Here is a 144,179-nt window from a genome sequence, read left to right as displayed (position 1 = left end):
CAAGCATTACTTAGTCTAGACTTCGACTCTCTCTATTGGTTTTTCACTCTTTCTTTTGTTGGTACACTTTTTAGTTTTTTTTTTCTTTTGGTCATTCTTTGGATTTTCGAAACACTTGCCCGTGTGACATTCATAATTGTTAGCATGTTCGGTTTTTAGTGCCGAGCATTGTCGTCGTAGGAGGCCTAACAACGACGCAAAGTGTTATTAATTTTTTACAAGTCGCTTTTGAAATCGAGTGCTTTTCTTACGCCCTTGTAGCAATTCTTTTTACGGACATTTTTTGTGCTACGTATTTTCCTTTTGCGCGGGCACCGAGGCTGTTGCGCCTGACAAGAAGGCCAAGCAGCAACTTCAGCGCCCAGCGAGGGGCGTGAGAAATTCTGGCGCCCAGCCAGGGGCGTTGAAAATGCGTCCCTGGCTGATTCTCGTTTTCTGTTTGCGTCTACTTTTGTTTATGCGACTTCGATTTGCGTGCTTGCCTAATAACGTCCTTTACGCGTTGTGCAGCGTTTTGTGGGATTCGTTACAGGCCATCCCGAGCGTCGCTTTTTTGTGGCGATCATTCGGGTTTGCGGAACACGTATTTCGGTATAACTCTTTGGCAAATTAGTCTATGAATGTTTGGGCAATTTTTTAAGGTCGTTGGTTTTATAGGATAGTTTGTCACACACAATCACATATTTCGCTACACATAACTAACATTCATCATGTAGTTTATGATAGGCTTCTATGGGTAGTTATTTGCGCCTGGCTTGGTACCGCTTCTATCGTAGATCCAACACATGCCCCGGTCGAGGTAGTGTCTTCGACAGACGAATTTCGCTCAAGAGGTCAACCCGCAAGTGCAAGCCAAGGGGGCATGCAGGCGAGAGGGACCTAATGAGGGAGCGATTGGGTTCGGGATAGGTGTACTACCTGCACAAGTACCGAGTGGGCAACATGCGCGGCGTATGCACCTCCCTATTGACGAAAAAAGGTATCCTTAGTCCCAACTCCCGAGGGAGCCGAGATTCGTCATGCGGTTCTGCCCGTTCACATTAATATGCTGATTTTCAGATCGTCCCAACTTGATGGGGAAATAAACGCGGGGTAGGATCGTTTCACCCTTCGGCTATTTTGATTACCTACAAGCACGAGTATTTACTTCACTATCCCCAGTGGAGTCGCCACTGTGAGGGGGTCGAAAAAGCACGAGGCTAATGCATGACCTCGACCCTCGTGGGTGTGACGCTTCTATTTTATTCAATCAAGTGTAATTAGATTTCCTGTGAGTTTACACCCAATTGACTAGTAATATAGGAGTCGCCATTCAGTTTTTAACAACAATGAGAAAAACTGACAAAACCCGGTTATCGTGACATAAAGGGAGTGCAATTATGTTTGACCACGACGGCCGTAGGTTCCCTTGTGATCCCTGGTGTGGGGATCTCTCAACATACACCCGCAAGATAGAGATTGAGGGTTCGGGGGACTGTAACTACCGAGAGGAGTACTTCGCTCGTCGATAACTCCAGAGGCAGGATATCCTTACTAGCTCATCATAAATAATTGAAGGGACATGCGTTAACTATTAAACTAATCTGAGTTGATTTTAGCAATATGCAACATATAATACTAAATCGATCGCGATTATCTAATTTAGATAGCATTAAGGGACCTAGCATGATAATCTAATTTCCCAAAAATATTATATTTGTTAGGCGTGATAGAACAATCAGATTTAGTTAGTTTAACAGTTCATAAAAAGGGCGAGGAAAACAGTTAAATCGTCGAAAAGGGACACATTACGACGCACCCTTGAGAGGTGCGTCACGGTTCTCAGAAAACTAACCACTTTGACTTTGCTATTTCTCCTTTTTATTTAACGAATCTCAAATTATGGGACAGGATACGTTCTGTTTGATTTATGGATCGATTGCGACAGAACGCGTGAACAATTTCGTAGCGTCAGGCTTAGGCTAAGGGTTGGAGTCAATACTCAGAATATGAATTGTGTGTGTTCTTTTCACGTCGAATTTGGGGCTGTATTTATAGGGAAGAGTTCGTGGAAAGATAGAATCGCAGAGTTCTAATCCACAAAGAATTAGGAAAAAACACGTACCCAGGTATTTTCAGCGCCCAGGCCTGGGCGCCGAAGATTTCGGCGCCCAGAGCCAGGCGTTGAAAATAGGGTCTGGGCTGTTTTCTTAGTCAGATTCGGATTCCAGAAATCCGTAGTGTTTGAGACTTAATCGAGTCTTTTAGTGCGTATCAATTTCATGACGGAATGCGTCTGGGCCCGTTACGAACTCTAGGCTCGTTAGGATTTTAATTAATACGTAACTCTTATTTCCGAATCATATTAGGAATAGGATTCTCGCAGTTTTTCTATCTCATTTAGGATTTATGTTGGAGTGCAACACCTAATTCTGACAGGTTTCTATCTTTTATGACTTGCCACTTTTAGAAGCTACCCTTTACGGTAGTTACTATTTTTAGCAGGTTTCCATAAATAGCAGGTTTCGGGTGAAATGAAAAGGGGAATTGAGATTCGTTATTTTATAGGAGATGCGTTGTCAAGTGGAGATTTACGCTTTCATCATCAAACCTTCCCTTTCGGGAATGGGGACAAATGTAGGCGTCTACACCGCTTTAATCGGACAGTTTCTTGAGATCATGACACGTGTCTTGCGTAAATACTGGGGTTGGAGTTGAGTCTCGCGGGCTTATTAAGTGAGTTGGGCTTTTTGTAATCAGTGAAGATGGATCCCTTCAGATTAAGAGGGCCTAAAGGACATTCTGGAAGGTCCTTTAATTGGCCATTATGGTTTAGCTTAGGTGGCGTTTGTTTTAGGCCACATCACTTATCTATATTGTTTTATTTTTTCTTTCCTTCTTTTTAAAGTGTTGTTTGAAATGGAGATAAAACTAATGTAAAATATTTATTACTTTGTATTATTATTTACATTTCTTACATACATATTTTTTTTTATTGATGCAATTGTTGTGATTAGTTAAAACTTAGATTGCAAAATTGACCTAAATTATGACCTTAATGTTTTTAAATATGAACTTTCCGAATATTTTCTTGCCTAATATTTTTTAATTAGTTGTAGTAATAAAAATTTAAGTTTTTTTATGTAATTTCGCACGCATCGCGTGCATATAAGACTAGTACAACTATATACGGAGTACTCCGTAGTGGTGGATAAATATCACATTTTTTTTGGTTAAATGGTATTGACAATGGTAAACTACATACACTAAACCCACTGAATTCAGTATCACTAAACCCACTAAATCCTAAAGTAGTGCCTAACTAACTAATACTCTCTCCGCCCCTTTTTGTTCTTTACGTTTGATATTATGCACGTGATTTAACGATTAATTAATGTGCATTGAAATTCATCTATTTTTTATTTAAACAAGAGAAATTACGTTTATTTATAATATTTTTACTTTTATAAAAAAATCCGATATTGGTTAAATGGAAAAGATTTAATGTCTCAATGGTAAAGGTGTGAGAGATTTAATGCCCCAATAAATTTAATTGTTTAAAATAAATCTTGGGCACAAATTTTGATAGAATATTAAGACATTTATATAATAATATAAAAGGAAATTTTTTCAATATAAAGATCAAAATGGGACACCTAGAATAGAATACGTAAAGAACAAAAAGGGACGGATGGAGTATAAAGTTTAGTGTCTAAGTAGTGCCTAACGGCAAATGTTAAATCCAAGGAAGAATTCACTTCTTGCAAGGAAATGAACTTTGAAAAAATTTGAATTTCCTTGGATTTATCACCTCCCGTGCCTAACTACTAACTAAAGCATGATAAAAAAAAAAATCAAAAAAATCAAAAAAAAAAAAAAAAACTAAAGCATGATAACTAATATTATAACCAACTAACTTTAGAATGATAGAATTATAATAACATACAGAGTAGAATTTAAAAAATTGATAAAGATTTGCCTTTTTGTTGATTAGTATGGATATAGATACAAATGAAATCAATACGAAGCTTAGTTGCAACAAAATATAGTAAGATTGGTGGTTAGATGAATATTATTGTTTAAAAGGACTTTAGATCGTAACAACGCGACATTCACACGTCATCGTCTCTCATTGGAGAAAGAAGCACGAGAATTGAGAGTAAAAATGGTTCGATTAGAACGTCCAAACAGACATCAACATACACACAATGAAGTTGAAAAGCCGAACACAACGTGGATGGGGATACTTATAGTGGTTTTAGAATCAACGTTCTTCTAAATATGAAACATTCTTGTAATCCCTCATAAATTTATAGATTTTATTAATATATTTTAACGTATAGTTATTTATATTTAAATAGAATTTACGAATTTTAGTAATAAATATATAATTAACGTATATTTATTTTATTTAATTACTTTCTAAATATTTTAACGATTTATAAAATCAAAAATAGTTTTAGAATTTTATTTACGAAAACACGTTTGAATTTGGAAAACAATCTTAATCGATTTTGGATTCAAATACTAAATCCTAATCCTAGCCCAAATTGGTGAAACCCAAAACAAATAAACCCATAATGCCCATTACTTATTTCAACATTCACGTAAAACCCAAGCATCAAATTCACGTGAATTGCAAAAACCTCAAACACCTCTCTCTCCTTGCTGTCAGCCGCCAGCCACCACCACCGGTTTCTGCCGCCCCTCCGTCGTCCGGTAACTCCTTCTTCCTCCTCTTCCCTCTCGTCCTTCTTCCTCTCGTTCGTTTTTCAATCTCTTTACTTGGTTGTTTCTGTTTATTGCTCCAGCAACCACCACGTCGCCACCACCACCAGCCACATGCGCCGACCCATTGCCCTGCTTCCACCGACTTCCTGCTGCCGCGCCGCCAGCCGTCGGCCATCCTCCTCCTCCTTTCTCCTCCACGCGTGCATCACTCTCCTTCTCTTCTTATTTCTTGTGCGAGGCAGCACAGCCACCGTCGTACTCCTCCGCCTAGCGCCGCCCTGACCTTCGGTCGTCCAGCTTCTCCCCTTGCTGCCGCACCGCCGCGCCGCTGCACCACCTCCGGCCAACCTTCCTTCTTTCTCTCTTTTGGTTAATTTCTTAAACCCTAAGCTAGTTTAATGTTTTAATTATGTTTATTAATTTAATTAATGTTTTCTTGGATTAACTTTATAGTTTTATGGTTTAATTATAATTTTCATATTATATGTTTTATATAATTAAGTTGTTAATTTTCAGATTATATAATTTGATTGAAATAAGAATTTTAATTATTTAAAGCATGAATTTTAAGGTTTTAATGGTTTTAAATCATGGTAGGATGATTATAGAATATTAAAGTTATAATTTTTATGATTTTAAGCATGTTGAATATATTTTGGAGTAGTTTTAAAATCTTTATATTGCTGGAAATTTGTAAAGGGCACTGTAATACCTCGTATTTTTATAGTATTTATAAGTATATTGTATTATATTTATAAAGCATTTTACGATTAATTCGCATTTAAATAATATTTAAATGTATTTTATTTAAATGTATTTTAATTAATTAGAATATTTATTATTTTAATTAATTACGAAACGAATTTAATTCTTGAGTCGGGAAATTTAATGGGTTGCAAATGATTTTAAAGGCTTCGGGTTTTAAATGAAAAGTCCAACTCGTTTTATTAAACGAGCCCAATCAAAAGAATTTAATTCCAAGCTCTTGGCTAGCCCAATCATTAATTGCTAAGCCCAATTCTATTTTCCTAAACCTAGCCCATTAAAAATAAGGAGCCTATAAATAGGACTCCTCATCATTAAATGAGCCCCTAAAATTCATAAACCCTATTTTTGCTTTCCTTTCCCCTCACTCCAACTCCCTCTTCTCTCTCTCATCCGCCCGCACGCACGCCCGCACAGCCTCGTGCTCGTGCCTTCGTGCTGCCGTGCCATCGCCCCTGCTCCTCGAGTTCTGCGTGCCTTGTGCCGTGTGCTCGCCCGTCGCCCACACACACACTCTCGCCCTCTCTTTCTCTCGCAGCCCACCTAGCCAGCACGCATCGCTGCTGGTGCCGTGCTGCTGTGTTGTTGTTGCTTCGTGTGCACCGCACACCCCTGCTCTCGTCTCTCTCTTGTGCGCCCTCGCGCCAGCCCCTGTCGCCAGCCCTCGCGCCAGCCCCTGCGCGCAGCCCTGCTCGTCGCCCCTCAATCTCGCGCGCGCACACACACGGACGTGTGTGTGTGTGTGTGTGTGTGTGTTGTTCGTGTTCGTAATTCAATTCTTTTTCGCCCAATCACCCTAATTCGTGATTGTTCCGTGCTATAGGCCGGATTGGTATAATTCTCTTCTTCCTTACCTATTCTATTTCAATTCCGTATTTTAAATTATAATATTAATATTGTTTTGAGTAATTAAAATGCTGGGAACCGGTTATGAATACCGTGGTTTGAGGATATGCGTGTTGTGATTCATTAGGCTTGTTTTAATTATTAAAGGACGAATTTTCAGATTTGTTTATTGAATAAAGAATTGATTTTTATGATGTTAAATTAGTTTTAATGAGATTTTCAAGTTAGGGTTTTAACCAAGACCTAACGAGTCAATTGATTAGCATAATTAGGTGATGATTTTAATTATGATAATCAATTATATTTTCAGATTTGAATAAAGGCTTAAAGTGTTGATTTTTATTGATTTTAAAGGCGGATTTCGTACTAGGGATTGGTTTTGCAAATTGAGACGATTATATTATTGAAAAACGATTGAATACCAAAGTTTAAATAAGGTTTTAGATTTTATAAAGTTGCTGAAAATTTAATGAACATGGAAATAATTTAAGTTTCATTATTTTGATGATAGGAGGTGATTTCTAAGTGAGTGCTCGTTATTGCAAAGTGGCCCCTACGCTTAGGTATTCAAGGTACGTACAAGTCTAGGGCGACCACACTTTTGTCAAGGACATTACATGATTGTTGATGATGTGAATTATATTATGTGAATTCATATATGCTTTGGTGAACGATCATGTGGATTAATATTATTGGAATTATTGAATTGTTGGTTGAACAAGCATGTTGATATTATTATGAGTGTGGATTTCATTGTCAATCATGTTGTTCAATATTTATGAATGTATGGTTTGTTTCACATGCAAGGGATGATTATTTAATTTTATGCTATTGTACGGGATGTCTAGCATACTTCGAGCCAATTATTCGTACTTCGTTGTACTATTTATTTTACCACATGTGAAGGGTTAGCTCACGTAAGCCACCGCACATGTAAGGTTCAGTTGGGAATATTTTGTATGAAATGAATTAGGATTTGTCGTGCAAGGGCACAACCCTCATGTTAATGTGCATGATGTGGAGTCTCACTTTGGTGAGGAGGAACATGGTAGTAATTTCATAAGAGTCTTGCTTGGTTGATCACAAGTCCTAAACATTAAAATAAGATTGTTTTGGTTGTTGTTTATTAATTGTATGTGTGTACGTTGTTGAGTCTTGAGTTCACCTTTAATAAAATATTAATAAACGTAAAGTGCAACCAGAACAAGGTTCAAAACTCTTGGAACGTATATACCTTGAGTATGAACAATGGGGGGAGTCTTGCCGGAAAGCTCGTACTCCTACTAATGATTCAAGACGTTGTTTCATTTATATTATGCGCAGGAATTCCGTCGGTATGGCCCGACACTCGGTATGGCCCGATTTTATTATTTATTATTTGGTGTATGGTTGGCTCCCATCACCTTTTCCTTTATGGAACTTTCTTTTGGCCCGTTCGAAGGTTATTCTAATTGAATTGTGAGTCAAGAGTCGAGTCAAGAGTCGAGTCTTGTATTCATGATTGATTGTTTATTATTATATGGCTTTTGCATTAGTACTTAGTGAGTGATGCATGTTTTAGTTTCATTCACTCTATGCTTGTAAGTACTCAGCTTTTGCTGACTACGTGCTTTGTGTGTTTTGGTCATGGCCTTTGCCTTAATGACCCTATGATGATCTATCAATTGCACTTACATTGATGGGGAGTAGAATAATATAGCAGGTTGGTAGATCGGAATCATGTGGCTTGGGATGATCGAGAGAGTTGCATGTTTTCGTACTTTGAAACTATTTAATAATACTTTAATTATGTTTGAAATGTTTGAACTATTTATGTTTTGGTTTTGGGCCATTATGGTTCCAAATTGTAGGAGGCCTCGATATTTCATTAATTATGTTTTTAAAAGTTAGTTAACATTAATTTCCGCTGCGTAATTCTGGTAATAGCCTTAAACGTTATCACGGTGGCGGTAATGCTTTAGTAATTCCTTTATTTTAAGTTGGAAAATGGTTTTATAAAAGCAAGGAATTATTAGGGTGTTACAGGCATGTTTATTGAAGTTTATAATAATTGATGATCATTAGTGTAGTAATCACTATGCTATGAGGTTTATTAGATAAGTGTTGACATTAGGGAATCTTCTAATTATGTTTAGGAAGGGTTTGAAGCAGCCTAATGTTGCTGAAAATTCAATGTGAATTGATATGAATCTATGTTGGTTGTTTTAGGCGGAGAATTCTCTGTAGGCGACTTTTGAAATCGTTAAAGTGGCCTATCAATTTGTTTACACAAGGTACGTACATACCTGTGTGTTTATGGATGTGTGTTATTATTGAAACCATGTTGAAATTTATTTATGAACTTGTTTATGCTGGAATTTCATGTTCAATGTCGTGGGATGAATGCGTTGAACATATAATTTTATTATAAGAATTATACTCCCTCCGTATTTATTTAAGAGATACACTTGAACGGACACGGGTATTAAGAAGAAGAATTAAATGAAATAAAGCAATAAAACAAGTGGGGTTGGGTAGATATTTTAATAAGTAAACCAAGTGGGACCCATGTCATTTTAGTGGGTGGGGGGTGGGAGTGGGGTGTAGATAGATTATTTAATTAGATGGTGGGGTTTATAAGTTACTAAAAATGGCAAGTGTATCTCTTAAATAAATACGGCCGGAAAAGGCAAGTGTATCCCTTAAATAAATACAGAGTGAGTAACATGTTATCATGGATGTTTGATGCAAGCATGTCAGTTGGGAACTTTATATTATTTTATATATATTGGTTTAGATCGATTGATCGTTGTTCCCTTTTAGCATTTCACTACTTTGTGAGGGTCGAGGACCTTGTTTAGTAAGTTGATACTTTACACCTATATAAAGGTGGTTAACCAGTGTTAAAGGAAAGGTTGAAATTAGTTGAACCTTTGTGATCACTTATTTAATTCAAAGATAAAAGAAGTTGTGAATACTTGTTGATTATATGATCTATGTGATTGACAAGTCATAACAAAGTATTAATTGGTAAATCATGTAAAGTGAAACTGAGTAGCAATAGCTTTAGAATGTGCACGTCTGAAGTGACGGACAATCAGGAGTTGGGGTCATGGGTCGCCTATGGCTTTTTCTGGGACCGAATTGATCACCGGTTATATTTTATTCAAAAGTTCTTCGATATCGCAGGTCATTGGGGTTACGGAGTCGCTCCCGTACCTCGTCTTCCTTAGTGAAGGCTTCTAGTAGACAACTCGGTCCATTGACTATTTCAATTAAAATAATATTAATATTATAAAAGTCTAGTCCAGTCTAGTCTAGTCAAGTGTGGTCTTCAAGTTAATATGTTTTGGTTGTCCTTACTTATGTTTTATTAGTATCATGTTAGGATTGTTCGTTTAATAGAATCATGTTAGGATTATTATAAATTTAGTATGTAGTACTCAGCTTTGTTGATTACGTGTTTTGTTTGTATGTGTTGATCATGACTATGCCTTATTGATCCTGTGATGACCCATTTTGGTGAGCAATCTCTAAGGATCAATAAGCGTTGCTCATCTACAGGTTTGAAGATGATGCATCATTGGGTTCGGGACTAGAGAGCTTGTATTTAGTTTTTATTTGCTAAGTTGTCTTTGGTTTGTTAAATTGGACTTTAAACTTGTTGAACTAGCTACATTGACTTTATTTTTCGTTGATTGGTTTTGGAGTTAATTATGTAGTCGATTATTTATAAACTTAAAGTTAATTTTACGTTTTCCGCTGCAAAATTCTAAATAAGCCGTTAAATTTTCACACGGGCGATAATATTTTGATAATTCTCTATAGTTATATTTATGAAAAAGCTTATTCTAGAAAAGGGAGAATTGTCGGGGTGTTACAAAGTGGTATTTTTGAGCTATAGGTTTTATTGACTTTTCGTGTCTACATTTTAAGTTTTAGGCGCCTAACTAACTAATTAGTTACTTAAATTGAATTTCGTAGAATTTAGCTCCAAATACTAAATTAGGAGGTCGGAATTTATTTATTTTATCATTCAAAAAGGAGTCCGAAATTTTATTTTTTATTTTGACCAAAAATCCGAAATTTTTATTTATATTTAGGATTCGAAACCTTTTATTTGAATTACGTGCTTTATTTTTCGAAATTTAATTTAAATCTGTCCGTAATTAATTTAAATTCATTCAAAATTTTCTTTTTCTTTTTATTTGAATTAAGGGTACAATTTTGTTTAGGAAATCTAAATTCTTTTGTTCGAATTAATAACTTCTTTTCAAACTTATTTCAATTTTATTCAAAAATGTTTAAAAAATAAAAATAATAAATAATAAAATGTTTATAGCATCTATAGTAACGAAAAACTTTAAATTTTTATTTATTTATTTATTTTCTTCTTTTATTTACTATTCTCGTTTATTTTATTATTTAAATCATTTCCATGCTTTAGTTATTCTAATTACCTTATGAGAGATGGGTAGTATAAGAAGGGCATATAAGATAGAATCTATGTGCATTAGTAGCTAGTTAATTTGTTAATTCTAGCATAAGAAGTTAATTGCTATGTGCATGTGTTAATTGTTTAAGTGTTGCATTTAAATGTGCATAAAAGAAATTGTTTGATTCCACCAAACTTATTGTTTTATTGAATTTTGATTATGCTTTGGTTGGAAAATCGTTATTAAGAACTTAAGTTGTCTCTTTCAGGAATAAAATGTTTCTTTCCAAGTACACCAACATAAGATCCCTTGAGAAGATCGACGAAGAGACCGCACGTCTTTTTGTGAAGAAAGTTGTGTTTGGATGTGAGTACTTTGCTAAGATACAAAATCAACCCATTTTAATGAGAAGAAGACACCATAGCATCCACTATTGTTCATTGCTTACCTAACAAAATGCCATACCTAGAGCCCAAAGATAGGTTTAAAGACATGCATTTTGAGGATGGAACACCAATTTTGGCCAAGTATGGGACTAGGGATGGTAGGTGGAGATACGACTCAGAGATTATGACCACCATTATTGAGGCAGTAGAAAGTGGGTACAAGGAGGGTAAAGACATAGGGAGTCATGCTTGGGATGTAGTTATAGAGGAACCTATGGGAGTTGGTGTAAATAATAATATAGAGGGAAATGATCATGTAGCCATTGAGGATGAGAATGTAAGGGTTGAGGCAGAAAACCCTAACCCAGGGGCCCATGAGCCTACCATTGAGACCTCTAGTGATTCAGATGTGGAGCCTGGAGGTGCTGGTGAGGTGGCAAGTGAGCCTCATCAAGATGAAGACATGGAAGAAGACTCAGACCCAGAGGAAGAGTTCGACGAATACTGAAGATCTAGATTTCACTCCACAAGTTTCGAAGGAATGAACAGATAGGCAAGATGCCTTAAACATTTGAAGTTGTAATGGCTAGTTAGTTCTTTTATGTTTTAAAGAATAAGTAGCAAAGCTACAACAGTTTAAAGTTAAAGCAGTAGGAGTTTGAGTTATTCTTTATTCTTTTCAAGGATGTAATAAACCTTTATAGAGTTAGCAATAAAAGTTAAAGTGTTCGTTTCTAATTTGAGAATTCCATAATTCGCTCAACAATAGTTTGTGTTTATATCATAGAACCTTTATTTTATTTTGAGGAAAAGTGCGTTATTATGGTTTAGAAATTGTTAATAACACACTTTTGAGGAGTAAAAGTTAGATTATTGATTATTCAAAGGATCAAGAGTTCATTTTGGGACGCGAAGGAGAATGTTTTCTTCTTTTATTCTACCTTATTATTCGTGATGATTGAATTTCATTCCTTGTTCCTCAATTGAATGTCCTTTGTGTAAATATCATTCATAAATGACCGAGGGGATTGCCTTCATAAGTAATTGTTGCACATTCATAAATGTTTGTTTATTTTACGTGAATTTTGGCTGTTAAGGTAATATTACGTTGCTAGGACACTATTAAGCGAGGTTTCGAACCTAAAGTAGAATATATTAATTTCAGGTCGCGCTCTAGGATGGCCAACAATAATGACCTAGCTGCTACTATTCGCCTCTTGGCGGAAAAGCTAACCTAGGAAAGAACCGAGCGCCCAATTTTGCAGGGGACATGTTTGAAAGGCTTGCGAAAGTTAAGCCACCATACTTTAAGGGGCAAGAAGATCCGACCTTCCTAGAAAACTGGATTAGGGAGTTCGAAAAACTCTTTGGGGCGGTAAACTGTCCTAAAAATATGAAAGTAGGCCAAGCTGTCCTTTACCTAAAAGATGAGGCCGGTCTGTGGTGGAGAGAGAATGGAACTAGGCTAAGTGTTGCTGAGGGGTTTAGTTGGGACTCATTCGTTGTTGCATTGAGAGGGAAGTTTTATCCTTCTTTTATGAGAAAACAAAAAGCACAGGAATTCATAAACCTTAGGATGGGGAATATGACCATCGCTGAATATTATAGCAAATTCATAGCTCTGTCGAGGTGTGCACCTGAGGTTGTAGCCACAGAGGAGCTAAAGGCTCAGAGGTTTGAGCAAGGGTTGACCGATGAGATCCAGTTGGGATTAGGTGGGGAAACCTTTACATCTTTAGATATTGTGTATGGGAGAGCTGCTCATATTTATGGCCTGCAGTCCATAAGGGACGAGAAAAATGTTGTTGGGGAGAAAAGAAAAGAGTTTAATGTTGGAAAAAAACCAAGGGAATTTCAAGAGGAATATGAATGAGAATAGGAATGGGAATGGAAATGGAAACTTTCAAGGAAGGAACAATCAGGGGCACAACAATAAGAACCAATCTGAGAGAGTGTATCACTGTAAGATGTGCAGTAACAACCATCCTGGTAGAAACTGCAAGGGAGAATAAGTGACCTGGACTATTGTCAGAAAAAGGGCATAGGGAGTATGAGTGCTTCACTAAGCAGAAGAAAGAACAGAATGGTAGTGGGAGTGGTAACTAGGGGAAATCAGGGTTTAACCATTCAGGGAACCAAGGTTCGAAGCTGTAGGGGCACAAACTAACTAGGGAAACCATAATAAGTCTGCCAATGAAAACAACAATCACAACAAGGCTCCGGGCAAACTGTTCGGGATGACTAGAAATGAAGCTGAATTTTCTGCAAACGTAATTTATGGTACTTTTTCTATTTAACTCCGTGCTAGTTAAAACGTTGTTTGATTAGAGGGAGAATTATTATTTTGTTTCGTTCTTTGTTGTTAAAAGTCCGAAGTTAGTAGATTTTGATGTGATTGATTTACCTTTTAGTATGTTTACTGATTTAACCATAATGTGTACCAAATTATTTAAAAACTTGTCTTTGAAGATAAAAGACAACATTTTTCCTTCTAATTTGATAGAGTTTAGTCTCGAAGACCTAGATGTAATTTGTAATTTGATAGGTTTGTACAAGGCCAAGATAGACCATGAAATTCAAAAAGTTGACCTTATATAGAAATTTTGAAAAGTCCAAGAACCCTGGGGTTATTCTTGCAATACAAGTGAAGAAATCGATTAAGAAGGGGTGAGAGCTATTTTCTGCAGTGTGCTAGATGTGAGTAAAGAAGTGGGAGTGAAAATCGAGGATGTTACCATTGTGAATGAATTTATTCATGTGTTTCCGAGTGAAATTGCGAGTATGTCACATGCTAGAGCCCTTGAGTTCACTATAAAGTTAAATCTTGAAACAACACATATATCTAAAGCACCATATAGAATGACACCTCCTGAAATGAACGAATTGAAGACACAGTTGCAAGAGTTGTTCAATAAGGGTTATTTTAGGCCTAGTGCATCACCATGGGGAGCTCATGTGTTATTTGTAAGAAAAAAATGGGAGTATGAGATTGTGTATCGATTTTAGAGCTAAACAATGTAACCACCAAGAACAAGTATCTTGTGCCTGAGATAGATGACCTATGTGATTAGTTGAATGGGCAAATGTGTTCTCAGAAATCGATTTGTGTTCGGGGTATCACCAACCGAGGGTAGCTGATAAGGATTTACCTAATTCCTTATTTAGGACTCGTTATGGTCATGGTGAGTTACATTAATGGCTTTTGGGTTAACCAATGCACTTTCCATAGTTATGGATTTGATGAATATGATTTTCCACGAATTCCTAAACAAGCTCGTTATTGCATTTATGGATGATATCCTGAGTTATTCAAGAACGAAAAGAGCATGATGAACACTTGAGGATTATATTCAAAACATTTAGGAAAAATCAAGGGTACGCCAAGTTCTCTAAAAGTGAGTTTCGTTTGGAGAAAATAACAGTTTTGGTCACCATGTGTCAAAGGAAGGAGTCTTTGTAGATCCTGTTAAGATCCAAGCTGTAAGTGAGTGGCCTACTCCAATATCCTTACCAAAACAATTGAATATTTTACCTCCAAAATATTTGAATAATTTTCCCTCCAAAATAATTTAATATAAAATATATATTGAAAAATGCACAAAATGATTAATAAAAATGCCTCAAAAATATGGGGTATTACACCGATATCCACTTGCCTTGCCCAATTTATTGCGTTCTCAAAACCATCGAATATTTCATTTGCCATAAATTGATCGCTACAGTCAACACCGTCACCACTATAATCCGGAAGTGGAACCTCCGGGTTAGGAACCTATTATAAAAACACAACATTCATATTTAATATTTTGCTTATTTCACTTGACAGGAAAGTATATAACTAACCTATTAACAATATTATTAATTAATTAATTCATACGCTAACCCATTCAAAATATATAATGTACATTAAATTTATTATCTAAACATCATATTCATAATTTGATTCAATATGTTGCACAACTTTAAATAACGAAATAAAAATTTAAATTATATAATTACAACGTAGTTCATAAGTTATTTTTAAGTCGTCGATAAGAACAAATATATGCTTATAAACTATAATCGTGTTTAAAAGTTATTTAAATATGTCATTTACTAACACTAAATGAACAATTACATTTAAAATTAAAATATTAATTTTTTATAAAGAAATTTTTTAAAATATTAGGAAATTTTTAAATAAATTCGCATTTTTTTCTGAATCGAAATTAATAAATAAACAAATAATTTTTTTAATTCTATTTTAATACAAAAAATTCTATCAATTTTATTTTAATTTAGAAATTCAGTAATTATTTCAAAAAAAAATTTGGTGAAACTTTTTTATATATCGGTAATTAAAAACGAAATAATAAAATAATTTTTTTTTAAAAAACAATTTGGTTAGACGTACATGTTGGGAAAGTAGTAAGAACAAGATTTTTTTAAACGCATAGGCCGCCAAATTTGGCGGCATAGAACTATGGTGTGCCGCCTAGAATTGGCGGTCTCCACCAGGGTTGGGCCGCCCTAGATCTGCGGTCAAGCCATGGTGGAGGCCGTCAATTCTGGGCGGTACACCATGGTTTAGAGCCCCCGGCAGCAAGATATGACATCAAAAAAAATCCACACCTCCGTTGACGAGGCATGCCATATGGCCGATGACCGCAATGTTGAAGAAACGTCGTCGTCCATGTTGGTGGAGAAGGTATTGTTGATGATGGTGCGCAATGCGGTGGTGAGCGCGGTGATGTTGATGACGGTCTTATAACACCCCCGATTTACTAACTAGAAATAAATAAGAAATAATACATACTTTATAAATATTGCGGGAGCTTACACCTAAATCGGAGGTATCACCGTCATACTTGACTACATCGTTAAGTGCTAAGGCTTACAAAAATCAAAACTATTACAACTCAATTGCTAGGTGATCTATTTACAACTGTACAACTGGAAAATATTAAACTGTCATAAAAGACTAAACGATAACTCTTGAGGTCCTTCAACTAGTACCTGCGACCCTTCACGATCAAACTGCTCTAGTCAATCTTGACTGCTCACCATAGAGGAAAATTTCCAAAAGGATCGTCGCAGGACCACCATAAGAAAAGACATGGCCACAAACACACATAACAAATAAACACACACGTCACCAAAAAGCTGAGTAATCACCTATAATAAAAATATACCAATATAGAATGATACTTGCTTAAACAACGTAGTATGAAACTACATTACACGTATAATCCCAAAGGTATGACTAACTCCATACTTTATAAGTACTATAAATCTTCTTTTTAGTTGAACCTCAAATATATTTGATATAATCCTTTCCCCTACTAGACTTACTTAAACCAATAGGTGTCGTGTGCGCTTTTTGTTCTATACCTAGCCTTAGACGTGGGTAATTCGAATAAATAAACCAACAAATATAAAAACTTGAAACTCTCACCTACTAGAAAGACTCTCTGAGTCAAGGTCACTTTTGGACCAAATCTCACTTTAGATACATTAAGAAAATAATAAAGATTGTATCTTGCTTCTCTACTGATGGTTATCATCTCATTACCAACATTCCAAGAACTAAGGTCTATAACATTGAGCCTCAAGCTAATAATATAACGATCATTCTGAACCTTGTTTTGGTGATTTGATCAATACCCATTTTAGGTACGTACATAATATAAACACTTCTCAATATGGCATGGGTTCCCAAAATAGTTCCAATTTGCAACAAACTTGATCCATATAATACTCTAAACTTTTGGAGAAATCATACTACTAATCAACTAAACCGAATATGCGACAATGGACTCATCTATACCTAGTATTTAAAAAGGAAGACCATAAATTATTAGAAGCCATGTGGCATCTCTCTTTCATCCATCATTTTGTTTTGTTTTTTTTTCAATTTTTCTTTATTGTTTCTATGATTTACAACTTCAATGTCTCTTCCACTCCATTTTCCTTATTCAACATCAAGTTACTAATCTAATATATATATATATATATATATATATATATATATATATATATATATATATATATATATATATATATATATATAGGAGGCATATTTGGTGAATTAGAGCGCCACGTAGGATTACTAATGGTTTCGGCCAATGAAAAATAAGATTTCCACTTTATTTTTGAATTAAAAAAATTGAGTGTCACATAGATAATTAAATAGGTACCACATAGATATTTTAATTAATTAATTACTAATACATACAACTCCATATAAAACCAAACACTCTAATAATTAAAAATAAAATCTAAAATAAAATTCATCCAAAATCAAACACTAATCTAAAATAAAATAACATAAAATTCAATCCAAAATCAACCATTAATCCAACATTACAGCGCCACGTATGAAATATAATGGTTTTGGCCAATGAAAAATAAGATTTAAAAATTAATTTTGAATTTAAAAAAGTCGAGTGCCACGTAGATAAATAATTAAATGCCACGTACATATTTTTATTAATTAATTCTTAATATTATGCATATACAATTTCATCCAAAATCAAACACTTTCATAATTAAAAAATAAATATAAAATGAAATACAATCCAAAATCAAAAATTAATCTAATCTAATATATAAAATTGGTATGTATAAAAGTTTTATTTTAACTTATTAATTTAATAAAATCCGTGCATCGCACGGGCTAAAATCTAGTTTAGTCTTAATACACTTAGTACCTATGAATCTACTCCTCAATAACATATAATTACGTTAGATTCTCCAATTTATTTCCTATCTATCTATAACTATTACTAAAGTAATAACTGATGATGTCATACTTGGACACATGTCACTCCCTCATTCAATTTCTTCAAATACACATAAGATGAATGTATTTGGCTTGATTGCACATTATTCAATATGGAGTGAAATTCATTTGTCTATTCTCCCCTTCTTTTGGAAATTAAAATTAGTCAAATTAATTACCGTTCATTTCCTTTCTCCTACTCCCACTCTCCATGTCCTCTGATTCTTTTCACCTCCCTTTTCCTCAATCGTATATGTATGAAATCATGCTAGAAGTTCTTTTGTGGATCATATCTTATAACATCACTTTTCTTATTTTTATAATAAGCCTTTTACAAATTATTTTGCAAAATTCGAGCACATGATCCAATTTATGGAATGAGCTGTATTTTTTTCATGTCGATAGACCGGTGCTTAATCTCGCTGACTCTGGTGAGTCTGAAGCTATGGTTCCACACTTTTACCGATCTTTTTCACCTCGATAGGATTTATTTATTGATTTTTGTTTCTATCCCAATTTGTTATATTTGGTTGATGGGATTTTTATTTATTTATTTATTGTTTTTTGAGGGGATGAATAATGGGGAGATTTTTTCTATCTCAACTGGGTATAAGTGTGTTTTGTAATTGGTGAAAATATCTATTATGGTTGTGTCCTCGGGGACTGACCTTTTGCTACTCTATTTGATGTTGTGGGAATAAAAACGTGATGTTGTTATTAGAGTGAATTATTTTGATCAATCTATGTTAAGAACAGCCGTTTATGTTTGTAAAGTCCAAGTTGTTGTAGGGTTCTCTATACTCACGTAATATGTTTTTTTTTTTTTAATATATATTTCGTCATCCTTTCTATGAATTTGAATTGTATGAGTGTGCCTTACAAATTGGTAGGAAGTTAAACCATCTTTGACGGGATATTGTCGTGAACTTTATATTGAAATATAAGCAAGGATATAATGCAATCGATAAAGTTGAAATTTTGATTATTGGTGCAAAACTACATTTCCAAACTACAAATGTTTTCTTTATCACAACGGATCTTTAGGTTCTACGTAGTACTACCTCCGTTTCATAAAGATCTTTACGGTTTCTATTCGCACAAAGATTAAGACAAAAGTAGAAAAATTGGTTGAATATAATAAAATATGGATAAAGTAAGAGAAATGTGTAAAAATGTGGGTGGGTGTAAGAAAGAATGAATAAAGTAAAAGTGGGTGAAAATTGTAAATATTGTGGCCTTGTGGGGGTAAGAAGGATAAGGTAGTAAAGTTTCATGTCCAAATATAGAATAAAACAAAATGTAAAGAACATTATGAAACGAACTAAAACGAAAAGTGTAAAGATAATTTTGAAACGAATCTAGTACCTCTTTATTACCATCTTAGTTTGATTACTTAAGTATAAACCGCTATTTAATCATATGGACCATGTTACTGATAATAGAAATGTATACTGTTATTTCTTAATTATTTAAATATATGTTTAATACTATATGCATGTTTCGCAACAAATAAATCTTTTTTCAACCGTGCATCGCACGAGCACTAATCTAGTTCTAACCATTAACAATACCTATGATAATACTTCTCATAAACTATCAAATATCCTTATTCACAATAATCGAAGAACACTAATCAATAACCAAAAGAAATATGGGATCAACTACACACCAATTTCACGCAGTTAACCAATATCACAACACTGATTATTTATACTTTAAAAGCAATATCATCCTACTCAAAATACCACAATATATGTGTCAAATAATATGGGCACGATAGTGTAGAATACATACAAATCCAAGAAATAGGTGCAATGTACAATTAACAATTAATATAACTTTGTATATGAATAACTTATAATGCGCGTGATTACCTTCCGAGACGAGTGATATATAATCGAACACCGAACTAGTATGGAAGAGCATGCATACATGTGCGGCTCATTCGGTCAGCGATAGCTTAATTCATTTGATCAACGAAAAATATAAGCTATGATACTATGATTTTTGCGAAAGCTTCCTCCCAAAGCTGCACAATCATTAAGAACATCCTTGATAAATATTGTACAATGACCGGTCAGCTAATTAACTTTAACAAATTAGTTTTTCAGTGTACCAAAAATATCAGCCAAAATGAGAGAAATGATTTTAAAAGAATTCTCCAAATGGATGAATGCAGCTCTTTGGGAAATTACTTAGGATGCCCAATTATAGATAGTAGAGTCACAAGTGAGACGTTTTTAAGTATTCTCACCTCAACACAAAGCCAACTTACAAAACGGAAGGCAAACTCCCTATCTCAAGCAGGAAGATCAATTTTAATTCAGTCTAACCTAGCGTCTAAAGCTTATTACCAAATGCAAAGTTTCACACTTCCTAGCTCCCTAAAATTAAAGTTAGATAAACTATATAGGCAATTCTTTTGGAACAAAGATCCCTCTTCTAAAGCCCCAAACTTGATCAGTTGGGAAAGAATTTGTAAACCTAAATGCTTAGGAGGTTTAAGATTTAGAAAAGCATATGTGAACAATAAAGCCATGCAACTTAAATTATTTTGGAGACTTCTTACCAACCCAGAAAATATTTGGGTCCAACTGGTTACGAGAAAGTATTTTAAAAATGTTCCCCTAGTGGATTATGTTCCATCGTCCTATGGTTAATGGCAATGGCGTAATTTAATGAAGCTAAAACCCTTTTTCTTGAAAGGGATTCGATGGCAAGTTGGAGATGGTAAAAACATAGACTTTTGGAAAAGCAATTGGGCTTTTGCCTCTCCTATTACTGATCTAATTAGTAATCCTTTGCCACAAGTTAGCCACAAAGTGTCAGACTTCATCAATGAGGATAAACAATGGGATGAAGCTAAACTAGGTCAGTTTCTTACTCCTTGTTTATCCGCAAAAATCATGTCAATCCCGATTCCTAGAAACAACATTCCTGATAAGTTTTTTTGGGGGCCTGATCCAAGTGGTTCTTTTACCACTAAATCGGCAGCTTGTTTAATCCAAGGCTTTTCTTTAGATCACGACCATAAAGTCAAGTTTAATTGAATCTGGAAACTTAATGTCATTCCAAAAATTAAGAACTTTTTGTGGCAAATTTGTAATGATGCCCACCCCTCAAAGGAGAGATTATTTAGAAGTCATGTGGTTGTCCCTCTTCAATGTCAATTTTGTTCTCATCATACGGAAGACAACTCACATCTTTTCCTTTATTGCCCCTACGGTGTAGATTTACTCGATAAGCTCCAATACTCTCAAGGTTGGCCTAATTTTGTGCCAATACTTGATTCCTCTACCTTAGAAAATTTGATTCATATTAAGAATTCCCTAGGTTGGGAAGCAACAACTAAAATCACCACTGAGTGGTGGCACATTTGGTTTGCTAGAAATGCTTTAGTCTTTAGTGATGAGTCTATCTCTATCACAGAGAACTACAACTTGATTTGTAACCATTTACAAGCTTATACTAGTAATGATGATCAAGAGAATCCTTTAGCCCCTCATGTCAAGGAAAGGCGTGTCCCTCCAAAGGAAGTAATTTGGGTCTGCCCACCCCCAAGTTACTTCAAGCTCAACTTCGATGGTGCCAAGAGAGGAACCATATCCACGAGTTTGGGCTTCGTCATTCGCAATGACAAAGGAGATCTTGTTCTTGCGGGAGCCAAAGCTCTACACCCGTATTCTTCTATTTTATTCGCGGAAGCTTCAGCTTTGAAAGAAGGGGTGAAGAGTGCTATGGCGTTGGGCTGTAAAAATTTAATCATTGAAGGGGATAATTTGATGGTCATCAATTCCATGAATCGCGTGTGGCAAGTCCCTTGGGAAATTAGTGGCCTCATTGAGGATTCTTTGGCGGACTTAGGTAACACCACAGACTTTTTGATCAACCATTGCTACAGGGAAGCAAATCAAGCGGCGGATTTTATGGCGGCAAAGGGAAGCTCTTGCAATTTTATGTCGCTTTGGTTTTCGTCTTTTGACCCTTCCCTCTCCCTCATCATCCGAAAGGATGCTGTAGGTTGGTCCTTTCAAAGGGGCTAACCTGGTTTTTTCTTTCCTTATCAAAATAAATAAAAAAAAACGAAAAATATAAGCTAGATGCGGATAATATGATATAAGGGGAACAAATACATTAGAGGAGATTGTGATAGATCGTACAAAGGTATTTGATTGGATGATAATCAAAATATCACGAATGATTGAGAAAGGTAGGCAAAAAGATGAGTGTAGAGGGTTTTCACTTCTCACGCAAGCAGCACAAACAAAAGCAACGACTCAAAGTATTTATTTTAGGTTTAGCGGAATATATATGTAGGTGTTCATAATAAGGGCCCTACTAGGTTTAAAATTATCATTTTGACTTTCTAAAAATATTAAAAGAGACTAATTAAATATAGAAAGTTGTCTAATTAAAAATTAACTTTATTTTAAATATAAAATATATTATATAAATCATAAAATATTAGGGTATTACAGGTCTTCAGGCAGAGCGGTGCTTGTTGATGGTTGGTTCAGGTGAAGCTCCGACATGGTGAAGCTCCAACGTGGTGGTCGGCTGGTTCAGGTGAAGCTCCAATTTGGTGGCTGTTGTGGTCGGTTGGTTCACGTGAAGAACAACCTCCAACATTCAAGAACAAGGTGGTGTGCAATATGGCCTTAAAAATAATGCTGCCAAAATGTAAGAGTGGGCTGCCGAAAATTGAGAGTGAAAAGTGAAGGAGGTGGGGTGACTTTTATAAGGGTACTAGAGTAGATCCCGTGCAAGCACGGATTTTGAACATTTTTTTGACAAAATACTTAATTGAATATCCCCAAACTACTTCATAATGATAAAGTTTTGAACATACTAATTTAAATTTATTCATAAAATATGCATAGTTTAAATGCGTAATATGATAATTGACCAAAATAGTTAGTGAATATATTTATCCATTATTCATGTGCCGATTTGATTAAAATATTACCAAAGAATATTCAGCAAAATTATTATTACATCGGATCTATTATTGCCATAATTTATAAACTAATATTTTTTTTCAAACATAAATAGTTTATAAAAAGGGTAAGGAATAAAAATAAAATAAAACAGATACATTTTTTTAGGAAAATGTTTTTGGCAGGAAAATTTTATACTAGGAAGTGACTCATGTCATTCCTTGTGTCCGTTTTAGTATAAAGAGTAATAGAAAATAGAAAAGCGTACTTTTACGTTAAATTACACTGAAAAGCGTACTTTTACGTTAAATTACACGGACAATTTTAACATATGCGGACGTCGAAATAGCGACACACAAAAATATTTACTCGTATTTTGTAGTGACAATATTGTCAAAATCATATTTTCTGAATTATTAGAGCGCCACATAGGATTACTATTGATTTCGGCCAATGAAAAATAAGACTTCTAATTTATTTTTGAATTAAAAAAATCGAGTTCCACGTAGATAATTCATTAGGTGCCACATAGATATTTGAATGAATTAATTACTAATATATACAACTACATCCAAAATCAAACACTCCAATAATTAAAAAAAAAATCTAAAATAAAGTTCATCCAAAATCAAATACTAATGTAAAAAAAATTTAATCCAAAATCAAACACTCGAATAATTAAAAAAAAAATCTAAAATAGAGTTCATCCAAAATCAAATACTAATCTAAAATAAAATTCAATCCAGAGTCGAACACTAATCCAATATTAGAGTGCCACGTAGAAAATCTAATCGTTTCGGACAATGCAAAAATTAAAAAATAAATCTAAAATAAAGTTAATCCAAAATAAAATACTAATCTAAAATAAAATTTAATCCAAAATCAAACACTCCTATAATTAAAAAATAAATCTAAAATAGAGTTCATCCAAAATTAAATACTAATCTAAAATAAAATTCAATCCAGAGTCGAACGCTAATCAAATATTAGAGCGCCACGTAGAAAATTTAATCGTTTCGGCCAATGATAAATAAGATTTCGAAATTATTTTTGAATTAAAAAGATTGAGTGTCATATAGATCAATAATCAGGTGCCACGTATACACATATATATATATATATATATATATATATATATATATATATATATTTTAATTAATTAATTAATTACTAATAATACACATATACAACTTCATTCAAAATCAAACACTCTAATAATTTTAAAAAATATATCTAAAATGAAATTCAATCCAAAATAAAAAACCAATCTAATGTAATATATAGAATATATCAATTGGTGTATATAGGAGTTTTATTTGAACTTAACAATTTAATATAATCCGTGCATCGCACGGGCTAAAATCTAGTATAGTACTAATTTGATAAGATATATTCATATTGAGCTATAAGATAAATATCAAAAATATGTAAAAAAAAGGATAAATACAAATATCTTGTAAGCTAATTAAATTTATCTTTTTAATAATTAGAGTTTTTGAGATAATAAACTATGATATTATTGAGATATAAGATAAATATTAAAAATATGTAAAAGAAAGGATAAATACAAATATTGTAAGCCAATTAAGTTTATCTTTTTAATAATTAGAGTTCTTGAGATACTAAACTCTGATATGATAGTAGATCACGTACTATATGAACTCACGAGGTGTATTGTGAATTACACCCACCAGCAAAACGTTGAAGTTTTTTTTTTTTTTTTTTTTTTGGGGTATGGTTTGTTCTGCATAATTTGTTTTTTGTTGAATGAGTTTGTTCATAGTATGCCTATTTCGAAATCAGCAATGGTGGGAATCGTCAAGTCAAGCTAAATATGTATGTATTCCTCCTCCAGATCAACTGCCAAAGTTTTAATAAAAGAAAACTAGAAGACTAATGCAAGAAACTCAATATTTCACACATACTATTGAAAATATCTCTGAGATATGATGCAAATAAGACTTTTGTTTGAAATCAACTTATTCACCCCATTCTTTTTAGCAAATTAAGTGCATGTTAAGGTTTTTATCAAAAGACACCTGAATTCTTGATAAAAAAACATCTATTTTATCATTGCACTTGCATATTTATAAATGGAAATTTACAAACAACTACATTTACTTTATTCAATTTTATAAACAACTACTCCCTCCGTTCCTAAATACGTGTCCAGTTCCCATTTATAGCGTTCCCTTTTATGTGTCCACTTTTCGTTTTTGGACATAAAAACTTTACCAATATACCCCTTAAGTTCTAAACAATTACACACAATACCTAACTCTCCTAATTATTTGTGCCGAAAAAATATTAAAATAATGAAAAAAAAGAATTTTTTTTTTAAAAGAGGGAAAGTCAGGTTTGGGGAACCCAAAGTCACGTTACTCCACTCTCTCTCCTTTCATTTTTTGTTTCATCTCCTCTCTCTCTCTCCCCTTCATTTCTATGTTTCATCTTCTTCTTCATCTTCTTCATCTTCATCTCGTCCCTCCCTGTTTCTTTCTTCCATCTTCGGCCCTCTCTGATCTATCTCCCATCATCTCTTTCGTCTCCCTCTCTCTCCAATTTCACCCACAAATTTCTAGATTTTGTTTTAAATGGTGAAATTTGACCATGAAAATTTCAGATCTGAAGTTTTCATGGTCAAATTTGACCTTTTAAAACTCGAATGTGACTTTGGATTACTAGGTATTTTGAAATTTTGAATTTTTTTTAGTTTATTTTGGTTTAATGACGATTTTTGGGTTTGTTGGTGATTTATTTTTATTTCTGGGTTTGTTGATGATTTTTTGTGATTTAATGGGTATTTTTTTTCTTCTAGGGTTTATGATTTTCTGGGTATTTTTTTCGAATTTTGGGTTAGTTTTAGTTTCTCCGAGTTTGTTCGAATTTTTGGTTGTTCCGAATTTTTGGTTGTTCGAATTTGGGGTTAGTTCGATTTTTTTGTTCGAATTTGGGGTTAGTTCGAATTTTGTTGTTCGAATTTTTTGATTATTTTAGTTTAGTTCGATTTTTTTTGATAATTAATCTTAGTTTTGTTCGATTTTTTGATGTTTTGTTTTGATAATTATGGGTTTGGTAATTTTCCTGGAGTTGATAATTATTTTTGATAATTTTTGTTTGGATAATCCGTGAATCTGTGTGATTATAATTCTATTGGTTGATGGATTTTTTTGGTGTAATTTGATTGGTTGCTTTGGTTGGTAGTGGATTGATGATATGGTATTATGCTTGTTTTTCTGATTTCTCTCTCTTTTCTTTTTGTACTTTTAACATTATACAATTATCTACTTTTTCCTTTCCCTAAAAAAACATTTCCAATCATTACCTCTTACACACCATTCAATTTTATTACGGTTATTTCATGAAATACCCCCGAGTTTTGAAGTAATTCACCAAATGCCCATCAAGTTCCAATAATTCACCAAATACCCCTGACAATTGACTTAATGCCCCCAAATACCCTTACGGATAACGGTCCGTTCGTCCGACGTTAGCCTAGTTTCATAATTCACCAAATGCCCCTTTTTAAAAAATTTATTTCACCAAATACTCCTATTATTAAACTAATTTCACCAAATGCCCCAACCTTAAAAATAGTTATTCTGATGTTCTAACGGCTAGCTTTTTCGTTTGAAAATTAGTCGTTGCTTATTGTTTTCTTATGCCTTCTTGATCCACTAAAGTTGTGATAATATCTAAAGGCTAATTTTGAACAAACGTAGTACGAAGAGAAAATAATAATGTTGATTGTGTGTTCCACTCAATACAAAGCTACGCAATTTATAGGTATCAAAATAACAAACTAAGCCTTATAATAAGGGAGAAAGATACTTGTGAAATGAATCCAAGCAACAAAGAAAATCAATGTTCTGATTAACGAGTGGGATATCTTGAAATGACAATTTGTACATTAAACCCAAGGCATAATCCAAAGAGAAGCTACTAGGAAACTTATTCCTGATTTACAGCTACGATGCCAATTATGAGCTTTGGATCTATTGATGTCACAAGGAAATTTGACAGACATCAACTCATCGTACACAAATTCAACTCCACCGCTTCAACCCAGGGACGGGAAACACTTGAGGAGAATCTCAGAACCTGTTTCGAGCTCCTGTTCTAATAAGGTCAGTGGAGGAACCAATCTCACTATTTTCCTTTTCTAGCAGTTAATATTAACAATTTAACATTCCTAAATTTCGACAAGCATCAACTAGCGGGCCAACTTGTACATCCAACTCTATACCAATAATAAGACCCTGCCCTCGGACTTCTTTCACATGTTGTTTGCCTCCAAATTTCTTTGCTAAGAGTTCTCTGAAGTCTTGACCTTTCTTTGCTAAAAGTACTTGCTTACTCTCCTGAGTCCTAAGTTCTGCCTGTCCATCCCAAACCATGACATAAATAGGATCAGCCTTTCTTCATTTCAAAATCAAAGTAAGATGCCTTGTATTGACATTACAATATTAGCTTTTTCTTCATTTGCTTCAAGTCCTATTGCATCTTACTGTTTCCCCTATTTTCAGTACTTTCTCCTTCGTCTAAGCTTCCCCTGTATTGTCCCTTCATGCTGCTGCCCTCTGTTTTCTTGCTCAACTACTCCCTTGCACCATCTCAGATTGTTGCAAGGATCACACTTGTACACTTGTAGCACAACCTTTGCGGATTGAGTGTTGTATCGGAGCTTCAGATGACAAATTTCCTATCACAATAGCAAAATTGGTTAGGTACTCTAATATATGTGGACTCATTGTGTGTGGATGATGAATTTGAAACAAAACTCATGACACAAATCTAATGCAATTAGAAAAACAAATAAAAACAACATCTAAATTACAAGAAACATCCAGAAAGTGGGTTTTTATAGCCAAGCAAGACCAACAACTACTTTTCAAACGAAAAAACTAGCCGTTGGAATATCAGAATAACTAATTTTAAGTTTGGGGCATTTGGTGAAATAAGTTTAATAATAGGGGTATTTGGTGAATTATGAAACTAGGCTAACGGCGGACTAACGGACCGTTAAAAGTAAGGGTATTTGGGTCATTAAGTCAATTATCAGGGGTATTTGGTGAATTATTGGAACTTGATGGGCATTTGGTGAATTACTTTACAACTCGGGGTATTTCATGAAATATTCGATTTTATTAATTACCGTGCAAATGTCCAAAGTTGACATATATTTAGAAACGGAGAGAGTACCTTATAATTATTCGCACACTTTAAACTTCACTTTAAACTTCAACTACCATAACTACCAAATATATTCCCACACTTTATTCCCACACTTTAATCCCTTACCTTTAAACTAATCTTCACCAATGTCCTCTTTCACTCACTTCCTCTCTCCTACTCTACACCCCCTTCCATCTTCCTCCTCTACGCTATCTTCTCCCCCAAGCCATCAAAACCGCTCACTTTTGCAGCATAAACCTTATGCAACTCTAACTTCCTCTGCTCCAATTCCAAAACCCACTTCAGAAATCCGTTCTAAGCATTCATGGCTCGAAACCCTTCGTTCTCAAGCGCGTTCTGGGCTCCCCCTAGAAGCTATTACCACCTATATTTCCATGTTAATGGAGGATGTTTTACCGGACAATTTCGTATTTCCCGCCATTTTGAAGGTGGCTGCGGACCTTTATGATTTGAATTTTGGGAAACAGATTCATACCCAGGTAGTTAAATTTGGATATGGGTCGAAATCAACTACTGTGGATAATACCCTTGTGAATATGTATGGGAAATGTGGTCATATTAAAGCTGCGTGTAAGGTGTTTGATGCAATGTCTCAGAGAGATCAGGTTTCGTGGAACTCGATTATTTCGGTTTTGTGTAGGCATGAGGAGTGGGAGGATGCTTTGGAGGCGTTTTGGGTTATGCAAAGGGAGAATGTTGAGCCTAGCTCGTTTACATTGGTGAGTATTGTGTCGGTTTGTGGGAAATTGGGGGTTATTGATGGGTTGAGGCTTGGAAAGCAAGTTCATGCTTATAGTTTGAGGAAGGGTGACATGAGTACTTTTACGATCAATGCATTAATGTCCATGTATGCGAAGTTGGGGAAGCTTGATTGCGCAAAATTCTTGCTTTACACGTTTGAGGATCGAAATTTGGTTACTTGGAATACTATTATAAGTTCGTTCTCACAGAATGATCGTTTTACAGAAGCATTAGAGTTCTTGAAGTTTATGGTTCAAAAGGGGGTTAGGCCGGACGGAGTAACAGTTGCAAGCGTTTTGCCGGCATGCTCCCATTTGGAGTTGTTGGATTTAGGAAAAGAAATTCATGCTTATGTGACGAGAGATGAAGATTTAAGTGATAATTCTTTTGTGGCTAGTGCTTTGGTTGACATGTATAGCAATTGTAAACAGGTTACAAGTGGTCGCCAGGTGTTTGATAGCATCGAAGTGAGGAGTATAGCTATTTGGAATGCTATGCTAGCTGGTTATGCTCTAAATGGACGTTTTGAGGAAGCAATGAAGCTTTTCATACAAATGCTAGAAGGTGCAGGGCTCTTCCCGAATCCCACCACAATGGCAAGTGTTTTACCATCTTGTGTTCACAGTCAAACATTCTTAGACAGAGAAGGTATTCATGGTTTTGTAATAAAATTGGGTATTAGTGGGAACACATATGTAGAAAATGCTCTTATGGATATGTACTCCAGGATAGGAAAGATTGAAATTTCTAAAGGTTTGTTTGATAGCATGGAGCATAAGGATATTGTCTCTTGGAACACGATGATAACTGGTTGTGTTGTTTGTGGACAACATAGTGATGCTCTTCTGCTGCTCCATGAGATGCACCAACTTAATGAAAGGGACAATAGTGATCATGAAAATGAGTATGATAGAAAAACTTTTCTTAGAGCAAACTCAATTACCCTCATGGCAATCATTCCTGGTTGTGCTTCCCTATCTGCAATGGCTAAAGGGAAAGAGATCCATGCTTATGCTATTAAAAATAATATGGCATCAGATGTTGCTGTTGGAAGTGCTTTAGTTGACATGTATGCAAAATGTGGATGCTTGACTTTATCGAAAAATGTATTTGATCATATGCCAAAGAAGAATGTGATAACGTGGAATGTGCTAATCATGGCTTACGGTATGCATGGGCAAGGAGAGGAAGCACTTGGTCTCTTCAGGAAAATGGTTGCTGAGGTTTCCCTGGGTAGTGAGGTGAAGCCCAATGAAGTCACATTTATCGCTGTATTTGCAGCTTGTAGTCACTCTGGCTTGGTCAATGAAGGCCTAAATATTTTTCACAGTATGAGCGATGAATATGGGGTCAATTGTACATCTGATCACTATGCTTGCTTAGTGGATCTGCTTGGTCGAGCAGGAAAACTAGATGCTGCATATGAATTCATCAATAGCATGCCTGCTCAACATGATAAAACTGGGGCTTGGAGTAGTTTGCTGGGTGCTTGTCAGGTGCACAAGAATGTAGAGCTCGGGGAGATTTCTGCAAGGAAGCTCATTCAATTAGAACCACATATCGATAGCCATTATGTTTTACTTTCCAATATCTACTCATCTGCTGGGCTTTGGGAGAAGGCAATGGGAGTCAGGAAGAATATGAAGCAGATGGGTGTGAGAAAAGAACCTGGATGCAGTTGGATTGAACTCGGTGATAAGGTTCATAAATTCCTCGCAAGTGATGCCTTTCACCCACAAAGTGACCAGCTGCATGGTTTTATTGAGCATCTTTCAGAGAGGATGAAAAAAGAGGGCTATGTTCCGGACACTTCTTGTGTTCTTCACAATCTTGATGAAGAGGAAAAGGAGAGCCTATTATGTGGGCATAGTGAGAAATTGGCAATAGCATTTGGCATCCTAAATACGCCGCCTGGACGTACAATTCGTGTTTCCAAGAACCTTAGAGTCTGCAATGATTGCCATACAGCTACAAAGTTTATTTCTAAGATTGAGAAGAGAGAGATTATTCTTCGTGATGTGAGGAGGTTCCATCATTTTAAGGATGGAATTTGTTCCTGTGGGGACTACTGGTGAACAATGCTTCATTCATTTCCCTGTCCTTACATCAGTGTATGAAAATCCTCCTCCTACACAAAACGTATATTTCAGTTCGTACTTGTATCAGCTGTATAAACTGTACCATTACCATTATTTGTTGCAAAGACTTGTATGGAGAAGTGGACATACAAAACACTGTCTCAAAAATATTGGTCACCACAAGCTTCTCATTTATGATTTCTTGCATTTTCTTCTCATTGCCAAGCTTCCGAAATGAAATTGTTTTCACGATGAACTTTATAAGCTCCAGTTTTTATATAAACATAGAGAATAAAGACACAAATAAAAGCGGAATCTCTGAAGCTTCGCAAGATAGACTTCATTAACTATACAAATGTCTGTGAAGCTGATGTGATTATGTTTTCTAACAAGACCTGTATGTTTATTGTGATTTTTCTCATTTTTTGTATGTGTAGATGCTGTGGCAGAAGATAAATACATGTTTAAAGGTCTCTTTTAAAGGTAACATTGTAATCACCTGCTTCCCAGAGGAGCGGAAATCTGCTAGGGTGTTACTTGACAGCATCTAAACTCAATGGCTTGATCCAAGAGCAGGTAAGTATCTTTCTGGCTGTTATTTCATTTTTCTTGTGATATATTTCCAAAAGCATATAAATGTCTGCAGAAATGCGTATTTCCTAACGGTTTGAAGCATATAAAATGCATATGATGCTAGCACATTTAGCGATCTGCAGTGTTCAAGCATCCTAATGAAGCTTGGTCATAATAGAAATCGTTATGTCCAGCTATGTCATACATATTCCATTTGATGATTTTTGTGACATTACTAACTGTTACCCCTTCACCTGAATTAAACATTTGCTGATGTCTTAATAGTATTTTCATTTGGAGTGAAAGTCTGGAGTTAAAGTACGCTGTAATAAGCTTCAGAAGCAAAATTAACTGTTTTTGAAACATGCAAATGTAGTGGGATACTCTATTTCTAGTAGAAAAAATTCCCCTGCATGATTCCTTGCCCCAAAGATTTATGTCTTTGTCTCTCTTCCTGTTCATTCCTTGTTTTACTCTTCTATGTGCAATACTAATGGATGACGATGAGTCTTCCCTTTATACATGGGAAATGCTGAATTGATAAAATGGAGGGAAGTCTCTTAAGCCAAGTTCATCCTGCTTTGATTTTAGAGATAGATATTTTTTATTTTAATATTTTAAGCTATTAATTTTTTTTTTTGAAATTATTCTTCGTGATGTTTTATTAGTAGGTGTAGATCTGATGAGGTTAGTTGGTCTGCATGGAAAAGAATTTAGTTTAACAAACATTCAGAATGATAGAAAAACAGAAACTAGAAGTACTCTGGTTTTAAAAAATGTTTTGTGGCTGCAGAACAGCTTCTGCCAACCTATGTGATCACCCTCCTGGTGAGGAGGAAGAAAAATTCATGATTTTCTTATTATTTTCTGCAGTGTCTCGAGGGAATTATAATAGAATCAGACGTAAGTCTGGTGGAGAATTGAGAAAAAAAGGTTTTTATTTGTTGCATTAAAATGTCAGTACCAGTAGCTCTGTGCGTTTATCAAAACACAATAACACCATTGGATGTGGCATTTTTCTCTCTTGAATTCCATTTTGTTTAATTCGCTGATCCTGTGTTTCAGATACAAAATGGTAATTTGGAATAGATTTATTGAAAAAACTGTTTGTACTTTGAAGACATGATTGAAACTGGAGGAAAGTTTTGTTTCATCTAAGTATTGGAACTCTGTAATCCTCTGTGCCAGTCAGTCTCCTATTCTTTCAAATTATGTCCAACTTTTTTAGAAAAAGTACGTAAGAGCTTTCCTTGTGCCATTGTTCACTGATTTATTGGCCTTTCTATCTTTTACATCCCTGTGTGGTACATTCTCCTCCTGCCTTCGTATTTGTTGTACAGTTATCGGTTGGTCTGTATTTTGCTTTACCCGTAAAAGATATATATTTTTCATTCTTATGACGTGGAAGAGAAAAGTAGGGGGGGGGGGATTGAGCCATTAGAAAACAAAGCATCGTATTTCAGCATTTACACTTTCAAATAGGACAAAATTGTCTTAATTCATCACGATCTCATTGCTCATTGTACAATTAAGCTTTGAACTGGTGGTTCACCGGTTTCCTTGGCTCTTTATGCTAATTCTTGGTATTACTTGCTTCCCTTTTTCCTCTCCTCTTTTGATCTAATGCTACATAAGCTAAGAAACTAGTCAAAAAACAGGTGTAAGAAAGGAACACAAATTACTTATCCCCTCTTAATCCTAATCAATTGGTAGAATCATTAATTGGTTCTGTTCCAAACCCATATGGCTCCAGCATCCATCAACATGGGGACGAGTTTGCCTTGGACTTGGAGGCTTATTATGTCGTTTGCCCCTCCTATGAGCTTTTGGCCTATGAACACAGCTGGTACTCCTGGCTTACACCCAAGCTTTTGTAATGATCGATCTATTTCACTTCCGTTTGGAAGTTCATCCAGCTCATACACTGTTGGGTTTGCTCCATAGCTGCTTATTAGTTGTTTCATGGAATGGCTCATGCAGCAGGAGTTCTTGCTAAAGATAACCACTGGTTTGTTTTCCACTAGACGGTTTACTGTATCCATGATGTAGCTAGTTACGACAACTATGATCTGATAGGAAGGGGAGGTTTTAGCAAGATAGGCGGTGATTCAAATTTTTGGTGTTTGGTTTTCTCTGTTTGAAAGGGCCAATTGTTCTCTGCGAGTGTATCAAACTATTGAAGTAAAGGCCTCTATTTATAGAGTGCTAGTCTAGCATTCCTAAGTATTTACCGATAAGGAATCTAGTGCACAGCAAAGCAAGTCCTTTTCTATTCTTGGTTAACTCCATCAGTGGTGGATGATGACATCTTTCTCCTTTTTAACTCTACCTGGCAATCTTTCATTGTATAGCAACTTGTACGTTAGGGCATATAACTTAAGTAGTGGTGCTTTGTTGCCCAAGGACATATGATTGTCTTGTTGTGTCTAGTAAAGGACAGTACCTTAGTATCAGAAGCTCCTATTAGTAAGAGGGACAGTTGATAGATAATGACCTAACCCTTATCGAATTTCACTTGAGAAGAATTTTCCTTTCATTAGTTTGTTAACTATTTTTCTCTTTGCAAATTAAAACCTTGTTACTAGAGGAACTTTCTGAAACCTAGCATTGCTATTAGTATATACTTCCTCCGTTCCACAATAGATGCATCATTTCTCATTTGCGCACTATTCATCAATCAACTTTGACAACCTTTCTTTCACTGTTGTGTAAGAAAAAACATAGTCAAGTGAGATCTTGTTAAATTCGTATTAATGCAAGGATTCCAAATATCAACTTTTTATAATTTTTATTTATACGCATGTAGACATATTAATTTTCAAATAAGAGCGTTGGCATACGTGCAATGAGAAATGATGCATCTATTGTGGAACGAAGGAAGTATCTTCCTGTGAACTGTTCAGGTGAAGATTGAAGATCATTTTTATATTACTGTTATTTTCTTTTAAATTCTTCCTCTCAACAACAGAAAGGAGATAACTAGTAAAGAAGAGGACAGAAATTCAGGTTAAGAATTAGGCGTTACCACTGTAAACTTCCCTTTGTATGGATTACTAAAATCTGATGATAATATAAACCTGTATGACTTTTTACTTCTGGACATTTATCAGCATTTCCTTTCACTCTATTTCCCTTCTCCAGATTGTCTGCCTTGTGCTTGTTAATTTCTTTTTAGACACCATATGCGCTAAGATTTAAGTACTAATCCAAAAAATTAATATCTTAAAGTGAATTAAATTGCAAGCTTTGTTAATATTAAAAAACAATTTGCACACATGAAGAAAATGGAGTTCTTGTGAAAAAAAAATTAGCTGTCAATTTAAGCAGTATGTCTGCGTAAAAGACAAATTAGACCATACGCGCCAGGTTATGCAATTTACACTAAAACCGAAGTAGATGTTGCTGATACTTGCATGTCATAATTTAATTGGTTTTATGTTTATAAATATTCTTGCTCTGTAGTGATAGCTTCAAATCGATGCAGATATTACTGAGATTCCAATGCTTTTAGTTACGGATATGCCTCATTCAAGAGAGTTTGTGAAAAAAATCCCTTGTTCAACAATCTGCTGTCTAAAACTTGTGTAACCAGCTCAATGTATAGCCAAGGGCCAAGTTTGTTCCCCACTTTCTGTGTCAAGCTAGGGACAACTGACCTCTTCGCTTATGAGAGAAAGGTATTCTTCTATTTCAGAGATTCCCTGCTCTTTCTTTCCTTTCTTTCCCCCCAATTTTTGGATTAGTGAATAAGAAAAGATAATAATTAGAAATTTCTCTTTTTTTTTTTTGCATAACAAGAGTCTCTTGCGTTTTGACTATGAAGTTTAGAATCAATTTTTTTGTCTGTACCGTTGGTTTGTTTTTTTGCAATACAGGCTGAAAAAGCTTTGATCTTGATTGTAATTATTAATTTGCCGTTTAGCCCCCTTTTTGATGATTATGGTCGTAAAGTTGCATTATCATCTTAATTTAAATAAAGCTTGACTTCTTAACAGTTCCATTTTTTTTAATTTGTACCTGTTATAAAAAATGATGACGGCAAGTTGAATTGATTTTGACTTATGAAGAGAATCTCCATAGATAATGGCCAAGTACGGAAGGGTCTCCACTATCATACTTGTACTCATCTTATCTGATGCAAAAAAAGTAAAAAAGACAGTAATGCAAGAGCGACTCCTCGCATCACATAAACATGATGATACGCAATTTGCCAAATTTGTGATCCAAACATCTGTTTCTATATTTCTAGAGAGCTCATTGGTGAATTGTTCTTACTTTATTGATGCTCTGATGAATAAGATGCTGCAAAAAAGGGATTCTTATTCTTGATCCAGAAGGAAATATACTCATTCTTATTGTGGCATACGTAATATTTTATATAATAAAGGTTATTTTCTGAAAGCACTATTATCAATTCTTCTTCTTCAAAAGCTTTACTTTTGACATCAGATCAGATATGCAGGACAACCTTTTGTAATGTCAGATAAAGATCCCTGCTTGACGTGGCTTATTCACATTAAATTGGTAGGGTTCTTCCCTCTTTTTGTATTTTTAACTAGTCCTTGTTTTTATCTCTTTACTTTTACTGGGTGCTTTATGGATGGATTTGCTAAATTTTCTCATAATCTGTAGCATACACGCATCTTAAATTTCACCTTTAACTTCCTTTCTGCTGTATTATTTGCAACATATAGAGTTCAGAGTTGTAAACAAACTCGATCTTTTAGGGAAGTGACTTAACCGCCCATTTGGTAGGTCAGTAGGTGGGAAGAAAAATGGCGTTGTGGTACTAAGGTCACATGAAATTTTGCGTTGATAAATCCTTTGACAAAATCTACCCTAAAATATCTGTTTTCCTCGTAAAATTTTCATTGCTTCACTAGTACAGTCATTCTTCCAACTTCCAAGTAATAATTAATGTTTATGAAGAAAAACACATACTTGGGGTTGGAAACTTGGAATTACATTGCGATAGACATTGGAATAGGTTTTATCTACAAAACTACGCACCAACTTATGGCCATTACCATATTGTCGTTACAAATATGGTAGTCATCAAATGTATTATGGATCAAACTTCGTATGAAAAACACTTCATCTCCAAACTACATGTACTTAACAGATATTAAGTGGGTATAAATGTCCAATTAATAACAGAATGTATTGAAGTAATTAAGCATGGAAATAATATAGGGTTTTGACTTTTGAGTCATAGTTACAGTTGCAATTGCGGTGACGGATATGTTTTCCGGGAGCGTACTTTATTGTGGTGTCGGGTTACGCTCTGTTAAAGTAAGTGTGAGTATTGTGTCACAACGGAAGATGAAGCAAAGAGCTTTTAGTTTATAACCCAAGTGGGCTACTCCTCCTATTGCCAATTGGTTTGAAGATGGAACCTCACTTGGCTCTGTTCGTGGACTTCTGTTTCCTCCTTGATTCCGCCATCTGTTATAACACCTTGATGTCCTATGAGTTTTTGTCATACGGGCTGTATCAGTGATGTGTAGGCTGATGCGTCACATATTGCTGTGAATCATTCGCGATTTCAAGTCTATTTACAATCCAAAATAAGTAGAAATTGTGACAATTATAAAACTACGAATAAGATTAACAGAGTGCTATTTGCATTCGATAATTTCTTGTACTATCCCTTCCTTCACTATAATACATCATCTTTCCTTCATCAGTAGGATTTCCACTATTAAAAGAATAAGAGAAGGAAATACCTTGGCTAGTAGCCTTCACATTTCTATTTATCTTTAGACCGCAACTGCATGCTCTGTTTGGTATTGGTGTTGCTCTTTTTTCTTTAAAGACACTTTTATTTTCTTTAGCAAATGTTGCAATTCGAAGCATATAGGAAAAAATTGCAGTCGTAGACTCGCAGTAAGAGATACAGAGAGTGCAGACTTGTTAAAAGGGAATCTTGATGATATTATGGCATTGCAGTGTGAATTGATAAGTTGAAACATTTCAGTCTATCACAGTAATTCCAGTGAATTTAAATATGGCTCATAAAAGTAGCTGAAGACATGAACTTTTAATACAACATTGTCGTTCAGCATGCTTTTACTAGCCAGTCCTGTAGTCTACATCTGATTCAAAGCCTTGCTCATGCATATATGATCGAATTGTGAGGCTACACTCGAGATTTATATGACCTGCATCACAATTCACAAGCATGGAGCCATTTCTGGAAAATTGTGGACTAAAAGTAGTGATACTTACTAGGTTTGTGTGTGTGTTCTTGACTGTTGTATGCGTGAAATTTATTTGTTGGTATGTACATGATTTTATATGTATGCTTTTTTACTTTTTGTTTTGAGTGATTGTTTAGGTTCTCCACTCCCATTAAGTTAATTGATGTTCATCAGTTCATCCACATTGGTGCTGTTTCCTTTTTTGTTTTCTTAATCTACTGCATTGCTGTTATGAACTTCACAAAAAGTCTGTTTACATGATTATGGTGCAGTGATATAATACTGATTCCTTGAAAATTCTTTTTTCCGAGACCTTAGTTCCTCTAAAAAGAGAAACTTTCAGCAAAATATGTAATTATGTGACAAGTTGGATTTTTCTTTCCCGCCCAGGAGAAGGAGTTGACTGCTCAACAAAAGACCAGGTGAAGATCCTTAAGGGAGTGAAAATCTGTGTTTGCAACGCTTTTATACATACGAGGGAATAATAAAGGTAAATATGTTGGTTAATGGTTTATATCAGACTACTAGCTGAAAATTCAGTTAATATTATTATATTCAAGCTTATTCAGCTGCATGAAAGAGTGGGATTCAAAGGAAGGAATTGATCCATATACATGACATGTTTATAAAGTTGTGGAAGTACTGGTAACTTATATTTCATTATAAATGTTTAATCTTGATCTACAAAACTGGTTCCAGCCTTGATCTGAGGACTGAACTAGATACAGAAGTGAGGCTTTTTTTAAAAAAGTTGAGAAAGTGAGTAAATAGAAATGAAAAATAATAAAATTGCAAATTTGATGCATTATCAAACCCAGATAGCCTTGGCTTCCCTTAGCAATGGTACCAGTCTGCCTTGAACTTGTAGGCTTATGATTTCTTTAGCTCCACCAACATACCTTTGTCCAATAAAGAGTGCAGGAACACTGGGCTCTTGCCCAAGTTTTTGCAATGCACTATCAATTTCGTGGCCCTCGGGAGTTTCATCGAGCTCATAAACTGTCGCATTTGCTCCATAGCCGCTGATAAGTTGTTTCATTGAGTGGGACATACAACAGGAAGTCCTGCTGAATATCACTACCGGCTTTTCTTCTACTAAACGTCGAACTATTTCCATAGTTAGAGACTTAATCAACGTTGGGTGTCTTTTTTCTTTCGGATTTGGTGGAAGATTTATAAGATGAGAAGCCTGAGATGATGATGTGATTTATTTTGATACTTTGAGAGGCTGTTGGTTTTATGCTGAGATTTATGAGTTGCTACACCCATGTATTTATACTGCTCGGGCATTTAGTAAAATTCCTTACGTAGCTTCCTGTAACCGAAAGGATAATAGGGAATTATCCTGAAATAAATCCTTCCTATTTCACAATGTTGACACCTCAAAATCACAATGTGAAATTATGCTCACCTTTTTTAACCAGATTTTTTTTAAAGCCATATCTTAGAAGTACCTCACTGTAGAAACCCAAAAGTTTTGCTTCCAACTTTGATTCCTGATGAAATCTCTTCCGTATCTCTTTCCATTAAGCTACATATAAGCTAAGGAAATGCAAACCTCTGAGAAAGAAAGGAAATGCTGTGTGATTCATTTAGATAGTGACTAACTAAGTAACTACGTACCTGTACAAGATAACTTCTTTGGGATTAAACTCATATTTTATAATTATCATGTGATCATTTCATAACAGTCTGTTCGGTCTGATAGAATATGTGAAACTAAGTACTCCTCTGTCCGAAATTAACAGTCATATTGTCCTAACTTCTCAAAAAAAAGGTTTCGCCATAATTTCACTTAAAAGCCTATTTTAACAGCTGGTTTCTTCCCATCTTTTTTTTACCAGTCCAAGTGGGGATTAGTTTGAAAATCTAAAAACAATTTATTTCTATTTAACATGCAGCATCTTTTACTGAGCATCCCAAATTAGCATATGTAACTATGAATTCATGACAAAAGGAGTTATAGTTTTTACTTATTCAATCACAGGCTAAAGGCAAGAATGATGCAGAGTACAATTCAACTCGAGTTCTGATTAGAGTTCAGCTGTTAGTTGAGCCATATTCTCTGTACAAAGTACAAAATTTTTCATTTTACCCTCACCTAGTCACCTTATATTCTAATAACAATAACAAATGAAAACTCCTTTTACAGAGTAATACGTTTCATTTTTAGCTTTATATATACTGCTAAATTAATGTTTATTCAAGCAGTTTATCGTTCCCCACAATTTTAACAATACCTGATCTGAATATGTAGAAATTTACAGTACCTTCTGTTCTTTTCGTTTACGGCTAATCTATTTTTGATCACTTGGATTTTTCTCTTTTGCATAATAGTTTATTATATTATTAGTGGATGAAATATGAACCAATACTACGTATTATTAATTCTGAATTCTGATAATAGTTCAAATTGTTTAATTGTTTAGGATTTAATTCATAAGTGACCAAGAATCTAAAGGACTATTTCTATTCTTCAAAAGTGATCAGATATCTAAATGTGGCCGTACCAAAAGTGGAAATTCATGTGGTCCAAAAGGCATTTGGTATGTAGTTGGCATTGCACAAGTTCTGAAGTAATTGCCTTAATATATATTCTCCAACGAATGGTAGGATTACAATATGCTTTTCTTATTTTTTCTTTTTCTGTCTGCAACTTTTCCAATACCTTTGGCTATGTAGGTGCCAAGTATTTTTGTAAATGGTACGAGTATGAGGCTCTACATAGCCTTTTAAAAACCATTAATATGATAAACAATTGTTTTCGTCCCCTATGGTACCTTGATGTGGGTACGATTGTGAGTGTCGGGTATGAATACTAACTCTCTCATTTCCTTTGTTTATGTTGCTACAATAAATAAGAAGATTATTTAAGAACGGAGGGAGTATACACATTTTAAATTGACTTGTTTGCTATTTGTCGTTAAAATTTATATCTCACCCCAAAGTATTTGGGAAGGTTCTCATTACCTTGTTGGGCATTGAGTGTCTGATATGAGTACAATAAAAAGCTGAAGTACTATACTTTATCCCTTTGCTTGAGCCAAAAGCATGGAAAAAAAAATACAACTTTTCTGTTAATAGAATTCCATTATTAAAAATGAATTAAGTCATAAGCACTGAAATAATGAAGAAAATCTTTCCAAATATGGCATCTCTAAGGTAATTACTTTTTACACATTTTGATCCCATCTGTTGAATTATTTAATTTAGTTTTGTATTGGGTTTAGTTTTTGAGAAAAAGGCGACCACTGACGAGCATCAAAGGTGTAGCAATTTGAAGCTTTTTAGTGCATAATATATATGATGCCTGACAAACTTAAAAAAAGAATATGTAGTCATGTTAATTAATATTGTATTTTTTTTTTTTGCTTGTGGACTTGTGGTCGTTGAAAACTATAGAGAAGTACAATAACCTTACCCTGTATACCCTAACAAGTGAGTGAAGTGAGGTACTCTACTTCATGCGCGCTCTCCTTTTATGCGCTACATCTATAGGTTCCATCAAATTACCTCCACATTTTATGTTGAAGATGCTTTGAAAGTGCATGGTATACATTAAAAGTGCATGGTAAACTAGTAAAAACCAATTTGAAATAGAGTAAGGTTTCAAATAATTTTCAAAATATTTTGTCTCCTTTTTACCTAATTAGCTTCTGTTTTTTCCTGTTTCTTTTGTTATAAGTCTTATTTCTTATGTTTAGATTGTGGGATTTCTCTAGCTGTCATTTGATTTAGTTGCTTCCTTACTGACTTACTGTAAATCTTATAAATAAACCAGAGATCTGTAAAATGTTACTTGATGTGTAGTTGTGCTGTGTATATCTGCAGTACTAAAATCTTAAGCTTGCGTTTCTTAAGGATAAGGACATGTATATAACTGACTAGTCCTAGGAATTAAGTTAGATGGGGATGATCCCAGCAAGTGGAATGGTTTATTCCCTTATCATGGCTTCAGACGAAATCTTTATCGAAAAGACATATGACTTGAGAAATCCTGAAATGACCACCATCCTGTAACTTACCGACGTGAAATTGGTTTATTCTGTAAGAAATTAAGACCTGATAAGAGTGGTGACTGTAGGAATATGGGAATAAAAAAATTATCCATAGAATAATCTCACTTGTACGGTTAGAAGATGCAAAGATTTTTGTAATTTGTTTCCAGTATTGCTGACCTTGCTGTTGATAATACAATGATTTTTTTTCTTCATGATAATAAACTGACTTAAAATTATATTTTGGTACCCATAGAGTATGGGACTCACAACATTTTGATGAGTTACAACTTCCGACACTATTCAAATAAAATGGTTGGTAGTATTATTTTTTGAATATTGGCTACAATGCAACCTTTTACACCGGTTGGAATTCAAGGGCAACAAGAAAATGAGAAAAAAAGGAAAAAAGCGCACAAAAAGGAAGAAAAGGGGAAAAGTTAAGATCCCTGATTTTGTCTTAAGTCGAGAAAATTATGTATTGAATTCCTTGTAGATTCATGGTAATATTAACACAATCAGCTTTCCGGGAAGCTAAGGGCCAAATTAGCCTAGGGACAACTACCCTCTTAACAACGAAATATGTTTTGCAGGAAGGGAATATGCTTCCTCAGATTGATTACATCTGCTGGTACATTTATACGGACGGAAAGCAAAGTTCATCATGCAACATATTCTTTTCTTTCCTGATCCATGAAGCAAGGATGCAAGGTCAGTTCTTGGCATCACACAAAGATTTTATTTTATGCTCTCTAATAAGATATCTATTAATATATTCACTATGCAACTTGCTATAACTAATGAAGTGCTATCATCATTTTGGAATACCCATTGGACATTCGTGCTTTAACTAACTCTCCTGATACCCAAAGGAGTAATTTCCTGTTATACAAATCAGAGATTATTATCTCATTGTTTATATGATGGTTAATGATGGATTTTTGTATCATATTCTATGTGCAACTATGTGCACAAAAAGTGTGACTAGCATATTATATTCTTCAGTTAGATGTGGAAGCTCGACGAAGTGTGTAGAGAGTCACTGCTTTTCGCTTCATTTCTTGTGGTTTCTTTTTCTTTATTCAATATGAGGTTTTCCATTCATTTGATTCTCATTCTTTGCTAAAGTTTAACAGTGTGAAGGATTTTGGATCGTAGCTAGCTTGTCTTTTTTGGTCATAACATCTCTTAGGCATTTTACTCATCTACACATCACTTAGGTTTGCCTACATTAGTCGACCACACTACTAATGTCGGACAAAGATATATGTCTAAGTGCTAGAGCTAGAGTGCTAGACTGTAACTCTGTGTCTGTTTAAACTGAAGTGTCCCTTAATGTCGCAGTGTCACGTATCTGATACAATGTTTGTTTGCATAGTGTTACGATATAATTTCCAATTGAAGCTTACTAAATAAACAAGTATCTTGGAAGATCAAATACCAACTAACAGAAGCTTGTTTTGACATAGATGAAAAATTTGTTTGTTCTTTGGTGAGACTAGTTCTTCAGAAAAGAGTACGAGCAGAACTGTTCCAACTAACAAGAGAAACCTTGTTACACTGAAACCTTTTCCTGCATGATGGAGTAGCTAGGTCCTTTCATCAAAACCACTGAAAGACGAACATGTAACTGCAAGGGACCAAACAAGATTAATCCCCCACTTTGAAGTTTAATCCGCTAAGAATCATCTTGATTTCTCATTAACATCGAATTCGGGTAGTCGTCATGTACAAAAAACCTGGCTTTTGCAGCACATTAGTCCAGTTATTGCTTCAGGATAACGTCTTATGTAACATCATTATCTAGTGACTTGGTTTTGCCACTCTTTTATGTTTTCTACACACACCATTTCACTTAAGAATCTTCTGTTCCAAGACGAGATTCCTAGTTTATTTACTAACTCTATTGTGTAACATTTATTTTCCTACTGTTAAGAAATCTGATAGAGGTGGAAATAAAAGACTGTTATAGGAAGAATTATAACCATTTATTATATGAATAACCTAGTCATGAAAGACCGAAAAAAATCGAACATTTCGTAAAGGCGATGAGAGAATCAACTCAAGTACTCATATGTGTACATGAATAATCAATCATCATAACACTTCAGTGGACAAGAACACCATTTTTTAAGTTTTATGAAGCCTTTCCACTTTACCAGATTTGTTACAAAGAAACAAGTATTAGATATTATTTAATGTGAATTGTTGCCTTATAAGTTATAACCTATGAAGTTTGTTAGAACTAATTCTAATGTAGTAGGCTATTTTCCTTTATTCCTTCTACTCTTGGTGCTCCATGGTATTTACGTCTGTGTCCTTGTATGAATAATTGCTACGCCATCCTCTAGTGTCATCGTCTCACTATTTTTTTCTCCAAATTGGGACTGCTCTACTATAGATTTATATGACCACTCTGATGTCTGGCATACATGATGCTGAATCTTTTAAATGAACTGAGACAAAACGAAGTAATACATTCTTGTGGAGTTTTACAGAGGTTCAGTTAAATAGATATTCCATTACTTGAAATTTGAAAACACCATGAAACGTAGACTGCTTCTTACATTAGGGGCTAATGTCAATTACCCTTCCATCCTACCATGAAAAAGACAGGTAGAAGGGAAACAAAACCGAAGAAACTAGATCCTTCTTAGTTACAAATATGAAACTTATAGCAACAAAAAAAGAAAAAAAAATCAAATCTGAAAATTATGGCATTGTAGTTTTCTTGCTAAATGTAGTTCTTTTATTCTAAACCCATAAAGCTCCTGCCTCCTTGAGCATTGGCACAAGTCTTCCTTGAACCTGCAGGCTAATAATCTCTTTAGCTCCACCAACTAATATTTGCCCTATAAAAACAGCAGGAACACTTGGCCTAAGCCCTAATCTTTGGAGCGCTTTATCTACTTCTTGTCCATTAGACATGTTATCCAGCTCATAGACTGTTGCATTTGCTCCATAACTGCTTATGAGTTGCGTCACTGAGTGGCTTATGCAACAAGAACTCTTGGTAAAGATTACCAAAGGCTTCTGCTCAACAAAGCGGTTCACAACATCCATTGCTTATAATCTTGAATATTGGTGACTTAAGGTTTTGGGAGGAACGAAGAGTTCTTATGTTGTTGTTTTTTTGGTTGCTTTGTGAAGCTTCTTCTGGATACAAAAGAGAAGCAGGCAGATGAGGATTGAATTTGGTGCTGTGAGAAGGATTCACAAATGGACTTGTTGCTGTTGCTGTGAGTAAATGTGAGCTAGCATGCCATCTATTTATAGTGTAACTAGGTAAGTACATGATACCTTTTTATTGTCCTGATATCATGTTCAAAAGTTATGGAAGAAACAGTACTCAGTGGGAATCCTTTTATTCCAAAATATCTTCTATCAGTCTTGACAATGACCATAGTTCTTCTGAGCACCTAGTTTTTTATGACTTCCTCAGAAATCAATGAAAAACATTGAAGTTTATCAAACGGAATCTTCTTTTTTGTTACAGATTAGAGTAACAGTGTTTCCATTTTAATCATATATTAATGATATCCTTTGTAAAAAACTGATTGACCGTACATGATATAGAAGTCATGTCTGGATTCGAAGTATTATGAACTTTTACGCATCACAAAACACCTAAGAACTTCCTCAAGATATTCTCCATTAGCTAGAAATGCTAAAATAGGGATTAGGCAGCAGAAACTAGTAAAAGAAAAGAAAAGGGTTTACCTTTGGAAAAAAATTTCTTTGATAATAGTGGGCATGTTGAATTGCAAAGATTTAAATCATGTTTCTCTATAAACAGAATTCGCTCGTATCCATGGTGTGATTTGGATAAGGAAATTCGTCGTTTTGTGTTCATAATAAGGCATTTCATCAATTTTATTTCTCTTCACGTTCAACAGACGGTTCCTTTAATGGTTCATGTTAGCCGACTCCAATCATTTTGGGACTAAGGCTTGGTTGTTTCTGTGTTGTTGTAGCTAATGTAATGATACTAAATACAGAACTGACATGAATCTTCTAATGATTGGAATAGTTTTCGCGAAATGGAACAGGGAACCAAGTATTATTAGTTTATTCAAGCATGTAATGAACTACTTGCAAAAGTGGCCTCTATGTCTTAATCTTCACCATTCTGTGCAGGACTGCAGGGTAGAAACTATTTCATTAGACAGGTAAAATACATCATGGAAAAAGGTATTTCATTAATGCTGAAAGCCATATTAAGATCTTGTCATATGCAGGGTCGAAACTATTTCATTAGACAAAGATAAAATGAATATATAGTGTGAACAGAGTGTCAACATGGTCTATTCTGGATCATGCAGGATAGAGCATGAATTGAACGTGTATGAGGCGTGTTGGGGAAGTAAAAAGGAAGGCAAGGATGATCACAGCACACAAGTGAGTCGAATAAGGTTCTGTTTGTTTTATTATTTATCTTTTTCTGCCTCTTCCGTGCAATTGATGATGTGGAGCTGTATCTGCACATAAATTGCAGTATCGTCTGTACAAGTCGAATTGTACTTGGGTAGATAGAATAAATGAGTGATTGCGATAGCCTAGTGGAACCTTGATGTAATCAGGATTAGATACTATCACTTTCTCACACGTTCACAACACAGAAAAAAATCAACTCAGTCACTCAATACCGAGTAAAATATTGTCACAGGAAAAAGGGCAGCAATTTTGGCTTATCGATCTGATCTTCTGATTTGTCATAAGTTATTCTGATTTTCCATCTCTTTTTTTTATATTCTTAGCGATCAATATGCATGAATATATAATTGCATTCATAATGGTGTCACTGTATAAGAATTTACGTTAATGTTACTATGCTAAGGGTGAAAGGCTAGAATGCCTATTATGTGATTATGAGAAATTGAAAAAAAAAAAAGTTAAAATTTTAAAGAGAATATGAGCTTATCTAAATTGATTGGCTGATTAGATAGTATAGTGAAAAGTTCTCTGCTCCTTGATTGTCTATTGTGCCACGACAGACAAGAACATGAGGGATTCATGCAGCAAATCTTTTGCTTTTGGTGGAAACGGTGTGGAAAATTCACAACCTTAGCAGTGAGGTATGAATATTGGCATCTTAATTGATTCCCGTCGGCTTTATCTTTAAAGAAAGGTTCCATTTTGATTTACTATCATCATATTCTTTTGATAAGCAGAATTTCAGAAACAATATAGCCTCTGGTATTGTAAGACAGCCCTACGAGAAGCGAATGGCCAATTCATTTGGCAACCTTTCTATAAGGATCTAGGACAATCTACTCTTATCAACGAACTGAGGCCTTAGGGGATAAGGACATGCCTGTGTCAGAGGAAGTAGGAATAAAATCAGCTGTACTTCAAGTACAGCTGGAATATCAGCTTTGAGTCATTCATTTTCGTAAACTACGTGTTTAAGATTCAAGAGATCACTGCTTTGATATCTAAATCAGTTACGTACCCTGAGATTCCACCTTTTCCTTTCACTCATTTCTTTATGTTCAGAAGGAAAAAATGTGATTTTTTTATGTTATCTAGACATTTTTATATAGTGAATGAGGAAACTTGATGTAGCTAGTCGTGTTTCCTTGACATGCCTCAACTTCAAATAGTCAATATTCCCACTTTGGCTTTCTGACCGTACTTGGTGTCTGGTTTGGAGGATTCCATTTCCTTGGAATATAATTTGGTTGATTTAATAGTATTTAAGGCATCCCTACTGTACTGTACTGATTACGTACCATTTTTTAATTAAAATATGCTTGATTGTACAAGATAAACTGATTCTTGAGTACAGTACAACTCTACAAGTGAAGCATGGATTGTATTAAATATCTTATATTCTGTTCTCAAATTTTTACAGCAATCCTTGTAAATTTGTTTCTCTTCGTAGCCTCCCTAACCTGTTAATTTTCTCAATATAAAAATCACAATGGTTGAACCTTAAGATTTTGTTTGATAATTTTCCTTCCGTATTTTCTTCCATAGGGGCATAATCATGTCCAAGCATGACAGTCATTTTTTTTATTTCACCTTTTCTTTGATTAATGTAGATGGTTAAAATATTGATATTAAAATGAATACTCATAGTAGGTCATCTAATTCCAACACCTCTGATACAAAATGACATATTTTGGCTTATTATTAATGTGGATCGGGACTTTATATCCAACAGAGTTGTAGAATTATTTCCAATGTTGTAGATTGTATTCTTTTCCTTTATTTCTTTTACTCTTGGTATTCCATGTTTATATGGCTGTTCACAGATAAATATTTTCCAGACAATGTTCTGCTGTCACCTTTTAGCTATTTGGCTCAAAACTGTGTTTTTTAACAACTGAAGTCTTAGCATATTTGATTCTGGATTTTAAATTTTAATGTATAACACACTAGATAATACATCAATGAAGGAGTTTAGCGGAATACATACTTCATTACTTGAAATTGCAAGATGCAACGAAATGTAGGCTGCTACTTACACTAGTAGCTATGTATACCCTTCCATCTTAAGAAAAAGACAGATGGAAGGGAATTAAAAAGAAGAAACTAGATCCTCGTGAAATGTAAGAAATTTTATTCTAAACCCATAAAGCTCCTGCCTCCTTGAGCAATGGCACAAGTCTTCCTTGAACTTGCAGGCTAATAATCTCTTTAGCTCCACCGACTAACTTTTGACCTATGAAAACAGCAGGAATACTTGGCCTAAGTCCTAGTATTTGGAGCGCTTTATCTACTTCTTGCCCATTGGACATGTTATCGAGCTCATATACTGTTGCGTTTGCTCCATAACTGCTTATGAGTTGCATTACTGAGTGGCTTATGCAGCAAGAGCTCCTGGTGAAGATTACCAAAGGCTTCTGTTCTACTAATCTGTTCACAACCTCCATTGCTTGTTAGCTACAATTTTATAACTTTAGCTTCTGAGAGGTTTGAAGGGTATTTTTTGTCTTTCTTTGTGAAGCGTCTTAGGAAACAAAAAAGAAGCAGGCACTAAGGAGTAAGGATTGAATTTGGTGTTGTGATCAAGTTTTAGGAATGGATGTCTTGCTTCTGATATGAGTAAATATGAACTATCATGCCATGTATTTATAGTCTAACTTGATCAGTGGATAATACTTTTTCTCTAATAATATTCTCAAAGTTGTGGATGTTATGATAAACAGTGGAAATCTTTTTATTCCAAAATATCTCTTTTCTCAGTCTTGACAATGACCAAAGTCCTTCCGAGAATGTAGTTTTTCTATAGTTTCATAGAAGAAAAGAGATAAGACGTTTTTAACATGGAATCTTCATTTTATTACAGATGGAATTAGCGTGTTAATTTCTTGTACCGAAGGGTTTGAAGAAGATGCTGAGGATAGAAACAACTTGACGCTCAAAGGTATTACATAGAGTATAATGTGGGTTCCATTATTCTCATCTTAGATATCTCTGGTAGATATTTCTATGTTGATTGACAGTACATGATATAGAAATATTTTTCTAGTTCCGGCTTATTGTGAAGTTTTACACACTGCACGAACCTTTAGCTTCCTGAAAAGATTCTCAATTAGTGAGAAATGCTAATCTCACATTCAATTCTTACTAGAAAACTAGCAATTAGGCATGGGGAACTCTGATAAAAAACATTAACATTTTGTTTCATGTTCTTTGTTATTACTGGCATATTGAATTGCAAATACAGTCTTCGTGATTTGTTAATTCCATTCGCTTCTACAGAGCTTCATTTTATCTTTTTGGGGTCATTAACTGATATTGATAAGACAATTTATAATTAATCATCATAGCTGAGAATTTATTGTAATGATTAGAATGGTTTTGGTGATATGGAATGGGAAAAAAATTTGTTAGCAAAACATTGATGCATAACTGGTGTGTAACATTGCCTTAATTTTCACTGAATCCAGGGAATTCCTCAACAATCTGTCCGTATGTTTTGCATATCTGTTGGGTTCATAGAGTGCTTGGTAAAGGAGAAATGATTTTGGAAATGAGAATCAACTAACTTCTAAGAATATGTGTCCAATTGAATGATTTAGTCTATTGTCAGGTTTAGATGTTATTCAACAGTCTAAGCACAGCATCAATGTCTCTTGTCAAGGAAGTGTAGAAAGAATCTTAGTTAAGGGTTAGACCATGACTATTTTGTAATCATGAGAAATTGAAAATAAATGTAAAATTTAAATGAGAATATATAAAATTTTGATTGTTCAGATCATAATCAGAAGTCCTCTGTTCCTCGGTAGTCTCTTGTGCCTCAACAGCCACATATACATGTGACATTTATGAAGTTATTCTATTGCTTTGGGTGGATGTGGTGCACAAAATTCACAACCTTAGCATTGAGCAATGAATACTAGTGTCTTAAACTCTTAATTGATTCTCGTCAGCTTTTTCTAAATAGAAAGGTTCCATTGTGGTTTTCAAACACTATATTCTTTTGATTAGCAGAATTTCAGAAACAGAATAGCCTCTGGTTTCAGAAAACAGTCCTGGAAGAAGACAATGGCCATTTTGGTTGGAAACCTTTCTATAGAGATCTAGGGAGCTCAACAATGAACTGAGAGGATAAGGACAAGCCTGCATCAGAGGAATAAAATCAGCTGTATTTAAAGTACAACAGAAAATTCAGATTTGAGTAACCTTTTGTGGTAATCTTCAATGCCGGAAAGAAGATTATATCTCTGACATCCAAAATCAGTTACGTATCCTGATATTCCTCCTTTTCTTTCTTTATTTCAGAAGGGAAAAAAAAGAGGCAACTTGATAGTGCTTGTTGTGTTTCCTTGACACACCTCAATAGTCATTATTCCTAGTTTATCATCAGTTGGCTTTATGACAATACCCGGTGTCTGGTTTGGAGGATTGTAAAGACCCATATTCTAGGAATATAATTAAGTTAATTTGGCTGTTTCTACTCGACTGTAAGTAAAATTAATAACCCTCCAAGTAAACGTGCTTGATTTTACAATTCAAAAAGCTTATTCTTGATTACAGTAAAAGTGAAGCATGAATTGCATTGAACTACATCACATATTTTTCTCAGAACATTTATAGCTGCTCTTACGTGTTCATTGACAAGGGGTCACAATATGTTGCTCCTTCTAGCTTCCCCATCCTTTTCTCTGGTGGACATAAGATCCTTGTATTCATAAAAGACTTAGTACTCCGAAATATTTATCACCATGATCTAAATGAGTGATCCTAAGAATCTAAAATTAATTGAATTTTAGGAATTTGTTGCATAATTCTCCTTCCTTATTTTGATTACATAACTTCACTGTCTCGAGTCCCAAGATCACAGTCATTGATTTTATTAATGCAGATTGTGAAAGTATTGATGTTAAAGGAATACTTATGTATCAATGGTCATTTGGTTCCAAATCCATCCTGTAAGATGCCTCTCACGTCGGTATTGATACAAATGACATGTATATAGTGTAAGTTGGTGCTTTAGCTACGTAAAGTTGTAAGAAAAATCTCTGATGTTATAGGTTATATACCTTTCCTTTATGTCTCGTACTGTTGGTGCTCCATGTTTATAATTCTATATGTCTACGCTCAAAAATAAATGTTTCCAAAGACCATGTTATGGTGTCATTTTCTAGTCATTGTTGGCTCCCAACTGTGATTTAGGTATCATTGGTTCTCTAAAATTGTTTATGAAAACTCCTAAGTCCGAAAATATTTGCAGAAATTATAATTTATTGAGAAAACACTAAATAATATGGAGTGCATCAATATGGAAGTTTGACAATAAGTAAGTGGAATAGATACTTCATTACTTGAGCTTACACTTGGGGCTATATGTAATGCCCTTCCATCCTATTAGAAAAAAAAGAGATGGAGGGAAATCAAAAAGAAGAAACTAGTCCCTTCTTAGTTACAAATCTAATAATTAAACAGTACCAAAAAAGATTAACTCTGAATATTATGTCGTAAATGAATTCTTGCTAGATGTAAGGTATTTTATTCTACACCCATAAAGCTCCTGCCTCCTTGAGCAATGGCACAAGTCTTCCTTGAACCTGCAGGCTAATAATCTCATTAGCTCCACCTACTAACTTCTGGCCTATGAAAACAGCAGGAACACTTGGCCGAAGCCCTAGAATTTGGAGCGCTTTATCTACTTCTTGTCCATTGGACATGTTATCCAGTTCATAAACTGTTGCATTTGCTCCATAACTACTTATGAGTTGCATGACTGAGTGGCTTATGCAACAAGAACTTTTAGTAAAGATTACCAAAGGCTTCTGTACAACCAAACGGTTCACAACATCCATTGCTTGTTAATTAGCTAGATTTTTTTGGTAGCTTTGGCTTTTGAGAGGTGTAAAGGTTTTTTTTTAATTGCTGCCTTTTCTATTTTCTTACTGCAGATTCTTCTGGATACAAAAAACAATCAGGCAGATGGAGGGTTGAATGTGGTATTGCATTCAGGTTTACTAATGGATTTCTTGTTTCTGCTGTGAGTAAATGTGAGATATCCTGCCATCTATTTATAGTTCAACTTGGTCAGTGCATGATACCTTTTCGCTGATAATATTCTCAAAAGTTGTGGAGAAATGATATTCTAGGTGAATCCTTTTATTCCAAAATATATTTTCTCTCAGTGTTGACAATGACCATGATTCTTCATAATTTTCTAGAGTTCTACAGAAGCAATTAGATATGACCGTCATTTTTAAGAAGGAATTGTTTGTTACTGATCTAACCGTGTTTACTCTTTTCTAATAAAGAATTGAAAGTGCTGATAAGAACTTGAACTTGAACAACTTGATGCTTGGGTACCACATAAAATTTAATGAGGGTTCCTTTATGCTCATCATTGATATCTTTCAAAGAAATCGCTTTGTTGATTGACTGTACATGATGTGGAAATCATGTCTAGGTTCGTAATGCTATGAGCTTCTACACATTGCACGACACCTATGAGCTTCATCAAAAGATTCTCTGTTATTGTGAAATTTTACAGTTGGATTAGGATGGCGCATATATCCCAGTGTTTTGTGCAATTTTTACTTAAAGAGCAATAACTAGGCACCGAAAACTGTAGTAGAGTTTTAGCTGTTTTTTATGCTTCGATATTAGAGGGGGTGTATTTAACTACAACACAAGGACATTCTTCTTATGAAAATATTGCATGATTTTGGTCCAAAAAGAATTGTCTAAGTGTCATACCCACGTTCGAGTGTCCAGTATCATAGCAGGAGTCAGGACAGGGCAGGATAGTAGATGAAGTGGGGAAGAGTAAGAAGAAATGGATGAAAGGATGATTCCTCCCAGCAGAAAAATGTATCAGATTAATCTCTCTTCGCAGTGTATTATCTTTCTACTGCCTCTTAACTTTAATAAATGAAGTGGCGCACATAAATTACAGTATCGATGGTACAAGTAAAATTGTTCTTTCGTGCTTAAGAAAAACCAGTAATTTTATTAGCCTTCTAAACCTAATGTTTCTTTATGTTATTGCGATTATTAGGTATTGTATTCTGACACCATCAGAAAATCCTGAGTCACTGATGTAGCATCGAATGGAAAAATGTCACAGGATGACTGGGCTGCAACATTTTCTTTATCTGAAGTTTAGATTACATCTTCATTAAATTATGATTTTCCATGATCATATCTTATATACCTACGATCACAATGCTTCAATATATTACAGCATCCGCAATCATGGGCCTGTACACCGAAAATAAGTTAAGGGTTAAAAACTAGTATGACTGTTTTTGTGATAATGAGAAATGAAAATAAATGTAAAATCTTAAATGTAAATAAAGTTATCTTAATTTGATTGCCTCATTTCAAAGTGTAGTGAAAAGGTCTCTCTTCTTAATTGTCTATTGTGCCATATAAACCGCGTACATGTGTGATTCATTTTAGCTATATTGTCTCTTTTGGTGGAGTGGTGTGGAAAATTAATAACCTTAGCATTCTGGTATGAATCTTAGCATCTTAATTGATTCCTATTATCTTTATCATAATAGAAAGGTTCCATTCTGGTTATCTAACACCATATTCTTTTGATAAGCAGAATTCCAGAAACAAGATAGCCACAGCCCACAGGTATCAAAAGGCAGCCCTACGAGAAGCCAATGGTCATTTTATTGGCAACCTTCCTATAAGGATCTAGTGCAATCTACCCTTATTAAAGGACTGAGGGAATACGTACATACCTGTGTCAGAGGAATAAACTCATCTGTACTTCAAGTACAGCTGGAATGTCACCTTTGAGTCACCCATCTGTTGTAAACTACAACGTGCATAGCAAGATTGTGGCTCTGACATCTAAATCAGTTACGTACTCTGATATTCCACCTTTTCTTTTCTTTTCTCTCTATATTTCCAAAGGGAAAAAAAATGTGATTCTTTTTTCTCCGTATGTGATTGTTATCTAGATCAGTTTCATACAGTGAATGAGGCAACCTGATATTGCTTGTCGTGTTCCCTTGACATGCCTCTATTGTTGATAGTCAATATTCCTGGTTTGTCACTACTTGGCCTTCTGACCGTACTTGGTGCCTGGTTTGGAGCATAAACTAATACTCCAAACAGTTAAATTGAAGTGTGGATTGCATGAAATTTCTCAAAATATGCTCTGAGATATTTACAATAACGCACTCTGGTAATTACAAACCTGCTTTACTTTTTAACTGACAATTTTCATTGTTTCACTTGATGTAAAACACTTGATATGATCTTTTAGACTGACAGGATTCAGAAACTGAAATCTGCTTGGTACTTTCATCAATTAAGAAAATATGGTCATGTTGAGTTTTATAGATGTTTGCTATTTCTTGTGAGTTGTTCCCAGTAACAATGCACTGTATTTTAGCAGACAAAGAACAGTAAACTGAGCTGCAAGACCATTGCTCAATAAATTTCCTGTAATGTCCCCATGGTCTGTTATTTTTATATACGTTAAACAACCATTCTTCACAAGCTGTCAACCTTTCCCAGTGACCTGTTGCTGTGGACGATGCAAGGAGTTTATATAGTTTTTATGCAATGTCTTTTATATTTTATCTGAAAAGAGGGCAAGCAAATAGGAACATTCCTAGTTACTGCATACACAACCAGAAGCGTATTTAGTTAGTTTACAATCGTAGGATATTGTGTTTTTCAGAAATGCTTTATATATCTTTCTTTAGTTACTTCACTTCATGTTGATTATCATGTAGTATTGGTTTCTGCACTCACAATGTAGCATGTGTTGTTTTCCTTTTCTTACGCTGAAATTTGGTCTTATAACACTCTATATCAATTAGGTGCTTACAGAGAATAAAAACTTGCATTAGAAGCAGGAACCTTCATTATTGAATTAATTCGAACTTGATGAAAGTATGAAGGGTTATTTTCCTGTAACAGAAAATTATTGGTAGCATACCCCCTTCTTAAATTGCAACTTCAAAGGAAAGGGGACTCATGATTTGCAAAATACTATGTAATCAATTACTAAAATGTGGGATTACAATTTGACAAAAACAAAATATGATGACCTGCACATTCTTGGCAGCTATATCTTACTTCAGTTGTAGTGGAAAGATCTTCATTCTTCCTACAGTTGTGGAGTAATGTCCTGTTCTTTGCTTTTCTTAACTAAAATCTACTTCCTATAATACAAAACTTCTAAATTGCATTTCTACCATTTCTCGTCAATCATCTTCAGGGCTTCTCTATCATGAAATGGGATCCTCACCACTGGGCTGTCCAATAACTAGGAGGGAGACACAAATTTTGTGGATACGGATTTCCTTTTCTTTTCTTTTCCTTGTATTGTTCTTCTTTCTGTTGTCATTTCAATAACTGGCTGTCCAGTACATTAAGAAAATCCTTACATCAATGTCATCATTCAGCATCTGTTTGACAAATACTTTTTTTTTGTCATAGATACATGACCTGTGAAATTCAGACGCAACAGACTGAAGTCAGAATTTTCCCTCTTATTCAGATTTCAGATGTACAATTCCTTAGTTTCCTACCCATTACCACGTACAATTTGGGGAAAGAATTGTGATTGCTTAGAATTGATACCTCTTTTATGCTTTTTAACTAGGATTTTTGTGTCTTGTTGTTTCCTTGTTCTTTCTTTCCCTAATTGATGTTTATCATATTTTTCACTGATTGTGATATTAGACTGTGCTTTAATGAGTTACTGTTGAATTTGCATTAGATAATTACCGTTAGTGGACAATGCTGATAGATTTAATTTGCTAGCATGCATTCAAATTTTAAGAAAGTAATCATAATTTATAAGTGTTAAGTATATTCATGCAGGATACATAAGGGACATACATTAGCATGGGGATGCGTTCTCTGTTTTAAAGCCTTGAATTCCGTGGACATTGCAGACTCAACAGGGCCGGAGCCCCTTAGTTTTGTATATTAGTCTACTACTGTCCTCTGTTCTCTTTTTTTGGTGAAATAAAAAAAAGGAAACATTATATGGGAAAATAAAGGGAAGTAAAAGAACTAGTGAGTTTTCCAGACCCAAATAGCCCCGGCCTCCATCAGCATTGGAACCAATCTGCCTCGGACTTGCAAACTTATAATTTCTTTAGCTCCACCAACAAACCTTTGGTTTATAAAAACAGCTGGAACACTAGGCTTAAGCCCAAGTTTTTGCAGTGCTTTATCAATCTCATTTCTATTTGGTAATTCATCGAGTTCATAAATGGTTGCATTTGCTCCATAGCTGCTTATTAGTTGCTTCACTGTGTGGCTCATACAACATGTACTCTTGCTGAATATAACCACTGGCTTTCCATCTACTAAACGCTTCACTGCTTCCATATTTTAGAAGTTTGGAATGATATTTTCTTTCCTTTTACACTGCTTTTTTTATAGGGATTTTTTTCTCCTGTTTTCTCTGTGTATGGATGCAAAGAGAAGAAGATTATGGAAATGGAAGTTGGTACGAGGCAACTAAGATTTGTGGATAGACTTGCTGTGTTTGCAATGAAAAATTTGAACTGCTGCAGCAACCTATTTATACAGGTTAGTCAGTCCGTACTCCAGATTACTTTAGCTTGCTAGCTTTCTTAAAATTTACCATGGAAAATCTTGCTACAAAGAGAATCTTTTTTTTGAAAGGTTTCCCTTTTATGTCTGTAAAGGTGACCTGTGGAGCTCAACCTTTCTTAGTATAGTACTTCGTATGTTACTGTGTGGACTATGAGAGATGTGTGATCATTGCATGTTTGGTCATTTCAAAGGAAAAAAGTTTGCATTTGATTGTCTGATGCCTAAATTTTCTGAGTCTGTGAATTTAGCATCAGTAAATGCTTTGAATTTTTTATGACACCGGTTGGTAGCTTGTACATTGTGTCAGTACCTTTCAAACTGAGATAACTGTCAACTACTCCAGTGTGCCAAAGAAATTGACTGTCACTATTGCTGTTTTTAGAAAATTATGAATGCTTATCTTATTTCTGTTGTTTGTATATTCATTCATCATGTAAATCTTTGTGTTTCTTTACTTCTGTTTTCGCCTAATTTCCTACACAAAGCTGTTGGATAATTAATGACCAGAAATTCACTGATGAAGCTGAAATCTTTTAGTAATTGCCTTCCACTTCAAGGGTTTATACGAGGCTGTTCTGTGCTATGTGCTGGTGTCATAACTAATACAAGAAAAAAATGGCAATTATTTGTAGTAATAGTACATTTGTTACTTGCTCTTGAGCTTAAGTGTAATGCTTTTAACCCTTTCCTTCACTTGTAATGCCTGTCCAAGAGTCTCCCGAAAAATGCTCTACCTAGGATGCTTTTCCAAAGAAAATTTATCACAACTCAACATAAATCCTGTCAAAACTTTAGTCCTAAATAGTCGAGAACTATTACCTAAAATATGTTAGTTATAGGAGAATGAAATGTGTTGGACGCTAACGACCTATAGGACAAGCATACACAGATTGTTTATGATATTTACAATATACTTGTAACAGACTAAAGATACACTGTTTCATATGTCTGAAAAATAGTGGAGCTCAAAGGTAATGTAGAAATAAGGGAATCAAACGCTCTGAAGTCATATATATATTAACTTAAGAAATACTAGGCGGATTAAAAGCATTTAAGATTTTAAAATACAATACTTAGTATAGCGTAAAGAAATATGAAAGAACAAGTGACATAATATTGATCAAGGATTGGATACATTATTCTTGTTATGTATACTTGAAGGAAAGGCCCTTATGGGAGTCTAGGATTCCCTAAAAATTATGTTTTAGAATAGATTCTGCCTGCATGTGCAAGAATGTCGATCATCTACATTCAGGTAACAGCTTATGTGTTGCTCCGTATTATTATGGGAAATAGTCTTGATCACAATAAACAGAACAGTTAAAAGTTTAGGCAAAACTATTAATTTCAGTGCGGTAGTTTTGGTGAATCCGTGTTTGCTAATTGTATGAATAGTTCTTTTGCGTGTTTCTCCATATTCATTTCTGTTTCCGGCTTCCCATTTCCATCCTACATACTCCATAGTATCTATGTAAACTTTAATGAGAATATTTACCCCCAAAACAAAAATATTTACCCGATGAGATCAAGTTGAAATTGAAACGATTGGCTGATATAAAATTTTGTCATATTAAACAGGAATATTCAGCTGCGCCTTAAGATTTTAGTTGTTGAAGTTGGAATGTGGACTTGGGTTATTAATGTTAGTAATATTCCATATCTTGCTCAATCTCGAAAAAATTCCATAAAAGTGACAAAGGTTTTACTACTTGTGCAAAGGAATTTTAGCATATATGTATGTGACTATATGAGTATATCTAGTAGCACATTATTGTGCGCTTTTTATACAAAATTTATGTGCCTTCATCTGGAAAGTCCTGCTCATATGTGCGTATGTCAATGCTCATTTTACCATCTGGGAAAACCAATACATATGTCGTATACTCATACTTCAGGATGGCAACTGTAGCAGACCTTTTATAAATTCAGCTAACAGTTAGAAAAAACCCTTAGAATCAGGTTCTGGTTTGTCTTTTAATGTGTATAATATATATTGATTATTTGCAGATCTAATGATTCCATTACTGATAAGGACTCTTTTTGCTTTTGTCAGAGATTATCAGGATGAACTCAGAAAATAAACACTAGCACAAAGCTAAGGTACTTTTCTTGATGTACAAGATTTGGGTTAGCTAGGTGCAGTGCATCCATCTAATATATATTCTGCTCAAATGTACGTGGTTAAGGTTAAGGATCTGACACGGGTACTTAAAGTGAAATGGAGAGTCCGAGTTTACATAAGGTACTGATAGATGCAGATGAATGTGGTCGAGGTTGAACTGTGATCACAGCTGAAATTATTACCCAGCTGTAAAAGTTGAAAGAGGAAACAAGGCCATGCTGCAAGCAGATGAAGGAATATGAGGGTGAATAAATAGCTCTATGTGTAGTGAAGGGTCACTTAATTCCAAGGCCAATTCGGCTGCGGTTCGGAGTCGTGTATACTTGTTGTCATGAACCTTTTTTTTTTAACTGCTTTTGTCAGAAATGAGAATTGACAGGAAGATGACATAGCTTACACAAAGGAATATATGCTGACTTCAGAACTTTGTACATTGTCAGTACGGAATGGAATGTCAACTTTACTAGATTGAAGATGGGTCTGGACTCTGGACTCTTTAAGATTTGCAAGTTTGGTTCCTCGAATCATTTTAGACTGTAGCTTCTTCGACACACTGCGGTCATTTAAAATCTTGACTCTTCAATTACAAATGGAGGAATCTCATGTGACACGGAATTACAATAACTTGTAAGCAAGATGGCATAACCTACGAAAGAGAGATAAAGGCTAGCTTGACTCTTATAGCAGTTGTACATAAATGGAACTCTGGATATTGTAAGATTTGCTCGTAGAACCACAACGGTTGTAGCTATGTTTTCGAAAAACATATCGGATTCAAAATCTTGCTAATACTAAAGTTAAATACGAGTATACAATGTTCATGTCATCTTATTCACCACAATGGCACAATGGCACAATGTAGTACGTACATACATATAATAGTGCACACACACCGAGGTCTAGTTCAGATGTCGACTTCGTAAGCTATCCAAAGCGTTCCGACAACAGCTTCAAAAATCAAAATCGATCTTCATTTGGGGTACTAGCTGAAAGGTCTTAACAAGAACATCATCCAAAATTTGTGGTGTAGTACCAAATTAAATATACTATTAGGAATATCAACTCTTCCAGGGTTTTGACTACCAAATGAAGAAATTGCATAACCCTTAATTTGTATTACCAATGTTGATCTGGAAGTGAACTAAACCTTGAGGGAACACCATTATGTATCAAAGAGCTTGTTATCACCGTGAATATCTCCGAACCACGAGGATGTACATGAGTCATGACTCATGAGGTGTGTTTACGACTTTACTCCAAAGGGTGCATAATCTATTGATACACCGTACCTAGTGTGTTGAGACTTGAGTGCTGGGAATCGGTGGACCTCTATCTGTGTATTTCCAGGAATGTCGAATCCTTTGTATACGAAATCCATACACTTTGATCAACCTTGGATCCTAGCTTGCAAATTTTTCCATTCACAAACACTGCCAAAAAAGAATCATACCATTCATACAATCATACTGGGCTACTAGCTAGTGTAAGTATACTTCAAATATGTTTGGGCTCCCAATTGATTCTCAATTGGGCCACTAAGTCCAAAGCCCAATGGCTCTAAACAAACAGCATCAAACCCACCAATGGCTAGTCAGCCATCCATCAAGGCCCAAGGCCCAATAGCAATAAATGACCTATGGGCATTTATTATGCAAACACTATAAATAGGCCGCCAAGGCTCACACCTCAAGGTACGTCGAATTTACCGCCTTAAGACTACTCTTCTAGAGAACTTCTCTCTAGAATCCGAGCATCATTCTTACTTAGGCATCGGAGGGGCTTTCCTCGGAAACACCCCCGAGGCTAGTAACTTTGCTATTGTGCAGGTGAATTCGGACTCCACTCATTCAAACAAGCAAGATCTTCAACACATACAAAAGGGCCTTCATTCAAAGCCCATTGTTTCCATCTTTACAACACCGGAACAATTTGGCGCCGTCTGTGGGGAAGAACACTTCAAAGCCTTTGAAAGACATCAATCACCTCTTTCCGCGAAAATGGTGAGCGATGTTGTTAACAACAATGACGACGATATGATGGTGCGGTCAGATTCAGAATCTGACCAAGAGGGGCACCCTCAATCGATGGCGAGGTCACAGCCAAGCAGAGCTACGACCGCCACAAATGCAGGACCTGCGATTCCAACTAGGGAAGAGCTCACTGCGGCCATGACCATCATGCAAAACTTCCTCTTCAATGAGAAGCAGCAAGGGCTGGCAAATGACCGCAGAGAAGAGAGGAGGACCAGGCGAAGGCTGAACGAGCCACCCAGTGTGGAAGTGTCCAGACCCGAACGAGAACTCCTTCCCTTGACAGGTACACACTTGACGTCGAGGTGGATGGAAAGCACGTGGGACACCCAAAAAAGGGCACAACAGCAACCAGATTGGTTTGCGAGACCATCGCCTACTCCAACAGCTCTCCAAAGCGAATCAACTACTCGTAACACTCGGATCCGAAGCTCGGTGCTCAGCAGGTTGAGACCCTCGGTCCATTCAAGGTTAAGACCTTCGATCCATACGAGACTCGGGGTAGGTGAGTCGAGCAGGTCTGGCGAACGACCCGAGGTCAGTAGCCGAGAAAGAAGAAGAGACAGGAGGCATGATCGAACCCCTAGCCCCCATCGTACGCCCGAGCGTTCTAATCACAGAACCTCGGCAAACGAAGGCATCAGGGCTAGACTCGGGAAAAGAATCATGACTCCTACGTCATCCCCTTTCTCGGACGAGCTGATCATGGAAGAAATACCGAAAGTAAGACTGCCAGCGCACCTAACCTACAGCGGAATCACAGATCCGAGGGATCATGTCATCTCATACGAACAGCAAATGTTCTTGAGTCCCTACTCCGAAGCATGTTGGTGTAAATACTTCCCAACCACGCTAACCGGAGTGGCGGGAGAGTGGTTTAGATCGCTGCCGAAGGGATCGATCAAGAGCTGGAAAAAGCTGAAAAAGAGATTCTGCACACAGTTCGTGAGCAACAATCGCCCCGAGCGAACCACAGCAGAACTGACCTCAATCCAACAAGAAAGAGACGAAAGTCTGAGAGAATTCATGGCCAGATTCATGAAGGAATCAACAAACATACCAAACTTGCAGCCAGACGTGGCCATCTTCGCCTTGAAGCACGCGCTCCAGGAAGGGAAGTTCCGTGACGAACTCTCAATGAAGAACCCCTCCAAAATAGCTGACGTGCTCCAAATGGCCGATGCGTTCATCAGAACCGAAGAGTTCAACAAGGCCGCTGCAAAATTGAAGGGATCGTCAGATCCGAGAGACACAAAGAATAACCAGAGCAGGCCCGAGGGCGGCTCAAGGAAAGGGAAAGAGAAAGTAGGAGCTAGAGAGATGAGCCCGAAGAAAGACGGGAGAAGGGGTGAACTTCAACCCAAATACACCAACTACACTCCACTAGCTCTGCCCCGAAAAGAGATATTTAGCCTCAACAGAAATGATGAAAAGTGGAAACTACCGGGGAAGCTCAAGTCCAACCCAGCTCGGAGAAACAAGAACAAGTGGTGCGAGTTCCATGATGACTTCGGTCACCATACCGAAGAGTGCAACTCGCTGAAAGACAACATTGAGGACCTCGTTCGCCGAGGCTACCTGAAACAGTACTTGTTAGACCGAAGGGAGGAAAAAGAAAAGGCCGCAAGCGGCAAACAACACGAGCAACCCCAGAAAAGGGTCTACGAAGCAACAGGGCACAAGAAAAATGACATCCTAGTGGTGTTCGGGGGACAGAAGTCTGGCCAGGCCAGCAAAAAACACCTAAGAGCCCTCTCCCATCGGGTCAACTTCAGCGCGGTTGGAGACAACCAACCACACCCCCCGAACATGACCTTCACTGCTGATGATTGCTTCGGAGTCCAGTACAAACATGACGATCCTCTGGTCATTTCCATGGACCTCAACAACCACAACGTACATCGAGTGTTAGTCGACGGAGGAAGTGCCGTCAACATCATCTTCAGAAACTGCTTCGAGCAGCTGATCCTCGAAGAACCAGAGGAAGAACTGACGAAAGTCAGTTATCCTCTGATCGGATTCAACGGATCCGCAGCTATCCCTCGAGGAAAGATCACCCTGCCAGTCACAGTGGGCGAAGGCCAGGCAGCAAAAACCCTTCGGGACGAATTCTTGGTGATGGACTGCGACTCCGTATACAACGTAATCATGGGGAGAACCATGATTCACAAGATGCAAGCAGTCCCCTCCACATACCACCAGCTGATGATATACGTCTCGGATGCAGGATTCGCCGAACGAATCAGAGGTGATCAAGAAGTGGCGAGAAGAACCTGCCACACTGCTGTCCGAAAGCCCAAACTAGGGGACGGCCCCGAGGAGGAAAAAGGAGCTACGGGAGAGGAAAGCGAGGCAAAAAGGAGAAGAGCAAGCACGAGCAGCTTGTCTCCCGCGGAAGTTGATGCTCGCCCCGAAACCCTATCCCCCGAACCAGATCAAGAAATGGAGGATATCTTCCTCGAAGATGATTCAGACAGGAGCGTCCGAATAGGCAAGGGCCTAAGCTCGGGGCTCCGAATCGATTTGATCCGATTACTCAGGGATCATAAAGACATCTTTGCATGGTCAGCAGCAGATATGCCAGGGATAAATCCGAAGCTGATTTGTCACAAGCTGGATGTCAACGCTGAAGCTCGGCCAATCAAGCAAAAAAAGAGAAATTACTCCTCGGAGAAAAACAAAGCCATCGCCGAGGAGGTTAAAAAGTTGCAAGAGGCCGGATTCATCGAACCATGCATGTATCCGAAGTGGCTGGCCAACGTGGTGATGGTCAAGAAAGCGAACGGCTCATGGCGAATGTGCGTAGATTTCACAGATCTGAACCGAGCCTGCCCCAAAGACTGCTATCCCCTGCCAAGGATAGATCAACTGGTTGACTCCACCAGCGGCCATGCACTGCTCAGCTTCATGGATGCCTTTTCAGGCTACCACCAAGTATTCATGCACCCCGATGACAGGGCAAAGACAGCGTTCATCACAAGCGCAGGAGTGTTCAACTACAAAATGATGCCTTTCGGCTTGAAAAATGCCGGAGCCACCTACCAGAGGTTAGTTGACCACGTCTTCGCCGACCAGAAAGGGAGGAATGTGGAGGTCTACGTGGATGACTCCATCGTAAAAAGCATCAAGGAGGAAGACCATGTCAAAGACTTGGCAGAGACCTTCGGAAATCTGAGGAAATACAGCATGAAGCTGAACCCAAAAAAATGCGTCTTCGGGGTGAAGTCAGGGAAGTTCCTCGGATTCATGGTGAGCGAAAGAGGAATTGATGCGAACCCAGACAAAGTCCAAGCGGCATTGGATTTACCCGAGCCGAAGACCAAGAGAGATGTGCAGAGGCTAACCGGCAGGTTAGCCGCACTAACAAGGTTCATATCAAAAGCCTCGGACAAGGGAGCCCCCTTCTTCAAGGCACTGAAACCAAAGAACCTCCCCGGAGGAGAAGCAGAACCAGTCAAGAAAAAGGGGGTCCCGAGGAAAGTGGATCCCGAACTGATATGGGAACAGGAGCAAAAAGAAGCTTTCCAGCAACTCAGAGCCCACCTAGCTCAACTGCCGACACTGGCCAGACCAAAGGAGGGGGAAACCCTGTACCTATATGTCGCAGTTAGCCCTGGAACCGTCAGCGCAGTGCTTCTCCGGGAAGAAGAAAAGAAGCAACAGCCAATCTACTTCACCAGCCGAACACTCACAGGGGCCGAAACCCGGTACCCACTCATCGAGAAAGTCGCATATGCAGTAGTGGTAGCTGCCCGAAAACTGAGGCCATACTTCGACTCCCACCAGATCACAGTGCTAACTGACCAACCGCTCGAAAAAGTACTCGACAAAATAGAGAGGTCAGGAAGATTGGCTGCCTGGGCCTTCGAACTATCAGAGTTCGGCATCAAATATCAGCCGAGGACAGCAATCAAAGCACAAGCATTGGCAGACTTCTTGGCCGAGTGCTCATACCAGGAAATGTTGGATGATACGAAAAGCACTTGGGAGGTCTTCACTGACGGATCTTCCACAATAAACGGCTCAGGGGCAGGAGTTGTACTGATCCCCCCGACGGGGAAAAGCATAGAGTATGCATTGAAGTTCGGCTTCAAAGCAACCAACAACGAGGCCGAATACGAGGCCGCAATCGCAGGGATAGAGCTTTGTTTATCCCTGGAGGCCGAACATGTTCGCCTCAAAACTGATTCCCAGCTTGTAGCCAACCAGATCCGAGGGGAGTATGAGGCCAAATGGCCCAGCATGACAGCCTATTTAGCAAAAATTAAATCCTTAACGTCAAAGTTAAGATCCTTTGAAGTCATCCTCATTCCCCGAGGACAGAACACGCAAGCAGACGCACTGTCAAAACTCGCAAGCTCAACACTCATCGACCTAAACAGGTCGGTCCACGTGGAAGTTCACCAAGAGAGAAGCATCGACTTGCTACCCACCACAGTATGCAGCTTACGTACCGAACCTAGCTGGATGGACGCAGTAGTTGCATACAAAGAAAGGGGAGAACTCCCCGAAGATAAGCTGCAAGCGAGAAAACTGAAAAGATTCAACAGATGGTTCATCATCAGCGCCGAAGGAGAGCTCATGAGGAAATCATTCTCTGCTCCGCTGCTAAAATGTGTGGGTCCAACAGACGCTGACTACATCCTAAGGGAAATCCACCTCGGGATATGCGGAAACCACATTGGAGGTAGGACGTTAGCACATAAAGCCCTTCGGGCTGGGTACTGGTGGCCCACTATGGTTTCCGAGGCAAAGCAGATGGCAAGGAAATGCGAGAAATGCCAAAAGTTCGCACCAGCCATCCATCAACCAGCTCAAACCCTACAATCAACACTGTATCCCTTACCATTCGCACAGTGGGGGTTAGACATCATTGGTCCCTTCCCCTCAGCGACGAACCAGAAGAAGTGGTTGATTGTAGGAGTCGACTATTTTAGCAAATGGATCGAAGCCGAAGCTGTCTCCTCCATCACCGAACCTCAGGTCCGCAAGTTCATATGGCAGAACATCATCACAAGGTTCGGCATACCAAGACTGATGGTCTTCGACCACGGGAAACAGTTCGACAACACCCCGTTGCAAAAGTGGTGCAAACAGTTCGGCATACACCTAGCATACTCGGCAGTCTGTCACCCACAAAGCAACGGGCAAGCCGAAGCTGCTAACAAACTCATCCTCAACGCACTCAAGAAAAGAGTCGAGGATGACAAAAACAAATGGTTAGAAGAGCTACCCGGAACGCTATGGTCCCTTCGGACCACTGAAAAAGAAGCTACCGGACAAACACCGTTCCACCTTGTATACGGATCCGAAGCTGTAATTCCTGTGGAAATCGGAACAGAAAGCCTGAGGATCCAGGCATACAACAGGTATGATGGGCTCCAAGGAGAAAGCAACAACCAGCTTCTATCCGAAGCTCTCGATCTACTGGATGAAGCTCGGAACGATGCAAGGACACTCAACGCAGCCTATTTGCAGAGGGTCAACAAGCATTACAACCGAAGAGTCAACGCCAGACCCCTAAAAGTCGGTGATCTAGTACTCAGAAACGCCGCCTCGGTTCAGAAAGGACGGATCCATGGCAAACTCTCAGCCACTTGGGAAGGACCATACATCATCCATTCCGAAAAAAGGCCAGGCACGTATATGCTGAAACAGTTAGATGGAACAATTCTGAAGAACCATTGGAATACCGATGTTCTCAAGAAATATTTTGTATGATCTCTGTCTGTAAACCAAGTAAGTTGTTTAATGAGAAGAGGAAAGCCATTGGCACCATGTGTTTCATTAAACTTATCTCTACATTTATTATCCCTTTATATATATATGCAGCCTCGGATCTGATCAATCCGAGACTAAAAACAGGTTGACTTTGCCCATTCCTTGATAAAATGCAAGAAATGACCAAATCATACACTTCAGGGAACCGTCCAGAATCCTCGGATTCGCGGTACCCTAATAAAATTTGTTCGCAACAAACAGTCGCTCGAATCAAGTTATAAAACTCCGGCTCAGATCCACGGATCGCCGAAGGCATAACTAAAGAGGCAGACTAGCGATCTCTTGCCCAGGTTTCCGAACCACAAGAGATCGGAAGAACAATCCAAACCTCTGAGCAGATCGACGGATTTGAAGAGTCTGGAAACTAAAGAGTCTCTTAGCAGATCTACGGATTTGAAGAACTCGCAAAACTAAAGAGTCTCTTAGCAGATCTTCGGATTTGAAGAACTCGCAATACTAAAGAGTCTCTTAGCAGATCTACGGATTTGAAGAACTCGCAAAACTAAAGAGTCTCTTAGCAGATCTACGGATTTGAAGAACTCGCAAAGTCAAAGAGCCTCTTAGCAGATCTACGGATTTGAAGAGCTCGCAAAAGTTAAAAAGTCTCTTAACAGATCTACGGATCTAAAGAGCTCGCAAGGTCAAAAGGTTTTTAGCAAGTCTACAGAAAGAGGAGCTCGAGAAATCTACGGATTTAAAGACCTAAAAATTGCGAAAGAACAAGTTGAAAAGAAGCAGCCAAGTAACAAACATTCATTTTTTATTCAATATTTGGGGGAAGTACAAATACATCGAAAAACCTCAAAAATTGAAAACAAAATGAAACAAGTTAAAATCGGCAGCCATCAACAGACAATACCGGCCTACCGAAGTACTAAAGAAAACAAAAAAGAAATAAGTACAACGCAGCGCCGAGGCAAAAGGGGGGAAAGGCAAGCACATGTTCGGAAGTCCTCAACTGGAACCGACCGACTCTGAAGAAGACGACTGCCCGAATCCCTAGCTCTTGGGAGTCTCAGGAGCATCCCCCAGAGGAGCATCCTTCGAAGAACCCCCAGCAGTAGTATCACCTTCGGAAGCCGCCTTCTGGGCCCGAGCCTCTGCAAGAGCAGCTTGGCGTTCAGCTTCAGCTTCGTCTCGATCGGCCTGACACTCCACCAAGTGATCCTGGCCCCTCATCCAGAGCGGAACCTTCTCATTCCAAGGGAAATGAGGCATATGCTTCGCGAACATCCGCCGAGCACCCAGGATGCCATTCCAGTATTGCTCTCTACACTGATCAGCAGTGTAGAGGTCAACTCTCTCTTGCTCCAACTTCCGAATGGCAGCATCTTTCTCTCGGATCTTCAGCTGGAGAACGGGCACCTTGTCAGCTTGATTCTGAACAATCTCCCGGTGCTTGATAAACTGCTGAAGCCTCGCCTCCGCTTCCTGGCTCTGCTTAATGGCCGCCTCAAATTTAGACGTCATCTCCTTGAGAAGACTGTCTTTTTCTTCAAGTTCGCTCGCAAACTTGGCAGCCATTTCTCTCCTCTCCCTGTCGAAGGAAGCTATCTTTTCAGCATCCTCTTCAACTTGGAAAGTGAGCTTCCCAACTTCGGCCCCGATCTGTTCCGCCGCTTCCCTAGCCTCACGACTGTACTGAAGGTACAGTTGCTTGAGGTCCACCATCTCGGCCATGAGCTGCCCAGCCTTCTGGTCCAAGACAGGGATATCATGAGCATAAGCCTCCTGATACCTCCTCAGCTGCCTTTCCTCAACCGAGCTACACTCGGAAGCGAACGAGGACCAGAAAACAGCCTGGGAAAGAAGAAAGGACGAGAAAAGATGAGGAAAGAAGAAAAAAAAAAAAAAAAAAAAAAAAAAAAACGGAACTCAAAACAAAATTTCCAACACTTACCTCATTCAGATAATATTGGGCCATCATAGCTGGGTTCCTCTCCTCAGCTCCAGGAACCCTCCACTGCGGGTTGGCCCGAAGAAGATTCTCCCGTGCAGCTTCGGGACCCACCAAAGATCCCACGTGAGCCATGGGGTTCTCCCCCAAAACCGGAGCTCTGGCATAGCGAGCCATCGCTTCCCTTACCTCCTCGGGGATCCGTTTCAGCGGAACATCCGAGCAAGGGTCAGCGTGGATCAGTCTATCCAGGGCCGAGGTCGAAGTGGAGCCCAAGGTCGAATGACGCCTCTTCCTCGTCAGACCCTGCTCGGGTTCCTCCTTCTCAGCTTCGGGAACCTCTACGTGAGCTTCGGTGAGATCCACCATCTCCTTATCCGGACTTTTCTCCCTTTCGAGAGAAACGTCAGCAGCTTCTTCCTTCTGCTCGGCCACAATAGGGACATCCGAGCCAGGAACAAGGTCGGCTTCAATTGCCTCCATCACCTTGGTTATATCCTGGATCTCGATCCCTAAAGCAGCAGACGGCTTCAGCGGAGAAGGGATGGTATCTTCCTCAGCCAGCGGTTGGTCCACGGGAGGCGGTTCCACAACCACCACACTCTTCAACTTCTGCCCGGGCAAGGGCATGAAGTGAAGGAGGTTTTTGGGAGGAGGCATGACTTCCGAAACCACTTCCTACAGGGCAAACGCTCAAAGGTCAGTTTCAGAAAAAGAGAGAACAGACCACAAAAGCTCTAAGTCAGAACAAATACCTTCTCCGAAGACTGATCAGCTTTCGCCTTCTTCGGATGCGCAGAAGGCCTCAAAAGAGTGCTGCTCTTCCTTTTGCGCTGATCCTAAACAGAAGAAACCAAGGGTCAATAAAGGTAAAACAAGACAAAGGAAAGAATAAAGAAAAATCGCGAAGTACCCGGTTCCTAGATAAAGAGATATCTATCCGAGCCGGAGATGAAACCGAAGGAACGGCACGCGGCACAGCGTCAGTCCCAGGACCCTAAAAAGATGGTCCAGGACCAAGACGTTAGCCGACGGCCAACCAAAAAGAAAGACAAACAAAAGATATTGAGATTAGAAACACTCACCGGATCCGAGGTTGTCCTCAAATCAGGGAGCACGACTTTCACTGGAACAGCTTCGGGAGAAGAGGCAGAATCCCACGGATCAGCTCGAACTTCAGATATCCGAGCGACACCCGACGGAGACAGCACGTAATCCTTCAAACGAGGATTACGAGGATTCTCCTTCCCGAACTTATAATCAAGTCGTGAATGGTCTTCAGATCCAAAGAAATACCCAAGACCACAGGATCAACGCAGCTGAAGCCGTACTCTGCAGAAACAAAGCACAAAACGAAATCAGTAAAACGAGACCAAAAAGGAGGAGGACAAACTTACTAAAGCACGGTCCCAGCCGAAAGACACCTACCCCTGTCAAAAATCCTGCTGAGACCGGCAACAGCAAGAATGTCCTCCCGCAAGATATAGTTGAGGTTCGGGAGCCAGTTGGACGGCAATTTGTAGTTGTCCTCCCGAGCCAAAAACCACTGGAGGAGATCCACGTAGTGGTGATGGTTCCGATCCGGAGCAGCCACGCTTCGCATATCAGGATCAGGAGTCACAAACCACTTCGGAGGGCGGTAAAAATGTGGATGCTTCGGATCTGTCGGCACACGAACGAACAACCACTCCGTCTTCCAGTTATGATCAGAGCTGAGGTAAGGGTAGGCCGTAATATAGTTCGGCTCCCCCTTTCTTCGGGATCTTTTGTTGATAATGGTCCACCAACCATACCCATCCCCCTTGGAAGCGTGGTTGAAAGACAGATCGTGCAGATCCCGAAACACGGCAACAGAGCATGGAAAGTTAATAAAATCGCACACCCATCTAAATCCGATGATGTGCCTCATAGATTTGGGGGTAAGCTGGGCCAAACTGATGTTATACGACACCAGGAGCTCGGATATGAAGGGATCCAAAGGAAAGAGGAGGCCGTTCTCCAAATGATGAGTATACACAGAGATGAACCCCCTCGGCGGATGAGTCACCCGAGGACGCTCCTGGTCGGGAAGCTCGCACCAGTACCCCAAGGCGTGCTGGATTCCGTATAACTCTTCGGCCCTCCGATGGTAATGCCCCAGCTTCGCCTCCACCAACCAGTCACCACTGACCGATTTTTCCAAGGGACCATCGATCTTAGTGGTCTCATGCAGAATCGGGGCATACTTACCCTGCGGATCAGCTTCAGTCCAATGAACTGGAAACTCAGGGTAGGAGCGGCGCACACCCGAAGAGCCAGCCTTTTTACCAGAAGTTGCGCGTTCAGACACGCTAGACCCGCCAACAACATCATCTTTCGAAGCATCCCAACCAGTCGAACGCCTCTCCACTGGCCTCTCCGAAGGCCGACCCCTCGAAGTTTTCGGTAACCTTCCCGAAGGCACGTTCTCCCTCTCACTAGAGGAGCCAACGACGAACTTGCTCTTGCCCCTATTCTTTGCCATGGCCGCGAATTCTCGGTCTAGGGTTGAGATTGAGGGGTAGAAGGAAAAACGAAGAAAAAAGGAGAATTCAGAAACAAATTACCTTTTTCCGAAGCGGAATTCGCCGATAAAACGAACAACACAAGTTCCCGAAGTCCAAAGTTGGCCGAATTTCGTAGATCTGAAGAAACAAATTGCACTGCGATCGCCGGAATTTAGAGAGAGAAAGGGTTTGAAAGAAGGAGTAAAAAGTTCGAAAAGAGCAATGCACCCCGTATTTATAGAAAAGAAAAGGGGCGCATCAACTTCCTCAACCCACGATCTCCACGGCACAATACAACTCCCAACACTTGTCATCAATGCAAATCATCCCTTTTCAGAAAAAGAGAGGGAACTTTCGGACTTCTGACAGCTGGAAACCCACCCATTTAATTCTAAATGGACCGGGTCTGGGGGGCATGTTGTTTGGGCTCCCAATTGATTCTCAATTGGGCCACTAAGTCCAAAGCCCAATGGCTCTAAACAAACAGCATCAAACCCACCAATGGCTAGTCAGCCATCCATCAAGGCCCAAGGCCCAATAGCAATAAATGACCTATGGGCATTTATTATGCAAACACTATAAATAGGCCGCCAAGGCTCACACCTCAAGGTACGTCGAATTTACCGCCTTAAGACTACTCTTCTAGAGAACTTCTCTCTAGAATCCGAGCATCATTCTTACTTAGGCATCGGAGGGGCTTTCCTCGGAAACACCCCCGAGGCTAGTAACTTTGCTATTGTGCAGGTGAATTCGGACTCCACTCATTCAAACAAGCAAGATCTTCAACACATACAAAAGGGCCTTCATTCGAAGCCCATTGTTTCCATCTTACAACACCGGAACAAAATATATAATAAATGTACATACCAAGCAAATCAAATGATTTGGCTTAGTGGAAAGGATTTCACCTTCCAACCAAAATATTAGGGATTCTATCTCTACTAGGGCCACTTTGAGAAAGGGTTCCCCTTATCACCCCCACTCTCAAAGTGTATATAAATATACGTACTTAGTATTTTTTATTTTTCTTTGAAATTTAAAACAGACTACCTCCATTTCAAAATCATCTTTACCCTTTCCGTTTTAGCCCGTTTCATAATCACTACTACAAAACGGCCTCTTTGAAGACGCTTGAGCCTCGACGCCAAGGGGGTGGAGTTGGGGGCCAAAAATATTTCCGTGTTTCCACGACGACTTTTGGCGTCGCGAATTTTGCCGACAGCTTATTGTCGACGCCATTAGGCGTCGAAATATCTCGCTACGCATTTTGGCGTCGACAAAACATGTGCCTTGCACGTGTTTCCAATATCAAACATTATACACGCTTCAAATTTTAGTGAAAATTGAACTTAAGCGCTTTTAATTTTTTTTTTTTTCTATGAGCCTATGAGCGCTAAAACTAAAAACTGTTCACGACTTCACGTACTCTATCTCTCGCTAACCCTAATTAGCTGAAACACCAAAAGAACCGCATCGTACCTCTCCTCTCTACAAATTCGAAACCGTTCTGCTCTCTGCCAATCTGCCATTGATATTCATCAAGGTTTGTCTTTAATTTTAAACTTGAGCCTTTTTCATCTTCAACCTTCTCAATTTAAACTTCTTTTTCCCCCGAAAATCTCTCAAATATGGTGGTAATCGAACAATGAAACGACGAACCTGCTGCAGCACCAGAGATCAACCACAAGAAACTCAATTTAGAACCTGAAACGAGTTCCGTCAACAACAAAGAAGAAACGGATGGTTTCGAAACGGCTAGCGAAGGCGATCATTCTGATAGAGGTACCGACTTTGGCGACGACGAACAACAACAACAAGAAAAATTTGCGCCATTGACGGCTGTTAAGGATGATTCTTATGAAGATGCTCTTGATGATGATCAATTGAAACAGGTGCTCTTTCTCTCTCTCTCTCTCCTCTCTCTTATGATTATTGAATTGTATTATTTAAGCGAAATTGTAACCTAATATTGATTTCATTATTTGTAGTTATTTGGCAATTGAAGTTGAATTTGAAAAAAAAAATCTAGTGAGTTTGATTTTTCTTCCATTGATTGAGCTTCTCGCTTAATTTAGGGTTTTTTTCCTGCTACTATGCGTTTGATTTTTCTGTTGTATAGAGAAATGCGTACTTCTTAATTCGTATTTGTTACTTAGACATACAATTTGAGGACGATATTTGGTTGTTTATGAAACGTAGTCGTTTCAACTTCTTTCGTTTTGTTTGGTGTTTTGATACTGTTGGTTTATGTCATTGGAAGGATTGCTGAAAATGAAACCATTTCAGATTTCAGATTTCCAATTTCCAATTTCTGATCCGGTCTTTTAGAAAAGGGTTAATATAGATAGCTGATAGGTTCTGCTGGAGAGCCAGATGTCTCTAATATCTTCCATACAGAGAGGGAGGGGGGGATGGGTAGCTTTCTTTCTTATTCTGGGTTAACACTGTCCGGGCATTAGATACAAGGACTTAGAATTTGGTCATCCATCTCTCTTGAACACATAACTCCCCTCCCCACTCCAATATGTTGTATCTATGTGTTTCTACATGTTTGCTTCCTTTAAGAACTCTAGTGTTCTTTCGGAGAAGGCAGTCTCCTCCTCTGATTGTCGCTTTTAGCTGTTTAATTAGATTCTTTTGCATATTGCTCTTTCAGGGAAAGTATGATGAGACAGTCAAGGAATGTTCAAAAGCTATAGAACTAAATCCAGCATATGTCAAAGCTCTTCTCAGGAGAGGAGAGGCTTATGAAAAGCTTGAACGATATGAAGAGGCCATCTCTGGTGAGTTGCGAATTTGTTATGAGACTTTTTTTACTAAAGTGATTATATTTTTGTAATGTCTAAAAACAGATTTTGCATACTGTGATATACTTGTGCATCTATACCGTTATGGTGGTTAAATTTGGATACCTTGCAGATATGAAAAAAATATTGGAAGTGGAAGCTTCAAATGAGCAGGCTAGGAGGAACATTGTTCGAATGGAGCCATTAGCCCGAGAAAAGGCGGAAAAGATGAAGGAAGAAATGATTGGTAACCTTTTTCTTCTTCACACTTCCGCTGATCCTCTCCTGTATCTTCACTCTCCTTTGTGATTAGTTTCTCACTGTGTAGTCTTGCGCGTTGGTATTATGCTTCTTCCCTTTTTAAATGGCTTGCTTTATGGATGTTGATTTATACTGTACATGATTTTGTCTATACTGAGGTTTGTGTGCAAAACAAGTCAGATGCTAAATTTGTTCTGAAATTTCCCCCTTATTTAAAGTTAAAGCCAAATTTTGACTTTCATTATGGCCAGCAGCTGAATGTGAAGTTTGGAATGCTGTAGGAAATTAAATTGATAATAATGTTCATGGAAAATAAACATGTGTTGGTCAACCAAGACTAAGCTTGGCATGACAGTTGTAGTTGTGAGTTAAGGAATAAGGATGCTTATCATGAAAAGCTTCAAATTTGATGATGATGAAGCACTACTACAAAATACACCATTTGTCGACACCAAGTCCTCGACGCTGAGGGAGAACCGTTAGCATTAAATTGTTGTTTGCATGTTTTCTCGACGCCTTCCTGCGTCTTCCTATTTTCCCGTCTACTATAGGTGTCGAGATACTACTAGGAAAGCACATGCCCCGCACGTGGTCATATTTAGGTGCCCGTTTTCTTTTTCTGTGAGAGCAGCCCCATTCCCCGTCCCCGTTCTCCTCAACCCTAACCTCATAACCTTCTCTTTCTCTATCACTTTGAAAATTCCAGATCTACATTTCTAAGCCCCTTACAATCAATTTCCTTCTTTCTTTTGATTTAGTTGACGGATCTCATAGTTGAACAAGCTTTCAGAGATTGATTCTCCCATGGCGGAGCTTTCCATTTCCGTCTTTCATCATGGTCTCATGGTGGTCAGGTTTATCCATTTCCAGCATGTTCTTTTAGTGCTAAAATTTTGCCTGGAGCATGTTTTTATAGACAGATTTCTCTAAACCAAATAGATTTAGGATCTGATATATGTTGCGATAAGAAACTAAATCCAAGCTAATTGTTGAATAATGGCTTAGCAACTTGAAAAAGGAAGAGCATGCAACTCCTTTAGCCTATGAATTTCCTGTTTTTGAAGCGAATACTTCTGTCTGGCATATTTTCTGTTCATTGGTGTGGCAGTAATCTTTTTGTTCATGTGATTCATTGGTGATGTGACGTTTTCTGTATTTTTCTGTTGTTACTCTTGAAATTCGGAGGTGGTTTCTTTTTTGAATTGGAATAACTTGTAGTTCGTGGTGTGGTGATGTGATATACTTCGTAATAATCTAGCTGGATTTGGTACTTTTGCTGATATTCAAAGTTTAAGTGAGTTAGACATGACACTCTTTTATCACCGTCAACATTTTCTAAATTAAACCAACTTGATTTGGTATTGTTTTGTCTGAGTTTAATATCAACTCGTGTTCATTTTTTACTAAATGTTAATGTTGAATTTTAGTAATATGGAAGCTTTGTTTTGTATTTGTTGTTGCTAAGTGCTAACTAAACTGTTAATTGCAGGACATTGGTGATGGAGTTTATATTCTAATAGAAAAAGTCGCTAGAAAGAGTACTGGACTGGCCCTTCCCTGACCCTATCCTTTCTGTTTACCGATATTTTTCTCAATTTGAAAGTGAAAGGAGTATTTCTCGTTGCTGATACTGAAAGTAGATAAAATACTATGAGTTATTTCTTTTGTGGTGCAGTGTGATAATAATTCTTACTTATCTGATCAAGAAGCGCTGCATGACTATATCTCAAGCTCTTGAATACGTGAGAAGCAAAAGATCGCAGGCATCCCCTGATTCTGGCTTAATAAAGCAGCTCCGACAGTATGAACAATCACTAGGAGGTGTGAAGTTCTTACTGAATTTTATGTTTCCTCAAATAACTATTATCTCTGCTGTATTTGTCTTTCCTTTGCCATTTAATCATTTTCTTGTATTCTTCTTTGGACTTCCTTTCTTTCCGTCTAGATCATCTCTTTTGCTTCGCTTATCAGATACAAAGACACAAGGATCAACCAGTCAGGTTGGTTATCTGACTATACAGTAACAAAACTAAGTGCAATTTTGAGACAATAGCATAACATTCCTGCTCATGGCATCGTTGCCACCAAATACAGGGTATGTATTTCAGGCTGTGAGAAATGTAGGTGTAAAAGTCGTTGTCTCAAACTTCGATACTCGATTAAGACCTCTGTTGAGGGTTCTGAATTGTGAACATTGGTTTGATGTTATGATCGTTTCAGCAAAACTAACTGGCTATCAGTCGGATTTTACTTGGAAATGTCTGTACATTATTGAGTTTGAACTGGATTTCTCTAACGGGTTGCTGCTGAGAAGCCAAATCCAACAATATTTCTGAAGGCGTGTGATCTTCTGGGTGTAAAGCCAGTGGATGATGTTCATGTTGGTGAGATCGTAGAAACGATGTATGGGGCGCAAGGGTTACAGGCTTCATGTAAATAAGTTTATTTTAACCGTTTCTAAATTGAACAAGTGATGTTTGTTAGTTATGACTTGGACTGATTTAACCCGTCTTTTCTTTCCAAGGTTATTTAGCGTGTGACAAGGATGATATGCGGCAACTCCAGATTTGCAAATAGAGAGAGTGCTAGAATCTGCAAATTTAGATGTTTTAATGCAATATGTGGCTTATTTGCCTTTCTATTTAATTTATTATTTATTTTAGCAGCCAATAATGGTCAATATGTCAATATTGAAACAAACGTTGTAAGTTATGTAGCACGTTCTCATACATTGTAACATACACCATATATAAATATATGATTTCACTTTTTAAAACCTCGTTTGTCTAATTTTAGCACTGATTATTATCTTAATTTTAATTGTTTTTCTCGTATGATATCTATAGATCCTAAATAAGGGGGGGAAAAGTGCACGGTTAAAAGTCTAGTATTTACAACAGGTCGACGCAAAAAGGGGTCGGCAAAATTCGGAACATGGCGGGTTATTAATAGGGACCCAGGAAGGTGTCGGCAAACAATTTTGATCCACGCCTAACACACATCTTAAGACGCAGTAAGGCGTCGAGGACCTCGACGCCTTGTTATTTTATGGACAGCATATGACGTCATAATTTTCGACGCATAAAGAAAAAGACGACGCTGTAAGGCGTCGCTATTCTCGACGCCCCAAAGACTTCGTGGACAGCGTAAGGAGTCCCAAATCTCGACGCCCCAAAGACTTCCTGGACAGCGTCAGGCGTCCCAAATCTCGACGCTTAAAGGCGTCGAGAATTCTCGACTAAGTTTTCCTCGACGATAATTGCAGGCGTCGAGGGAAATTTTCTCGACGCCTATTAGCGTCGCTAATTAGCCAAAAACGCGTCGCCAAAACACGGAAATTGTTGTAGTGAATGTACTTTACAGTCTGCTTTATTCTATTTTTTGACAATATTTACAATTTTCCACTCACTTTCTCTTACTTTATTCATTTTTTTCTTGCACTCGTCCACTTTTTTATACATTTCTCTTACTTTACTCATATTTTATTATGCTTAACCAACTTTCCCATTTTTGTCTTAATATTTGTGCAAATAGTAACCGTAAAGATATTTACAACAAAAGGTCTTGTGTGCAACAGGTGCACATTAATATTAATGTGCACCAAGTTGTCACACGTGTGAATTAAATGAACATAAACGCGCGCACAAAATCACGGAAAGAAAGAAAGAAAAATCACGCAAAGAAAGAAAGAAAGAGGAGAGAGAAAACGCAGCCAGCAAAATCGCAGAAAAGGAGAGAGAAAACGCCCCGTAAAATCGCAAAAAGAGAAGGAAGGAAGAAGGAAGAAGGACGCAGACATTGAAATCGAAACTGAAGAAGAGGAACGCAATCGAAATCGAGATAAAAAACGATCGACATTGAAATCCAAACTGAAAAGAAGGAAGAAGAACGCAATTGAAATCGAGATCGAAATTGTGAAATCAATCTCTAATGGAAAACCTAATTAGGAGTGTGATTCAATCCACTCAAAGCATTCAAGTTCCTGTTGAACCTGATATTCAAGATGCAACAATGGAGGACGTTCTCAACAATTGCATCGAAAATAATGCTTTGGCACAGGAACGTGAAGAAGAGGAGGCAATGGAAGCTGAAGAACAACATATTATTTCTGGTTCTGAAGGTATGAATAATTAATTATATGTTTGAAGTTAAAGTTATGGTTATAAATGTAAAAGTTAGGGATATTCCTGTTAAAGTTAGGTAAATATGTTTGTTTGGCTGAAGTATTGGTGTTTGAAAAAGATACAGATATCAAAGTTAAAGTTTAGGTATTCAGAGTAAAAGTTAAGTAAGTAAAATGTAAAGTTATAGTTATGCATAAAAGTTATAGTTTATACGTTCAAAGTTAAAGTTATAGTTATGAATGAAAAAGTTAGAGATATTCCTGTAAAAGTTATGTAAATGTGTTGGTTTGGCTGAAAAATAGGTGTTTGAAAAAGTTACAGATATCAAAGTTAAAGTTGAGGTTTTTAGAGTAAAAGTTAAGTATTGAAATGAAAAGTTTAGAATATTTGCTTAGATTTAAATAAAGAATTTACATGGTTTTATGCATAAAAGTTATAGTTTGATGCATAAAAGTTAGCCTTGTTTAAATAGATATAAGGCTTGTTTTAGTAAAAGTTATAGTGTTATCCATAAAAGTTAGACTTATTGTTGTAAAAGTTACAGTTTTATGCGTAAAAATTAGGCTTGTTTTAGTAAAAGTTGGCCTTGTTTTAGTAAAAGTTAAAGTTCTATGCATAGAAGTAAAACTTGTTTTAGTAAATGTTGGCCTTTTTTTAATAAAAGTTATAGTATTATGCGTAAAAGTTAGGGTTTAATAATAAAAAAAATTGCTGATTTTTGGTAATTGCAATAACAGAACCGGATCAAGATATTGTTGGAACACTGATGGGATACACTGCTGAAACAGTGGAGGAACTTCTAGGTTTCTACGAAAAACATGCTAGTGAGGTTGGGTTTTCCATAAGGAAAGGAAACACGAGATTCAAAGTTGGGACAAGAATCGTGCTTGAAAAGACATATGTTTGTTCAGCAGCAGGAGTAACAAACAATGGAAAGAACAAAAAGAAAAAAGTGCAAACAGTTGTTCCTGTGGTGCCCAAAAAAGAGAGAAAACCAAGGCAAGTTTCGATCACGAGAACTCAATGTAGGGCTTGCTTGAGAGTGAAAATGAATTCTGAAGGCAGATATGAGGTTGTTAATCATGTGATAATGCACAACCATGATTTAACTAGAAGTCAATGGCACTACTTGCATAGATCTGAAAGGCAAATAACGGAAGAGAAGAGGGAGGCAATTGAAACTATGCAAAAATCTGGTAATAGTTACATTTTGATAGTTAAACTTTTATGTTCTGTGTAAAAGTTATTGTTTTGATACTCATCCTTTTGTTACTGCAATCACCTTCTAAGATGAAAAAAGTTGGAAATATAAAAGTCACACTCATCTCAGTTAAAGTTAAGCTTTTTAAAGTAAAAGTTAGGTTAGAATAGAATGAGAACTGTCTTTAACTTTGACAACAATTTCCTTAACTTTAACCTACATAACCACAACTTTAACACAAAAATTAACTATAAGGTGTTAAAGTTAAGTTAATGACAATTAAAGTTTTAGAAGTTAAAGTTAAGCTTTTTAAAGTAAAAGTTAGGTAAGAGTAGAATGAAGACTGTTTTTGACTTTGACAACGATTTCCTTAACTTTAACCTAAATAACAACAACTTTAACAAAGAAAATTAACTATAAGGTGTTAAAGTTAAGTTATTGACAATTAAAGTTTTAAAAGTTAAAGTTAGCCTTTTTGTACTAAAAGTCAGGTCTGAAGAAGTAAAAGTTAAACATTTTGCCGAAACTATTATTTTATTTACATTCTTTTATGCTGAACTGACAGGTCTGTCATCCACGGCTTCCTTTAACTACATGGCAATTGAAGCTGGAGGTGAAGAAAATTTGGGACACTCGAAGAAAGACCATCTAAATTACTGCACGAGGTTAAAAATGAAGCAAATAGAAGGAGGTGATGCACAAGCAGTAACTGACATAATGTATTTAGAGCTTGAAGGTGACCCAAACTTCTTTTTTAGATTTAGATTGGATGAAAAAGGTAAATTGAGGAGTTTGTTTTGGAGGGACTCTATGATGATGGAAGACTATGGAATTTTTGGAGATATAGTGGTTTTTGACACGACGTATAGAACAAACAGGTATAACCTAATTTGTGCTCCAATAGTTGGAATAAACAACCACTGGAACAATTGCATGTTTGGTTGTGCATTCATAGGAGATGAAAAGATTGAGTCGTTTGTGTGGCTTCTACAAACTTTCAAAAAGTCAATGGGGGGAAAAAGTCCAATATCAATCTTTACAGATCAAGATGCAGCAATGAACAATGCCATCAATCAGGTAAAAATCCAAGATTTATCCTTTTCAGAGCCCTTAACTTTAACTTCATATTCCTCAACTTTAAGTTCATAGTCCTTAACTTTAACTTCCAAATCTTTAACTTTAAGTTCAGAATCCTTAACCTTAAATTTAGAAATCTTAACTTTAATTTTAGAATCCTAAAGTTTAAATTTAGAATACTTATCCCTAACTTTAACTTTAACTTTATAATTCTTAACTTTAATTTCAATTTTCTTAACTTTAACTTCAAAAATCTCAACTTTTAACATTGAGTTGTATATGCAGGTCTTTCCAGATTCAAGACACAGATTATGTGTATGGCATTTGCATCAGAATGCTATTACCAGATTTGGGGCATTGAAACGAGATCCAACTTTTAAGAAGACATTCAACTATTGCTTGTATAAGTGTGTCACAGTAGTTGAATTTGAAACCAATTGGAGATCAATGCTGCAACAATATGAGCTGATAGGGGAAGAGTGGTTTACAAATGTATACGATTTGAGAGAAAAATGGTGCCCTGCGCTAAGCAAAGACTTCTTTTCAGCTGGGATTTTGTCTTCACAACGAAGTGAAAGCACTAATCACGCCATCGGATTTAGAGCAAACAGAACAACCAGTTTAACTGATTTCTATAGATTGTTCAAAGGTACAATACAACGTTGGAGAAGTACAGAAAAGCAAGCTGAATTCTCTTGTAGTAAATCGGTTCCATCCTCGGCTTTACCACTATCTGGATTGTTGAAACATGCATCAGAAGTTTACACGTTGTCACTATTCAGAGACTTTAAGGAGGAATTTGGATATTCAATTGCAACAACAGCAAAATTAATTTGGAAACAAGGTAAATATCAGAATTTAAAGTTAGTCTTTTTACTGTAAAAGTTATGCCTTTTTTTTAATAAAAGTTGATAAACTGAAATATAAAGTTTATTAACTTTTAATTCACCAGGGCTAACTTTTATACATATTTTCATAACTTTAAGTAAAAAGTTTAGGTTTTTTGTTTTAAAAGTTAAGATTTTGAAAAAGTTTAGGCATCTGAAGTTAAAGTTTAGAATTCTGAAGTTAAAGCTAGGTTTTTTATTTTTAAAGTTATGTAACCTGAAAAATTAAGTTTCATAACTTTAAGTACACCAGGGCTAACTTTTATATTGATTTTCCTAACTTTAAAACATGGTACTACTAATGCAGAAAATACTGAGTTCTATGCTGTTTCCATTGATGAAGAACCTTGGTCTGCACAGAGAGTAACATACATCCACGAGAGCCAAACAGTATCATGTACGTGTAAAAACTTTGAAGCTTCAGGATGGTTGTGCTACCACTGCATTAGGATATTGCACCTTCATTCGGTTAACCGGATTCCAGAATAGTACATCAAAAAGAGGTGGACAAAATCTGCCAAGTCATCAGTTTGGAACAAATTAGAAAATGAAAAACCAGAAGAGGTGCAGTACACACCTTGGCGCCAAACCATGGCTAGGAAATACTACAACCTTATCTTGAAAAGCCAATCAAATGAGGAGACAAGAACCCTTATGGAGGATGGTTATGCCGCTAGTGTGTCTCTAGTTGATGAACTTCTAGCGTCATTAAATGTTTCAAACACTGACGACGCTTCAACCACAGAAATAAGTGCAACAGCAGCACCTGAAACAAGTGCAACAGCAGCACCTGAAACAAATGCAACAGCAGCATATGAAACAAACTCAGCACCAGCAGGTAAAAGTTAATTGTTTTTTGGTTAAAGTTAAGATATTCCTTGTTAAAGTTAAGTTAGAGATGATGAAAGTCTGTCTTAACTTTAGAATAAATTTCATAACTTTAACCTACAGAACTACAACTTTAAACCAAAAAAACTATAATGTGTGAAATAAAAACAGATTGGAACTCACATTTTCTTAAAAAGGAAAATATGTAAAAGTTACAATTTTATAAGTAAAAGTTAGGGTTTTATATGTTAAAGTTTGGGTTTTATAAGTAAAAGTTATGATACAGTATGTTAAATGTTTGTAGGTACTCATGCAACAACAACAAGTGATACAAGTGTACAACAAGCAACAAGTTCTGAACCTGCAACAAACACAGCAACTGAACCTCCTATGGTATTGGATCCTGAACGTTGCACAACAAAAGGAAGGAACAAAAGACCACGAGGACCATTTGTCAAAAAGAAGAAGGGAAAAACTGCAGCGCCTCCAACAGCAGACTTTGGAACAATAACTCCAAATTTGAGATTATTTTGATTCTTTTAATGTTTTATATCAAAAATAGAATTTAATTTTTTCTTAAAGTTAAAGTTAAGGTTTATGAAGTTAAAGTTTAACATTCTGAAGTTAAAGTTTACTAGACTTGAGAACTTAGTAAAAGTTTCTTTACATTGAAAGTTTGAATATATACATTAAAATTTAGTGAAGTATAATATTTCTCTGAAGTGTATATATCTTTTAATCTGTCTTTTGTTCAAAAATGTAAAAGTTGGATTTATATATTAAAAGTCAGGCTAGATATAGTAAAAGTTGAGGTATATTTGCTTAACTTTTAGCATTAAATTAACAACTTCTAATATGTTACGTAACTTTTTCTAAACATCGCCAAAACCCATGTTACTTGGACTGACTTGGATACGTGTCCAAGTGTCTAAGATAAATTGTGAATTTTTTTTTCGGATTTAAGTTGAAAATAAAGTTTCAAAGTGCATGGATACTTAACGTACAATGAAGAATTGAAGTTATATACCAAAAACCAATATTATACTTAAAGTTGAGAGTTTTGTACTTAAAGTTACCCTTTTTGTAATAAAAGTTAGATAAACTAATATTAAATTTTCTTAACTATTTCAATAACAGGGCTAACTTTAATTGTGATAATCTTAACTTTAAGCATAGAATCAACAACTTTAAATACATGTTTCAGAATCCTAAACTTTAACTTTAGAACCCTCAACTTTAACTCAATTATCCTAAACTTTAAGCCTAAACTTAATTAACTTTAGATCCCTCAACTTTAACTCTAAAACCCTAACTTTAACTCTATAATCTTCAACTTAATTATCCTAAACTTTAACAGCAGAATCCTAAACTTTAATTTTAGAACCTTCAACTTTAACTCTAAAACCCTAACTTTAACTCTATAATCCTCAACTTTAACTCAATTATCCTCAAATTTAACTCAGAATCCTAAATTTAACTTTGGATTCCTTAACTTTAACTTCAAATGCCTAAACTTTAACTTTAAAATCTAAGTCTTTAAGTTCAGAAACCTTAATTATAACTTCAGACTCCAAAACTTCAACTTCAGATGCTTAAACTTTAACAACAGAATCCTAAACTTTAACTTAAGAACCCTCAACTTTAACTAAATTATCCTAAACTTTTACAGAAACTGAACATTACCAAAAACCAATATTATTCTTAAAGTTGATCTTAACTATAACAATAACAGGGCTAACTTTAATTATAATATTCTTAACTTTAACCATAGAATCAACAACTTTAAAAATACATGTTTCCATGTTCTACTGAACATCACCAAAAACCAAAATTATATGCCATATATACACAAAAATGGCATTATACTCTAGAGAAATATTTTTGTGAAAATGTAAAAGTTAAGATTATTGTACTTAAAGTTTTGATGAACTTTAAAACTAATATTAAAATTTCATGCTGCAGGTTTCTTTGCCGCCCGTTTGGTAGGAGCTTGCTTCTTCTCTGGTGGTCCTACATTTTCGGGGACAGATGCATCTGCTACATTCCTTTTAAGACGTTTTCTTGAAGTAAAAGTCTTCAACGGTTGTTTGTTGCCCTCTGCCGCATTATCATTCACATCTGCCACATTGTTATTCATCTCTGCCATATTACCCTCTGGTTTCTCGTTCTCATTGGCATTCTCCTGTGCAATTTTACCCTCTGGTTTCTTGTTCTCATTGGCATTCTCCTCTGCTTTCTTTTCAACTTCCTTCTCCTTTTTGGCAGCTTCTTTCTTCAACTTCCTATCATTTGCCAATTTTTGCTTCCTCCTGGTTACCACATGTGGATAGACATCTACTCGTTTGGAATTGAAATCAGCAAGTTTATTGAGAACTTCTGCCCGTTTGTCATTCATGTCAGATAACACAAGTGTGGCACATATTTCGGCACGCAGAACAATCCTTTTACGGGGCTGTATTATTTGAAAAAAAAAAGAATAACATTATCAACATCATTTTAAATTCCAAAATAAATAAGGCTAATAAAAGTTAAGCAAATTGTTGTAAAAGTTAGGAATTTTGACTTAAAAGTTATGATTCGAAAAAATTCTAACCTCTTTCAAATCAGGACAGCTACATTTGATTCCTTCAAATGTCAACATACTAATCATTGTATAAATTCCACAATCAAGGTCAGAACCTTTTGCAGTCTTCCAATCAAACTCAATCTCCTCCATGGGGTACGTTCCAATATCACCTTCATGATTATTGCCTCTATCATCAAGGAAAGTACCCAGGAGATCACACTGAAAACAATATTAAACACATTTATTGGTTTGTAACAGAAAAAAGAAAGTTGAACCGGTAATTCAACATTCTTAAATTGACTAGAGGTAATTACCAGAGTTGTTGAAAAACTTTCCAAATCAATGATTTGAGCTTCATCATACACAAGATTGTCCACGTGTTGCATCGTTTTGGTTTTCAAATTCAACACAAATAGGAAAAAGTGGCGTTCTCGAAAAAAAGGAACAAAAACCTACAAAAACAAAACATATTGTGATGTTAATAGAAACACAAAAACAAAACTTAAACTAGTGAAAGTAAACTTTAACTTCAGAATCCTAAACTTTAACTTTGGATACCTTAACTTTAAGTTAAAATGCCTAAACTTTAACTTTAAAATCTTAAACTTTAAGTTCAGATACCTTAATTACAACTTCAGACTCCAAAACTTTAATTTCAGGTCTAAACTTTAACAACAGAATGCTAAACTTTAACTTTAGAACCCTCAACTTTAACTCTAAATCCTCAACTTTAACTCTAAAATCCTCAACTTTAACTCAATTATCATAAACTTTAACTTCAGAAACCTTAACTTTAAATTTAGAATCCTTAACTTTAACTTCAGAAAAATTTAATGTTAGAAGTTGAATTTTAGGATTCTAAACTTAAAGTTAAGGTTTCTGAAGTTAAAGTTAAGGATAATTCAGTTAAAGTTGAGAATTTTAGAACCCTCAACTTTAACTCTAAAATTCTCAACTTTAACTCAATTATGGTAAACTTTAACTTCAGAAACCTTAACTTTAACTTTAGATCCTAAACTTTAACTTCATAAAACTTGACTTTAAATTTAGAATCCTTAATTTAATTTTGAGGTGATGCCAAGTAATAACTGACCAGATCAACACAGGTGATGTCAAAGCCATTGTTGTAAATATCAATCCACTCTTTCCAACAAATTAGAAGCTGATCCATAGCAGCCTCGTTAGTTGAATCTTGCCAAAGAAGTTCCAAAATTTCCTACAAGGGAAAACAAACAAATTAGTACAACACAAACATTTCCTAAAAATATGTTAACTTTTACTAAACTACTACACAATTTAAGAAACTCACACTTTGGCGGACACCAAAACAGAATTTTGAAGGCGGTGAGGCATGCTGCATTTCATTTGCATTTATCATTAATGCCCAACACTCAATAATAGAAAAATAGATCTCTTGATCTTCAGCAAGTGACAACATATCCTCTCTTTGAATCATATGTACGGTATCAAACCAGACCAAAGTTTCCCTAAAAAAAAAAAAAGTTAAGATTTATTAAGTTAAAGTTAAACCTTTTGTACTTAAAGTTAGGACAATTAAAAGACTTACTCTGCCTTCACTACGACAGGATCATCCAGAAGGCAATAATCAGCAACTTCTTGATACAACTCGGGCAAACGTTTCATGTTCCTCTTGTAGAAACGCATGAAATGTCCGACAAGGAATGGTTCAGTGTTAACCTTTCCACATGGAATTCCAATTTTAGCCTTGCCATCAGTGAAAGAAGAGTGTATAATGGAATGATAACTGACAGTAGGCTCGTAAACTTTTAATTCTTTTGGAGCAGTTTCAGCACTTGCAAGAGGTTCAACACTTGGAAGAGGTTCAACAATTGGAAGAGGTACAACCAGCTGCTCAGATAAGCTTGGCTGTACATCAACCTCCAAAGTTGCGCCTGTAGTAGAATAAATGATTCCTTATCATTTAATGTGAAAAGGTTAAAGTTTTTTTAGATATTTCTAAGTTTTGAACATATAGTAAACTGAAATAGAGTAAAGTTGCACCTTGATTGGTCTGCTGAGCTGGATCAGTGGTAGCATCAACAATACGAGGTTCTTCACACTGTACAGCAGTCTTGTTAGCAGTTTCATTGACATTAATTTCATCAAGAACTCCTTGGATCTTTTTATTTGGACTATCATCTTGAGGTATAGCATTAGGTTTTCCATCACAATATATGTTCTCCAAACCTCCTGGCATAGACTGAACTGAAACTACCATCTCAGCCAATTCTTGCATCATGGCATAATACCTTGGATCCAAATCATCATCCGGCAGCGATGGAGATGAACGTCGCCTCAGTGCTGCTACAGCTTCAAGTTGTTTCAAATGAAAATTTGAAACAATTTCCAAGTTCCTCTTCATTCTCAAAAACTCCGCATGCATTTCCTTCAAGATTCGGGAAAAGTTAGACTTTTTGAATTAAAAGTTAGACTTTTGAACTTAAAAGTTAGACTACTGAAACCTAAACTTTAACTTCAGAAACCATAACTTTAAATTTCGAATCCTTAACTTTAACTTTAAAATCCTAAACTTTCAAGTTCAGAATCCTTAACTTTAACTTTAATATCCTAAACTTTAAGTTCAGAATCCTTGAAACAATTTTAGAATTCTAAACTTTAACTTTAGGATCCTTAACATTAACTTCAAAATCCTCAACTTTAACATTAAAGTCCTTAACTTTAAATACATAATCCTTAACTTTAACTTTAGAATCCCTAACTTTTAACTTCAAAATCCTCAACTTTAACATCAAAGTCCTTAACTTTAAATACATAATCCATAACTTTAACTTTAGAATCTTTACCTTTAATTTTAGAATCAAATCTCAAAACTAGAATAAAAATTTTAATAAAAGAGAAATAACTATAAAAATGTTGAGAAGAAACTTACATCAGTTGAAATTGATTGAATTGCTGAATTTGACAATTGCCCATCAGGAATGACGAACCGTATATGGTTCTCATCATCGTTCACAGCATCATGCCTACCACAAATCTTGGCAAAACCTTCTTCAAAACCCAACTTTTGACAAACAGGGTAGGTCACTGTATTTAATAAACCACTGCCAAAGCAAGCTGAATCCTTTTCCAAAACAAGCCTTTCATGAATTTTAGTACCAGACCAATGCTTCATCAACGGAAGACTACAACTCTCTGCAATGCCTCTAAATTGAAGGCGATGAAAATAGACAACTTGTAAAACCCATAAACAACCACCAACGTTACCCTGGCAGCCTGAAGTTTTATGCTTCCTAATAGCCCGACAAAGTCTCTCATGGACATATCCACACCAATCAAGATTCTTTATTTCATCTACATCCTCAAGAACTTTAACTAAACCCAAATCAGCAGTCCTATTAGCTATAGGAGCTAAGAAAACAGAGAATGCAAACATCACAAATATTCGCTTGAACATTTCTCCACCTTCCACTAATTCACCCATCTTAATCTCCAACAGACGCAATGGAATGGTTGCATTTTTTTTAACTTTAAAGTAGTCTCTCCACTGATTTTTCAAACCTACATCCTTAGTCCTAGTGCTGCTATCTACAATAGGATTGTCAGAATGTAATGGGAGAAGAAACACATCATGCACATCACATGGACTAAATATGAATTCCTTTCCAGCTTCAATTTTAAACAACCAACTAACAGGATCAAAATGATCAATCAACCAGGGAAATAATGTTGTATCTAACTTAGAAGTTTGCGTAGGTAAAGATAACAACCAACCGAATCCAATTTCTGAAACAGACTTAATTTGATTTGAATTGAATGTTTCTATGACAGCTAACAAAGCAGTTGGTCTACACTGGGTAGTCAAGTTTGAAGTACTGCAACCCCCATCCAAGCTGAAAAAAAGTTAAACAGGTAAAAGTTAGACTTTTAGCAGTTAAAGTTTGGTTATTAACAGTAAAAGTTATGTTTCTGATGATGGAAGAATTTCTTAATATTTACAACAAATACCATAACTTTAACCTACATAAGTACAGCTGTAATATTTAAAAGGAAAAAGTTGACTTTTAGCAGGTAAAGTTAGGAGAAAAAAGTCAAAATCCTTAACTTTATATTTAGAAATCTTGTTTGTAAGATTTGACTTTAACATCAAAATCCTCAACTTTAACTTCAAAATCCTTAACTTTAACTTCAAAATCCTCAACTTTAAGTTCAGAATCCTTAAACTTTAAATTTAGAAATCTTAACTTTAACTTTAGAATCCTAAACTTTTAATTTAGAATCCTTAACTTTAATTTCAAAATCATAAACTTTAACTTTAGGTTCCTTAACTTTAACTTTAAAATTTTTAAGTTTAACTTCAAAATTCTCAACTTTGAACTTCAAAAATCTTAACATTAACTACAAAATCCTTAACTTTAACGTCAAAATCCTCAACTTGAAGTCCAGAGTCCTTAAAACTTTAATTTCAAAATCATAAACTTTAACTTTAGGATTCTTAACTTTAACTTTAACTACAAAATTCTTAACTTTAACTACAAAAATCTCAACTTTAACTTCAGAGTCCTTAACTTTATAAAACAACTTTAACACAGAAAAGTTCAAATTGAGAAATAAAACAAATTGTAAAACTCACATCTGGACATCATTTTCAGCATCAACAGGAACATTAGCATCAACCTCAGCCTTAATCCTTGCCTTCTTCCCTTTGGTTTTTATTTCAACCAACTCACTCTTAACCATGACTCCCGGCTTCTTCTTCCCTTTGCCTGTCGGTTTAACCAAGCCAGCATTAACATCCTCGTCCTCGTCCCCGTTCTCATCCTGTTCCCAGTTCTCGTCCTGGTCCTCATCAGTATTAACATCCTCATCATCTTCATAAACAACATCGTCATCATCGTCATCATATTCAATATTTTCTGAATCTGGATATTGAATGTCATCATCTTCTTGTAAAATCTCCTTCACATTAACAGTTTTACTTCTCGGCATGATTCAATGATGTCAAAAATCACTGCAAAAGTTAAACTCCCATTAGATGAAAAATTTGTAAATATAAAAGTAATAGATTTAACTGTTAAAGTTAAGATATTAATAGAAAAGTTAAGTCTTAAATGATTGAAAACTGTTTTAACTTTTATGCCAATTTCCATAACTTAATTATATAAAACTATAACTTTAACACGACAAAGTACAACAGTGAAATAAAACAGACTGAAAGACTCAATTTAGTTGTAGAAAGGTAAAAACGTGAAAGTTAGACTATTACCAATTAAAGTTAAGTTATTCACAGTTAAAGTTAACTCAATTATCCTAAACTTTAAGTCAATTATCCTAAACTTTAACTACAGAATCCTCAACTTTAACATTAGAACCCTCAACTTTAACTCTAAACCCTCAACTTTAACTCAATTACCCTAAACTTTAACTACAGAATCCTAAACTTTAACTTTAGAACCCTCAACTTTAACTCTAAAATCCTAACTTTAACTCTATAATCCTCAACTTTAACTCAATTATCCTTGCAACTTTGATACAGATTCAATGATTCACGTGCTTGCAACTTTGAATACAAATGTTCTTCACTATTAGGTGAATAACCTAAACTTATTAACAGATTTATAAACTTTAACATTTATATAACAGAAATTAAAGCACAAAATTGAAATCGCAGCAAAGAAACAAAATCGCAGCAAAGAAGCTATCTGTGCAAAGGAACAAAATCGCAGCAAAAACAAACGATCGTTGAAGAAAAACCTAAATCAATACACACAAATACAAATTCGAAGCAACACAAACAAAACGTGACATAATTGGAAGAATAATTCAAGTAGAACAACTAAAATAATTAAACCTAATTATCAAAATACGAAAAATCAAAGAAAATAGGTAGAAAACTAACCTGGATGAACTGTCGAGGTAAATGTAGCAAAATCGCGAAGAAATTGCAGAAGAAATCGCAAGAAGTTGCGGTTGAGATGCAGAAGAGAGAAATTGCAGTTGAAATCGCGAAGAAATCGCACCTGAAATCGCAGCAGAAATCGCAGAAGAGGGAGAGAGGAGAGAGAAAAGAGAGAACTGGGAAGATGATCAACTTCGCGTTTCACTTGTTTCACTTCACACGTGCCAATTATTTTGAGTTGCCTAATATGGGCTTGGTGTACTATAATTTATTGTACACCCATTTTAAACAAGATTTTTGTGTATTTACAAAACGCATGTAGTACTACTGATATATGTTGAATTTATCTTAAAGACATAGATTAATCTAGTCTATATTACTTCGTATTTTTTTGGTGTATGAAACAATTAGTTGTATACAACCTCCGTTTCGAAATAATCTTTACAGTTACTATTTGAACAAATATTAAGACAATAAAAAGAGTGTGTGTAAAAAGATGGCCGGATGCATATAATAAAATATGGATAAAATAAGAGAACATGTAAAAATGTGGGTGGGTATGATAAAAAAAAAAAAAAAAAAAAAAAAAAAAAAAAAAAAAAAAACTTAAATTAAGTAATGAGAAAGGAGTGCAAAATTTGTAAGTAAAACACAATGTAAATAACATTATAAAAAGTAGTGGTACTTCACTTGCGCCGAAGTTCCCACTTATCCTACACCTTTCAAGTAAAACACAATGTAATTAAATAGCATTTCCTTACCTTTTGTTATTTTTTTTTTAAATAATTTTAATTAATTAATTAAAATAATTAAATTATGATTAACATGTAATTATAATATGATTAGTGGCTAGTTCATCAGAATATGGGTTAAGGTAGCAATTGATAGCAATAACTAAACATCTAGGTAGTAATTGGAAACTTTTATTAACCTAGGTAGTAATTCGCAAAGTGACTAAAATCCTAAATAGTAGTTGGAAATTTTTCCTAAAAAGGAAGGTAGTAATTACTAATCTAATATATATATAAAGGGGAGTTTTTTCAATAGCATTGGAGACGTCCACATACTATGTCCGAGTATATCATATGATTAAAGTAAATACATTGTTACATTCATTTCATCTTCTCTATATTATGCTTCTTTTTGCTTTGGGGTTTTTCCTTGTAATTTGTTTGTGTCGGTCATTCTTTATCTGGCCTAATTGTAAATTGTTCCATTTTGTGATAATTTGCGGTTTAATGGGACAAGACTTTGACTGCTATCAATACACTTCATCTTTCTAGGTGAATTTTATTCCTTTTAATTAAATAAATAGCTTCGAATGTAGTATGAATGAATATTTATTATATTTTTTCCTTTAGATGATTGAGTTTTTTTTATTTTGTGAATTTGTCGTACAAGTAGGTAATACTATGAACAATAGAAGTGCATACGGAGTACTTCACATTTATATACTTGATCAATTAATGGGAAGATGATACTTAAGTAGATCATATATCATTGTAGCGTTACCCTTCATAAAGTTAATATTAATGATATTAAAATATTTTTATCCCTTATTTTCTTTACTTAATTAAATTTGGATGTTATAACAGACCCTATTGATACTCTCCTAACAAACTTGATAATAGTAAATATAAGATTTTATCATACCATAAGTGACGATGAGATTATTTTCTTTAAAAGATGTGAATTTGTTAAAAGTAGTACATTAAAAATAAACTTAAGTGTTCATATATTTTTATCACCTTTTTCTAAAAATTAACAATTAGGAATTCACATACTTTGTATAAGAGTCTTTTATAAACTTATACTCCGTAGAAAATATAAGTCATTATATATCTAACTATTGTTTTTTTGCCGTGCATTGCACGGGCATCAAACTAGTCTCTATTGTTTTTTTGCCGTGCATCGCACGGGCATCAAATTAGTCTCTATTATACGGAGTATAAGTGAAAAGGTGAGATTATTTTAGTAAATCCACTTTTGGTGTCCCCTTGGATTACTAAAATACCTCTACACTTATAGAATAGAGAATATAATGACAACCTACCCAATAGAAAAAGTCCAAAGAAGCATGTTAATCAATCTAGCCCCTTAAATAAATCCTTACCATTTTAATCAATCTGTTTATATGCGTATATGTTTCTTATATTCACACTCACGCATTTATATTATATTTTTTACATGTTAATTCAGGTTTAAATGTAATAACACAAACCTGTTTTTTATATTTGCACGCATCGCGTGCATATAAGACTAGTAATAAATATGAGAGGGGAAAATAAAATTATTTGCGACCCTGCTGCAATAGCCGTTAATAAAATGATCGATGGTAATGAGAATGAAGTTAAATGTACTCTCTCCGTCTCAAGTTACTTGCACTGTTTTATTTTTTGCACTATTCACTTTGACCATGTTTTATTTCTAGTATATGAAAATAAATGTTAGCTTCTCTATTATATAAGGGAACTCTTGAGGGCATTTTAGTAAATGGTCTTTTGGTTTCCACCTATGGAATAGACTATAATATCCTTAATAAGTTTAAATTTTTTAATTAATTAAAAACAATTGTAATAATTCTAAAAACCGTTTATTTAATGTCATATTGTTTAAAAGGAAATTCCAATGCATGTGAGTATGTGACAACCAAAAGTAAACAACAATTTAATTGAATTTATCTAACAAACATGAAATCAAGTATTAGGGCAGTTAAAAATAAATGGTACCCATACCTTCAATCTCACATTTTTTATTACTCGTAATTAATCACCATAATTTTATATGGTTATACAAGCACCTTGCGGAAAAAAACGCAAAAAATAAATAATAATAATAAAAAAAAAAAAACATGTAAAAAACACAATCTTTTACGTTTATTTAGTTAATTTGTTATGAAGATTACATTAATTCTTAAATAGATTTTAATTGTTACATATAAATATGTTTATTTTTTCTTTAGTTTTAAATACATTTTCTTACATGTTTTAGCAAATGTGCATACTTTTAAGCACGTGTAGCGTGTATATAGGACTATGTTTTAATTAACATATTAGAGAAGAAGGTCATTGAAGTATTATTTTAGTTCATTCTGATCAAACTTTAGTTTAGTAACTTAGCACTTAGGTGTCCACATAAGATACTGATAATACCCTAAATTTGTTAAAAAAATTATAAAATGTTGGAGCATTACTTGCGTATTATTAGGCACGCATCGCGTGAATAGAATACTAGTGTAAGATATTGTTGGCTTCATTTTAATATATCTTTTAAAATATTCACATTTTATAATTATTAATTTTTCTAAAATATAGTTAAAGATATTAGTGGTCAAAATTGTGCATTAGCAAACGTGTCTAGTCAAACTGAGGAAGTAATTTGGGATAGAGGGAGTAATTTATGGAGGAAAAATATTCATAATGTCTATAGTAATGCAGTTCATCCCATTTCTTCATATATGTTCATTTCCACTCAATAGTCAATACCCTAAATTGATAATGGATGACAATGAAGATTTATGAAGAAAATAAAAATATTTAGGTGAATTAGCATTCCCGTTGACATTGGTACATGTGTGCAAGAGTTTTCTTACATTTACCACTTAATCACTGTTTAATTTGTTAATTTCTACCAAATGGACATAATATTAATAAGATCATAAGATAATTAGCATATGTAAAATGATAAGAAAGTATTAGTACCTGCAGTATCAAGTCCATGAACACCAACACAAAAATCTTGAAGAGGAGGAGGATCGGAAGCATTAGCCACGTAAAACAAAATTGCCATGCAAAAAGTTGTCATACCAAATGTTGCTGCTATGCCAATGCCAATGCCAATGCCATTTGCCCTATTTTTCTCCATAATGTTGGTTGCTGCTTTACTAGTACGTACGGATTTTGAGTTAAGGATACGTACACTTTTTCTAATGCATAACCATGCGATCAATGTTAGATCACCAAACTAGTTTTGCATCTGATATTAGGTTTTCTGTTGATGTCATTTTAGTAGTAGGACTTATATAGGCTGCTAGCCAATAGGTTCCTTCAAAAAAAAAAAAATTGAAGTTACATATTACCAATAAAGTAACGTGTCAACATTATTTCCGGTCGGGTGTATGCATAAGGAAATTCCTTAATTTTGAGTTGTACAGTACCTGATTTGAACTAGTTAGGCCGGAATCTTATCACATATTTTCTCAGTTTTTTTTAATTTAGTTGGCACACTACCCTAGCTTTATTGGTAATACGTAACTGCAATTAAGTTACTAGTCATACATGCACGCGTTGTGTGCGTAAATTGTCTTATGTGAATATTCAACTTTGCTCCTAATCAAATTTTGTTATTGATATGTTTTTGAATTTTGTTCCCTTTATTTATGGAGTATCTACGTATCAAATATTGTAAAATTTTAATTAGTTAATCTTGTATCATATTTAAATAGACAATTTAATTAATTTGATATATGCAATGTAAGTCGTAACTTTTTACTACGTATCAGAATTAGTTTAGGACAAACCCTTTTTTTTGTACTCCGTAGGTTCTTTCTGTATTGTGTATTTGTGTTATTGTCCAATCAGGGAAGTGAAGCTACTAAAAATGCTTCAAGTTTTGTTTATACTTTATACCAATAGAAATCTGCTGTAAAATATTACGGAGTATAAAGTTTAACCCAAGAACAATGTTCAAATGAGAAACCTTTTTTTCCCTTTGATGAAATGAAATTAGGCAACTCCAGCTCCTCGCATCAACAAAAGATGGATTGTGTCCGAAAATTCCATGATGTAAAAGGGTTAAATTGCGAGAAATAATGTCGCCAAACCCTAATATCATCCATTATCCTTGGTTAATTCCTACTTCACCACAAGGCCGCAATATCTTTACATTTCACAAATCTCGTTTTCCATTTTTACCACAAGGCTGAGTTTTCTAATAGTTGATAAACGTTTTTCACTAGTTTCTGTACTGTTTTTCACTCAGAATCTCGCTACCTTCTGTGCGAGGAGCATCTAGAAAAACTTTGTGTATTCTACACCGATGAGATCAAGCCATCAAAAGCCGGATAAGCAAAAAGAGTCCATGACTTTGTTTATCTTGTTCAATCGCCCAATGCACTTATACAAAAAGAATGGCTGCCATATATATGAACTACAAAACTGTATGCCTAATAGTAAAGTTCTAGCTGATGAGAACTTTCCAGCAAACAAATGGTTGATATCACAAACGGGCAACATCAACGCCTTTCAGAACACAAAGTTACAATATTACATTCAGATCGAAGCCAAATTAGATGTGCTTAAATGTGTGCTGCAACTTAAAGCAGACAAAAGAATCAGCAACCTGACGATGGATCCTGCTGAAGACCTTGATTTTGCGTTACACGAGTATTATATGAATTGCATTGGCTGCACTTGTGCCCAAATATGTGGAATTTTACTCTACTTGTACCACTGCAATCGTTGCATAGGATTGACACCTGCCAATTTTTTCCTGTATCAGTATCTTTTGCTCAAATGAAAAACGTACAAGTATTCCTCTCTCAGTCCAGAATAATAGTCACATCTAATAATAGTCACATCTAGTATTCCTCCTAAAATAGTAATGTTTGTGATAGATTTGTCCAAAATACTCTTTGTAAGATTTGAGTAATAGGGTCTAGTGTCAGAATAATCCAGCTATTAGTGTCTTTTGTCTTTTAGTTAAGGGGCCAATGTTACATCATGTACAAATTACCATGGCTGTTGGCTGTTGCTCCAATGTCAAAAACAATTAATAGCAAAGGATATGAGGAAATAATGTGCAACTACACAAGTTACCAATTCAGAGACAGATGTTAGGAACATGACAGAAGGAACTCAAGTTTGTGCTACGGTTAAACTTCAAAATCACAAAAAGCCAAAATGGGTAGAGAGGTACCTCATATCGGTACTCATCAGGCATGGTAGTAGCTTCAATCTGCATTCCACATGAAAAAGGAATTCAACAAGTTAAGATTTAAGATACCTATCTCAGATTAAGGATTTGATATTGATGCAACTAAATCTCACAGAACATAACCCCCTAGATAGGAAAGTACCACCTACAGAAGGCAAGCTTCTAAGGAGTCAACTAGGAAATCTATCAGAAGCTTTTCAAAATATCACTAGAACCTTAAGAGTCTAAAGAAAATAGTGTCATGTACTCATGTTATGTTGTTTTACATGATTTGTGCAAGCAAATAAAATATTCAGTGGAAATAAACCACTCCTTGAACCACACGCCACACAATTTCGGTAACTCTTTACCATTATGCAACTAGAAACAATAGGCCCCACTTTTATGGCAATCATCATCAAGTAAGGAACTTTTAGACCCGGCCAATCTGCTAAAATGCTAACCTTGACTAACTGGGGCCCTCAACAATCAACAACTAGTAGAGAAATTAGCATTAGCAATCAACATATTGCATTAGCCAGTAGAGATAAGCAATTTAAAGGTGAAGCGAAGTTGGTAAGCAAGCAATTACCAGAATTATACGTTACATCATAAACCAACATGTTAAGGTATTCAAATGGGAGAGATTAAAATGAAAGATTATGGCCTCTATACGTACAGAATAAACATGAGAGACATATGTATGCAATTACAAAAGTGTGTCCCTTCCTCAATAGATGAAGGATCCATGTGAGAAGTACTTCATGTCCAACAACTACAGGCTTCGAAAGCAATACAAGAATTGTTAAAAACTTTAATAAACTAGTGCATCTATTCCAGACTTCAATTTCCCCAAATCAAGTCATTCTCTTACGTTACCGCAATCGAACGTAAGCGTAAACAACCATCTAGAATCTCAACTTCAAGTAAGCCCACAAATTTATTATTATAGTTTAATTTATTAACTAGGCCAAATCTTCATTAAGACACTTGAAACCCCAGTAGTCAACAGATACAAGAAACTCCCAACTCCCAAGTCCTAAAAAAAATTTCAAAAAATCACACAGCAGAATGACAGCATAACATGTCATTAAAGTAGTGGAAAAATAAGCTTCGCGAATGACAAATGCAACTAAAGCAACACCATGAAAAAAGCGAGGTGCCTTAGCAAGCACATATAAGTATATAACAAGCCTATGTCGCTGAATCACGAGTATTTTGTAATTCGCAGTATTCAGAAGCTTTAAGTAGTAGTAAATACAAAGTCTGAATCTTCTGGCCCACAATCCATGTACCACTTATGTGCCACTTCTTCCACTGGTTGATATTAATGTAATTCTAGATACGAAAATAAAAATGGTTGACTAATTACAAATATCAACCAGTAGGAAGAAGTAACACACAAGTGGTACACAAATTATGGGATAGAGGATTTTGACTTGTAAATACATATTTACTATTTATTTGAGTTATTGAGTGGATGATGATGCTCAACTAGACAACTAACCCATAAGCACACACACAAGAAAATGGTATTCAAATTCGACGAATCAACCCCAACAGAAGAAACGAATTCCCAAAGACGTTCCTGCATCACTTGGACCACCTCTCACAGAAGCACAATGTAAGATAGGAAAAACGGATACTATCTCAGTTTGATCGAAACCAGACAGTATCTGAAGCCATTGATGCTCCACTTATTCGAGCATTTAAATTCAGAAGGAAAAGTCAGTCTGCAAACCCCATGATCAGAAACATCAAGTATTTACCTGACAATTTCTCTTTTACATTACAATAGCTATAATAGCTCTTAACAAATACAGTCACCAACAAAGGTCATCTTTTTACTTGACAAGCACTATAATATAGAGTCAACATTCTGTGTTTCTCATACATGCATTTTAGATTCACTTGATACCGATAAAACAGTTCATGCATATGCTTCCACTAGATGAAAATTTATGCTCATTAACATGGATAGAAACTAAACCAATTAATAGAATCGCAAAATTCCTAGAAGCAAAATGGGATGTGAAAAGAAAAATAAGAACGAAATTCACCTCCTCACTCAATATTTCCCAGCTTCTAGTCATGTCTATAGTCGACTTGGAGCATATGGGGCATCGATACCTAATCCATGACAATAACACAATACATCAACATACGAATACATAAATTTAACAAAAAACAAGTTTGAAAAAAAAAAGGGTGGAAAAGAGGGGAAAACATTGTTAAACCCACCAATAACCTCAACTTTTCAACCGAAGATAAAAGAACATGATTGGGAAGAAAAAGAGGGAACAGAGGGAAGCTCACACATCTACTCCATCAGTCCATCTATACTAGAAAGATGAATTTTACTAGCTTTAGGCAGCACTTTATATTATCATTTGTGGATTTTAATTAAAATAACGAAAAAAGGTTCATAAGAGAAGTTGAAAAGCCAAACCAAACCACGTCTCTACTTCATTATTATGAAAAAACGAATTTGGTCAGCTATAGACAACAGGAATATACTATTAATGAACTTCAAAATTCTACTATTTACAAGTAGGTAGTCACAATTCACAAAGGTTCAAGACAAAAGTGAATGAAAGGTCATGAACCGTGTAGAAGGAACAAAGTTGCAATTACAATCATGAAATAATAAAGAAGGAAAATATGGGCACAATTTACGACTCTCAGTATTTATGGACTTGACATAACTGATAATGATCTTCACACTTACTAAGGCATCTCACTTCAACAATGAAAGACCACGCAACATCTACAAGGAACAGAGCGAAAATGTTTTTCTTTGTATATGCAATTTAATAAGCTTGAGTTCTGGTGAGTTGTGAGCATTTTTGAAAATATAGATAAGATTCATATTACAGAGTACAGAGAATTCACAATTTTCATTTGATAGAGGCAACTGTGGAGAACCACTTGGGAAACTTTGTTAGAGACATGCTAAGGAATTATGAAAAGTAAAAGAAGTAGAAACCCATCTCATCTTATCGGAATTTGACCAATTATTCAATAACCCTTTAGTTTTTCTCTTTGCACTTTAAAGATATACTCTCCTAAATCCACATAAATAGAAGAAAAAAAGTTCCAGTGATGTCTTAAATTTCCTATGGACAAACCGTTTTAAACAGATATCTTAAAAAAAATCTGAGCTCTGGCAGACTCTGTTCAGAAGAGGCGGATGGGAAAACTTCCTTACACCGGGGAAAAAATGCAAAACGCAAACATATGGGAATTAGAGAAAGTGCAATGGGCTTACTGCTGCTGTTTTAACATATCTTCGTAGCATTCCGTGTGTATCGTATGTCCACATCTCATAACTATTGTGCCTTTAGTCGAGTCAAAAAGATACTGGCAACAAAATGCAACAAGATAAGGGCAGTACAACATAACTTTGTGGTGCCTATAAGTATTCAAGAACTGACTATCAGACCTCATAGCAGATAGGACAAAAATTCTTCATGGAGTCTTCCACGCATTCGTGGTTGTCATGTAGGCCCACCGAATAGCAAGACCCTGCAGTTTCAGTAGAAAAGCTTTAGGAAACTTATTCAACTTGCCGAACCGATTGATAGGCAACAATACAATACAAGTAACCCAAATTATTACCACCCATGTCACTCTTCTAAAATCTAATCTTCAGTTATCTCAGCCTGCATTCAAGATTTAAAATGCCTGTAGAACTATATGACAAGTGACTTCCCTACCACAATGCTCTTGAAAGGCGAAAAAAAGTACACAAAATGGGGGGGAGTAGAGGGGGGAATAATAAAAAAGAAAAAGAAAAATATAAGAAAAATATAAGGCAAACCAAGGAAGAGAGAGGGAAAGTAAAAGAAAAAAAAAACTTGCAGAAACAGCATGTTTCACATTTTTGTTCCATTAAAGATTGAAGCTTAAATATGTGAGAACTAGCAGCCATAAAAGAATATGCAAGTGAAAGAAAAGCAATGGAGCATTATTCATGTCTAGGAAGCATTGCAGCTGAAGGGGACCTTGAGAGGTAGAAAGAGTTTCTCTTAGACAATGAATCGAGCTAACCAATAGATATTTGATTCAGATACAAAATAACAATACAGTGATCATACTAAAAGCAAATGAAACCTCAAGAACCAAAATAGAGTGCATGGAAGCTTCATTAGAGCCATCAAGGAAAAATCCCCCCGTACTTACTTGGGGAGTGGGAGACGCGACTTAAGAACATTAAGAATGGCTAAAACACAACCAAATGGAACGCATGTATCCCTTCAACCACTATACCATGGTAGTGGCAGTATTCTCCAGGGGTTACAAACCCAAGAGTTACATTCGATCGTTTTACTACCCTTTGCAAGGCCCTACTGACCTACTGACCCAAGTAACCAGGGTTCGAATCCTTTTAAGCAAAGATAAAGATGATTTTTTCCATTTATTTTTTTGTCTTTTACTTGTCCCCTTCGTTGATCATCTAAATTTTTTTCTAGAATGGTTCATGATTTTGCTTTTACAAAAACACAAAAAAATACTCCCTCCGTCCCAGATTAGTTGTTACACTTTCCTTTTTCGTCCGTCCCAGATTAGTTGTTACAATTCTAAATAAGGAATGACCCCACAATTATTATATTGTCTCTCTCTTCCCACTAATTTTGTTTTTGTCCCCACCCTCTCTCTCATTCAATTAAAAAAATACCCCACTAACTCCTATCACATCCACTTTTTCAATAAAATAACAATTGATAACCAAACAACCACTTATCACCTAAAACTTTGTGCAAAGGTAAGTGTAACGACTATTCTGGGACGGAGGGAGTAGTAATGTTATTTTTTCTTCAAAAACATTTTGTATTTTTCATAAGATATAGTGGTAATTATTGTAATAAAGTAAATCTCATTCAAAGTATGAAAAACTCGTTTTTTTCATTTTAAATTGAAATGGCGTCAAGTTATTGTTTGCAATTTGGACTAGTTGTTGAGTTTTATTGCTATGAAAATCCAAAATTAAAGTTCATAAATCCTCCACATATTTTATTATGGGGTTTTAATATTTCGATTTCTTACCTCTCAACTTTAACCTTCTATAAAGAGCAAATATGAGAAATTAGAAAGCAAATCATAAAAAAAATTTGGACCCCCATTTATAAACTTCTGGGTCCGCCCCTGCATTCTAGCCGCCTATAGGAAAGGGTGATCCACATGCTCTAACTGTCAGGACCATGAAACAAAAACATCACACATACAATATGAAGCATGGCATATTATTGATCTCCACATAAGTGTGCATTTCCGCTGACCAAGCAACTAGCCTATATCTTTCAAATTATGCAAATCTTTCACTCTTCATTACAATTCCACTCGTCATAAATGGCACCATTGAGTTGCTATGTATTTACACTAATATAAACCTGGTCCATGCTAACTTAGCGTGGACCAGGGCAATGGAGTAATTTTTATGGGTAACATATGTAACTGTCACGTGACAGTTATTTTGTAATTTTAAATAGTAACTATATGCGTATTACAGTAACTATGTGTTTTAAAGAGTTACTATGTGTTTTGAAGAGTTTTAATGCGATTTGTGTCTAGCCCACTTTATATACGATTTAAATATTTTATTTTTCAAAATTTCAGATCTACATTCTGTTCATTCTCTTTCATTTTCTCTCTCTTCATTTTCTCTCTATGCTTTTCAAAATTTAGCCCAAATTTTTAGGTTTTGTTCGATTTTTTTCGTAATTATCTTATAATTCTTATGATTGGATCTATTTGATGAGAAAAAATTGGAGGAAGTAGTAGATCAAGAAGGAGGTTCGTCGTTGCCGAAATCGAATCGAAGAATTTGCACTCGCCTACAAATCTTCGCAAGAATTTTTAGAGATCACATCTCGGTTTGTTGTTTTTTAAAGAATTTTAAGTCTATTTTTATTTAAAATTGAAAATATTTGTTGTTTTGAAGAAATTAATGTTTGTGTTTTACCGAAGTATCGTTTTCACTTCGCGAATTCGATCAGTGACTTCACGATTTTAAATAGTAACTATATGAGTAATACAATAACTATATGGTTTAAAAAGGTACTATGTAATTTTAATGGTTACTATATGTGTACAATAGTTACTATATTATTTTAATGGTTACTATATGTGTACAATAGTTATTATTTTGTTGAGTGATTCGAAATGTTTGTTGTTTTGTTGAAATTAGGGTTAGTGTTTCACATAGTTAGTATATAAATGATATAGTCACCTTTAATTTATGTTGCGAAATAGTGTTTTTAATAGTCACTGGAATGTTCGTTGTGTTTATGTTAGTAGTAGTTTTTAGAGTAACTATACTTTTTTTAAAAGTTACTATAACTTTAAAACAGTAACTATGTGTTTAAAATAGTCACTATATTTTTTAGAAAGTTATTATAAGTTTAAAACAGTAACTATGTGTTTAAGATAGTTATTATGTGATGAACAGTTTATAGTGACTTTTTGATAAATAATAGTTACTATACGATTACATTATGTACTATGTTATTTAGAGTATGTATTTGTCCGCTTCTTAGATAGTGACTAAATGATTATAATGGTTACTATATGTGTTCAATAGTTACTATATTTTAATAATAGTCACTATATGTTTTATATAGTTACTATATGGTTTATATAGTTACTATATATTTGATGTTTGTATAAGAAAATAATACGAAGTATCAATCACATGTTATTCCAGGTCCTAAAGTTGCACTATCTAGTGACGAATCTCCAAAAATACTTTACAATATCATTTGTATAGAAGAAATAATGCCCTTAAATTTAGAAAAAAGAGACAAAGGCTGTGAACTTTAAGAATTGATGCAGCAAAGCACAAGAGGTAGAAATAGTGTTTGTTGTTTAGGTGAAATTAGGATTAGTGTTTCATATAGTTAGTATATAAATGATATAGCTACCTTTAATTTATGTTGCGAAATAATGTTTTTAATAGTCATTGGAATATTCATTGTGTTTATGTTAGTAGTAGTTTTTAGAGTAACTATATTTTTTAAAAAGTTACTATAATTTTAAAACAGTAACTATGTGTTTAAAATAGTTACTATATTTTTTAGAAAGTTATTTTAAATTTAAAACAATAACTATGTGTTTAAGATAGTTACTATGTTAAGAACAGTTTATAGTGACTTTTTGATAAATAATAGTTACTATACGATTACATTATGTAATATGTTATTTCGAGTATATTTTTGTCGGCTTCTTAGATAGTGACTATATGATTATAATGGTTACTATATTTGTACAATAGTTACTATATTATAATAATAGTCACTATATGTTAAGCTAGTTGTTGTGTGATTATAATGGTTACTATATGTGTACAATTGTTACTATTTTATTATATTAGTTACTATATGTTTGAAATAGGTACTATGTTTATTTTATCATGATGTGTTATCATATGTTTATTTTCTTCAATAGTTACTATATTATTTATACAGTTACTATATTATTTATATAGTTACTATATGTTTGAAATAGATATTATGTTTATTTTATCATGACTTGTTACCATATGTTTATTTTCTTTAATAGTTATTGTACGTTTTATATAGTTACTATATTTTTGAAATAGGTACTATGTTAGTTTATTATGTTATGTGCATGTTTTTATGTTATTCTATATTTTTAATGATATAGTTACTGTATTATGGATAGAGTTACTATATTATTATCACATCAACTATGTCTGCAACTCTGTGACTAAATGACCATCAATAATATTTATAGGTATTATATCTTGTATTATAGTAACTATATGTTTGGTATAGTTTTTTATGTATATTATAATGTTCTTTTCATGTTCTTTGTTGTCTTCTATGTTATTAGTAATAAGAGTTACTATGTTATGATCACAAAAACTATATGATCATAACAATAACTATATCTACAACCTTGCTCGTATATGACTATCATTAATATTAAGAGTTACTATATCATGTATAATAGTAACTATATATTTTTAATAGTTATTATCTTATCATTATGTTCTTTTTATGATCTTTCTTTGTACTCCATGTTATTATTAATAAAAGTGACTATATTATTTTGACAGTAACTATATGACTATAACAATAACAATAACTATATATGCAATTCTGCAAGTATTTTACCATCGTTAATTGTAAGAGTTACTATATGATGCATAATAGAAACTACACGTTTTACATAGTTACTATGTTATTTTTTCATATTTAAATGTTAAATTATTAACTTAGTTTAAATATTATTGATTCAGAAATACAAAGATGATGCACCCAGGATTGAAATCGTGCAAAGAATAAATTCTGCAAGGAAAACAAAAGCAGGAGGAGAAGAAGAAAATCCTGACAATAATGGAAACCAAGAACGTGGTAGAGGAAGGACATGATGTGTTGGTGGAAAAAAGAGACGTGGTCCACGTGGACGTGTCGATAGTATTTTTTAGTTCAAAAAACATTTGAGCTTAACATGGTTTATTTAATAGATGCAAAGAATTAGAATGTCGTAGCTAAAACAACTAACCAAGTAGTTAATGTTTTCTTTATTATTGTTCAAGAGTTATAATTACTGTTACTTTTGATATAGTTACTCTTTTATATTTCAGTAATTATGTGATATATAATAGAAAAAATTACTATATGACCTCTAAACCATCTATATCATATTGTTTATTTTTATAATATAGTAATTGTTTTACAGCTAAAGTTATTTTTCTATATAATATAGTTAATCTTTGGATAGAATAATTGTTCTCATCGAAATTACTATATTATTATTATTTATTTCATAGTTACTATTCTGAAAATATAGTTACTTTACAGAACCTATAGTTTCTATAATTTACTAATAATGAATATATAGTAGTAATTGTTTTACAGTTAAAATTACTTTTCTATATGATATAGTTACTCTTTGGATAAAATAGTTATTCTTATCATTATTATGTTCATAGTTATTATTCTGGAGATATAGTTACTTTACAGAACCTACAGTTTCTATAATTTACTCACTGTTAAAATTACCTAATTACCCTGGTCCATGGTAATCTTATGATAGACCGGGTCCATGCAAGTAGAATTGGTTGCTATGCTACTTCAACACATAACGGAAGTTAGGGATCCTAGTTTGAGAAATCTGATATTCAAAATTGTTGCAGAAGATCGAGATAATCAAACAAGGTATCTGTTGCACACACACAAATACACAATTACAATAAGGCAAATCAATATACGAGGTGTTTTATTAAAAATATAAATCCCTTTTTTTCATAGGTGATTTCCCTAAGAACATCAAAGTCAGAAAGGGCACAAAAATCACTTGGAGAATCTGAGATGAAGCAACATGCAAGGCCTGCACGGGACTTAATGTTGTATATTCAAAGCTTATGTAGCTAGAAATCTGCACGAGACACATGGTGAATGCCAAAGATGACCAGGATCATGGGGCTCAAAATGGAACAATTCCACTATGTCTAAGTTATAGTGTGTATAAATGATAGAAGTGATGTAGAAAAAACATGTCTCATACTCTCATTACATTCAGTAACAAGTTAAGAAAAATATACCTTGCAGAAGAATAAACCATTATCTCTACTGATAACAAGAGGCATTTCTCAATTACCCTCACAAAGTTGATACAAGTACCAGTAACTTTGGGCTTATGCAGACTAAAAGAACATGAATTCAGAGTCAATAAAATAGGGAAATCTCCCCAGCATTTAACCCAGTTCAAGTTGAATCTGTGACTAAGATGACATCATATAGAAAGTCTGACCTCATGCTAATGACCAGATTTTAATGTTTTTAAACCGTAAGATTGGTAGAAATGCAAGAGAGAACGTCGATTGTGGATGAGAAACCATAAGTCAAGCAGACTCAGGGAACAAATGTGAGTGAGAAAAAGACTGGTATGGAAGAGGAATACTCATCGGAGATGTTGGATATAATGCAAATGAAGGTTGTGGTATTTCCTCAAGCGACATACCTAATTCTCCTTACCCTCAACCTTATATCCCTCGGGTTGATACATATAGATTTCCTCATCCAAATCACCGTGTAAGAAGGTTGTCTTCACATCAAGTTCTTCCAGCTAAAGATCACCACGGGCAACAACACTTAGTAGCACTCGAATAGAAGTATGTTTTACCACTAGAGAAAATATCTCATTGTAATCAACACCCTCTTTCTGTACAAATCCTTTGGCCACTAGCCTAGCCTTATATCTTATACCATTGGTTTAGGATCCTCTTTTCTTTTACCCACTTACAACCAATAGTACTTTAGTAGTCTTCCCCACGGGCAAGCAACCAACCAACCAACTTTCTATCTGTGTCTTGATGTCTAAGATCCTCTTGTTCTTACCGGGGGATTGCATCTCTTCCTCCATGGCAACCAACCAACCAACTCTCTATCTGTGTCTTTGATAGCTTGTTTGAAGGTGATCGGCTCATCATCCTCCATCGAGGGTGCATATTCAACCAAGTTTACCTTCCCGTAATGCCTCAGAGGTTTGTCTGACCAAATTCCTGAACTGATTTATAATTCCTCTTTGGCCTAGTGGTTGCCAAAGATTCATGTTGTTGTTGTGATAACACATGTACATTTTCTCGTTGAATCTCCTCATGTTCAAGCTCATCCTCCTCATCCTTTTGATCAACACCAGGGTACTCCGCCTGAACATAAATAGAATCCGATTGGTCTCTAGATTCTATCTTCACTTGAGTATTTGAAATCGTCCCAACATCACCATCACTTGGCACCAATCATTTGGCACCATAGCTTTAGACAAAGCTACCATGGATCTTTCATCTAAGGTCACATCCCTACTAATTACAAATTTAGAATCATCCACACTCCAAAGACGATATTCATTAACACCTTTGGAATACCCCAAGAATATTGCTTTCTTGGCTCTTTCGTCAAGCTTGCTATCCTTGACATGATAATAAGTTGTGCACCCCGAAAACTCCAAGTCTCTTGTAATCTGCATGTTCCCTTGACCACACGCTATAAGGTGTTTCACCATCTAATTAAGAATGTGGGGATTAGTTCACTATATAGCAAGTTGTAGCAACCAATTCTTTCCACCATTCTTTGCCTAACCCAGAATTAGAGAGCATACACCTAGCCTTCTCAAGTAGTGTACGATTCAGTCTTTGCGACTCTCTTCTGTTGTGGTATGTCTCTAATTGTCCATTGTCTCACAAATCACAACGCCTTCCTGATCATAAAGCTCCTTGAAAGCTCCCTCTGTGTACTTCGTACCGTTATTTGACCGTACGGCTTTTGACCCGTTCTTTTCTCAACCATTGCTCTTCACCGCTTGAAAATGTTGAATACCTCATTCTTATGCTTGAGAAAATAAATCAAGCATATCTAGAATAATCACCCAAACAAATGTAACAAAGTACCTGAACCACCCACGGAAGAAACTTTAGCCGAATCTCAAATATCCGTATGTATAACAACTCTATGCTTTTGTGTTTGCTTGTAGAAATTTTCACCCTATGTGCTTTTCCATACACATAATGTTCACAAAATTTCATTTGCGGCATCTTCATGTTCTTCAACAAAACCTTGTCAACTAAGCAACGATATACCTTTTTGCTAAAACCCCCAAGGCGCATGTGTCATATCCTCGTGCATCATATTTAGTCTTTACTTCCACTAATTCCAAATGTTGAATCACCTATAACAGTTGTCCCAAAAAGAGGATAAAGGTTACCATGACGAATCCCCTTCCTCTCTACCAAGGAACCATGTACAACCATTCTCCATAACTATTTTGCAACCATTTTTCTCTAATAACCTAAGAGAAATAAGGTTTTTCACAATTCTGGGATGTGTCTCACATCTTTCAAGGTATTATTGTTCCATCATGTATCTTGACTCGGATAGTACCCAACCCAACATCCTTGCAAGCATGATCAATTCCCATTAAAATTGTGCCACTATCCAAACTTTGACAAGTTGTAAACCACTTTCTGTTTGGGCACATATGGTGTGATGTTCTTGAATCAAGGATCCACTTACTAGATTTTTCATTGCATTATTCTGAAACGGAGTAACAATAATCTTTTGACGAGACATAACTAGCCTCTTGTTTTTCTTGTTGTTTTCCTCTAACGTTGTCGTTGTTCTTCTTCTTGAATATCCCTCTGATTTGGCAATTAGCCTTAAAATATCCAAGCTCACCACATTTAAAACATGTTTTAGACTTTCCTCCCTTGCCTCTTCATTTTACGTTGGTCTTTCCTCTAGTTGCAAAAAACTCTTAAGCTTGATCCTTGTGTTATTCTCTCCTCCACTTGTAGCAACCTTTCGAAAATCATCTGCTAAAAGTGAGGTTGTAGTTTCATCCATGGTTAGAGTAGCATCCACAAGCATCAATGTTTGAACTAGATTTACATAGGACTTTGATAATAAAAGTAATAGCATGAGTGTTTGGTCTTCCTCCTCTATCTTCACATTTATATCCTTTAAATCTGATATAATCCTATCAAAGTTATTGATATACTCACGAATTGAGGCGCCTTCTTCCATCTTGCATGTATACAATTTGGATTTTAGATAGATCCTGTTTGTTAGAGTTTTCGTCATCAAATATGTCTCTAACTTTGCCCAAACGCCAGCACACGTTCATCATTTACCAAGAATGCAACTCTAAGGCACGAGATTATAATAGCTCGTGCTTCAAGATTTAACTTTTCCCAATCCACATCCTACATATCTCCGAGTTTTTGTCCTTTTCCCGCTAGCGCTTTGTGCAGCTTTTGTAAAATTAGCAAATTTTTCATTTGCATCCTCCAATAGAAAAAATCATTTTTCCCATTGAACTTTTCAATTTCATATTTCCCAACTTTTACCCTTTACCGTTCCACGGGGAGAAGACATTGTAAATATTTTTCAAAAATAAAAAAATTTACAACTTAATATATTGATGTAGACTCTACTACCAATTGTTAGAGCTCGTAGCGAAAATTTGGCTTCTACTAGATAATATGAAATCGATACCTCACAAATAAAATAATATTTCTGGGATTAAAGAAAACCACTATGAAAGCATCAGTTCTTAAATGGACTATTCAACAACTTGTTCCTAATTTACTTTGGCATTTTATTAGGATTATTTATGGAAAAAACATCAAAATAGTGTCGTTGATACATGTTGTGCTTGAATAATGTGATTTTAAGTCATAATTCGCTTTTAAAACATAGGGTTACTATGCTTCAAAAAATGGTTACTATGTCTTAGAATTTTGGTGTTTAATTGATTATAGTTACTATATGAACAATAAAGGTCACTATAACGGTAAAAAGGGTGCTAAAGACGACTATTGATTTTGGGTCCACACTAATATTATTGTGGACCAGGTTAATCCCTATGAAAGATAGAATAAATGTAATGTAAGAAAAGAATCTTAAACTTATTACAACTTAACTTTTCTGGTGTGAATTTAATAACTATATTACAACCTAAACAATATATAACACCTTACATGTTATAAATAAAGAATGCCTGAAAACAATGGATAATGTTTTCCTTCCTACCATTTTTCCATGATCAAATTCCTCTTCTCTCCTACAACTTTTCTTCTCTTTTCACATTAATTCATCATAATGTTTAAATTATATAATTAATTAGTTATTTAATTATGACCAATAATTCCCACACTTATAAGTTATAACACTGCCTGCAATCATGAATACTTGGTCAAGGACATATCTCTCTTGGAAATTTACTCCAATTCACTTTAACAGATTTCAGATGACCACCATTAGTGGTAACAGGAAAATGAAGAAACACCTAGGTTTAGGATCCAAGTGTCATTATCAAGCTTTAAATTTTAGCTGAGCAATAGAATCGCATTGACAAACCACACAAACACAAGTAAGTTTTATGTCAATTGTTCTTCTTAACTTGTCGTTTGGGTTCAAACACTACTTAATTATCAACTTAGACATACTAATTACACTCCTAAGGCTTAAACCTGCCAAAAATAGCCTGCATTTTTCGCATCTGTATTACCTTCTAGGTAACTAATTACTTTAACTCTTCATCTGATTCTATCCGGACATTACTCGTATTTTTCATTGTAGACCACCCTGGGACAAACATAAGTATCAGAGAGGTGTCTTCGAAGGTGCCCCAAGTAGGTTTTCCTATCATTCTTATGGATAAATGGCAATTTCTGGTGACTTAAGACAGTCTTTACCTTTACAGTTTACACAGCTGTCATTATTCACATGCCCATACCTCCCAATTGTACCTAGCTACATGAACACATCCTTTCAATACTACAAGTTTACACCAGATGCAATTATGAAACAATGCTCATTAGATCAATAAGAGCCACCACATTGTCTCGTAAGTGAACAAAAAATTAGCAAAAGCCACATCACATTACCAGTGAAGAGTACAACATAGCAGTAAAGCAGTGCTCGTTTTCCTTGAATCCTTGTAATTTCCAATAGTTTGAGTTGCTTGACATAGTTATAATCTTATGACTAACACTTGGACGTGTCGGAACTATTAACTAAGAAAACAATATTTGCTAAATGCTTCAACAAAAGATTAGATCTTCATCCATACCCTACATGGAATGCCCCACTGCATTCTGTAAACTAAGGGCACTAAAACCAATTTACACCTCTGTGAGAGGTAACTATTCAGTTGTTTGGCACGAAGAATATCTTACAAGCCCTATCAAATCCTCAAGCTCTAAATGAAAAAGAAAGCAAATTAGAATAATAACAATGTGAGGGTGAACAACACAAAGGAAAATAGAAATGCACTTAGTACACAAAGCAGCGATAAAATAAGACATTGAACATCACAATTACCAAAAGAGGATATCAAGGCATACCGCACTTTGGGCAGTGAAAGAACTTATCACGACCACCGACCCTGGAATTTAATATTGAATGAGTATCGAAGTTGACATACAAAGACATAATTAAATGTCATAAAAATCACAGAAACAAGAAACCAAATCGAGCTAGCTACCGATGCTGACCTACAAATTCCACACTCAATACAATGAAATTGTTCTTTCTCAATCTGCAAAAGAACAGTCGATCACTGTAAGCCTATGCAAAAATGAAGTACATGTAGATGCTAATTCCAGGTTTTGCCATTAAAAGGGGGAAAAAAAAGGCAATTGATCAAACTCATTACCTGATCATCATAGAACCTGCACACCTCACAGAAATACTCACCCATGTTAACACCACAACTACTGCAAACCTTTGCTACCTGTACATCGAAAAAGAGAATACACAAATAAGATGTGTAATTGTGATGTTATTTTTTCAAAACAGTAGAGCTGAAAACCGACAACTTAAATTTTAAAATCATCAGAAGAATACCCAATGTTATTATCAGAATAATATTATGTAATCACAAAGTCGGGTTCACAAGTACAACTACTATGAATTTCACAAACCACGATATCCATAATTCAGCTATTCTAACAAAGATGACCCCAACTATCGAAAAAATGAGTTACACCAATAATCCAAACAATCCTAATACCACGACAAATCGACAATTGATATAAACACCGACTCAAGAACCATTACTAATCATACTGCTTTCGGTCCATTAGAATTCAATATTACCATTGTTACCATGATTACTATATGCACTCGATATATTACAAATCCCGACTCAAATTAATATCATTTTTCTATATATTATAATCCCGGACTCAAGTTAAGATCATTTTCTGATTCACCAACAGTAGTTTAAACTATTCTAATTAAATTTTTCAATCATAAATTAACCACTCCAAAGAGAATAGAATGGCTAACCGGTTGCTCAGTATCACAAACTGCACAAATAACCTGCAAAAAAATAAAACCTACAAAAATTAATGATCCATAACCCCAAAAAAATCAGAATTAACAGAGAGATCAAGAGGCGGAAATTTTACTTGTTTAATATCACGGCGAACAAGCTCGTGATGCTCCTTAACATTGCTCAAAGAGTTCTGATTTCAAACATACAAAATAAATTTCTAAAATCAGCAAGTCATTCAAAATCGTAAAAAAAAAAGTTGAATAGAGAGTAAGTGTCGAAACTAACCACAGCTTCGTTGTGGCAATGACGGCAGGTGAAAACACGATTGCAACAAGGTGCTCGAATTCTGCATCGCCTCTTGTAATGGTCGCAACTGGAGAAAAATAATCCCAAAACTGTTGAGGTGATTTGCAGAAGAGTTGAAACTTTCAGGAGATAGAAAGAGAAATATATGAGAAGTTACCCGAATTGCAACTTCCCAAAATCTTCGCGATTAACGGGAACAGAGGTATCTTCGCGGTTTTCGGGAACAGAAGTTTCTTCCGCCATTGATGAGGATTAGAGATTTAGAGGTTTTGCCTGGGTTGCTCTTAAGCTTAACTCTTTGTTTGGTCGGGGGAGATTTGGGAGGACAGGAAACGAAATAGTTATCAATCTTACATGTTTGGTTTGATAAAGGAAATGAGATTTGATAGCAAACGAAGGGCAATGGAAGTAAAAGCATGTTTAGCAACATATTTCTTTGGCAAATTTGTTAAAAATACCTTTAATAACTCAAATTTTGCGAGAAACTTATATAATTTTATTTTATGAAATCACACCTTGATGTACTCCATCCGTCCCAAAATAATTGTTACACTCTCCTGAGCGCATAGTTTAATACGATAAGTAGTAGTGTGGTTATCAATTGTTATTCTATTGAAAAAGTAGATGTGATAGAAGTTAGTGGGGTATTTTTTTAATTGAATGAGAGAGAGTGTGGGGACAAAAAAATTTAGTGGGAAGAGAGAGACAATATAATAATTGTGGGGTCGTTCCTAATTTAGAAGTGTACTAATCTGGGACGGACGAAAAAGGAAAGTGTAACAACTAATGTGGGACGGAGGGAGTAATATTTTTTTGCGAAAGACAACCTAAGGGGAAGTTTCCGACATTAACTGAGATTTTCGACCATAGACTTGCACGTGAGGAACACGTGTGGCTTAAGTTGGCTAAAGGCACTGATTTTCCCGAGTTAAATTTTAAAACTTGATTTTTTTCGATATTTTTTTTCAACTTTAGGTTTTAAAACTTAGAATTTTGGAGGAAAATTAGGTGTGGTTAGCAAAATAAAGACACACGTGCAAGTCAATGGCCGGAAAAGCTCAGACAATGCCGGAAACTTCATTTTGGTTGTCTTTCGCAAAAAAAATTTACGTTAAGGTGTGATTTCACAAAAAAATAAATTATATAAAGTCCTTTCTCCCAAAAAAATTTACATTAAGGTGCGATTTCACAAAAATAATTATATAAGGTCCTTTCTCGCAAAATTTATATTATAAAAGGTCTTTTCTAGCAAATTTGTCTTCTTTTTTTGGTTCTACATCTGCCTTGGGGAAGTGGACTAATCTTCCGTGGGAGTTTGTATGGGTACCTCGATTGGCAGCATCCATCCCAGTTGAGATTTTTTCCATACCCAATGCTCGAACCCGAACCCCTTAACCACTTATGCCAACCTCAATTGGTTATGTTTAGCGTTAAAACTATAAAATTGGAAGAGACACGAGAGATTTGAGATGAGAGAGTGAAACCATGAAATAGGAGCAACATTAAGGGTCTTGTCTTAAAACTTTTTCATATATACCATATTACCATGTCAGCATTTCATTATTATTAAATAATTAAATTATTATTAAAACTCTTTAAGATTCAATCAAATTTAGCACTTCACCTTTAAAACTTAGATTAACTCCAATGATGAGCTACAAATCTACAATGTGTTGTAACTAAGTTTACCACATCAAATTTCTAGCTACAATTGATTTAAGCTACAAATATTCACATTGGTGGCTACAATACTTTGTAGCTCCCTATAATACTTAATTTAAACAATTTATTTATGTGAGCTATCTTTTTTTTTTTTTTTTGAGCTACCTACCAAAATAGCTTCAAGGCTTTTAATAGCGGCTTATGTCATTGTTGTACCAATTGTGGGCTACATGCTCACATGTTTTTGTTTCTTTTTTTTTGTGAGCAAGTCCCTTTTTTAACCATTGGAGTTCTTATTTAAGACTTGTATATTTATGCACTATATATTATTTTATTCAACTCGCACAAGGAGTCTTAAGTTGAGTCTTAGTTTTTCAAGACTCAGTTTAAGACTTTGTCAAAACTCATGCACTTCAATGTTACAAATTCCTTTGTCTAATTTTAATACTAGAAGAGTCATATATCATGTCAGCACAACTCAAATCTTAAGACTTAAGGTTGATCAGCTCTAATGATTGTTCATGAACTCTAGATGAAAAACCAATTTCAGGTAGTGAGGGCTTAACATGTGGCATGTGAGGATAAAATAATATTTTTATTTTTTTATTGCAAAAGAAAGATGTTCTATTGATTTCACACTAGTCATAATAAAATGGTAGCCGACTAGCCCCTATAATACAATGAATCTCAACAATTAAAGAAGAGTAGACTATTCTAAACCGTTGATCTTATTGACATTTAATTTATTATAAACCATTTCATTAATTTTATTAAAATAAAATTTACCATAAAAATAAGGACAATTTATTTTTTGCCACCTACAAAAATTGAAAATTTGTTTTTTACCACCTAAAAAACTAAAACTTGTATTTTACTACCTAAAAAAAAATTAAAACTTATTTTTTACCACCTAAAAATCAAAAAAATAGATGAAACCGTTATGTGGAGGGCCACAATAATGATAATATATCTAATATTTTCTCTTTTTCCACGATTTCATGAATTTAACTCACTTCTCTTCTTCTACTTCATTCTTTTTATGAATTCACAAGATTTTTTTCTCTCATTAATTAACAAAATTAACAAATTTTAATGGAAATGAAGATAGGAGGGTGAAGGATTTAAAGAAATCGCAAAGGGAGTGTATAAAATTGGAGGAAATTTGAATTAGTAAGCCCATATAACAATTTCATCTCTTTTTGTCCGTTTTTAGGTGGTAAAACACAAGTTTTAATTAAATTTTTTTGAGGTACTAAAATACAAGTTTTAGTTTTTTACGGAGTAGGTGGTAAAAAATAATTTTTTAATTTTTTTTTACAGCAAAATTTAGTAAATACGCAAAAGAGAGATGGTATTTTTGATGTTTGCTAAATTGTTGTTGTTGATTTTGCTGTTGGGGAGAGAGAAAAGATAAAATACTATTCCATTTTACTTCATTATATTTTATTAGATTAATGTCCTTACTCTTGAATTGTTCATGCTCTTATATATTTTCGCTCATTAATCAAGGTCTATTTATTATTTACCTTAAAGTTCATATAATCTTGACCTTTTAAAGTTGCAATTTGATCTCATGAATGTTGCTTAATTAAGAGTAAAACTATCGTAGTAGAACCTCTCAACAACCATGATATTATAAGAGGTGTGTATCAACTTCACCTTAAAAAATATGATTTATCCGTAAGTCGATCACCATAAATGGAAAAAAAATGGAGATCACCTTGGAAAATCAATTACAAACTCCAAAATTACATTGCATTTAACAAAAGCTCATACAAAAACCACAAACTTTTGTTAATTATACAACTAAAACCATATAGCTTTAGCTTCAAGAAGCATATCCCTAAGAGATCCATTAAGGTGAGCACCAAGAACATCCTTAGCGGACCCGACATAGTTGCCGCCGATGAACACGGCCGGGACGGTAGGGTTGCACCCTAGCTTTTGTAGCGCCCGGTCCATTTCCTTACCTCTAGGGTCCCTATCTAGTTCGAAAATAGCCGGGCTTGACCCAAGATCATAGAACAATGTCTTAATGCTGTGACACATGCAACATGAGCTTTTAGTGAATATTACTGCTGCCTTTGTTTTTGCTAACTCACTCACTCTATCCATTATTAATTTTAAGATGAAGATAGCAAACTAAACAATTAATATATCTCTCTACTTGTTTTCTTAGCTTGTTGACTACATATGTTTGCTTGTACTTGACTTGTATTTATAAGGTGTGAAAAAGGCCATATGCTGATGAAAGCAAGCAAGTTTATTGAAATGCTTTGAATTTGGTTGATTATGACCCCGACCCTTTGACATGAGCAACTTGCATTTAATATAAATTAGATTTATATTTTGTTCTCAAAAAAAAAAACTAAGTTTATATTTTTTGAGATTCACAAAGAGTTATGTTTAAATAAGAGAGATTAATTGACATCACGTACTTAATCCATAAATGTCTATTAAATATAAATATAAGTATAGAGCGTCTTATTCAAGTTAATTAGTTAAAATGAGAAAGATATATAACATGCGAGAAGAAGAGATCTTACATCGTCACTTGAGTTACTCCCAAACATTTCACAGTTGCTAAGGTGCATGTGTTCTCCACTAACTTCACCAACTTGTGTTGGTTAATATTTGTATATACCATATGTGCAATATGTGTATTTCAGACGTGTAACATATTATATGTTTGAGCCTTCCACTTTAAATTTTTTATGCGTAAAAGGTTACCAATTAGACCAACCCATATGTTTAAATCTAATATAATAAAGTTTTTGTAAATGATGGAATGAACCTTTGCCCACCTGGACTCATTCCTAGATACGCCCCATCAAGACTCACTCTTCATAGTATGGCGTTTTTATTTATTTTTAATTGTCAAAATGTACTAGCATAATAGTGTGAATGTAATTTATTTAAATAATTGTTCTTTCGATCCGTATTGACTACTACGTAATCACGTATGTAGTTTTTGTTTATTTTTAAGGGGGACATATATTTTGGTTAGATTTATAATATTTGTTTATATTCCCCAAGGAAATCAACATCAACTATTCTTTATGAGTTATGAGCATACACGGGATGATGAAATCAGTTAAGTTGGGTAATTAAGTTGGTCAGGATTTTACAAGAATAATATCGAGTGGATTAGCAGGGATATATTCCTTTCTTTTTATGGATTAGTCTTATCAAAGTGATTAGATATTAAATAATATGTATTAATATATAACTTAGGTTCTTCTTAATGCTATAAAGTGATTAAGAAGGTTCTTCTTAATGCTATAACATGATTAATACAACATTATCCTGTTAAATCACACGCATACTACCATTAAGCTAAACTTATGCTAATTAAAGCAAAATTAAACTATTCTCCGCGCATAAAGGTGGCTTGCTAATTTGCTATGATATTGTTCCGCAATTTAAAAGGTGCTTATTTTTATGAAAAAGAAGCTTAATCAGATTCTTCAAACAATTATACATAAATATAACTAAATAAAATACGTAGTAGCTATATATTCTTGTTCATTACCCATTCTACATATAGTATTATACGTACTAATAGGTGACGATGGCGGATCTTAGCTCAAAATATTGTAGGGGTCCATGTATAATTTGATCCTCCATCTTTTATTCAAACTATGAGTAGTTAACTATTATAGATGTTTTTGCCTAGTGGTTATAGATTTGTTTATGATAAGACTTTGGTTTGAAAACCCCTTTTAATATTTGTAATTTATATTGATCTTGTGACTTATTCACACAAAAAACTACGCTATAATTACTTTCTATGTGTATATATTTGCAAAAAATATTTCGTATCATTTTACCCAAATTCTTATATGAGACTGTCCTCACCATCAACTGATGGTGAGACCAGTTTATACTTGCGAATTTAGGTATGTTACTTCTATAGTTTAGACATGTTACTTTTTTTTTTATATAATTTTAGAGGAGGTACTTTTTTTAGTTTAGGTATGTTACTTCTATAGTTTATACATGTTACTTTTTTTATACGGAGTAGTTTTAGGGGAGATACCTTCTTAGTTTAGGTATGTTACTTCTATAGTTTTGACATGTTACTTTTTTTTATATACAATTTTAGAGGAAGTACTTTTTTTAGTTTAGGTATGTTACTTCTATAGTTTATACATGTTACTTTTTTTATACGGAGTAGTTTTAGGGAGATACCTTCTTAGTTTAGGTATGTTACTTCTATAGTTTAGACATATTACTTTTTTTTAAATAATTTTAGAGGAGGTATTTTTTTTAGTTTAGGTATGTTACTTCTATAGTTTAGACATGTTACTTTTTTTTTATATATAATTTTAGATGAGGTACATTTTTAGTTTAGGTATGTTACTTCTATAGTTTAGGCATGTTACTTTTTTTTATACGGAATAGTTTTAGGGGAGGTACATTTTTAGTTTAGGTATGTTACTTCTATAGTTTAGACATGTTACTTTTTTTTAATATAATTTTCGAGGAGGTACTTTTTTAGTTTAGGTATGTTACTTCTATAGTTTAGATCTATTTTTTTTTTTTTTTATAGTTTTAGGGGAGGTACGCTATTGGTTTCGCGCTCGTCACACCATCAAGTTGATGGTGTGACTGGTCTCACAGGAGACGCGCTGATCATTTTATGACTAAAAACTGGAAAAATAAAAATTGGTCGGACCTCTACCCGTCCCTTAGACCTGTAATATTATAATGTGGATGTCAACTAGTTTATTTGATCAATCATTTACATTTTTGACATCTTATCTTCTAGCTACGATAAGTATGCAATTTGAGAGTAGGATCGGATGGAGCAATTGAAAGGTCATTGTAATTGCTTATATACGAGTTATGACACAAGCTAGCATGGTGCATATATGGTCAAATTGGATATTTAGCACAAAAGCCTTCCTTTAGAAATTAGAATCAAGCAGAACATGCCTATAACACATCAAGAGATTCTTCTCGATCCGATTTCCCCATCCATAAATAAAGTACGTACATATCCGATCATCCAACTTTCCCTGCTTTTATTGCCAATTGTTGCAAAAACATTGATGTTTTAAGCTTCTAAAGGAGTTCATACGATTTTGAGATACGTTATCCCATGGTTGGGTATACGTATGTGGTGGGGGAAAAAAGGCTAGCTTATTGGAGTATTATTATATAATATAAATGGAAAGGAATGTCAACCCATTCTAAGGATAGTAAACCATATGCTATACATTCACTTTCTCTTTTGGTCATGCAATGGATAACTTACTAGCTGGCTAGGACTACTTCTTTTAATTTTAAACAGTAATGATATAGACGAGATTCAATTCAATCTTAAGTCTTGAGTCCTTCTTTCATTATCTGAACAAGTCGGGTTTTGGCTGAGGATAAAATTCAACCCAACTGGCAAGGCTACAACCCCACAATATTATAATAAGCTAAGCTAGTTTGGAATCCGTAATGCTAGCTTGGACAATGACAATGGCATGCAGTTCGGATGTATGTGAAACATCGATCTCTAAACAGAATGTTGTTATCGGTGCAATTAAAATCTATTACTTAAAGCATAAAAAACATAAACAAAACATTCAAATTCATCATGTTCAAATTAAAACCATTAAGTCCAGATCAGAAACGATATGATCAGGCCATGTCCATATCAAAACTGATTTTTATAGATCAGAACCATTATATAACCAGACTAGAACTGATAGGATCAGATAATATCCAAATCATAACTGATCTGTACAGATCATGTCCAGATCATGTTCAAATATGCAAAGATTGTTGGAGTTGTTCCTCCAAAAGGGATGCTTCAAAAGAAGGAAAACTCAATTGTCCCACATTGATAAAAAAAAAACCCACATGCTTCCTTATTTAAATATCCCACTACCCTTTAATGATTTGTTAGAAGACTAGAGAGGTGGGTCTAGTAACCACACACGCGCACGCCGGGCCGGGCCGGGCTCGGGCGAATGGCGCGGCGCGTTCGCGGGTGTGGGTGTGGGTGTGGGTGGGGTACCTTTTTCTTAACCGTTATTATTTTTGGTCACGTAATCTTTGCAAGATTGAAGTAACGGTTAATTGATTTCTTTGACGATTTGATTTCCGTCAAAGATATTATTCCGATTTATTGCTTAAGTTACGGAATCAATCAAGGACTAATTGATTGTGTTTCCGTTTTTAGCTTAACCGTTTTGGCTATAAAACTCGACCTTCCCTTCCAAAAATATACACACAGAAACATAATCTCTTCCTCTTCTCCGAAATGAAAACACAAAACCACCATTGTTCTGGGCATTGCTTAAGGGTGTTCTCAATCTAGTTCTTCGTCGTACACCGAAGGATTGGAGTCGTGTATCCCCGGGGGTCGGTTGCTACGAGTCCGCATGTACTTAGCGGGGCAAATTCGACTTTAGGGCAGTGATTGGTGTCACGCCACGACATTGTTACAGATAAGCTTGTTCTAATTATTGTTCTTATTAGTCATAGTTCATACAATCTAAAGTCGAATTTATTTTTATTCGTGAATTATGGCTGATAATATTCCTACTGCCGTACCCATTTCCTCATCCCTGCTTTCCCATGCTTTCATTCCTGATATGTCGAAAATGCAACATTTTGATGGGAAAAACTATAGGATGTGGTATGATAAAATGGAATTTTTCTTGGGTCAGATTGGGGTAGATTATACTCTTCTTGTTGATGTAGCCCCTGTTAATTCTATTAGGGATTTTGATAAGGATAATAAGACCTGTCGTGGTATGTTGTTGCATTATATGACTACTTCCCTTTACATGATTCATAGTAAGTCAAAGAATGCAAAGGATATTTGGGATGCTTTGAAATCTAAGTATGGTACTGATGATTTTGGGACTAAGAAGTATGCTTGTTCTCGTTGGTTAAATTTTCGTATGACTGATGATAAGCCTGTTTTAGATCAAGTACATGAGTATGAGAATCTATGTGCTGATATTATTGCTGAAGGAATGAAGTTTTGTGATCAGTTTCAAGCCAATTGTCTTCTTGAAAAGCTACCTCCTTTCTGGCAGAATTATGTTCACTCCATGAAACATAAACAGAAGGATTTCACCCTCCAAGAGTTGGTTTCTGGGATCAAGATAGAAGAGCAGAATCGCATCCAAACCAAAGGGAAATCTCAGGATCATTCCTCTTCTACTGCTAACCTTGTTGAATCTAAAACTGCAGGTTATAATAAAGGTTCGAAAGGCAAAGGTTCTAATCAACTTCATGGGACCAGACAAGCCAACAACAACTTCAAGGGAAATAGGCAATTCAAGGGAAACTGCTTCACTTGTGGTAAGTTCGGGCTGCAAAAGATTGCAGACAAGGGCATGGACCGAACAACAAAGCAAAGGAGAACAAAGCTCAAGCCAACCTTGTTGAAGATGAGGTCATTGCTGATGTGATGTAGGAAGTGAACCTGGTAAGCAACGTGACAGAATGGGTGCTTGATACCGGTGCAACTCGTCATATTTGTTCTAGAAAGGAGACGTTCAAAGAGTACGAAAAAGTTTCTGAAGGAGAATGTGTCTTCATGGGCAACTCAAGCACTGTGAGTGTTCTTGGCAAAGGAAAGGTTTTTCTGAAATTAACTTCCGGAAAAACCATTGCTTTGCAAAATGTCTTACATGTACCTGATATTCGCAGAAACCTCATTTCTGGTGCATTATTGAACAAAGCTGGCATCAAATTAACTTTTGAATCTGATAAACTTGTACTCACCAGAAATGGGGATTTTGTGGGAAAGGGATTTTGTAATGGGGGTTTGTTTGTGCTTGATGTTGTTTCTGATAATAAAATTCCTACTGATTCTGTTTTTATTGCTGAGTCTGTTTCTTTATGGCATTCTAGACTAGGTCATGTGAATGTTGCATCTGTTAAACGACTTAAACAACTTAGTTTAATTCCTGACTTTAGCAATACTTCCTTTGATAAGTGTGAAGTGTGTGTGGAAGCTAAACACCCTAAGAAAGCGTTTAACAAAAGTGTGTCTCGTACTTCTTCTTTACTTGAGTTAGTTCATAGTGACTTAGGTGACTTTAAGAATTCAATGAGTAGAGGAGGAAAGCGTTACTATATTACTTTTGTTGATGATTTTTCCCGATTTACTAAGGTTTATTTGTTGAGTACTAAAGATGAGGCTGAGGAAAAGTTTCTTATCTATAAGGCTGAAGTTGAAAATCAATTAGACCTTAAGATTAAAAGGGTGAGATCAGATAGAGGTGGAGAGTATGTGACAGGCTAAAGTCGTATCACCTAATCAAAAATAACCTAAGGTCCACTAGCTAGGTAGCAAGGGAAGTCAGGATCGAATCCACAGGGAAACAGGCGTTCTTTCTACTATCAATTAATTAATCTAGACTATTGTGAACAAAAGTTGGTTGATGATTTGTATGCTAAGACTACGAACGATAATTAAACAAGAATGAATCAATATATTAAGGAATCTAGGGTATAGGTTCGCCAACAAATAATAATCCAGGACATTAAACAATCGCGATAATCAACAAAGTAATTAATTAGACTAGCATGCTCTCTCAAGTCGATACTAATCATAGACTTAGAATTAACGGGCTCTCGCTACGTATTAACTCTAATTCCACCTATTGACACAGGCCTAAACATCAAATTGCATCTCTCGAATCTTAATTTGATGTTGCATAACTACCACAATTAAACCTGCGCAAATCTAATTGTATAGTGAAATAAACCAATCAATAGGAATCAATTACAATGCCAACAATCATAATCATTCAATCATCCCTTCATATTATTCATAGATCCCCAACCTTAGAAATTAAACTACTCAACCATGTTGACAATAAACAAAGCAATAATCATAATTAAAAGCATTATTAAAGCAAGACAATGAATTGAAATAAGAAATAATACATATTTGAAGAACAAAGGGAAGTGAAAGCTTGAATTTTTATTGAGAATTAAACTAAGTGTTTTTGCATAAACTAGAGAGAAAACTAGGCTAAGGAAAATAATACTAAGGTTCAATACTAGAAAATAAAGTGTCCTCTAAAAATAATTAAAGCTTGTTTATATAGTTTACCAAAATAAAGCCTAAAAAACGGAAAGTAAATGCGCGAAAAACTGCTGGAGGTTGGCGTCGCCCGATCGGGCGTCGCTTCGCCCGATCGGGCGATCCACTCGATAGTCGGCCCGATCGGGCCAAAATCCGCCCGATCGGGCGGTTTGTGAACTCTCCACATAGGCTCCAGGATGACCGCCCGATCCGGATCGGGCGAGCTGCGCCCGATCGGGCGCGCGTTGATGAATCCAAATTGCCTAAATTCTGCCCGATGGTTGCATTTCGCCCTCAGCTTCCAGGGCGGTTTGCAATCTTCAATGTAGCTTGCCCATATCACTGAGTCTAACTCTCGGGGCTCAACCATAAGCATCCAAGGCTCCCGAAAGTCGCCGATGGAGGTCCCGAACTTCCTCGGGCTCATATAGTGGCCTAGATCAACATGAAACGGGTCTAAAAAGACCAATTTCTCATAATCAAACCTGAAACTCAAGGCACACTCAATAACACACATTAGTACTAGAAACGGCTCCTAAGAGCACGTTTGACATATAAAAGTACTAAGGGACGGGGGTAAAAATACTATATAAAACATGCATATCAAACCTCCCCAAGCTAGATCCTTGCTTGTCCCTAAGCAAGGAAATCATCGATGAACACAAAACCAACTTCACCCCCAACATAATTCAAAATGAAAAAAATAATTCGAGGCAAAATCCAACAAGCATGCATCAATGTCGACCAATCAAATTCATTCAATCGTCAATCCACCTTAACAATCGTCACGCAAAGCGAACCACAAGTGTACAATGGAATTCAAGACTAGAGCTCACACACTCGTCACTCATTTATGTGGCGGATAAAAAATGTACCCGTTCGCTCCCCTCCCAACATATATGTGTACAATGCCCTCCTAAACTCACAACACTCGTGTGTCTAGAAAAACATGCACTCAACCTAGTAGTCGACTCGGAATGTGTCATGTCATAACTTGCATTGATAAACAACTACTTTCACATTAATACAACTCTACGCACAAAGGTCGGAAGGTCTTTCAAGCTTGTAATGATAGGCTTAGGTAAGGGTGTGGTAAATTTGGGTAAAATGTGAGCTTAAAGCCTTGGCTTTGGGGAGCATAAATCCTAGCAAATCCATGATCAATCACAAATAATGACCACTACTCTCCTACTCAACACATGAATAAAACAACAAACAAACCACACTATACTTTCTTGCCTTGATTTCACAATTATAACCAATCACTCATGAAGATAAGAAATCGTAATACCGGAGTGACAAAAGCTTGAACTATTTTGAGAATAACGATTTTTTTCCTCTTTTTTTTTGCTTGCTCAATCTCTTTTTTTTTTTTCTTTTGGAACCTTCACATTTTTTTTATTCTCCTCATCTCATTCATTTTTCAGCTCATTTTTTCAACAACAATCATGATAAGAAGAACTTCCCTTTTCAATACTCAATATGCTCAAAATGTACCACACTACAACTCCCTCACCTCACTACTATTAGCTCCCCCAAGCTAGGCTTGGGACTAGTAACCAATGGGGAATTTACGTGCTTGTAATGTGGTTAGTCACCGAATAAAGGGCACAAGCACACCATGGGTAGAAAAAGAGGGAACAAGTGTATCTAATTTCATCTGAAGGCTTCCTAAATAGAAAAATGCCTTCGTCCTCCACAATGTGCATGTATATGAGTCATAAAACACTACTAATAGTTGCAAACCAATACTCAAAATCAATGACACACCAGGAAGCTATCACACATCCTAACCAAGTCAACTAGTCAAGCACCAAGTCCACAAGTAGTTAGTCGGAGTTGACTCATGTTTAGGCATCAAAGCAATCGAATATCAAATCATGGCTAACACATCTACATTGCCCATCATCAAATACCAAGAATCAAAACAATTTTCGCTCAAGGGGCACAGGGAAGCATGATATTGTATTCATCGGAACGTATTTTTGTATTTTTTTTTTCAAAGCAATAAACTAATCTAGAAAGCATTAAACACACCAAAGGAACACACCAAAATAAAGAAATGCGAAAAGAAAAGAAAAACATACCTACAATGTACAAGTAATGTGAACCCCCCCCCCCCAAACCAAATCAGACAATGTCCTCATTGGCTCAAGGGTATCGAACCAACTCGATCTCATCTCCATCATTGACGGCCATGGCCGCCATCATCATCATCATCACCATCATCTCTGCCACCATGCCAGCTAGGACCCGCTCCCCACCCTCCGTACTGGGTAGGTGTGAAGGTGCCCATAGAACCCGGAGCTCCATATCCCTCCGCGAGATAGGTATACCAGGTAGGGTGCTCATAATCTGGGGCAATGTAGCCCTGCCTGGCATACTTATCATAGAATGGGAACATAGTCCTCTGGTGATCAGCTGCGAACTCCTGGAAACCAAGCTCAAGTCTGCTCAACCGCTCATGAATGGACCCCTGCTCCTCATCTACTACCGGGCCACCCTGGGGCCTCCCCGCGTCTCGACGCCCCCTCCTAAAGTAGGTGCGAGGCTCTGGCTGGTACTGATGGGGCTCTGGCTGTGGGTCAGGCTGAGGCTGGGGGTCAGGCTGAGGCTCTTGCCCAAATCCAACAAATAAGTAATGAGCCTGACCGGGTCTGAAACTAGTGCGGCCCTGAGGGTCAGGCAAGGTGAAAAGCCTGTTTCCCTCGAACATCCAATACATCGCTTCCGGCCTAAACAACCCATGCTCCCCCTGTAGCCGACGGAGTCCAGCAAAGTAAGCCAAATTAAGCAAGTTGCTACCTAGAACTGGAGTCTGGTTAGCCTCAGTAAAGTTGGCCGTGGCCATGGCTATGTGGGTGATCAACCCACCAATGGTAATTTTGGTAGTATGTGTGGAAGTGGCTATGGAATAGAATTGAGAGGCCATATGATGTGCAAGGTTCATTTTGTAGCCATCCTCCCCTTCTAAAACGTAGCCACCTAGAATCTCTAGCTCCGTACTCCTAATATTTTGGGTCTCATCCCTACCAAAGATCGTAAATCCTCGAAACCTGTAAAAGACAATGGGTACCGGGTGTTGTATCTTGGAAGCATGCAAATGTTGCATACTCCCGGGATTAGCATTACCCGTAAGCTTTCCCCACATGGTGCAGTTATTATGGGTTTCCTTAGGTTTCCTACTATAGGTGGTAGACAATCCAAAAATCCTACCAAAATCAGCTAAACTCATGGTGTAAGTTCGGTTCATCACACGAAATTGAACCGACGACACGGTTCGATAACCATCTCTACGCACATTGAAACTACTCAAAAATTCCAGAGTCAACCGTCTAAATGTGAGACGGAGCATACTATACATGTTACTCATACCAACACCAACAAAGACACGCTTGACATCACGCTCAATACCCATTTCATGTAAAGATTTTTGGCATATAAAGCAAGTAGGGATTACCTCCCTCAATTTGAGGTGGATGAATCGTGCTCGTTGATCCTCCGTAACAAAGATGACATCCGGAAAATCCGTGTCGGGCTCGAATTGCGGCGGCGGAGGTGGTGGTGTCGGTTCCCAAGCTCGGCTCGTGGAAGCTTCATGTTGATTTCTTGGTATCCTTGTGCATTTCCTTTGTGGTCGGTTTGCCATTGATGAAAATCTGATTTTTTTGAGGTTTTTGAGCTTTTTGGGTGAATTTGGGGATTTTGTGGGGATTGGAGAAAACTGAAATTGGTTTGGTATAGGTTGTAGAGGATGATGAGAGGATCATTTTGATGAAAAAATAGTTGAATTTGGTGGAGATTTGAGGGAGATATGGTGGTTGGAAGTTTTTGGAGGTTGGGGTTTAAAAGTGAGAGAAAGTTAGGTTGAAGCTGAAGAGGAAGTGAAGAAAGAAAAGAGGAATCCGTGGTTTATCGCTGAAATCGCGTCTCGCCCGATCGGGCAGCATCTCGCCCGATCGGGCGGATTTTGAACAATTCCTTTTCATCCGTGCGCGCCCGATCGGGCGCACCTCGCCCGATCCGGATCGGGCGATTTGCAGCTTGCTTGTTTTCTTGACTTTTTTCTGCCCAGAATCTTCCTTGACTTTTCCACGAAATTTTCATCAACCGCCCGATCAGGCAAAATAATTTCGCCCGATCGGGCATACCACCCGCCTTCTGCGCTCGATCGGGCAGACAATCGCCCAACTCGGGCATTCCACTCGCCTTCTGCGCTCGATCGGGCAGACAATCGCCCAACTCGGGCATTCCACTCGCCAGACCGCCCGATCGGGCATGCTGCGCCCGATCGGGCAAAGATAAGCTGCATTAATTTTATCCGTGCGCGCCCGAACGGGCGCACCTCACCCGATCCGGATCGGGCGATTTGCAGCTTGCTCGGCCTTGTACGTAATTTCACTTTCTCGAACTTGGAGCTTTAGGCCTGCACATTATTAAACACCCAAACAGCGTAATGCCCTCTTCTCGCCTCACTAACACCAAAAACAATACTTAAACACACTTAGGTATGGGAAATACTAACTAAACACACAAAAATAGAATCAAAAATCAAACTTATACTACTAAAGCGATAAAATACGGGTTGCCTCCCGCAAAGCGCTGGTTTATTTCTAGGTCCCGCTCGACCTTGTTACCTTGAATATGCAGTCTATGAGGCGGAGGAATTGAGGTGATGGACCTCAACCACTCCTACAGTAGCCCATCATGGTACAACTTCAGACGTTGCCCGTTGACCTTGAATCGTTCACCATTATCATTCTCTACTTCAACAGACCCAAACTTGCTTACCATAGTCACGGTGAACGGCCCAGACCACCTAGACTTAAGTTTTCCAGGAAATAAATTAAGCCTAGAGTTGAAAAGTAGAACCTTGTCGCCCACCGCGAACTCTCTATGCAAAATGTGATTGTCGTGCCACTTCTTGGTCTTTTCCTTGTAAATCCGGGCACTATCATAGGCTTGTAGTCGGAATTCATCGAGCTCACCCAATTGAAGTAACCGCTTCTCACCGGCTAGCTTTTCATCCATGTTGAGCTGTTTGATTGCCCAATAAGCCTTGTACTCCATTTCTACTGGTAAGTGACATGCCTTGCCATACACCAACCGATACGGGGAGGTACCAATAGGTGTCTTAAAGGCGGTTCTGTATGCCCATAGAGTATCATCTAGCTTATCGCTCCAATCCTTCCTAGACTTCGCCACCACTTTCTCAAGGATAGATTTGATCTCTCGGTTGGAGACCTCAACTTGACCACTCGTCTGAGGGTGGTAGGCTAGCCCAGTGCGGTGATAAACCCCATACTTGCGCAGGAGCGCTTCCAGATGCTTCTCATGGAAGTGTGACCCTCCATCACTGATCAAAGCGCGCGGAACCCCAAATCTAGGAAAAATGATCTTCTTGAACAGGGAGATGACCGTCTTAGCATCGTTAGTAGGTGAGGCAACGGCTTCCACCCACTTTGACACATAATCTACAGCAACAAGGATATACAAGTTACCCTTGGACGATGGGAATGGTCCCATGTAATCAATTCCCCACACATCGAAATTCTCAACCTCAAGGATCCCGTTCTGTGGCATCTCATACCTCCTCGAAATAGTGCCGGCCCTCTGGCACGCATCACAAGCCATAATAAAAGCCTGTGCATCCTTGAACATAGTAGGCCAGTAAAAACCACATTGTGACAACTTAGCGTTTGTTTTAGACGGTCCATGGTGACCACCATAAGGTGAAGAATGACACCTACTGATAACACCTTGAACTTCCCATTCTGGAATACAACGCTTGTACAACCCTTCAGCAGTCTCACGAAACAAATAAGGGTCGTCCCAAAAGTAAAACCGGACATCATGTAGGAATTTCTTCTTCTGTTGATATGAAAGATCGGCCGGAAGAATTCTCCCCACAATGTAGTTAGCAAAATCTGCGAACCATGGTGACTGACTGGCAAGTGCAAGTAAATGATCATCCGGAAATGAATCATCAATCGGTGTATATCCCTTACCATCGTCATACCTCAATCTAGACAAGTGATCTGCAACCACATTCTCAGCCCCTTTCTTGTCGCGGATCTCTAGATCGAACTCCTGTAGCAGTAATATCCATCGAATAAGCCTAGGCTTGGCTTCCTTCTTAGAGAGCAGATACTTAAGGGCCGCATGGTCAGTATAGACTATCACCTTGGATCCAATCAGATAGGTGCGGAATTTATCCAAGGCATAGACTATAGCTAGAAGCTCCTTCTCAGTAGTAGCATAATTAACTTGAGCTTCATCTAAGGTCTTACTTGCATAATAGATGGCATGTAAAACCTTCTCCTTTCTCTGACCCAAAACTGCCCCAACTGCATAATCACTTGCATCACACATTATCTCAAACGGAAGATCCCATTCGGGAGAACGAATGATGGGAGCCGATATCAGTGCCTGTTTAATCCTGTCAAAGGCCTCAAGACAAGCATTAGTAAACACAAACGGGGAATCCTTGAGGAGGAGCTGGGTAAGTGGTTTAACAATTTTAGAAAAATCCTTGATAAAGCGGCGATAAAACCCCGCATGACCAAGAAAACTTCTAACACCCTTCACATTAACTGGAGGGGGTAATTGTTCAATCACTTGGACCTTAGCTCGATCCACCTGAATGCCCTTATCAGATATCAAATGTCCCAAAACCACCCCCTCAGTAACCATGAAATGACACTTTTCCCAGTTCAAGACTAAATTACACTCTTCACATCTTTTCAAGACTTTAGTCAGATTTAGCAAACAAGAATCAAAAGAAGTACCATAGACGCTAAAATCATCCATAAACACTTCCATGATAGACTCAATAAAATCAGAAAAGATACTCATCATGCAACGTTGGAAAGTAGCAGGTGCATTACACAGACCAAAAGGCATCCTACGATATGCAAAGGTACCATAGGGACAGGTGAAAGTGGTCTTTTCCTGGTCGTCTGGATGTATGGGAATTTGAAAGAAACCAGAATAACCATCCAGATAACAGAAAAACTTGTGACAGGCTAGCCTTTCTAACATTTGATCAATGAAGGGAAGGGGGAAATGGTCCTTTTTAGTAGCAACATTAAGACGCCTATAATCAATGCACATGCGCCAACCTGTGACTACCCTAGTTGGTATCAACTCATTTTTTTTCATTTCTCACCACAGTTGTCCCCCCTTTCTTAGGCACTACCTGAACAGGACTCACCCACTTAGAATCAGACACAGCATACACAATACCCGCATCAAGCAATTTCATAACTTCAGCTTTTACAACATCTTGCATGACAGGGTTCAAACGACGCTGGGGTTGGATGCATGGTTTATGATTTTCATCTAGATGTATCATATGCATACAAAAGTCAGGGCTAATACCCTTTAAATCATCAATACTGTACCCAATGGCATTTTTGTGCCTTTTCAACACAATAAGAAGTTGGGATAACTGGTTTGCATCAAGTGCAGTACTGACGATCACAGGGCAAAGTTGTTCATCATCTAAAAACGCATATTTAAGGTTAGCAGGAAGAGGCTTAAGTTCGGGTTTCTTTACCCCTTTAACAGAACAAACCGGCCGAACTAACCTCTTCAATTTGGTTCTCTCTGGCTCAGATTCTCCACCATTAAGAGCCAACTCCAAAGCATCAACTTTAGCACTCCAAGAACTGCTATCACCTGCAGAAGACTCACAACAAAGCACTGCCTCCAAGGGATCTCTTTCGAGAACTTGGGAGACGTTATCACGAGTAATAAAATCAACTACATCTATGCGATAGCATTGTTCCTCCTCTAGCATGGGACTTTTTAATGCACTATTCAGATTAAAAGTCACCTTATCATCCCCAACAGATAATGTCAATTTCCCACTTTTAACATCAATTACCGCCCCCGCCGTGTGAAGGAAGGGTCTACCTAAGATTATGGGAATTTGAGAATCCTCCTGCATGTCTAATACTACAAAGTCTACAGGTATATAGAATTTACCTACTCTAACAGGGACGTCCTCTAAAACACCTAAGGGGTATTTGACAGAACGGTCGGCCATTTATAGAGTGATATTGGTAACCTTAAGCTCACCCATATTCAGTTTAGTACAGACAGACAAAGGCATGACAGACACACTAGCACCTAGATCACATAAAGCTTTATCAATAAATACGGTGCCAATGTTGCATGGGATGGAAAAACTCCCGGGGTCTTTAAGTTTAGGTGGAGACTTGTTTTGCAAATAGGCACTACATTCCTCAGTGAAAGCTACAGTCTCTACCTCACAAAAAGCACGTTTCCTGGTCAAAATATCTTTCATGAATTTAGCATAAGCAGGAACCTGTAAAATTAATTCAGTAAAAGGAACCGTTACCTGCAAATTTTTGACCACTTCCAAGAATCTGCCAAACTGCTTGTCTAGCTTATTCTTGAGTTGTCGGTTTGGGAAGGGGAGTGCAATAGGTGGTACTTGAATATCTGCCCCCTTCTTAACCTCAGTTGTAGCCTTATTCTCATTGACTACCTTTTCAGCTTCCTTTTCATCCATAACTATCTTCGGGATTTCCTCACTGACCAGATCATTAGCAGACACCCCGGAATCAACCTCAACCGGCATAGAAGGACCATCATAATCCCTACCACTCCTCAATGTAATTGCATTAGCAGTCTCCCTATTTTCGGGCTGTGAAGGAAATTGGCCTGGTGGCCTCCCTGCAATAGTAGTAGCCATCTGTGCCAACTGTGTATCAATGATCTTGTTGTGAGCAGTAAGAGCATCGATTTTTGCATCCTTTTCACTTAGAGATTTTTGCATTTGTAGCATCATGTTTCTCATCTCTACTATCATAGGGTCAGGCTGTGTGGTTTGAGGTGGTGGTGGTGGAGGACTGGAGGTGATGTGTGTTGTCTAGGGAACCCAGGTGGTCCACTAGACTGTTGGTTGTAGTTGTTCCGTGGTTGGTAGGGTTGGTATGGCTGTTGTGGTGGATGTTGGACTTGGTGAGGGTTCTGGATATTGTTGCTCCTGTAGGATAGTAGAGGGTTGTTTTTGTAGCCCTCATTGTAAGAGTTGGAGAACGGGTTATTTTGTTTGTAGGATTGAAATGCGTGACATTGTTCAACAGAGCTCCTACATTCCGGTGCATAATGACCAGACATTCCACAACTTTCACAAACAGTAGCAGGTTGGGCACTCATAGCAGCTACACTAGCAGGTTGGGCAAATTGAGTATTGGCTGCTTGCATATTATCAAACTTATAGTGTAAAGCAGTCAATTGGGCAGTTAATTGTTCAATAGAATTTAAATCATGCTTACCACCCCTATTAGATAGACCTCTAGGATTTCCATACTGGGCATTGTGAATGACTATCTCCTCAATCACCTCCATAACTCTAGGCACCTAAAGTTGCATGAACCTCCCACTGGCAGCTGAATCCAACAAACATCTAGACTCATTGCCCAGACCATTATAAAACTGCTGAATCAAGAACCAATCTTCCAAACCATGGTGCGGGCATTCTCTTTGCAAATCCTTGAATCTCTCCCAGACCTCGAACAAACTCTCATCCGCTTGTTGTGAGATACCTAATATCTGACCCCTCAGACGAGCCGTTTTCTCAGGTGGAAAATATTTAACATAAAAAGCAAGAGCCAAGGATTCCCAATTAGTGATTTTCAAAGCCGCCCGATTCAACCCATTAATCCACAGTTTAGCTTTCCCACTCAAAGAGAACGGGAAAAGTATCTCCATAGTCTGCTCCGGAGTCAATCCCTTTTGCTTGATGGTGGAAAAATATTGGATAAAGGACTGAATGTGAAGATTCGGATCTTCACCTGGTTCCCCACCGTACTGGCGTCTCTCGATCATGTTAATCAATGCAGGCTCAATCTTGAAGGTCTCAGCTGTAATAGAAGGCATGATCGCCTTTGGTAGCACGGACAGACTTGGCTTAGAATAGTCTGTAAGTCGTGGGGTAGGTGGCGGTATCAGATTTTCGTCACCCATCTCTATCTCTGAAACTGAATCTGTATCTGAAGGAAAAAGATCGCCAATATTATGATCAGAATCAGAGTAATTCCCACACTGTGCAATGAAAGTTCTTCGTCTACGAAAGGTTCTTTCGGGCTCAGGATCGAATGGAGTAAGATTACTAGTACCTACGGTCCTGGGCATAGACAAAGACTACAAAATAATGTGAGATCCAGTCTCAAGGAACGTGGGTTCCTTGAGTAGTAACAAACAATAATCTAGGATAAGCAATCAACAACAGAAAATAAAACCGTTTCCCCGGCAACGGCGCCAAATTTTGACAGGCTAAAGTCGTATCACCTAATCAAAAATAACCTAAGGTCCACTAGCTAGGTAGCAAGGGAAGTCAGGATCGAATCCACAGGGAAACAGTCGTTCTTTCTACTATCAATTAATTAATCTAGACTATTGTGAACAAAAGTTGGTTGATGGTTTGTATGCTAAGACTACGAACGATAATTAAACAAGAACGAATCAATATATTAAGGAATCTAGGGTATAGGTTCGCCAACAAATAATAATCCAGGACATTGAACAATCGCGATAATCAACAAAGTAATTAATTAGACTAGCATGCTCTCTCAAGTCGATACTAATCATAGACTTAGAATTAACGGGCTCTCGCTACGTATTAACTCTAATTCCACCTATTGACACAAGCCTAAACATCAAATTGCATCTCTCGAATCTTAATTTGATGTTGCATAACTACCACAATTAAACCTGCGCAAATCTAATTGTATAGTGAAATAAACCAATCAATAGGAATCAATTACAATGCCAACAATCATAATCATTCAATCATCCCTTCATATTATTCATGGATCCCCAACCCTAGAAATTAAACTACTCAAGCATGTTGACAATAAACAAAGCAATAACCATAATTGAAAGCATTATTAAAGCAAGACAATGAATTGAAATAAGAAATAATACCTATTTGAAGAACAAAGGGAAGTGAAAGCTTGAATTTTTATTGAGAATTAAACTAAGTGTTTTTGCATAAACTAGAGAGAAAACTAGGCTAAGGAAAATAATACTAAGGTTCAATACTAGAAAATAAAGTGTCCTCTAAAAATAATTAAAGCTTGTTTATATAGTTTACCAAAATAAAGCCTAAAAACGGAAAGTAAATGCGCGAAAAACTGTTGGAGGTTGGCGTCGCCCGATCGGGCGTCGCTTCGCCCGATCGGGCGATCCACTCGATAGTCGGCCCAATCGGGCCAAAATCCGCCCGATCGGGCGGTTTGTGAACTCTCCACATAGGCTCCAGGATGACTGCCCGATCCGGATCGGGCGAGCTGCGCCCGATCTGGCGCGCGTTGATGAATCCAAATTGCCTAAATTTCGCCCGATGGTTGCATTTCGCCCTCAGCTTCCAGGGCGATTTGCAATCTTCAATGTAGCTCGCCCATATCACTGAGTCTAACTCTCGGGGCTCGACCATAAGCATCCAAGGCTCCCGAAAGTCGACGATGGAGGTCCCACACTTCCTCGGGCTCATATAGTGGCCTAGATCAACATGAAACGGGTCTAAAAAGACCAATTTCTCTTAATCAAACCTGAAACTCAAGGCACACTCAATAACACACATTAGTATTAGAAACGGCTCCTAAGAGCACGTTTGACACATAAAAGTACGAAGGGACGGGGGTAAAAATACTATATAAAACATGCATATCAAACCTCCCCAAGCTAGATCCTTGCTTGTCCCTAAGCAAGGAAATCATCGATGAACACAAATCCAACTTCACCCCCAACATAATTCAAAATGAAAAACATAATTCGAGGCAAAATCCAACAAGCATGCATCAATGTCAACCAATCAAATTCATTCAATCGCCAATCCACCTTAACAATCGTCACGCAAAGCGAACCACAAGTGTACATTGGAATTCAAGACTAGTGCTCACACACTCGTCACTCATTTATGTGGCGGATAAAAAATGTACCCGTTCGCTCCCCTCCCAACATATATGTGTACAATGCCCTCCTAAACTCACAACACTCGTGTGTCTAGAAAAACATGCACTCAACCTAGTAGTCGACTCGGAATGTGTCATGTCATAACTTGCATTGATAAACAACTACTTTCACATTAATACAACTCTACGCACAAAGGTCGGAAGGTCTTTCAAGCTAGCTTGTAATGATAGGCTTAGGTAAGGGTGTGGTAAATTTGGGTAAAATGTGAGCTTAAAGCCTTGGCTTTGGGGAGCATAAATCCTAGCAAATCCATGATCAATCACAAATAATGACCACTACTCTCCTACTCAACACATGAATAAAACAACAAACAAACCACACTATACTTTCTTGCCTTGATTTCACAATTATAACCAATCACTCATGAAGATAAGAAATCGTAATACCGGAGTGACAAAAGCTTGAACTATTTTGAGAATAACGATTTTTTTCCTCTTTTTTTTTTTTCTTGCTCAATCTCTTTTTTTTTCTTTTCTTTTGGAACCTTCACATTTTTTTTTATTCTCCTCATCTCATTCATTTTTCAGCACATTTTTTCAACAACAATCATGATAAGAAGAACTTCCCTTTTCAATACTCAATATGCTCAAAATGTACCACACTACAACTCCCTCACCTCACTACTATTATCTCCCCCAAGCTAGGCTTGGGACTAGTAACCAATGGGGAATTTACGGGCTTGTAATGTGGTTAGTCACCGAATAAAGGGCACAAGCACAACATGGGTAGAAAAAGAGGGAACAAATGTATCTAATTTCATCTGAAGGCTACCTAAATAGAAAAATGCCTTCGTCCTCCACAATGTGCATGTATATGAGTCATAAAACACTACTAATAGTTGCAAACCAATACTCAAAATCAATGACACACCAGGAAGCTATCACACATCCTAACCAAGTCAACTAGTCAAGCACCAAGTCCAAAAGTAGTTAGTCGGAGTTGACTCATGTTTAGGCATCAAAGCAATCGAATATCAAATCATGGCTAACACATCTACATTGCCCATCATCAAATACCAAGAATCAAAATAATTTCCGCTCAAGGGGCACAAGGAAGCATGATATTGTATTCATCGGAACGTATTTTTGTATTTTTCTTTTCAAAGCAATAAACTAATCTAGAAAGCATTAAACACACCAAAGGAACACACCAAAATAAAGAAATGCGAAAAGAAAAGAAAAACATACCTACAATGTACAAGTAATGTGAAACCCCCCCCCCCCCAAACCAAATCAGACAATATCCTCATTGGCTCAAGGGTATCGAACCAACTCGATCTCATCTCCATCATTGACGGCCATGGCCGCCATCATCATCATCATCACCATCATCTCTGCCACCATGCCCGCTAGGACCCGCTCCCCACCCTCCGTACTGGGTAGGTGTGAAGGTGCCCATAGAACCCGGAGCTCCATATCCCTCCGCGGGATAGGTATACCAGGTAGGGTGCATATATTCATGATCTTATTGTGCATCAAATGGATGTGAAAACTGCTTTTTTTGAATGGTGATTTGAAAGAGGAGATTTACATAAAGAAACCAGAGGGATGTATTGCTCCTGGACAGGAAAACAAGGTATGTAAGCTCATTAGATCGTTATACGGTCTAAAACAAGCACCTAAGCAATGGCATGACAAGTTTCATCAAACTATTATTTCTGATGGTTTTGTGTTAATGATTCTGATGCTTGTGTGTATTCTAAACTTGACAAGTTTGGTTGTGTTATCATATGTCTATATGTGGATGATATGTTGATTTTTGGAACCAATATAGATGTTGTTAATGCAACCAAGGCCTTCTTAAATTCTTGTTTTGAAATGAAGGATTTGGGAGAGGTGGATGTTATTCTTGGCATAAAAATTATTAGAACTTCATATGGGTTGTCTTTAAACCAATCTCATTATGTTGAGAAAATTTTAAAGAAATTTAATCAATTTGATTGTACACCTGCGAAAACCCCATATGATTCTAATATTACTTTGAAGAAAAATAAAGGTGATAGTGTGTCTCAAGAACAATATGCCAAGATCATTGGAAGTGTGATGTTTTTAATGAATTATACTAGACCAGATATTGCATATGTTGTTAGTAGATTAAGCAGGTATACTCATAGTCCTAATCGTGATCATTGGAATGCTTTAATAAGACTATTGAGGTACTTGAAAGGCACTATCAATTGGGGTTTGCACTATCATAGGACACCTTGTGTTTTAGAAGGATATTGCGATGCTAATTGGGTGTCAGATAATGATGAGATTCATTCTACTAGTGGCTATGTTTTCACTCTTGCTAGTGGTGCTATTTCATGGAAATCATCTAAACAAACTTGTATTGCTAAATCTACAATGGAATCTGAGTTTATTGCTTTAGAATTGGCAGGTCAAGAAGCCGAGTGGCTAAGGAGCCTGCTAGCTGATATTCCATTGTGGGGGAAGCCAACTCCATCAGTGTCCATGCATTGTGACTCACAAGCTGCAATTGGCGTAGCGAACAATCAATCCTATAATGGAAAAAGGAGGCACATTCGCGTGAGGCATGCAATTGTTAGAGATGTGATCAGAAATAATGTGATATCACTTGAGTATGTAAAGTCGGAGAGGAATATTGCATATCCTCTCACCAAAGGCCTTTGTAAGAAAATGGTGCATGAGTCAGCACAAGTAATGGATTTAAAGCCTATTGAGGAGTGAATTGTGATGGATACCCATCTTGGAGAAATCTAAGTTCAATGGGTCAAACTAAGTCACAAAAGAACTCGCGTTTTGTATAATACTGCCGTTCCTATTAATAAAGTGATGTAGTAATTTTGTTTTACTGTCAAATGTGTAAGGATGAGCCAAAGCTCTTAATAAGTTCATAACCTATTGAGGTGGTTTATGACAGTATAAACCTGATGAACTTACCTATGTGAATGTGGGGGCTACGCCCAACCCCCTATGAGGTCCCTTGGCTTAGGACCTCTAGAACGTTCATGAAAGACCAGGAATTTGTGGGGCACTGACTATTAAAGTTCGCGAGAACACTACTTGTTTTGAGAAAAGTTTGGTGCGCAGTTGTGTTACTACAATCCCCATGAAAGGTTCAAGGATAAATCCACCTTATATGGCTGTATGACATACTAGTATGCACTAGGTATCAATTCAAGTCCACAAGACATTGATACTTGTAAAACTAAGTATCCCTTGCCCAGAACATCTTTCATTACCAAAGCCGTTCTTCTTTTGAATCATGTGGGGGAATGTTGGAGTTGTTCCTCCAAAAGGGATGCTTCAAAAGAAGGAAAACTCAATTGTCCCACATTGATAAAAAAAAACCCATGCTTCCTTATTTAAATATCCCACTACCCTTTAATGATTTGTTAGAAGACTAGAGAGGTGGGTCTAGTAACCACACACGCGCGCGCGCCGGGCTCGGGCGAGTGGCGCGGCGCGTTCGCGGGTGTGGGTGTGGGTGGGGCACCTTTTTCTTAACCGTTATTATTTTTGGTCACGTAATCTTTGCAAGATTGACGTAACGGTTAATTGATTTCTTTGACGATTTGATTTCCGTCAAAGATATTATTCCAGTTTATTGCTTCAGTTACGGAATCAATCAAGGACTAATTGATTGTGCTTCCGTTTTTAGCTTAACCGTTTTGGCTATAAAACTCGACCTTCCCTTCCAGAAAAATACACACAGAAACATAATCTCTTCCTCTTCTCCGAAATGAAAACACAAAACCACCATTGTTCTGGGCATTGCTTAAGGGTGTTCTCAATCTAGTTCTTCGTCGTACACCGAAGGATTGGAGTCGTGTATCCCTGGGGGTCGGTTGCTACGAGTCCGCGTGTACTTAGCGGGGCAAATTCGAGGGCAGTGATTGGTGTCACGCCACGACATTGTTACAGATAAGCTTGTTCTAATTATTGTTCTTATTAGTCATAGTTCATACAAAGTTCTTGTCTACATCAGACTCGATCCTTACAGAACCAATATGTTCAGATCAAAACCGATTTGTACAGATCATGTCCAGATCAGAATCGATATGTCCAGATTATAACTGGTCTAGATATCGACTCTGTACAGATTATGTTCAGATCAGAATTGATCTGCAAAGATCATGTCCATATCAGAATTGATTTTTACAAAGGACCATATCAGAACTGGCCTGTACAGATCATGACCAGGTCAGAACTGATCTGTACAGATCATGACCAGATCAGAACTGATCTATACAAATCATGTCCAAATCAAATTCGATATGTACAGATCACGTCCAGATCAGAACTGATATGTACAGATCATGTATAGATAAGAACTGAACTGTACAGATCATGTCCAGATCAGAACTGATCGTACAAATCATGTCCAAATCAAAACGGATCTATACAGATCATATCCAGATCAGAACTTATATGTCTAGATCATAACCGATCTATCTAGATCATGTCTAGGTCTATCTAATATAAGGAATAGTTAAATCATGAGCAAAGTCAAATAAATAATAACAATATTGTAAATTTGTGTAACATTTATTTTACACGGAAGTCGTTTAATATTAATAAATGTAGATTTTTGTTTAAACTTAATTATGAAGAATCAGATCAGATCAGATCAGATCAGAAAAATAAGTTCAGATCAGATCAGATCAGATCAGAAAAAATAAGTTCAGATCAGATCAGATCAGAAAAAATAAGTTCATATCAAATCAGAACAGAAAAAATAAGTTCAGACCAGATCATATAAGACCAGACCAGACCAGATCAGATCAGGTAGAAGAAATAAGGTGAATTAAACATGCCCTAAGTTAGTTGGCATCCACCGATAGTGAGTATATTTTAGCTAAATAGTGTGAGTATATACGGAGTAGTATTTTAAGAAACAAAGAGAGCATACAATAATTGTCGCATTTTCTAAAATAGCTTAGACTACTTAATTACTTTTTTACTTATGACTTGATTTCCTAATCTTCTTCTCTAAAAATGAGGCTTTGATTGAAAGGGTGGGTGGTAGACAATTATTATATAAAAAAAATAGTTAAATTACATTGCATGTGCCAATTAAATTGAAATGGGCGTAAAACGATCAAATTGAGACAGATATAAGGAATGCTCCGAATAAAGACCAGAAAAAGTCAAAGTCCCTTGTCAACTTAGAGAATCTTTACTTTCTCCCCAATCCATTTCACAACACCTCATCAATGGGTTCCTTCTAAATTTGAAAGTCAACTTGTGTTGCTGACTACCAGAATAAGATCACAGGAAAAGTAGAATTGGTCCATAACTTTGGCTTTTTTTTCCCTTTTTCTTCTTCTAGCGAATTGAAGTGATTTAAAGTATGTGTTTACCTGGGTGTGTATACATCAAAGTTCTCCCCCACAGAGATTCTTCCATTAGTAATGGAACAGCTAGATCTCTATCGAGTAGTATTACTATTGTATGGTCATGATCCGCGTGCCAGAGATTAAGGCTTCGTCTCATTGGACTTATTTTGACTGAATTTATATTATTTGAATTTAATTGAACTTATCTGAACTTATTTTTTAAAAAACTTATTTTGTCTGGAATAAAATTATTTGTGTATGGAAACATCTGAAAGAAATTTATTTTTGCTGAACTTATATTATCTGAACTTAACTGAACTTATCTAAACTTATCTGAACTTATTTTATCTGAAATAAGTCAAATAAGTCGAACAGATTAGAGCCTACAGTTGATGATACGGAGTAACCGATCGATAAGTTTGGTTATCAGCTTGTTGATAGTTGTTCCCTGGTTATATTATCTGATCTAGGTAGTTGATTGTATTTGCTGGGTTAAATACCTGATTGTGTTTAGTTGTTTGTGTACAAATATAGCTAGGGATAAATATATAGTACTCCCTCCGCCCCTTTTTGTTCTTTACGTATTCCGTTTAAGGTGTCTCCTTTTAAATTATCACATAAATGTCTTAATATTCTGTCAAAAATCGTGTCAAATGATTATTTTAACCAATTAAATTAAGTAGGACATTTAATCTCTCATACTTTTCCGTTAGGGCACTAAATCTTTCACACTTTCCCTATGTCAGATTTTGGGTAAAAGTGAAAATATTATAAATAAACGTAATTTGCATTGTCTACATAAAAAAATGGAAGGAATCTAAATCCATATTAATTAGTCGTTAAATCGTGTGCATGACACCATACGTAAAGAACAAAAAGGAACGGAGTAGTTGTTTCAGTTACAAATTAACCAATACGGAGTAAGTTGTAAGCTTTTCCAAAAAGCTCATCATCGATCTGAGTTTTTCTAAAAGAGCTATTTGGACAAAAAGCTCTTTCAAACAACTACGCCGTACTACAAAAACCTAAATAACTTTTTAAAAATAGTCTATAAGCTAATTTGCATCCTCTTTTTGCTCCAAAAAGCTATTAGCCAACACAAATTCTTATTTAGAAGGGGTGTACAATAAATATTATACACCAGAGTAAAAGTTAATTCAAGATGCTTAAAAGTTAAGCTTATGTATGTAAAGTTATCTATTTTTTAGTGATAAATTTTTTCATTTTAGTAAAACTTATTTCTTCAAAATCACTAATAATGTATAAAATTAATCATTTAACCTTTTAAAAGGTTTATCTATCAACTTTTTTATAATAATATAAAAGTTAATTGAGACTATGTTAAAGTTAAAAAAAAACTAGTTAAATGTTGTCTTGGTGTAGATAAATTTATTGTATACCTTGTGCGCGCAAAACGTTTTGACTAACCAATTAAACAAGACCACAGTAAAATCTAAATTAATAATATAAAATATTTGAATTTTGTTGTCTAATTCGAGTGTCTTTAAAGATGATTTGATATGCATTCGATGAAGTATTTCTTTTTATTTGTAAGTTCATATTTTCTTTAAAAATTCAAATGAGGAGAAATTCCAACGAAACACAAACCCTAACATATTTTTATTTCATGGTTGGTCGATTTATCAATAGGACTACGTAGTCAATAATTAGAATCGGTCCTTAATTATATGAATACTAGTCCAGCGTAAGCCCATAAACCATTAGAGATAACAAGCAATTTGGAATTTATTTTATTGCCTAAACAAATAATTAAAAAAAATTAGGGTTGGAAATAAATAAAGGCAGCGAGGGAAATATTAAATGTTCTCAGTTCACAGGCCGTCGAAACTAAGGATGGTGAGATTGCAAGTCGCTAAAATATTTGGCAGGCATGGCTTAGGCTTTGTTCCCAGTAAGGGATGTCAACGAGCCGAGCCGAGCCGAGTATTTGGATGTTCGAGCTAGGCTTGATAAGAAATTTCCGAGCTCGAGCTCGAGCCGAGCTTAACCGAGCTTTCATATTCCCTGTTCGAGCTTGGCTCATTTAAGTTTTTCGTTGTTCGAGCTTAGCTCACGAGTAGCTTGTTTAAGTTCAAGCTCGAGCCGAGCCGAGCTATTAACAAACGAGCTTTTAACAAACAAGCCTTAACAAACAAGCAAGATCGAATTTAAATGATCATATTAATAAATGAAATATTATTTTAAAAAATTATAAAAACATAACCATACCCAAATAAAAAGTTAGCACAGTATACTAACTAATACTATTTTATAAATTATAATCTCCTAAAAATCAAAATCTAACAAAATAATTGCAACTTATATTTACTTATAAATAAAAATTTGTCATATTTTTTTTAGAAATTTAATATAAACGAGGTTGAACAAGCTTTTAAACGAGCTTATAAACGAACACGAACGAGCTTGGAAACGAACATGAACGAGTTGTTCGCGAGCCTAAACGAGCCGAACACTAGGTTGTTCGAGCTAGTATCATTTATTAAACGAGCTTAAAATTTTTGTTCAAGCTCGTTTATTTATTTATTGAACGAGCTTTGACCGAGCTTTGACCGAGCTTGTTCACGAGTTGTTCACGAGCGTATCGGCTCATTGACATCTTCCCACCAAATTTTCAAGAACACAAAATTTCCACTCAGGTTTTTTCAATGTAAATTCCCTTTTCTTTTAATCTCCGTACTAGGTCTACCTTTGCTGTCGTTGTTTAGTTTCATACTACTACGTATCATTTAGATGAGCAATTCTTTGCATTACACACATTTCACATATAATTTGTCTTCGACTACGTCTCTTCTGTTCATAAATTGAATAAGTGAGGAAATCGAGTAATTTCTTCCAACTGAATTCATCCAAAAAAAATTACGAAAAATCCAAAACCTAATTATGTATGTTACGAGTAATTACGAAAAAATTCGGAATAAGATATGTAGGTTAAGATCTTGTCCCATGAAACACCGGTGCTTCATGTTTCTCTAATTTTGTACGATAGACTAGGTAAATATTTAGTCAAAAATATTTTAGTCAATAGATTTTTTTTTTTGAAGTATAGTCAATAGAAAATTTTGTAATTAGGCTAGTATACGTTTAGCATAATACTCCCTCCGTTTTGAAATAATGAGGGCAATTTATCTTTTCACGCTTGCCAATGTAAAGGTTTATACATTGATATCTCTAATTTTGTATTAGTAAAAATTATAAAAATTACGGAGTAATCTCTTTCCAAAAAGAAAAATTGACTAATTATTTACACATTCAATCATTTTATATAGGTATCCGTATAAATGAATATAGGTATCTCTGATAGAGTAATAGGTATAGAATTATAGACTAATTTTTGGTCAACCGTACATGTAATAAATTTACTACTTACTCCATATATTTTTGAGGTAATTGTTCATGGAATGATGGAATAATGATTTCGTGTAAATGTTAAAATTTGGCATACTTAATTTTTTAGTTTGTAGAATGTTGAAACACTAAAGGAAATTTGTCATGCATGCTTCCCTTTTTAATTTGTCATGTTTTTTAAT

General features: G+C 36.1%; 15 protein-coding genes and 1 non-coding gene across 18 annotated transcripts; 5 read left to right on the top strand and 11 right to left on the bottom strand.

Annotated features, from left to right (window-relative positions):
- The first annotated feature begins 28,072 nt into the window (after nt 1-28,072).
- On the top strand, nt 28,073-59,220 carry LOC110791330 (pentatricopeptide repeat-containing protein At3g57430, chloroplastic). Of its 3 annotated transcripts, XM_021996081.2 has the most exons (18): nt 28,073-30,867; nt 31,272-31,410; nt 34,892-35,084; nt 35,862-35,931; nt 37,998-38,097; nt 42,199-42,316; nt 44,756-44,890; nt 45,743-45,774; nt 45,928-46,003; nt 46,600-46,680; nt 46,777-47,048; nt 48,900-48,977; nt 50,048-50,296; nt 51,976-52,074; nt 53,634-53,895; nt 56,447-56,596; nt 58,677-58,723; nt 58,810-59,220. In XM_021996081.2, exon 1 carries the CDS (start codon nt 28,141-28,143, stop codon nt 30,829-30,831), a length of 2,691 nt encoding a protein of 896 aa, XP_021851773.1. In that variant the 5' UTR covers nt 28,073-28,140; the 3' UTR covers nt 30,832-30,867; nt 31,272-31,410; nt 34,892-35,084; nt 35,862-35,931; nt 37,998-38,097; nt 42,199-42,316; nt 44,756-44,890; nt 45,743-45,774; nt 45,928-46,003; nt 46,600-46,680; nt 46,777-47,048; nt 48,900-48,977; nt 50,048-50,296; nt 51,976-52,074; nt 53,634-53,895; nt 56,447-56,596; nt 58,677-58,723; nt 58,810-59,220. The 3 variants fall into 3 exon arrangements, with proteins under 3 accessions (XP_021851773.1, XP_021851774.1, XP_056689166.1); XM_021996082.2 differs by lacking the exons at nt 45,743-45,774; nt 45,928-46,003; nt 46,600-46,680; ... (6 more) ...; nt 58,677-58,723; nt 58,810-59,220 and adding an exon at nt 40,037-40,153 and having other exon boundaries at nt 44,756-44,814; XM_056833188.1 differs by lacking the exons at nt 45,743-45,774; nt 45,928-46,003; nt 46,600-46,680; ... (6 more) ...; nt 58,677-58,723; nt 58,810-59,220 and having other exon boundaries at nt 35,870-35,931; nt 44,756-44,814.
- Nucleotides 32,473-33,591, bottom strand: LOC110791331 (monothiol glutaredoxin-S1-like). Its single transcript, XM_021996083.2, has one exon. The coding sequence runs from the start codon at nt 33,447-33,449 to the stop codon at nt 33,126-33,128; it is 324 nt and encodes a 107-aa protein (XP_021851775.1). The 5' UTR covers nt 33,450-33,591; the 3' UTR covers nt 32,473-33,125.
- LOC110791336 (monothiol glutaredoxin-S1) lies at nt 38,239-38,868 on the bottom strand. The gene has a single exon (XM_021996088.2). It carries the CDS (start codon nt 38,722-38,724, stop codon nt 38,416-38,418), a length of 309 nt encoding a protein of 102 aa, XP_021851780.1. The 5' UTR covers nt 38,725-38,868; the 3' UTR covers nt 38,239-38,415.
- Nucleotides 44,132-44,869, bottom strand: LOC110791335 (monothiol glutaredoxin-S1-like). The gene has a single exon (XM_021996087.2). It carries the CDS (start codon nt 44,666-44,668, stop codon nt 44,360-44,362), a length of 309 nt encoding a protein of 102 aa, XP_021851779.1. The 5' UTR covers nt 44,669-44,869; the 3' UTR covers nt 44,132-44,359.
- On the bottom strand, nt 47,938-48,666 carry LOC110791334 (monothiol glutaredoxin-S1-like). The gene has a single exon (XM_021996086.2). The coding sequence runs from the start codon at nt 48,481-48,483 to the stop codon at nt 48,175-48,177; it is 309 nt and encodes a 102-aa protein (XP_021851778.1). The 5' UTR covers nt 48,484-48,666; the 3' UTR covers nt 47,938-48,174.
- Nucleotides 51,358-52,075, bottom strand: LOC110791333 (monothiol glutaredoxin-S1-like). The gene has a single exon (XM_056833189.1). The coding sequence runs from the start codon at nt 51,877-51,879 to the stop codon at nt 51,571-51,573; it is 309 nt and encodes a 102-aa protein (XP_056689167.1). The 5' UTR covers nt 51,880-52,075; the 3' UTR covers nt 51,358-51,570.
- Nucleotides 55,840-56,392, bottom strand: LOC110791332 (monothiol glutaredoxin-S1-like). Its single transcript, XM_021996084.2, has one exon. It carries the CDS (start codon nt 56,390-56,392, stop codon nt 56,072-56,074), a length of 321 nt encoding a protein of 106 aa, XP_021851776.1. The 3' UTR covers nt 55,840-56,071.
- Nucleotides 59,221-67,166: 7,946 nt separating the features above from the next.
- LOC130462465 (uncharacterized) lies at nt 67,167-69,746 on the bottom strand. The gene is made up of 5 exons (XM_056830705.1): nt 69,539-69,746; nt 69,367-69,450; nt 69,209-69,292; nt 68,457-69,131; nt 67,167-68,356 (listed from the first exon to the last, which is right to left on the bottom strand). Exons 4-5 carry the CDS (start codon nt 69,111-69,113, stop codon nt 67,556-67,558), a joined length of 1,458 nt encoding a protein of 485 aa, XP_056686683.1. The 5' UTR covers nt 69,114-69,131; nt 69,209-69,292; nt 69,367-69,450; nt 69,539-69,746; the 3' UTR covers nt 67,167-67,555.
- LOC130462466 (uncharacterized) lies at nt 69,673-70,426 on the bottom strand. Its single transcript, XM_056830707.1, has 2 exons — nt 69,882-70,426; nt 69,673-69,785 (listed from the first exon to the last, which is right to left on the bottom strand). The coding sequence occupies exons 1-2, from the start codon at nt 70,360-70,362 to the stop codon at nt 69,673-69,675; spliced, it is 594 nt and encodes a 197-aa protein (XP_056686685.1). The 5' UTR covers nt 70,363-70,426.
- A 2,204-nt stretch (nt 70,427-72,630) lies between these two features.
- Nucleotides 72,631-76,801, top strand: LOC130459093 (uncharacterized; the record flags this gene model as incomplete). The annotated part of the gene is made up of 5 exons (XM_056832717.1): nt 72,631-72,870; nt 73,635-73,761; nt 73,898-75,846; nt 75,971-76,457; nt 76,550-76,801. Coding segments are annotated over 3 exons (543 nt in total), but the record flags the coding sequence as incomplete, so codon positions are not given.
- Nucleotides 76,802-78,878: 2,077 nt separating this feature from the next.
- Nucleotides 78,879-81,803, top strand: LOC130463554 (protein FAR1-RELATED SEQUENCE 5-like). Its single transcript, XM_056832716.1, has 4 exons — nt 78,879-79,345; nt 79,916-80,427; nt 80,713-81,271; nt 81,622-81,803. The coding sequence occupies exons 1-4, from the start codon at nt 78,916-78,918 to the stop codon at nt 81,801-81,803; spliced, it is 1,683 nt and encodes a 560-aa protein (XP_056688694.1). The 5' UTR covers nt 78,879-78,915.
- Nucleotides 81,652-82,869, top strand: LOC130462467 (uncharacterized). The gene is made up of 2 exons (XM_056830708.1): nt 81,652-82,152; nt 82,447-82,869. The coding sequence occupies exons 1-2, from the start codon at nt 81,906-81,908 to the stop codon at nt 82,674-82,676; spliced, it is 477 nt and encodes a 158-aa protein (XP_056686686.1). The 5' UTR covers nt 81,652-81,905; the 3' UTR covers nt 82,677-82,869.
- Nucleotides 82,870-84,093: 1,224 nt separating this feature from the next.
- LOC110792239 (uncharacterized) lies at nt 84,094-90,819 on the bottom strand. Its single transcript, XM_056832715.1, has 7 exons — nt 90,587-90,819; nt 89,321-89,698; nt 87,620-88,580; nt 85,802-85,924; nt 85,023-85,160; nt 84,736-84,927; nt 84,094-84,594 (listed from the first exon to the last, which is right to left on the bottom strand). The coding sequence occupies exons 2-7, from the start codon at nt 89,674-89,676 to the stop codon at nt 84,094-84,096; spliced, it is 2,271 nt and encodes a 756-aa protein (XP_056688693.1). The 5' UTR covers nt 89,677-89,698; nt 90,587-90,819.
- A 4,830-nt stretch (nt 90,820-95,649) lies between these two features.
- Nucleotides 95,650-113,008, bottom strand: LOC110791329 (E3 ubiquitin-protein ligase MIEL1). The gene is made up of 12 exons (XM_021996079.2): nt 112,767-113,008; nt 112,589-112,676; nt 112,437-112,493; nt 112,315-112,347; nt 111,680-111,757; nt 111,519-111,562; nt 111,369-111,409; nt 99,942-100,024; nt 99,768-99,859; nt 98,560-98,629; nt 96,503-96,541; nt 95,650-96,062 (listed from the first exon to the last, which is right to left on the bottom strand). The coding sequence occupies exons 1-12, from the start codon at nt 112,850-112,852 to the stop codon at nt 95,919-95,921; spliced, it is 855 nt and encodes a 284-aa protein (XP_021851771.1). The 5' UTR covers nt 112,853-113,008; the 3' UTR covers nt 95,650-95,918.
- Nucleotides 113,009-115,894: 2,886 nt separating this feature from the next.
- On the bottom strand, nt 115,895-116,441 carry LOC110791321 (glutaredoxin-C11). The gene has a single exon (XM_021996074.2). The coding sequence runs from the start codon at nt 116,384-116,386 to the stop codon at nt 116,078-116,080; it is 309 nt and encodes a 102-aa protein (XP_021851766.1). The 5' UTR covers nt 116,387-116,441; the 3' UTR covers nt 115,895-116,077.
- A 16,372-nt stretch (nt 116,442-132,813) lies between these two features.
- On the top strand, nt 132,814-132,920 carry LOC130464493 (small nucleolar RNA R71). Its single transcript, XR_008924902.1, has one exon. It is a non-coding gene; the product is annotated as a small nucleolar RNA R71 (small nucleolar RNA).
- Nucleotides 132,921-144,179: the final 11,259 nt, after the last annotated feature.

The sequence above is a fragment of the Spinacia oleracea genome, chromosome 6, assembly GCF_020520425.1.
Source record: "Spinacia oleracea cultivar Varoflay chromosome 6, BTI_SOV_V1, whole genome shotgun sequence".
Classification (NCBI taxonomy): domain Eukaryota; kingdom Viridiplantae; phylum Streptophyta; class Magnoliopsida; order Caryophyllales; family Amaranthaceae; genus Spinacia; species Spinacia oleracea.
The sequence above is the reverse complement of the archived record's forward strand: the minus strand, read 5'-3'. Positions and strand labels throughout refer to the sequence as shown.

Bases quoted from the DNA above. Each gene is read 5' to 3' on its own strand.
- LOC110791330 (XM_021996081.2), top strand. From the start codon at position 28,141: ATGTCCTCTTTCACTCACTTCCTCTCTCCTACTCTACACCCCCTTCCA.
- LOC110791331 (XM_021996083.2), bottom strand. From the start codon at position 33,449: ATGGATACAGTAAACCGTCTAGTGGAAAACAAACCAGTGGTTATCTTT.
- LOC110791336 (XM_021996088.2), bottom strand. From the start codon at position 38,724: ATGGAAATAGTTCGACGTTTAGTAGAAGAAAAGCCGGTAGTGATATTC.
- LOC110791335 (XM_021996087.2), bottom strand. From the start codon at position 44,668: ATGGATGTTGTGAACCGCTTTGTTGAGCAGAAGCCTTTGGTAATCTTT.
- LOC110791334 (XM_021996086.2), bottom strand. From the start codon at position 48,483: ATGGAGGTTGTGAACAGATTAGTAGAACAGAAGCCTTTGGTAATCTTC.
- LOC110791333 (XM_056833189.1), bottom strand. From the start codon at position 51,879: ATGGATGTTGTGAACCGTTTGGTTGTACAGAAGCCTTTGGTAATCTTT.
- LOC110791332 (XM_021996084.2), bottom strand. From the start codon at position 56,392: ATGGAAGCAGTGAAGCGTTTAGTAGATGGAAAGCCAGTGGTTATATTC.
- LOC130462465 (XM_056830705.1), bottom strand. From the start codon at position 69,113: ATGCCTCCTCCCAAAAACCTCCTTCACTTCATGCCCTTGCCCGGGCAG. The intron at 68,357-68,456 runs GTAAGTGTTGGA...CTTCTTTCCCAG, and splicing joins CCCAATATTATCTGAATGAG to GCTGTTTTCTGGTCCTCGTT.
- LOC130462466 (XM_056830707.1), bottom strand. From the start codon at position 70,362: ATGAGGCACATCATCGGATTTAGATGGGTGTGCGATTTTATTAACTTT. The intron at 69,786-69,881 runs GTAGGTGTCTTT...TTGTTTCTGCAG, and splicing joins CAGCAGGATTTTTGACAGGG to AGTACGGCTTCAGCTGCGTT.
- LOC130463554 (XM_056832716.1), top strand. From the start codon at position 78,916: ATGGGATACACTGCTGAAACAGTGGAGGAACTTCTAGGTTTCTACGAA. The intron at 80,428-80,712 runs GTAAAAATCCAA...TTGTATATGCAG, and splicing joins TGAACAATGCCATCAATCAG to GTCTTTCCAGATTCAAGACA. The intron at 81,272-81,621 runs GTAAATATCAGA...CTACTAATGCAG, and splicing joins AAAATTAATTTGGAAACAAG to AAAATACTGAGTTCTATGCT.
- LOC130462467 (XM_056830708.1), top strand. From the start codon at position 81,906: ATGGCTAGGAAATACTACAACCTTATCTTGAAAAGCCAATCAAATGAG. The intron at 82,153-82,446 runs GTAAAAGTTAAT...AAATGTTTGTAG, and splicing joins AACAAACTCAGCACCAGCAG to GTACTCATGCAACAACAACA.
- LOC110792239 (XM_056832715.1), bottom strand. From the start codon at position 89,676: ATGCCGAGAAGTAAAACTGTTAATGTGAAGGAGATTTTACAAGAAGAT. The intron at 88,581-89,320 runs GTGAGTTTTACA...ACTTTTTTTCAG, and splicing joins GCTGAAAATGATGTCCAGAT to CTTGGATGGGGGTTGCAGTA. The intron at 85,925-87,619 runs GTAAGTTTCTTC...TTTCCCTTGTAG, and splicing joins TTCAATCAATTTCAACTGAT to GAAATTTTGGAACTTCTTTG.
- LOC110791329 (XM_021996079.2), bottom strand. From the start codon at position 112,852: ATGGCGGAAGAAACTTCTGTTCCCGAAAACCGCGAAGATACCTCTGTT. The intron at 111,758-112,314 runs GTTAGCCATTCT...TTCGATGTACAG, and splicing joins TTTGTGATACTGAGCAACCG to GTAGCAAAGGTTTGCAGTAG. The intron at 96,542-98,559 runs GTGAATTTCGTT...TGTGGAATGCAG, and splicing joins GGGAAATATTGAGTGAGGAG to ATTGAAGCTACTACCATGCC.
- LOC110791321 (XM_021996074.2), bottom strand. From the start codon at position 116,386: ATGGATAGAGTGAGTGAGTTAGCAAAAACAAAGGCAGCAGTAATATTC.